Source organism: Corvus hawaiiensis, chromosome 4 (genome assembly GCF_020740725.1).
Source record: "Corvus hawaiiensis isolate bCorHaw1 chromosome 4, bCorHaw1.pri.cur, whole genome shotgun sequence".
NCBI lineage: Eukaryota > Metazoa > Chordata > Aves > Passeriformes > Corvidae > Corvus > Corvus hawaiiensis.
The window spans coordinates 17,752,304-17,896,482 of record NC_063216.1 but is presented as its reverse complement, the minus strand read 5'-3'; the positions used below and the strand labels follow the sequence as shown (position 1 = coordinate 17,896,482).

The 144,179-nt window shown below is 41.9% G+C and overlaps 3 protein-coding genes and 1 long non-coding RNA gene across 9 annotated transcripts in view; 2 read left to right on the top strand and 2 right to left on the bottom strand.

Annotated features, from left to right (window-relative positions):
• Nucleotides 1-29,488: 29,488 nt before the first annotated feature.
• On the bottom strand, nt 29,489-35,207 carry KCNJ8 (potassium inwardly rectifying channel subfamily J member 8). Its single transcript, XM_048302174.1, has 3 exons — nt 34,713-35,207; nt 34,031-34,475; nt 29,489-30,485 (listed from the first exon to the last, which is right to left on the bottom strand). Exons 2-3 carry the CDS (start codon nt 34,393-34,395, stop codon nt 29,585-29,587), a joined length of 1,266 nt encoding a protein of 421 aa, XP_048158131.1. The 5' UTR covers nt 34,396-34,475; nt 34,713-35,207; the 3' UTR covers nt 29,489-29,584.
• A 9,767-nt stretch (nt 35,208-44,974) lies between these two features.
• Nucleotides 44,975-116,405, bottom strand: ABCC9 (ATP binding cassette subfamily C member 9). Of its 4 annotated transcripts, none has more exons than XM_048301532.1 (43): nt 116,160-116,404; nt 113,666-113,892; nt 112,274-112,351; nt 107,012-107,119; nt 105,372-105,537; nt 102,442-102,583; nt 101,952-102,073; nt 100,892-101,058; nt 99,978-100,220; nt 95,751-95,945; nt 93,099-93,263; nt 91,411-91,566; nt 89,464-89,598; nt 87,983-88,145; nt 87,431-87,471; nt 86,464-86,606; nt 83,196-83,304; nt 81,979-82,089; nt 81,345-81,417; nt 79,349-79,454; nt 77,690-77,728; nt 74,248-74,286; nt 72,289-72,390; nt 70,818-70,902; nt 70,242-70,322; nt 69,162-69,299; nt 68,549-68,674; nt 67,827-67,923; nt 66,657-66,904; nt 65,623-65,771; nt 64,765-64,834; nt 63,783-63,940; nt 61,608-61,700; nt 58,859-58,961; nt 56,512-56,613; nt 53,642-53,762; nt 52,557-52,687; nt 51,903-51,981; nt 48,823-48,931; nt 48,488-48,591; nt 47,604-47,737; nt 47,273-47,335; nt 44,975-45,281 (listed from the first exon to the last, which is right to left on the bottom strand). In XM_048301532.1, the coding sequence occupies exons 5-43, from the start codon at nt 105,514-105,516 to the stop codon at nt 45,144-45,146; spliced, it is 4,725 nt and encodes a 1,574-aa protein (XP_048157489.1). In that variant the 5' UTR covers nt 105,517-105,537; nt 107,012-107,119; nt 112,274-112,351; nt 113,666-113,892; nt 116,160-116,404; the 3' UTR covers nt 44,975-45,143. The 4 variants fall into 4 exon arrangements, with proteins under 4 accessions (XP_048157489.1, XP_048157490.1, XP_048157491.1 ...); XM_048301534.1 differs by lacking the exon at nt 77,690-77,728 and adding an exon at nt 45,961-46,140 and having other exon boundaries at nt 45,194-45,281; nt 107,016-107,119; nt 116,160-116,405; XM_048301533.1 differs by lacking the exon at nt 77,690-77,728 and having other exon boundaries at nt 107,016-107,119.
• LOC125324968 lies at nt 115,664-118,893 on the top strand. The gene is made up of 2 exons (XR_007203159.1): nt 115,664-115,938; nt 116,361-118,893. It is a non-coding gene; the product is annotated as an uncharacterized LOC125324968 (long non-coding RNA).
• Nucleotides 118,894-132,608: 13,715 nt separating this feature from the next.
• CMAS (cytidine monophosphate N-acetylneuraminic acid synthetase) overlaps nt 132,609-144,179 on the top strand; it is a 12,596-nt gene continuing 1,025 nt past the window's right edge. Inside the window, exons 1-9 of one of the 3 annotated variants that reach the window (XM_048301960.1) lie at nt 132,609-132,840; nt 135,487-135,629; nt 135,856-136,011; nt 138,575-138,708; nt 139,563-139,657; nt 140,338-140,509; nt 142,008-142,158; nt 142,928-143,210; nt 143,317-144,179. The exon at nt 143,317-144,179 is cut by the window's right edge and continues 1,025 nt beyond it. In XM_048301960.1, coding sequence (XP_048157917.1) covers nt 132,680-132,840; nt 135,487-135,629; nt 135,856-136,011; nt 138,575-138,708; nt 139,563-139,657; nt 140,338-140,509; nt 142,008-142,158; nt 142,928-143,202 — 1,287 coding nt within the window. In that variant the 5' untranslated portion in view covers nt 132,609-132,679 and the 3' untranslated portion in view covers nt 143,203-143,210; nt 143,317-144,179. Of the gene's footprint in view, nt 132,841-135,486; nt 135,630-135,855; nt 136,012-138,574; nt 138,709-139,562; nt 139,658-140,337; nt 140,510-142,007; nt 142,159-142,927 lie in introns of all 3 variants that reach the window. The other 2 variants (XM_048301961.1, XM_048301959.1) reach the window with 2 other exon arrangements.

The following is a 144,179-nucleotide window of genomic DNA, read 5'->3' as shown; positions in this document are numbered from 1 at the left end:
ATTTTACCTGATGTCAAATACCTGCCAGAAAAAAAGCCCCAAACCCTTGCTCAGCTGCCAGCCTCCACCAAGCCTCTGGACTGTGCCTGGATGTGATGTTCTCGTAGCTCCATGTGGGTGCTAAGACATCTGTTACAATTTATTTTTGTGGCAACAAAGCTTGGGCAATTTTCAGCAAACAAGAAAAAAGAAAAAAAAACCAAACCAAACCATCTCTTTGTAAAGCTTTTAAGATGACTGTCAAAAGAGAGTAAGATGCATATAATTTACATTCTTTTACAGGATTTCTTTTTGTTAAGATTTCAGGTGACAGCAATAGATAAAGAAGGGCTCAGATGACAAAGGCTGAAAGCTTGTCTGGAAATTGGAATGGACAAAGAAGTGAGTGAACACAAGATTATTTCCAAAGTTACATGAAGAATTATAGGTAAACCAAAGCTGGACAGCCTTCCTCTCACAGGAGGATCTGATGTTTTCATCCACCTGGACTCCAGGAAGGTCATTTTACCTTGATGCCATTTCATGTCTGGGTTGGCATCTGGGAGTGCCTTGTTTAGAGCAGATTTTGTGGGCTGGAATGGAGCAGGACAACTTTCCCAGGGAAGGGAACCTCACCTGTGGCCGTGCCAGAGGCTCCTGTCCATACTCTGGTGGGACGCTGGAGTGTGGAGAGCTGTACTGGATTAGCACAATTCTGACTGTTGGCAGCACAATCTCCTTTGTAGGGAATGTGAGGAAAATCTTATCTAGAGCCAGCCAGCAGTGGAAACTGGCTGCTACTGACTCTGACTTCAGAGGAGGGAGTTTTGGAAGGTGGCATAAGGCTCTGCAAGACAATATTCAGATGAGAATCTGGCAAAGTGTCATTCTCCTCCCTTTCACAATCTATCCCCCAGATGGCAAGATAAACCTGCTATGGAAAGAGAACCTGCAGATTTTTTTTCTTGCTGCTTGTTCTTTTTTCCTTTTTCTTTTCTTTATTTTTGGTGGGAAAAACAAAAACAAAACAAAAACACCACAGAAGACAATATTTCTAAACTGCTTTGGATTGGCCTCTGCTCAGTTCATCAGTCCTTCACATAACCCAATACTGGTTCCTGTGAACACAGGGCCTGGCTCTGCTTGGTGGGAATGCCATAACCACAAGTGGAGTGGGGAATTCACAGAAAATTTAGCTGCTAAGGCCTGAGGAGTGTGCATGTTTTATAACAATTCAGTCTTCCACATGCAGAAAGAAAAAAATTTGTTATCCACATGACCAATGGCCCAGCATAAATAGAAAAGGGCAAATATTGTAAAAACATAAAAATTCTGAAATATATAGACCATTGGTATGGTAGTATCAGCATAGAAATGGTTACAAAGTTGGTTAGCTGACAGAGATAAAAGATTTCGATTAATTGCTCTCTAATTAGCTGCAGCAGGCAAATGCATCATTAATCATAAATGTAAAGCACTGCAGGAGTCAAATAATTTTGGGGAAAAATAAAAGCTGTACCTTTCAACTTGATGGATCTATTGTACTTAGCAGCAATGATCCTGATTCCATATGGATCTTCTGTTTAGCAGTCTACAATTGATTTGGAATATCTGCAAAAGATACTCAAGAGAGGTGGAAAATATATAGTAGTAGAATAAGCAGTACAATAACCTGTGAGGGCTAAGCAGGAATATACAACAGAATCACAGAATGTTTAGGTTGGAAAGGACCTTAAAAAGAATCTCATTCCAACCTCTGCCATGGGCAGGGACACCTTCCACTATCCCAGCTTGCTCAGAGCCCCATCCAGCCTGGCCTTGGACACTGCCAGGGATGGGGCAGCCACAGCTTCTCTGGGCAACCTGTGCCAGGGCCTCCCCACCCTCACAGTAAAAACCTGACATGAAAATCAGGTTACTCTCCTGCAGTTATAAAATGACAGAGAAGGAAGTGAAAACGGAGATCTGCTCTAGATGAAGCCATTCCCAATCCAAGTAAGGATTTTTATAGAACCCCGACCTTTTTTAAAAAATTATCTAACTACACAACACAGCCGCAGCTTTCATTTTGAAGAGGTAGTTTTGAGCCTTAGAGTCCCTCCCTCCCTCCCTCTGCAAGGGAAAGCAATCAAAACTGATAAATGCCCAGATAAATCTTATCAAGGGTCAAACTAAGGGAGACAACTGAAAACTGTGTTAAAAAAATTGCACTATTTCTAGACCTGTGGACTGCTTAATGACGTCAAACACCAGGAGCCGATCATACTAGTATTGAGAAGACTAAAATAAAAAGCCCTGCTGGGTTGTTTTACCCCAATTTACAGCACCTTCCATGCTCAGATACCACTCTGAAAACACTCCATATTTCTATTTTCCCCAAAACCACACCGTTCTTTTTATACTGTATTTGAGTGATTTGTGATGATAGTGTGATATACCAAGCCTGAGCATCCTCCAGTGTGACTTAGCTGGCTGCAGTTCTGCTGCTGTGAAAATGTGGGTGCTACGAGAAGAAATCCTGTTAAAAAGGAAAAATTCCTATAAAACAATTGGTTAGAGAAAAAGGCAAGGGTATAAAAGTCTGACTCATAAGTGCTTCACCTTATTGGTCTGTGCTATAGTTAGAAAGGAGGTTTTAGGGAGGCTAGTTTTAAAAATAGGTAGGAGAGTGGGCTGAACACTGACAGCACAGCTCTGCAGAGAGCCTGCAGCATGAGACTTCCAAATGCACTTCCTTATTCCCCATCCCTGCATATTCCTGTCTATTAAACATGTTTGCTTTCTCTCTCCTCAAGGAAGCATTTCCAAGGTGTTTCCAAATTAAGTGCACAAATGGAAAAGGAGACAAATGCAAACTCATAGCAAGATGTCCTGTTAGGCCTGTGCTCAGTCAGCCCATGGGGCGCTGCTTTTTGATACTGCAACAAAAACAAGGCCAGGCTGCAAGAGGAGGCTGAAAAAAAAAGAAAAAGACTTGGTATACCTGACTAATATCTACATTTACTCTGAGAGATAGAGGTATATGAGAAATATATATTCTAATTTGTAAGAATGAGTCATTTTGTAACTGACTCAGATTAGTAGGATTAGTAAGAAGCTTCCACGATGGATATGCGTCATCAAAGTCACCTTTTTTTTAATACTTCTGAAATGTTTGGCAACGACTGCCTTCAGAGAAAGCCTTCAGGAAAATCTGTTTTCAAACTGGGATCTCTGTCACTGCACCTGGATGTGCACATATGTATGTGGGTGTACCAAGAACTAAGAAAAGCAAGCACAGAGAGGTTGTTTTGTTGGCTAATTCATGGAAAATTCAATACTTTCACTGACTCTTTCGCATATTGAAAAGACTTGGAATTTGCAATGTCTCTAAACCAATCTGAGCTTCTGTTAGTGTTCCCAGGTGGGCCAGGATTTTAGAAAAAATAATTGGCAAGGCAGTTAATTTGTGGAATGGTCCCCTAGGGATAAAGCCAGGGCAGGAAGAGCTAATGGAGATGTGCACAGCTGCCAACAAAGTGGCTTCGGGTTTCTGCGTATCAGACGTTCAGTGCTGAGCTCCAGGGGTTTAAAGTACCTTTTGTTCCAAGCCAGGCATCCCAGGCCTGCACGGTGCCAAATCATAATCATGTTTTCCCTCTGATGCCAATTTCTCCTATGGTCCCAATCCATAAGCACACACGCTGCCTCTGAGGGTAACTCAGGCTGTTGAGGAATTTCAGGAAGAGAATGAAGCATGTGTGAAAGATGAAACACAGAACAAGTATGGCATTTACACAGCAAGTTTGCATCAACTTTTTGTTTTGAGTATTGAGAGCTTGGAAGTATTCAGTGCAAAGGAATCAATAGTGATCCCCTCCATATCGTGAAAAGCCTGGTGTATATTTTAATGCTGGTACCAGAAATACTCTGGGAAGCACCACTTTGCACACTAGGCCTGCAGGGAGTGCTACCCTCTTTTACTAAATTACTTGGGGGAAAAAAAATAGGAAAGTTTTCAGGCATCAGGGCTTCAATAACAGGTGCTGGGTTAAATGAATGTTAGGAACTCTGTCTTTGGGGTTTGTGTTCCTTATATAATTAAGAGACAGAGTTACCTGAAATACAGGCAGCCGAGGTAGTCATGTAGTAAAGATGTTAAACAATTCCTAAAAGCAAGTATCAATGTACAGTGGATCACAATAAAATACTCACTTCCAGCATTTGGTATTCACTGCAGATGAGGGGTAGCTCGTATTAGCAGGAGCTTTTTCCCTCTCCAGCTTGGTCTCTTTGCCCAAGGGGGCCAATGAGTAACAAAAGCAGGTGAGAAATAATAACTAAGCAATATTAAGTTCCCTTGCTTTTTTCAGTAATAGTCATGTGTAAATGCTGGTGTTTTTAGGAAAAAAAAAGTACTCATTTCCTAAATATTTGTGAAAGGGATGCAAACCTGGCCCAGGTCTGGATCATTTAGGACAGGTGTATGAAGCTTTGAAGTCAGGAGAGAATTAATGTGCCTGCAAATGTTTCAAGTGCCCTCATTTGAGGTGTTACAGGTGCTGTACTCAGGTGGCTGCATTCAGACAGGCCTGCTAAACCTGTATGGCCGCACCAGGGCATTCACAGGATCTAAACTGTTTTTAATTTGTGCCTCTGCTGTGAATATTGCATGAGGAAACTGTGGTTGGAGCTGTAGCATTCATGTACCCAGCTAAAATTGGGGTGGGACCTACAACTGAGTTTCAGGTCAAAAATAGTTTAAATAGTGATTATCTGACAAACTTCCTTTGCATTGACCAAATCAGAAAACCCTAACACCCTCTAATAATTCCCTCTTTGATCTACATGTATTAATCTTTTATTCCTAATACATGAGTTCCCTTTTATTGTCTTTATTGCTGGAAACCTTTGACCAGCCTTGAGCCTGGGTCTTTCCCAGGCATAAAGGGAATGAATGTCCAATGATTATCCCAAGACTTTCAGGGCTGGCCTACTGGTTTTTGGAAAGACTTGCAGCTCTTTGTAGCAATTCAGCAAGCTGTGAAGCTATGGAAGTTCTGGAGGCTTAAAAATCCATATTGAATTTATTCTTGAATGAGATGTTCAGTTCTGCCTGTCTGTATTTACTATGTTGCAAAATAAACCATACTGTTAATAAACTCTACTATAAACTGGGCTGAACCGTAATGAGTCAGTCCTTAATTCATGTTCAGTAGAGAAAGATTTAGGATTAGCCCATCAATTGAAACATTCTATACTTTTTTGTTGGGGAAGATGAAACAGGAAAGCCTTGGAAATATGATTGCCTGACAAAAGATTTTGGGAATATGAAAACTACAGGCAACATCGAAATGAAAGCCACTTTTGAAATACCAGGTCTTAGTTACTGAACAACTAGAAAACAATGGTATGGCCACTGAAGTAATCCCCTCTTGATGGAACAATACTCTCTGCTTGCAAACAGGTCCAAGGGTCAGAGCAGACCCTACTAGCTCAGCAGAAGGGGTCCAAAGAGTAGTTTTTAGAAGTTAAGATGTAACACTCTATGGTAATATAAGAACTCTTATAGGCTGTATGTAAATGCTATAGGATTTGTATCTTGTATTAGATTGGTTAGTGACAATTAGAATATTCAGTGCAGAAGATGATTTATTGTATTGTAACCAGGACTTCAGACATTCTCATTCTCACTTCTATTCATTCTCTCTCTTCTATTCATTCCTCTCTTCCACTTCTACTCTTGCTCCTACTCTCTCTCTCTCTCTCTCTCACCCGTTCACTCTCTTGCTCTCTTGGGCCTGCTCAGAGCTGAGTCTACCAGCTCTGAGCAGTGCCCCAATACCCACGCCCTTTACAATAAACCGGCTGTGTCCCAAGACCTGCCTATAGAGATCTCTCGTCTCCATTCGTCTACGTCCGGCCGTCCCGACTGGACCCCAAGAACCCCCTTAACCTACACTTTTTAACAGTGTAGCTGTGGAGGGGGCACACTAGTCTGGAAAGGGAAGGTGAGAATGCATGTTTTCCTCAAATGAAAGCTTTCCAAAATTCAGACTGAAATGATATATGTCAATCCTGAATCTGTCACTACCCAATCGTGCTGTTTCATCATATGTAGGACACAGGAATCTCCCGTGTTTCTCAGGAACATTTTCCCTCTGAAATACATTTGCTTCTCCTCTTTTCCACCAGCTGCACCTTGACACCAAGGAGAAAAAAAAAAAGTGTTGCCGTTTTTTCTGAAGCATCCTGGTTTCAGGGCTTGTCCATGTGTGGTTTTCCTTGTGTATCACTGACATCTACTGACCGAGACAAAAACCACAGCCTTAGCACGTGGAAACTGCTTCAGCTCTGCCTCTATTTTAATGGTTAACAGCAAAATTTGGAGTTTCCCCTCGTTCAGCGACCCTGAATCCAGACCCATACAGTGACATTAGGGCATTTTTCCCAAGAAAGCCAAACAGAAACTCCACTGGCCGCATCATCCAGGCATTAGTGCCCAGTTCACTGTGTTCATTCCTGTACATCTGGACTTTGTTTTCCAGACCTTTGGGATTGCAGATCACTTTAGATGAGCTGTGCTCACGGCAGGGGTGCAATTTCATGCCAGGGACAGCATGGAAATTCACGTTTTATGAAATTCTGTCCCAAGGTTGCACTGGAAAAACTGGCACAAGCAAAATTTACCTTGGCTGGTATCAGCAGGTTAAGGATCTGATCCAGTTTTAGCAAATATTTGTCTCATTCTCGTGTTTGAAAATAAATAGGTGGAAGGAAATAAGGACAGGAAGTGGGAAATGCAGATAGCAAAAGTCTCTGCCAGGTTCTCTGGTTAAAGATTCAGAAGAAGAGTTAAGAGAATACGTAGTAAATCAGAGAACCTGTAATGTGCTTGTCAGCTAATGAGTTTCCCCTGTTCCAAAGCACAGATGTGTAAGTTTTCACATTTAAAGCCCCTCTGGAAGGTGTGAATGTTCCAACAGGTGTCTCATATCTTGTTTAATTATCTACTGAGCCTATAATAATTAAACAAGATATGAAACACCTGTAGGCACATTATTTAAAAAATAATTTCAAGTGCCTTTTCACTTTATTGCTTTATAAGAAATAAGAAAAATGAGCATGCAACCCTTTGCTATATTCTATTATTTTATATAGCCTGAATCTATCTCGAAATGAACAAGCAAAGTACCAGTAACTCCCATGATACTTTGTCTTTGACTCCTTTTAATATTTAGAGAGAAGATCACCAGACCAAAAATATCTGGAAAGATGGGGAAAAGGTTTATGCCACTACAAGTGGTCATATTTTAAAACCATTTCTATCCTCGCTCAGTATATTTTAGTTTGCATTTTGCAGTTGTTATTGCCCAGTGCTTTGAGGTTGGGTTGGGATTTTCTCAGGAAAGAAAATGTTTGGACAATGCTCACATGGTGGGATTCGTGGGGTGTCCTGCTCAGAGCCAGGAGTTGGACTCCATGACTCCAACAGGTCCTGAAGTGCTCGCTGAAAGCCTACCCTGGCCACCAGTAGATGGTGGTAACAACGCAGTTTCTTGGTTGGTTGTTTTTTTTCTTTTTGCTGTTGTTTGAGGAAAGGATTGACAATTTTATGTGCTCCCCATCAGACTTCAGATGTGATAATGAACCACAGTTTCATCACCCAGCAGTGGGGAAGAACGTGGCTCCCCCTGAAACAGCCACAAAAGGCTGGCTTACAAACCATGTAGATGCAGTTCTGATTTCAGAGCAGCTGGCTGCAAAGGGAAGGGGTTGTTTTCCTTGCTTGCAACAGAGGGAAGAGGCTGTTTTCCTAGCTTGCGACAGATTTTCTTTGTTTTTCTTCTGTATTTAAAGGCTGGAGATTCATGGTTCAATTCCCTCTTTTGCAGTAGCACCCACGTATTGCAAGGGTGATGCTGCAGCAGCTTTGATTGGTGTAAGGTTTAAAAGCTGAAGGCCCAACCAAATTCCCTTTTTTCTTTTAAAAATGAAATTAAATAAAGAAAATAATATAGAGGATAAGGTAAAGGTCTTCCTTATTGTTGCTTGAGTATTTCTTTGTCTGCAGCATTGGTTTGGTTCCAGTGGAACAAAATTTAAGCTAATGAATGTTTAAATGTATTTTGACCAATCCCCTGTTCTTGCATTCCCCAAATAATCATTTCAAACAGAAAACTCACCAAATCAAATGACCAAATCTGTGTCCATTGGACCAATGTCCAAACATTGTTCTGCATATGTATTTTCTTCACCTTTGCAGCCAAGTCCTTGCACAGGCAGCACACTACCAGCCAAGGTTTACTCCGACAAAAATCATACTGGAATGTAAAATTTGAATTCCCTCTGTGTCTAAATTAGCACTTGTATTTGCTGATAAAAGCATTTCAGCTGGAATAACTACTTAATGTGTTCATTCCACTTAACAGTGAATTCGATGTTGTAGCTAAAAGTATAAGAATATGAAGGAAGTGACACTGATATACAATTAGTTGCAATCTGAGATGAAGACTTACTGGATTATTGCACTCACCTTGATTAAAGAACCATTTTCTACAATATTTAGTACTCCAGTTGGAAAATTTATGAAGCCTTCCGAGACTCAGTTGGTAAAGTGAGTGCATTTCTCCCACAACATAAAAGCTACTTTATATGAAATATAAAATTCTATTTTATGCTATCAAATAAAATATCTGAAAAAGAAATAACATTATATATCACATAGAGTTTTGAAAAGTAGAAGGCTTTTATTCCTAGTTTGAGGCAAATTCTTCTGTGCATCTAGTATTTTTGGAATTGCAGGATGTGTTACATTAGCATTCAGTTGTTTTATTATCATGAATCTTACACCACCGTGTGTGCAATGATTAGGCAATGTTGTGATTTATTGGAGCCAGGTGGCCTGCCACCACAACTAATCACCACCTACAGAGAAGTTATACACTAGGAAAACATCTCTCTTCTCAGGTGTTCCCTTCGTGCCCTTCTCCTCCCTTTTTTCACCAGACTGGTTCCAGAGCTTCCAAAAAATGAGCATAAATCAGGGCTGGGTTTGAGACCCAGAAAATCTGAGCTACTGGACAGAAACTGAGTTGAAAGAGCAATGAGTCAGGCCCTTTTGGTGTGCTTCACAGCAAAGCCTGAGCCGCCCCACTGCTCAGAGACATGACTGAGAGCGGCTGTGCACATCGGTCACTGCGCTGCGCTGGGGATCCAGGATATTCCCTTTAATCCTCCCCGTTAGTAAAAAAATCCAGCCAGAAGAGGTCAAGAAGCTGTAAAAGACGCAAAGCCTCTCGTCTCCAATGCATTCTTTGTGGTCTATTTTTACAGAAATCTTTCTTGGTTCAAGCTGTCCCAAGATTAATGGTTCAGGGAGGGTTAGTCAGCCTTCCCGGCCATGGAAAGGTAATCACGCCACTCAGGGAGTACAACAAATTGATAAGGTGCTGTGGGAAGTGCTCTTTCATATTCTGGCAGCCTGGGCCCCCAGCCTGTGTCAAGTGTGTTCAGAAGATGCCACAGCCACTCAGCCTAGTGTAAATATCTGCCACAAAACCTCTCCCAATAACGTCAAAGCAAACTCACTTGAGGGAAACGAGCCCTTCCTGTAAATACTGGTGAAAGAGCCGCTTTGTTGGCTGATGGGGGTATTAAGCATTGTTTTCCTGGAACATTTACACCACGGCTAATAACAAATAAGCCAGAGTACACTGAAGCTTTGTCATTTGTCATTGCATTTGGCAGGTAAATTAGGGTTTTGCTCAACAACAGCAGCTCTACAAGCTGAGAGAGACTGCAGGTTCAACAACCAGTGAGGACCATCCCCATGCTGCAAGTCCGTGGGAGATAAGAGGCTGTGGGGGCACAACCTCTCAGTATGACCCTTTAGCAGTGTCCCTGACCCTCTTTGGGGATGAAGTCAGGTGGCACAGCTGGGCTGGTGCCTGCTTACTTGTGCTGATCCTGCTCTGTTGTGCTCATCCCAGAGCTGCTCAGGGTGATAAACTGGGTGATAAATCTCTCTCCTGCTCTTTTAGAGAAAGTCGTCTTTCTCTTTTAGCTCACCAGGCTGTCAGATGAGCTAGTGCAGAAAACAATTTATTCAGCTCAAACCACTGTGTGGCACTTTGCCCTGACTCTAAGTAGGATGGGAAGTGGAAATTATGGGTTTAATTACCTTGTCTCCGTAGATTTTACTCAAAACCGTCAGATACAAGATTTAACACTTTGAGTACCTAATGATGCTGGTTGACAAGTAGTGATGATTTGAAAACCCCTAAATCTGTCTCACTGCTTTACAAGGGAACCTGAACCTGAACTCGTGTTTTCAAACTCTGTCAGGCCTGGTGCTGTGACCACTTCCCTTGGGAGCCGGTTCTGGTACCCAGCCACGCTCTGGGTGAAGAACCTTTTCCTGATATCCAAGGTAAACCTTCCGTGACACAGCTTCATACCATTCTCTCAGGTCCTGTCACTGATCATCAGGGAGAAGAATGGCACAGTTGAAATATACCACAAAAATTCTTTGTATCAGGTTGAGCGCTTGGTTTTTTGCATGAGTCTCTCTCCTACCCTGGACTGCTCCACTGCAGACTGCTCACCAATTTCTGCTCAGGAAGGTTTTGATCTGGTGGTTTACCCCCTCCAAACCCTGTTTTCCTGGTGTTACAGGACATACAAGAACTGGTCTCTCAGAGGTGGCCAGGACAGCTCCACAGAGCGTCTCCCTCATCCATCATACAGAGCTCATTTACAGAGGGAGTCCTCTGGCATGGTACATCCTTAGAAGAAAATATTTGTGTGTATATTATGAATTAGTTACAGTTGACAAAGAAATTGCTTTTGGAATATTAGCTGTGATTATCTTTGATTTTAAAATTTCCTTCCTTCCGTCCGTCCTTCCTTCCTTCCTTCCTTCCTTCCTTCCTTCCGAATTCCTTCCTTCCTTCCGAATTCCTTCCTTCCTTCCTTCCGAATTCCTTCCTTCCTTCTGAATTCCTTCCTTCCTTCCTTTCTTCCTTCCTTCCTTCCTTCCTTCCTTCCTTCCTTCCTTTCCACACTTAGCAAAGTTATCTCCTTGTTATTTGGAAATAAATTTCTCCATCCTGAAAGACATAAAGCTGTGTTTTCTTTTACGTTGTCCCTGTCTCCACTGCTCTTTGGACAATCTTTGGCCAAGTGCTTGTGCTACTGAAGTGTTTGACAACGAGGCAGAGCCTTTCTTTCCTTTGTCAAGCATTGGAAGGGGCTGCCCAGGGAGGTGCTGGAAATACTCAAGAAACAACTGGCCATGGCACTCAGTGCTCTGGTCTACTTGACAAGGTGGTCAAAGGTTGGACTCCATGATCTTGGGGGTCTTTTCCAGCCTAAATGATTCTGTGATTTTTTCACATGCTGTTGGCTATTTCTAGGGCAACACATGAGAAATCTGCTCCTTTTATTTCTGGTGGAACCAGATTGAGCCTCTATTACCAACTGACTTCACACCTCCAGTACCAGGGGTATGAGTAGCCATTAAAAATAACACATATTTGGGATGATCACTTTTAGGGCAGGTACTAGGAAACTGCTTAATTCTCAGCCAGATTTTTCCCTTTTCCACCTATTTTTAAAAGTTCACTGGTTTCCATCTAGGACAAATAACCATCAGATCTGGTTAGCAAGACAAGTCATCCAAACAACAGACCTTAGACATGATGCAATTAATCTGTCGCTATTAAGGCAAAGTTCTGCATTATTTCTATAAGGAGAATGAAAAGAAACAGAATGTTTATTTAATTGATGTTTTGATGACAGTGGCTTTGGAATCCAGACAATTTTTGTTCATAGATCAAAAAACCCTTGAAGCTTTAGTGGTGCAACAGAAAGGGAGATGTGGCAAGAAGCTGAGGTTATAGAGTTCAGCTCTAAATACTCTTAAATATAGGGAAGCTCTACTGTTGTGGAATTTGTGTACCTTGATTTAAAAGCCTCAGTCTGACCATGAGCTACCATGAGTATGAGCTTTGGGACTCAGACCCAACATTATAACTGGTTGTTTATGGTCAATGGCTCCAGCTTTAATTTGCTGAAACAAGGACTATTGGGCATTTACATCTTTGTTCATGCCCTTCCTCTTCCCCTTTTCCTTCTGCTTCCCCTTCCCATTTCCTTTTGCTTTTTAACTTTCCTTTCTCTTCTCCTTCTCATTCTCCTCCTCTATCTCCTTTTCTTTCTCCTTTTGTCTTTTTCTTCTAGAAGAAACAATTAAAAAAAAAAACAAAAAACAAAACAGATCAATGCTCCATAGAACTGTAGAATCACAGACTGATTTGGATTGGAAGGGATTTTACAAGTCATCTTATTCCAGCCCCCCTGCCATAGGCAGGGACATCTTCCACTAGACTAGGTTGGTTTGAGCTCCATCCAGCCTGGCCTTGAACACTCCCAGGGATGACCAATCCACAACTTTTCTGGGCAGACACACTTGGTGTTGTCATTGTGTGCTTTGTGAAATTTTTGCACGTGAATTCACCTCACCACACTACGAGAAAAACAAGGTTCAGCATCTGTCAGGTTATTATTTTTCTTTCTCCCAGTCCTATTTTCCTGCTAATGGGTTAGCCTACTGTTAGGTAAGTTTTAAAACTCTCAGGGATCCAGCTGCTGAAATGCATGTTAGCTTAATCAAAAAACAAATAAACAGCCAAGATGTGTGGGAAAGGAAGCAACCGTACTCACTGTGAACACAGCAGTGTGCAGGATGGACATCTTTTCCCTCTAGTTCCTCTTGTGATTCAAAGTTGGGTTTTTTTTACCCATGAACCAGAGAGTAACATTTGATCTCAGTTTGACTTCTGAAATAGGTCACTGTCTGGTTGGGGAGCAGAGATACGCAGAGATGATGCATCTGCTTGGAGATCAGTTTCTTGTGGCTAAGGGAGAGCACATAGGAAAGCATAAATCAAAATAAATATCTTTGTCCCTACTGTGGTTGAAATGGGCTCCTGTGGTATCCAGGGACAGCAGAGGATTTGGAAAGAAAGGTTGCATTGTGATAGTATTTTTCCCTTTGTGGGTTACTCAGGATCTTGCATGGGAAGATGGGGAATGGCTCTGAGCACAGATAATTGGGATGAATCAGTGTTTCTAATTCCACCCAGGATAGCCTTTGTGAGAACTGGAGAGATTAGCACCAAAACATAGCACTGGTTTGGAAACATTGCTGCTTGTTTCAAAGGAGCCAGAGTAAATAATGCACACAAACATGGCTCTGGGCTCTCATTATAGAGAACAACATTAAAATTATTTGATCTCCTCTTCTTTATGTTTTATAAACTAGATTACCTTGAGGGATGAAGCAGAGAGTGAACACTGCAGTGTGGGAGAAGTCTCTGACTTCTGGCTCTGTTAACAGGATGGTATGCGGACTTAAAAACTTGCAGACTGTGAGATGACAAGTTCAGCACCACTGTTTCTAGAGGTAGAGAAATGAGTCAAGAAAATGATTAAAACAAATGTCAAACCAAACAAACTGGACATACACAAGCCCATAGGTCCTGATGGGTTGCTCCCACAAGGGTTGACCAATGTCATTATGAGCCCATTTCCAATTATTTTTGAAAATTTGTGACAATCAGCAGATTTCTGAAGACTGGAAGACGCAAATGTCACCTTTGTCTTCAGGAAGGGCAAGAAGGACCTTCCGTGGAACTACAGGCCAGCCAGCCTCACCTTAATCCCTGAGAAGGTGATGGAGCAACTAATCCTGAAAATTATTTCCAAACATACAGAGGGCAAGAAGGTGACTAGGAATAGTCAGGCACAGATGTACAAATCGTACCTGACCAAGCTCATAACCTCACAGACAAACTGGCAAAGTGGAGTTTAGATAGGTGGGCAGCGAGGTGACTGGATGACCTCCAGGATCAAACACTTGTCATCTGTGACATGAAGTTCAGTCACCAGTGGTGTGCACCAGGAATTCATACCGGGGCCAACACTGTTTAAAATTTCTGTTGATGATCTATATAAGTGCTGATAGTTCAATTTCTTTCTCTTAGTTTTATTGCAAAGTAAAAATGATCATGGATCCTGTTTTACTTCCAATTGCACAAGTCCCCACAAAGTTTCACTGGATCAAAGACTGAACTGAACATATCTAACTAAATCCATACTGCAGTAGTAATTACACTCCAGATGAAAATTTTCACCTCAGCATTGAAAAGCAGTGGGAATTTCTTGCATTTTCATAAACCAGAGAGGGTTATATGTGCTTCAACTGTTTTGTTCCTTCTTACTACTCTAAAAAAAAAAAACCCTAGAAAAGTTGAAAGAAAACAAATGTAAGGAAAATTACTCTGTAAAACAACACCGTGAGCTTTTTTTTTCTCTTGGTGTAAACTATACCAAGCTCACAGGAAAAGAAAAAAATTCTTCGGTAATTGTAAACCTAGCCTGAACTGCAGTAATCAGACTGATATTTTATACCTATCCTACTATGGGAAAGAATAGTAGATAATGTTGAATTGTGATGTGTTTTCTTTGGGGATTTAGCAGTTATTTCAGATCTTTAGTAGGTGCTCCAGTTTTGGGGTACTCATAATCCCCTGCTCCTCCATGGCCTCACCAGCTGCAGCATGACTGCCCCTGGCTCAGGAATTCCACCCACCAGGGAGGTCCAAGTCAGTGTGTGCTGGGAGAATGGGAGTACGTCAGCCTGACCCCATATCTGGGATATCCAGAGGATATCCTGCCTTCACCAGGCCTGGGAGAAAGCTGGGTATCTCTGGAATGCATTGAACTGAAAGGTCATCTGTGAGATCAGGTGCTTAGGTAATAATAGAAAGTGAGGCAAACCAAGAGTGGAGGTGCACCCATATTTTTGTGCTTGTGTAAATGCCTGCCTGGCCTTCCGATGTCGGGGACAGCTGGAAACCTGCTGCAGCACCCTCAGGGTTTCGAAGAACTTGGACTTCAGCTGCCTGATGGTGGTCAGTCAGTCCCTCACGCGCCCATGGTGCTCTGAGAGCTGTAGTGTTTTCATTGGGAAACTGTGAAGGAAAGGTGTCTCATTCCCAGTGAGTGTTCTGTGGCCTCACTCCTCTTCCTGAGCATTAATGGGACTTCGTTCAGAAAGAAGAAGAATCAGGGATTTTTTCCTAGTTCCTGCTGTGTCAGTGAGTGTCCTGGCACGACTGAGCATGAGAAAGCCATTTGAATGGCTGGAAAAATCAGTACTCCCTGCTGGATGTCTCTCAGAAGGCTCTGAGGGCCGGCATCCCTCTGGCAGATAGGGGGACCCAAGGAGATGGTGTGTGACAGGAAAGCCCCTGGCCGTGCAGATGGGGGAGGAGATGCTGGTGTGAAGCTCCATCCGTGTCTGCTGGACAGAGCAGCAGCTGAGGGGCAGGCAGAGTCTGTGAGCCAGGCTGCAGGTGCTCAGCGAGCCCACAGCTGTGCAAACAACATCACCCATGCTCCCCAGCTCCCACAGACTGAGTAGGTACACAAACCCTGGGATTCAAGGCTTCAGGCCAGCCAGCACTGAGAACTGTTTGCATTTGGCTGGGAGCACATTCAGAACTGCTGAGAGCAGAGAGGATCCGTGGGCTTAGACAGCCCAGCTTGCATTAGGTCAGCTCAGCTGGTCAGAGCCTGGTGCTGATAACACCAAACTTGTGGGTTTGATCCCACATGTATGGGCCATGCACTGAAGAGTCAGACTCAATGATCCTTGTGGGTCCCTTCCAACTCAGAATATTCTCTGATTCTGTGATCTGAAGGCCCTGGTAAATAAAAACTGAATCCGGTCTTGTGATGCTTCTTTGTAGTTTTTCTGGCTTTCCATCTCAAAATAGGCTACCAATTCGGCGCTAAGAAGCTCCATGATTTAGGTTATGCAGCTGAAGCTGAGTCCTTACAAGTTTATCTGACAGAGACAGAGATTTTTTCATACGTGCATCAGAAAGTGGCACGTACTTCCGAAGTATGGTCCTTCCCTGAGCGTTTCCTAGCACTGATTCTGTGAATCCCATTGCCAAGGGGTTGTTTGCCTGTGTGGCAGACCAGCCATCTGCTCAGCTCTGGTGGTGCAAATCCAGAGTAATTCTGGTAACTTCAGCAGAGCTGCTCAGGAGAGACACATGCAGCTGAGGTCAGGATCTGTTCCGCTTAATTAAATAAATAAAGGTTAAGTATCCTGGAAGATCCATTTTCCAGTGTCCTTAACCTTGTCTTTGCTGGTGACCTCCTTATTTATTTATTTTTATTTAAATTTATTTTCCAACTGAGCTTTTCATGGCCATTGACATAAATTTTCCAGCTTTTTTAATACAGAACATCTGTGGTCCCTATGCAGTGTCCTCTATAGGTCGTGGGAAAGCTTTATCTTACTAATAAGCTCCATTCCTCTATATATTCAAGCCCAGTTGATGGGGCCAAGTGTGTTTATAAATAAATATTGTCTTGTAATGACCATTTCCATATGTCCCAGAGGAACAGAGATTTTGTCCTTTTGAGCTGGCCAGCTGCCTCCTTTGTAACAGTGAGAACAGTTTCCCCTGTCTGGTTAACGTTTGATTTATGTGGAAATGAACTCCCCAAGGTGACACACCAGTGATACTGAAGAATGCAATGCTCCCAACTACCCTTTAATAGTCAGGGAACTCTGTTCATCCACCCACCCGTCATTTTTCTCTTCATCAAACAAAACTATGGTTGTATTTATTGAACTCTCTATTTGTCTCTGACCAACTCTGTGTACCTCAGCCAAAACAGGGACAAAAGCATGAGGAAGGCAAGCAAATTTCATTGGAGTTCTGTCACATATCTGTCACTGAGAGAAATGACCACTGATGTAGGACATGGCTAAATTATGGAAAAATATGTTTGCTGGGAAATGCAGAGCGTGGATTGCCAAAATATGTGGTGAATGATTGGCCTTTCTTTACTGATGAGTGCACCAAGAAATATGCTGCCATATGGCTTCTCCTCTGCACGAAGTGTGATCCAATAGCTCCTTATTACTGAAGGATGATACTGCACCCATGGCTTATTTCTTAACACTGTTCACCAGAGAAAATACGTATTTCTTATACAAGCCTTGATCTGCTCTGCATCCTCTTCCAACCAGGCAGCAGTGCAGAAGAGGTCAGGATCCATCTTTTAAAGGCTTTCAGAAGAAATCCGTTGGAGATTTCAGAAGATCAACACACAAGACTAATGTAGGATATCTGTTAATGTTTGCTTCTGAAGTTGTTCCTTGAGCTATGTATACACGTGCTTATGTGGAGATATACACACAGAGTAAAGAATGTTTATTCTGATTTTCCACTCTCCCAAAACGTTGTACTGTGTGGAAGGGAATGAATGCCTGGGGATTTCTAGGCTTTGGTTTCTGGTGAAGCCAGTCTGATAAACAGCCTCCAGGCTTGATCAATAATGAGAATACATTCCTATGGCTGTAATTTCATCCTACCCTGTAGTCTATCAGAAAGGTAATGAGAAAAGAAAGGTAATTTTCCAGAACTTCATTTTATTATGCAGAAAAATAATCAAAGTATTATCCTTCTCCTAGCATGCTGGGGTTTAGCACTTAGTAAAGAAAGGTTATATCATAATAGGACATGTATTTTGGGGATTTAGGTGTTTCTCCAATTTTGGGAGAAATCCAGTTTTGACTGATGCATGAGGGACTAGACAGAGCCTCCCTTTCCTGTACTCTGGAACATGTTCCATGGGAGAATTCAGCAGTAAACCAATTCCTGTAAATTAAGTTATGACATCCTTATCATGCTTTCCAACTCCTCTCATATAGCACAGCAATATATGTCAGAAGGGGATGTGTGCACTGTGGTCTGGTTTTGATACCAGTGAGATTTTGTAGTGCAGTCCTGGCTCTTCTGTTTCAAATGGCAAAGGGAAAGCCGTACCACGAGGAAAATGATATAAAATACTGTTTGTGGATGTTTAATTTCAGGTTTATGAACTAGGAAAAAACCCAAAGCAAAACAATCACATGCCAAACCAGCACAATTGATCTGTTCCTGCTGGGATCTGTTCTTTTTTTGTTGTTGCTATGTAAACTGCGTGACGGCCTGGGGAAAGTCGACGGTGGGAAAATCTCCTGAGAAGAAACGTGTCCTTCACTTCCTCTGGGAATGCTCAGTACCCTGGAGATTCTTCTTGCTTGACATTTTGTTTCTCAAGTGACTACTGGACCTTTGCTCAGATGAGATAAGTCATTTTTCTTTCCCTGACTACAAGTAGTACATGTAATTATGTAATTGTAAGACTTAAGGCTAAACTGATTTATGATAGTGGACATGCAGGGGTTTGTCCTCCCAGGGCTTTTCTGAGCCAGACTGAGCTGGGCTGGATTACTTCGGCCATGTTTTGGTGGCAGGTAGCACAGCAAGCTCAGGAAATCCCTGTTCAGTGATGGGCCATTGCCCATCCCTGCTCTCAGATATTCTCCCACAGCAAATCTGGGAGCCAACACACTTGAAAGCAAACTAGGGTGTACTTCTTATGTTCCTGAACAAGAAAAAAACCTTGTTTATAAAATTAAAACATATATTTGTTCTATCTTCTGGAAATACAGCAGAGTTAGTGGGAATAAAGGTTGTGAAACATGATGAGGTTGCATCTGGAAAACTTGAAGTCTTCCACAGAACACCAGATTCAGATTATGCTCAGATTGTGACAGATTGTGTCAGAACAAATCACAAATTTTAGCAAATCTGAACCTCTTCTTTGCACCTGGTAGTATATTCAGATAGGAGCTGCTCACATTCACGGCATGTGGAAGGCACTTTGCAGGCTCACAGGCTCACTTTGCAGGCTCTAATAAATGCACACAAGTGATCCAAACAGTCTACTTCAATTTATTTTCATTGTACAGTGTTCACATCTGGTGTTTCAAACAGCAGCAGTCTACCCTGCAGTATCTGGAGGTCTGTCTCTATCCAAAAGGAGACAATGCTTTCAAAATCGGTACTGAACCATGAGATACATTAGGGAACACCAAATCTTGTTCTCTTACTAGATTACTGATGTATCTTTTTTCATTATTAATTGAGGTTCTGTTACTACATAATCTTCCTCTCCTTTTTTTTACCAGAAAACCTATGGAACAAAAGAAGCCTGCTGCCATATGGAAAGGGCAGCTAGAACCTTCTTGCTGTTTCCTTTTGCATGAAAGGTTGCACTGAAATGTCTAAACAAAGATCTTTGTAGTTGTGTGTAAGTTTAGGGTTAAAGAGCTCCCTGGGGCTGGAAGGCACACACCCACGCTGCCTGGGAAGGGCTGCTTCAGGATTAGGAAAACTCCCCTGCTAGACAGATTTATGCTGTGGGGTTCCTGCCACTTTTCCCTTTGAATGCTCTTCCTGCCTGAGCTCTTTAAGTAGATATTTAACTGTAGAATCCTTAAGAATTCTCCTAATTTGGAGGGGACTTCACGCAAGTGTACCAGGATTGCTGAACTGTTTAGGATTTCAGAGGTGTTGAGGTGTTTTAATGAATCACACAATCGCTTGGGTTAGAAAGGGCCTCAGAGCTCATCCAGTTCCATCCCCCTGCCATGGGAAGGAACACCTTCCACTAGACCAGGTTGCTGAGATTCCCATCCAGCCTGGCCTTGAACACTTTTATCTCAGTGGGTAACGCATCCCCAGTGTTTTAATTTCATTATATTTATTCATATTAGCAGACACTACTCTACAGTTCACACTTTATTAGGTACCTATGTCTTAGCAAGAGATTCCCAGCACAACAACTGGAATCTAGCACTTACAGATCTCCCCTTCAGAATCCTTTGATCCTAAAAAAACCAAAATCACGTTTACTTCACCAAAAAGAATAGTACATCTAGTAAGAAATGTTCTTAAAACTGTGACCAGCTGACATTGACTGCTGCTTTCCTTAAAAGCCGTCCATCTCTTGACTTCTTCAGAGCATTCCCACATTAGCCTGGTTCCCTAGAGGAGCTGTCTTCTCCTTCTCTGGATGATGTGTTCCTTCAAGTCTGCTGTCTCTGATATCCCTCTTTTCCATCTTGCCTGGTCACATTACAATACTCTGTATGTGCCAAAGATGGCTTGTCCTGCCATTCCTGGGTTTTATCCTTTCTTTTGCCCAGCAGCCCTTTGTTGAGCTGGTTCACTGGAGTGGCCCAGCCAAATTGTTTCAGCATTCACTCTCCTCTATTTATCACAGAGAATCCACATTGTCAATGCTCAGAGTGTGTGCAAGACCCACACATGCCATAATCAGTTGTTTCGCAGGAGGAAAAGCAAAAGCCAAGGAAGGGAAGCAGGAATCTGGTTTGCCTCTGACAGCCCTTTGAACTGTGCTCTGGCAGCTCCGAGTCCCCAGGGGCACATCAGGCACATGTGCTTTGGAGAGCAAGAGGATCCAGGGCTGATCCTCACTGCTGCTGCTGGGAGTTTGCATGGCCACGGCATGTGACCCAGCTGGGAGAGAGTCCCTGCCTGGCTGAAGGGGCTGCACGTAGCTCTGTGCTCACTGCTGATTTCCGTGACCAAATTCCATGTCCTGCACGGCGTGTGCAGCTCCCATGTGATGGCATCCATGGCTGGGGAGCTCCCCAGGGATACAAATGGGCACTGAGAGTTAAGTGCTGGCCTTTCAAAGCTCACATCTCTGAGTGAAACCATTTGGCAAGCTCTCTGTGTCTTTGCTAATGATTTCACCCCTAGGAAGGTATTTTTACCCTCTTCTGTGTGCATGGTGCTGATGGGTCCGTATTGATGGGAGGTCTGGAATCTGTTTCTACTAAGAAAACCCGTCCCCTTTTCCCAACAGGAACTAAACAGCAACAATCTTCAGATGTGTATTTGCACACACACATTTGTACATGCACACACTTTTCCTCTGCATTTTATTTCCCCAGTGTTATATCCCAAATGACATTCCCAAAATACTCATATGAAATGCCTGGAAATCCTAATGGGGGTAAGAGTTCCCAGCCTTTCTCCACCAGTGTGTTCAAATGTAACTCAAGCTGAAAATTTCCAAGGGGAAAGTGATCATGAGGAGCTCACTGAGACACTTGACAGAAATCTAAACCAACCCATTGCAAAGAGTTACAAACAAAAACTGGTCTCAAAACCAGTGCTCCTCCTGTGACATCATGTCACATTAATCACTGCTAAGTTGACCTAATAAGGATGAAAATTCCCATTTTGCGGCCTGCTCTCCCAAACAAAAAAAATGCATCTTCTGCTGTGTCGGACCTTCCATAATGTCTGCCAGAAGAGATGGGGTTGGGAGCTTTGCTCAGATGTCAGTGTAGTTAGCTGAGGCCCGAGGTGAGGGAGAAGTCCATCTTACTGAGGGTCTTTTCTCTCTAAAGCACATGGTGGAGTCTCTGAGAATGAGGACTCATGAGATATAGATATAGATATATATGTAATGTGTGTGTGTGTGTGTATGCGGCCAAAGACTAAGCTTAAAGTGGAATCTTTTGGCTGGAAAACCAAAGTAAAAATAACTTGGAGAATCCCTACTGTCAAATCTGGCAGTTCAAACACTTGCTTCTTTATACATATAAATGTGCATGTACATATATATATATAGATATCAAGTTAAACAAACTTTTCTCCTTTGATTTGAAAATGTGCACAAGGAAAACTTAAGCTGAAGGATTTTACTGATGAATTAATAGTTCTGTGCTTGAAGTGTAATAGGAAAGAATGTGTTGATGTACACAGATGTACAGTTTCGGAAAGACATAAGGAGTCTGAGTGATCTGCAGTGGATTGCAAACACTGTGCAAGGTGTGGCTACCTACTTAAAATTATATTTCTTTTTTGTGGACACCACTAGCAGCCTCTTAGTGAGTGAGTGCTCAGATGTTGACATCTGAAATGAGAAAGGGATGATTACGTTTCCATGCTAAATCATTGTGCTTGTATGTGTCTTGTGCATGGTTTCAATTTAAACATCTCCACCTGTAAAGTCTCTGGCACCTCTGCTTTGAAGACTGTTCCACCTACCATTCCGTACACGGTCAAGAAGACTTTGTTTTAGTCTTCTGAACTTCTTATTTCTCTGATTTTGTGCCCTTTCTCTAGTAACTGATTTGAATGAATTAGGACTCATTGCCTGTTGCTTTTTATATTTAACCAGAGGATCTGAATTGATATTTGAACAGATTATAGTCCCTTAAGGAAAACACCCATGACCAGTAACACCATACTTACTACTAATATAAACTGAAGGATATTCATGTCTTTAAAATTAGGTTAAATTTAATATTTCATGGAGCACATTGAGTCTTGTATTCCATTTTTCATGTGGATGTTGACAGTATAAAGCAGCTGACTATAAGGAGAGCTTCAGTCCAGAAATGTCATTACTCTCTTAATTTAACAAAAAATATGTAAAGAATGATGTGAGATTTTGTATATGGAAAAAATAGCACATCCCAAACAATTTAATCTGATCAGCCAAGAATAGTATCTGTTTATAATATGATTTAAAACACCAGCTAAGGCTGGGCAGACAACATTTATTAGTACTTGATATATTTTTGAAATATATTTATTAGTACTTGATATATTTTTGAGATGAAAAGATGACCACCCAAAGGGCAAACAATTGTCACTTGCTCTGACTCAAACTCAGCAGAGTTTCTTTCAGTGTCACAACCCTTCAGTTTTGCTTCATGTCCTGCCCCGACTGAATTTGAAAACCATGACAGTCAGCAAAAACAGCCCCTCTCTGACAGACCAACCCAGATCACCCAGAATCAAAGACCTAACATCAAAAAATACACCCTGAAGGATAATGAGGCTGGGCCATGAGAGGATGCAATCAATTTACATGGCTATTGTGGTTACAAAAGAAAAAAAAGCACTTGAGGAAAGCAGTGATGTTCCCTGGATGAGGAAGATGCTGAGTCCAAACCACAACAGCCCTTCGCAGTCACTCCAGTGCCATTCCTCAGTTTTATGGTCTTTGTAGTAGACCTCAGACCATAAAACCAAGAAGTATCATTTCACTTTGGCCCACACAGAAGCTGGCTTTCTCATCCTTGCTACTGAGCCAAAATTTAACAACAGCAGGAATCCAAGTAAACTCCTGTAACAATGAGATACCCTAATTTTTACAAATTATCCCCAGGGACACTTGTCAATGCTGTTTGAAGAATCCATAATTAGCACTGAAATGCATTTGTCAACATAAATCAGCCATCTGGGGATGCCTAACTCTGCTGGGGTTTTTTTCCCCCATGTTTGTTTGTTTCCTCAGTGGGAGATTAATTTAAGACTCAGAGGAAAGCTTTCTCTTGACCAAAACTCATTGAACTCTCCCTAGCCATAAATTTGGAATGCAGCAGGGACCATTAGATCACCCCATGTGACATATTGAGCAGCACAGGCCATGACATCATGCACAGCTACTCCTGCACTGGGCCCAGAAAACTGTGTAGAGATTAACACTTATCCTCGAGAAAATTACAGCATGTTTGTGGTGGGAGTGATGTCTTCAGACAGATCAACTCTTCCTTAGAGTACAAAAAAAGGTGTTAAAACTTTGTTACAGGTGAAGAGAGAATCCATTCCATTTCTGTTTGCCTCTTTGAATTTTTAATAACCTAAATGTTAAAATAATTGGTAGCAATAACTAAAGTATGGACAATATTTTCCTTGAATGCATGTTTCTTGTAGTGTGTCTTGATGATCCTAGAATATTCCCATCAATGCTAGCCAATAACTCGTCAGTGTTCTGAGAGTCCTCAACCAGAAACCCCCTGTATACTCATATTTTAAAATATTTCTTTTAATCCAAGCCCCTTGGTGATGTGTCCTGACCGTGAGTGCCTCAATCCCAGTGGCTGTTTCTCTTGGACAGCACTGATCTTGCCTCTGCAGGCTAAATCTCTCTTCAGCATCCAATAAGGGAATGTGGGAATGTATTTTATCTTTACTATCCAGTTATCACATGAGAAATCTTTTTTTTTTTAAAGTTCAAAGAATTCTTAAGGGAAAATAGAAAACATAATTCAGGGAGATAGGGCTGAGAAGCATTATTAATGCGCTAAGGGTGTTAGAAATTGATGCCTATCGGCTTAGATTAGTCTGGATGTCATGTAAATATACACAAATATAGGGAAAAATATTTTAATATAAGATTTGGGGTTAAGTCTCACCTGGCTTTTCAAGCAACCCCCACCAGTGTTTTGAAAGTACCAGGCCCCACAGAGAATATGTTTTGTCAAAATAATGAAAGCTTTGTTCCTTTCATCATGTAATATCTAATGTTTTTTTCTCCTGTCAAAGCTCCTTTCTGGTCTTGGACTAACTACTTTTGCAGCTTGCAGCAAAAAACATTTGCTAATAATAACCACTAGAGTGCTTGGAAACTGGTTTCACAAAATGTCCTCAGTCTCTAGTTTGTGAGGGAATAAAACATGTGGAGAATTAACCATCTTTTTTATTTTCAATCAGAAAAAATAGTGTGTCCATGCTGCTTTCCAGATGGCAAAGCAAAAGCATGATTCCTGGGCTGCACTTTATAAAGTGTAGATAAAGGCTCAGGCTTTTATGAAATTCATTCACTATGGCTGTGAGGCAAGGCCTCTGAAACGACCCTTTGGCCTAGAGTGACACATGGCCTTAGGGTAAAGACCCACGGCACACAGGAGGTGTTCAGTAAATCTGAATATTCCTCTGGCTCTCACTTGACAATGTCTTGAGTATCCCAGAAAGCCCAGAAAGAAGGGTAACCCTTGTGTGGAAGGAGCCAGGCAGTTGTATAGGCCAGGGCAGATCGCTGTAGGCCAACGTGCTCATGAAGAAATGCTCAAGGGGCAGAACTGTTTTACAAGGCCAGAATTGTTTTACAAAGCCAGAGTGATGCCAGGGGTAGCAGAGAGGTTCAAAGTGAGGCTTGCAGCAGGCCTTTCAAGTGTCGAGCTCCTGCTTCTGTCCCTGGCTTGCAACAGATGTTGCAAAAGAGAGCGCAAGAAATCCTGAAGCTGACAGCCACAGAATCAGCTGCCAACAGGGGAAGTTTGTTCCAAATCCTGTTACTCAGAGGTTGGCTTCGACCCTGGAGCATTAATCTTTATATCCCCTGTAAGCACTGCCTGTGTTTGTTTGCTCTGTGTCCCCACCACGGTAACTCTGAATCTTCTGGGTGTCCCAAACATGGACAAACACTCTCACTGCCATTTTTCTGTTTAAAACAGAGAGGTTCCTTAGGTGAAAGGTAGAAAGAAAAAATAAAGTGCAACCCCAGACATTATGCCTGTCCTGGAAGGACTCTATAATTACTTTTCTGAGTTTAGAAAATAGTTTTGCTCTTCTGGTAGGCTGCACAAAGAGCCAAAGCATATTAAATACACAGAATAAGTGATGTCAAGTAATGCAGTTCCAGTTACACCGTGTGCAGAGGGATGGGAATGGCAGGGACACGAGTAAATGTGAAGGGATGATGTTGATACCTGGCTGCTTCTGTCCCTGACCTCTTGCAGAACTGCAAAACTTGCTCAAGAAAGGGGCTTTGCACTGAAGGATTTTCTGCACAGAACAGGAGCACAGCACGTATGAACATTGTGATAGACAAATGTTATAATATTGGCTTTCTGCAAATGTTAAAATGAATGACGTTCAAGTAGCTTTGTAATTGTAATAGATACATATTATAATAATGGCTTTCTACAAATAGATGTTATATATATAATGTAGCTTTGTTATATAGTTTTGTAACAATAACTAATGCCTTTATTTCTGTCATTAACTAAAAACTTAGACATAATAGTGAAATAACTAATATAGTTATGCTTGTGAACTGTCTGCTTGGTTGGATAAACATTGTGTTGAAGACCCCTGCTACTGACTTGCCAACTATCAGCAACTGCCGTCTGCAGAAACCATCGACCAAAGCCCACTCTGGAGGTGATGATAAAAACTGACTAAAACCACAGCCAAGAAATGTGCGTGCTCTGAAAAGGCAGATCCAAGGAGGAGCCCTGCTAAACAGCACCTGGAACATGTAAACTAGTTTAAGGAAACGTTTGAATATGCATCATTGATTATGAAGATGCACTAGGCTGATGCAATAGGACAGGTATGTAAAGGTGTCTACGAAGTAACAGGTGTGCTCTTGGCTAAGTGCCAAAGCACCCAGCACTGTGAATTTTATTATCTTTGTCCCTTATTGTCCTTTATTAAACTTTTAAATCCTAACAGGAGAGTGAACCTCATTTTTCACAAACATGACATTCACGGCACGAAGTTCTGCCTTGTTTATCTGTTCAGCATCCTGGCATATGACTGAGGTGTATTAGTGTTACCTCAAAATACCAATATCGTAGTGTTCCAAGAAACAGAGTGCATTAAAAGTGTGAAGCAGAGAGAGCCATGAAGATGAAATAAAAGTTGGAAGTAGAAAATGGTTCTGGGCAAAAAAAAAAAGCTCATTTGAAATACTGAGAGAATAATGAGGTAACATAAAATTATTATTCAAAAGGACCATGGAAAAGGCTGGGATACAGGAAGGTCCAAGAGTATAGAAGAATGAATGAAGAATGCAAAGAGAAAAAAAGGAAAGGAACAGGGAAAAATCAGAGACAGAAGAAATCGTTGGAGGTTAGGATTTTTCATTTTGTTTCTTTCTCTCATGGAATTTTGTCACATCTGTTGCTAAAAGACAATAACGACCTGTACTTATGAGAGGCAAAAGAAATGGCCAAGGTAGGTGAAGGGTGCAGCTGGCTACTCTCTTACCTGGGAGGTTTTCTCTTTGGAAGGGCAAAGATACTGTGAGATTTTGGCCAGGTGGTGAGGGCCTGGGCTCGGCTCCTCTCGCTCTCTCTCTTTCGGCATCAGAGGAGGCACAGCCGGTCTGCGGTCGCTGCCCAGAGGATTCACTGCAACTACGGAGCTTTTGTCCTCCCATTGCTTCTCCTACTGTGGGTGAGCCTTTGCTCATTAGAGCAGCTGTTGGACTGGGACCTTATCAACACCCTATCCCTCACCATCTATTCGGGTGCCTCAGGGGAAAAACCCAGGACCCCTACCGCCTCCCCCTTCCCGGGGGGTGCATCTCCCCGGCTGCGTGCAGCAGCTGCTATGAAGAAGCCCGGCCACCACTGTCCAGCTCCGCTGCTTTCTGCCACTGCCTCAGGCTGTTTTCGCTACACTCTAACCCACACCCCCTGCCTGCCGGGACCCAACAGCTCCTCCTACAGCTGCGGAGCTTCTGATACATTTCCTTTACTACTCTGGGGTCTTCCTGCCATCCCAGCCACTGCTCCGAGGTTCCTGCTGCACCCCTTTCGCCATCCAGCCCGCCCGCCATTACCGCATGAGGGAGACGCGGCTGAGCTGGCGCCACAGCGCCCCCTGCAGGCGCGGGGGAACCATCGCAGCTGCCCTGCCCGGCCGGGAGCCAGCAGCGCCCCTGCCGGCTGCGAGCGGAACTGCACCCGAGGGGAAAGGGCCCGACAGCCGAGAAGGGATGGACTGGGTTCTGGTTCTGTTTGCTGCTGCTGCCAGTGGTGCTGTTTGTTTGCCTTGTTATACATACTAGTAAAGAACTGTTATTCCTTTTCCCATATCTTTGCCTGAAAGCCCCTTAATTTCAAAGTTATAATAATTCAGAGGGAAGGGGGGTCATATTTTTTCCATTCCAAGAGAAATTCCCGCCTTCCTTGGCAGATACCTGTCTTTCAAACCAAGACATTATTGTAACTTTTTTATTATTATTATTATTTTGTATAAAACCTGCTTTTGCACAGCATCTGACTTAACCATGTATCCAACAGCCAGTCTCAGAGAAATTCACAGCCCTGGAAATGGAGGACAGAGACAAATTGTATGTGCTTCCCTCTGACTCTTCTTGGAAGCTGCAGCTGATCATTGTTTGGACACACAACAGACAGATTAATTCCTCCAGATGTTCACCATCCACCCTTCCAGAACATTAATGGGCAGGCCAGGGAATGAATGCTTTTAGCAGAAACTTCAGTTTCCTCTGCTGCTTCAGATGAAGTATTTTGTCAGAGTTTTTGTTCTGGAGAACACCTGTTCCGAATGCAGGGAGTCCACACCTCAGAGCAATGCCCCTCCCTGCCACCACCCAACACCTCATGAAGCCTGAAACCATCCATCCAACAACTGCTGATGTGCTATTTCCAAAGAGAATTAGAATCCAGCATTGCTTTTGACTATTTCACCTTACAGGAAAAAGGAAACATTTAAAATTCCGAAAGTATTTAAATGGTTGAGTGGCTTGCAAGGTCAGAAAAAAGATAGTACTTCTCTCGAGCCACAGACGTAAGACAATTTCAGCAAGAGATTTGAACAGGAACTTGTCCATAGTTATGCTTATTCAGGAAACAAACATGTATTAATATAGGTTACCAAATGTGACAGAATTAGTTGCCTTATTTTTATGTATTCTTGTAGAAAAACTTGGGATGACATTTTTGGGAAGACTCCAGGTAACAAATGCCCATCTTAATTTGAAGAGAAAAGCTGCTTCCCACCAATTCTCAATGCCAGATTATATAAAAACACAGGTGAGGCACTGCTAAAAAACAGGAATTCAGCAGCAGCACCCAAGTGCCCCTGAAAACCATTCAGATAGTTTTGAAAATGCTATCTCTAGTATTATTGGCAGGCTTCCCTCTCATTCCCATTCATGAGTTCCCACTGGGAAAAAATAACCTTCTGCTGGAGCAAGCAGACTTAATCTTATGAAAAGTAAGTGAAGCAAGTACACGTGTTTCCTTCCATGTAGGAATCTATCAGAGAAAGCGAAACAGGATTTGGTCTTCCAACGTGACGAGAATGTTAAAGAGGCATCTGCTTTTTCCAGCTTGAATAATTTCAGCGAAACACATGCCCAGGTGGCAGCCAGGAGGACTGGAATTTCTCAGTTTGGGCTACAGCTACTCTAAGATGTGTGTTGTCCTGCAGCCAAGTATCTCACTCTGAGAAGAAGAGCAGCACTTAGCTGTTTCGCTGGTTTTCCTGCCTGGAGTGACACCAGTTTTCCTGTGGGGTGGACAGGTCACTCCACCTGACCTGAATTTGCTCTCATAATGCCTTTGCCACAAACCAACAGAAAAGAAAAAGCCTGGAAAACCAAAGGTAAAATGGTGGCTCTTCTCCAGTGAAATCCTTGATGAATTTAGCTATTCCTTTTAAGAGAACAAGGAATTCACACAAACAGGTCAACATCCAAATGTCATGCACAAAATCCATGGGAGCTGTTGAATGCAGAAGTTTCGTGAAAGCACTCACTTACATAGGAAAGCCCCACATTTTGTGACAGCCAGCAGAAGAAAGAGACTCTTGATAGGAAAAATATGATTAAAAAAATCAGCATGCCATTAAAACAAGTATAAATACACATTATATTACATGAGTGAAGTGTGTTTTCTTTAGTGTACGTGCCATTTTTTATTAATTCATACACTAAGTGCTAAGGTGTTTTCTAATGCCATTAGGGGGTGCTTTCAGTAAGTAATGGAATAAATAGTTCTTGCATGGTTCTCTTCTGCATCGTGTTCTTGATTTCTTAAGTAAAAGGAAATTGAAGCAAAATACCTCAGATGCCTCCTCCTTCCAAAGCCAGTGCCATGGCACGAAGCTGTGCATCACGTTTCTGAGGCACTCTGGCTCCCCTCGGGCGTGATAAACTGCACTTTGGGCACGATGAGCGAGGAGTTGGTTCTCCGCATGGAGTTGCTCCTCCGAATGGAGTTGTTTCTCCTCATGGAGTTGCGCTTTCTCAGCGAGTTTTGGTGGGACAGCTCGCTCTTCTGCAGGGTCTGGATGAGGATGGAGGGCTTCTCATCGAGCTCCCGGGCACTGCAGCGCGGCGCAGCCACTTTGACGGTGTTGCCGAACTTGGAGTAGTCAACGGCATACACGCCTTCCTCCTCGGTGACGATGGGCACAAAGCGGTGACCCCACAGGATCTCCTCTGCCACGTAGGAGGTTCTCGCCTGTGTTGTGATGCCGGTGGTTTCTACAACCCCTTCCAGTATCACGATGAGCTCCAGGTCCTGGAGCGCCAGGTCGGAAGCGGATATGTCATAAAGAGGACTCCGCTTGTCTATGACGTGACAAATGATCAAGGGAGCCACCAGGAAAATGTTGTTGCTTTCAATGGGGTTATCCACGGGGATATCCACTTGGTGAATGGGTATGACTTCTCCTTCAGGGGTCGTGGTCTTCCTCACGACCTGGATTCTCACCGAGGCGCTGATGATCATGCTCTTCCTCAGGTCCCCCACCCGGAACATGAAGCAGAGCTTGCCATTGCGGACGGCAATGACCGCCTGCCGGCTGAAGATCAGCGTCTCGGCCCGCCGGTGAGCCTGTGCCGTCTTCATGAATATGCAGCCCAGCATGACAGCGTTGATGATCAGCCCCACAATGTTCTGCAGGATCAAGACCGTGATGGCCAGGGGACACTCCTCAGTCATCATCCTGCCCCCAAAGCCAATGGTCACCTGAACTTCGATGGAGAAGAGGAAAGCAGAAGTGAAGGACCTGTAGGGGAAGATTGCACCCAGTTAACTCTCAGGACATGTAGCACAGACTAAGAAGCTGTTAACACGTACTTCCAGAAACAAACTTAAGGACCTATTTGTATGGTTCTAGTACACATAAGCCTTCTGTTAACACCAGCCAAAGCACTGCATGCTAGGTGGCTTAGATTTGTGTGGCTGGTGTGGTGTCTGATGGTGGCAGGGGAGACCTCAGAGCCTGAGCCCCTCAAAGACCATCTGGGTGACCCTGAGCTGCTCAGGGAATCTCTGTCCAGGAGCACAGGCTGCCCACTGGCTTAGTGAACAGCTCTGGAACAGCTGGGCTTTCCACCTTCTCCATCCCATGAAGCTCTTGGTGGAGAGAGGTGGTTTTGGCAAGAGTGGGCAGTCAGCTGGCACACTGAGATCCTTCCACCAGCCTATGCAGGGAAAGGTAACAGGGAAAACTGCAGCATTTCACTCATGCTACCTGAATTGTGACCCAAAATTTCCTGCGGAGGGAGGGGAATGGGGCTTTCCCAGATTTGTGACGCTTCCCAAACCCTTGCTCATCTTGTGACTGAACAGGATGAGGCTGCAGAGAGAGGCCAGTGGCCTCCAGGGTACCCCCTGCACACCCTGGCAGCAGCACAGCCCTGTGACCCAGGGCTTGGGTTTAGCTCACTGCCAGGGAAAGACCAGCTGGAAAATGTCAACACAGAAGTGGGATGTAGAAGTGTGGGTTAAGTTAAATACCCTAAAATGCTATGGTGCTGGATGTCAGAAAATGCTGTCCACAAACTTCCCAAAATACTTTATAGTAGCCACAAAGTCATATCCCCTGTATATATCAGGGTCCTTAACTTCCTTTTACATTTATTTATTCCTTTATTCCTTCTAGATACATCCTTCAAGCACAATCCAATAAATCTGAAGCATCCCAATGTTTAACAGGGATATACCTGGAAATTATATCCTGCCCATGAAGATAGGTCTTAATCATTCATTTGGTTTGCTCTGCTTTTCAATTAATCTGCTTTTAATTTTTTTTTATTTACTAGCCATATTTTCACTGGTATATCAAGGACACATTCAAGTAGCATAGGCAATACTAGGGATAATTTTCTGTGCAATGAGAAAGTCTATCTTTCAGAAAACCAGCCAGTCTCTGCACAGATATCTTTGAAATAACTCTTTTCTTTTGCCTTTGCTATTTTTCTTAATCATTAATAAGTTCCTTTGTATTAAGGGGGGTTATTTTTGTATTTCACTCTGAAGAAATCAGAGATGAAGGAGTTAATTAATAGAATCCATGGAATGATTTCTTGTGTTCATGAATATTCATTTACATGCAGAATGAAGCTTCTGGATTAAACTTCATTCAGCTTAATTCAGCTTAAAAATCCATCCAGTAAATAACCTGACTTCCCTTAGCAATATTATTTCTTTCAAAAAAAAAAAAAAAAGAAAAAAAGAAAGAAATCCACGTTTTTAACAGTGGAAGTAAGTGAAAGAGCAAGTTTGTAAAGCATTTTGACCATGTGAAATGGGAGAGAGTAAGTGCAAATCACACTGTTCCCAGGTCCTTCCCCCCAGAGCTGTGTAACAGCTTTCCTTTTTGGATAATGTTTGCTTTCTGTGGCAAAGAGCTGTGAGGCTTAGAAATTTCTGCAGCACTTTGTAAAATGAAAGTGCTGTGCAAGCTCTAGGCACTGGTTAAAATTTCCAAAGCCAGGTTTTCCCATAAATATGTAATAGCATCTACCCAAGAAAGCTCTCCTGAAATATCTGTGGGCCTAAATCTCAGGGGAGTAGCTTAAAAACAATTTGCCATGATTCTGGCATTGCAATACTAAAGATATTTTACACCCAAAACCTTGCCATTCTTAAAGATGTCAGCAATCACATCATTACTTCATGACTTTGGCCAAAGTGGTAGCCAGACTTCCCTAGGAAAGGAAAAGATTTCCCATGGCTTGGACATTGGACTGGAGCAGCTGCTGCCTGAACACCCCATGAGGGAGGGGTGTGTGTTCTTTGGCATGGGCTAAACCAGAATTTCTATTGACTCATTCACTGTGCTTCCCAGCAGACATCCTGGAAGAGCCACAGGTAGCTACGGGGAGGGAATAGGGGCAGAGTCCTGGCTGTGGATGTGCCTGGCCCCAGTGGCATGAAGCCCCTGGCCCCCAGCTCAGGACTTGTGGGGTGACCCAGCAGCCACACCAAGGGAGCCACCAGCCACGTGCAGGGATGTCCCCTCAGCTGACCCTGACGAGCTGCAGGGTTGTAGCTGTTTGCTAGTTCTGGTTGGACAGATCCCACAAATCCCAGAAATGCCAGGGGTAACGCTCCTGCGGGCGCAAGCTGGGTCATGACATCTCATTTCAGAGGAAACTGCTTGTGGCCAGGCATTGGAGAAGAAATAAAACAGCAACCCCTGCTCCAATTCCCCCCAACCTAGTGAAGGTTAGCTTGGAAAAATCTCCTCTTATTTTACCTCGGAAAATCTCCATTTAGCAAAAGAAGTGTCAAAACAAAGGGAGAATTAAATGCCTGCTACCTCATGGGCCAGATACAATGTCCCTTCAGACTTGATGAGTTGCCTCAAAACTTTGTGTGGGAAAGAAGAGAAGAGAAGTGGATTCTCTGACGTCTCAGAGCACTCTGCAGCCCCCAGACCCTCACAGCACTGCAATGTGTAAAGGCAGATGATCTGGGGCAGTCTGGTGGTAGAGAACCAGGACTTTTCTACCTAAAAACCTAGTGCTACAAAGGCAGATTTAATTGATGAGATCCTGAAGTGATCTTATGGCTTACCCCACCTGCAATTCACAGTCTTCTCTTCCATGTATGTTTGTGTCAGCTTATCAGAGCCTTGACAACTGTTGTGGCTTTGGGGACGGAGAGTAAAATACTTCAACAGGTGACATTTAATCCAGTCATCCCTTAAGCTTTCACTGTCTGACACATCATGCACAGTGTGGAAAGTGCTCCTCTGTCAATCTGCTGGCCTGTGGCTTCACCAAGGTATTTTGAAGCTTCGCATATTTAAGAGTCTCATGGGATTCATCTTGAAACGCACCTAGTTTTGCCCTAAGTGACACATTTCCTGGCACCTGTGGCTGGTGCCCTGCGTGACACCCAGGGCTGGTTCCCTGCCTCGCGGGAACTGCTCTGGAGGGAGCACCTCTCGCTGGTGTGGCGCTGGGGATGCTCCCGCTGCCGTAGACAACGTTACAATACATATAACACATACCCACTCTTGCAGCAGGCTCTTATCTCGACAGGCAATCGAGTTACCCACAGAGTGTGGAGACACATGAAAAGCAGCAGGTCTCCCTCTCTTTCAGATCCTGTAAGGAATCAAAGACATCTACAGTACAGTATTTTCCAAGCCCGGGAGGCTTGCTGAGTTTACGCAATCTAGAGGAAAACACTGCACTTTTCAACTGTCTCAACCAAACATAACGGTTCATGTAAACCAAAAGCTGCACTTCAGACAACGCCAGGACAGCAGGCAGCTCTGTCCCTCCCCGTCCTTCATCCCACCAAACTCTACTTTACCTGACACACGTCACGCACGGTGTCCACTTCGTGCTGTTCAAAGTGTTTTCTGTGCTCGGGTCCATGTCGCCGTGGGCAAAAGCCACCAGCCACCACATCATGGCAAAGAGCAGCCAGCTGCACAGGAAGGACATGGTAAAGATGACCAGCGTGTGACGCCACTTCAGGTCCACCAGGGTGGTGAAGATGTCCTGCAGGAATCGCCCCTGCTCACGGATGTTCTTGTGGGCCAAGTTGCATGCGCCATTCTTGGCGATGAAGCGGGCTTTGCGTGGCCGGTCGCGGATGCGCGGCTTGCGCAGGTTCTCGGCAGCGATCCGTGCCAGCACATACTCTTCAGGGATGATACTCTTGCGAGCCAACATCTTCCTGCCACCATAGTCCACTCAGCAATGCGAAATGGAGGACGGTCCCTCTAGCAAGTCGCCGCAGGGCTCGCTTTACCCTGCAAAATAGAGAGAGCCTGGTCAGAGTTGTCACCTGTGCAAGAAGTCCCGATTAGGTACCCCCTGCCAAACCCCCCTACATTAAATGCTGGTTCTACAGTGCCCTCCCTCTCTCAGACCATCGTTTTTATTTGAGCAGTCAGTATCAGCTCGTAGCAGAAATGAAAGATGCTATTAGGAGACTCCTTGCAGGAAGGGAGGCTGCAAAGCAGTCTCACAAAGTCGGTGTAAAGTACCGTGACAGACACCAGGTCGGTTCCTCAGGCTGTTTCTCCGGGAGACAGCAATGCTCAGATGGGTACCGGAACACGAAGCACTAAGTTATTCGCATCCTTCAGGACCTGAAGAATCAGATGTCTGTGGTTTGAGCCGAAGTTAGTCTGCGGAGAGAGTGTGGAGACTCCTTCCTTACGGCTGCAGCCCCGCAGCGCATCCAGCAGCCCGCCGGGAGCCCCTGCCCCGTCCCCTGACAGCATCACAAGAAGGGGCTGAGCTGGAGGTGCGGCAGGCAGGGAACGGGACTCCACAGAGCAAGCGGTCGCATTTTCCCTCGCAGCTCTCCTTCCCTTCCGGGATCAGGCGGGGAAACCCTCCCTTTATTTCCAAACTTTGTCCCCAAACGGGTGACAGAACAAACCCACGGAAAGCCCGGCTCCCCGGCGGCTGGCCCGTCCCACCGGGGGAGGGCAGGGCTGCCTGACCCCCGGCGCCTCGCAGGGACCCCCCCGGCCCCCGGCCCCGCCGCCACTCACCGCAGAACGGGGCGGGACGCGGCCGGCCCGGGCGGAGCGGGCCGGGCGGAGCGGGGGGGTCCGGGCGGAGCGGGGCGGGGCTCGGGGGGGATGCGCGGAGGGGCCGGGCGGGAGTCGGACTGGGGATGCGGGGCTCGCTCGGGGTGCGGGGCTCGCTCGGGATGCGGAGCCGGGGCGGGGAACCGCGGTCGGGATGCGGAGCACGGGCTCACAGCTCCCTTCGCTGCGCGGTGCCTGTGGCCGATGGGTTCGGCGCTTTTAGGCAGGTTCCGGCCCATTTAGCAGCGGGGCAAGGTGCTAACACTGGTGGTCTGTGCCATTTCGCTGGGTATACAAAGCTGCGCGCCTGCCTGCTTCCCTTGGCAAGCCAGGAGTTGCGCTGGCTTTATCTTCCCTCTAATCTGGCTGAGACAGAGAAAACGAGGCTTGTGCGTAAGTGTTTGGGGGACCAAAGCCAGAATCTCATGGCCTTTGCAGCTTTGGACAAACTTAATTACCTGTCTCTGCAAGAAAAGGAGGAAAGACATTTCTTTTCACGGGTCGCATCAGGCCCATTGTAATGTTCAGCTGGGGAATGGGCACCGGCAGATGGAGGCTTGTATTTGGGATGGGTATAGGAGGAATTATGCACAATGACAACCTCTCCCCCACCTCCCCAGTGAAATCACTGAAGTTCTTTCTCTTTCCCACTGGTTGAGGTTTACAGTTTTGGCCCTTGTGTTTAATGGAAACTTGCATTCTTGGAAATTGCAGGTTTTTTGTTGGGTTTTTTTTGGTTTTTTTTTTTTTTTTTTTTGTCCTGAGGTCTTAGGGTTTGTAATAGGAAGAATAAACAGTACATCAACTTTATGAAAATATCTAAATTTAGATTTTAATGAAGCCAAGTGCAGAGATTGTGTCAGATTAACCGCAAATCCAAGGAGTGTGAGTGTGTGTGTGTATGGTAGGGAGGTTCCAAACTTTTCTGTGTACCACTCAAGTGAATCACCTGTAGGTTATAAAATTTATACAGAACAAAATACCTCACTCCTCTCTGTAAACTAGGGAACTGCTTGACAGGCCTGTTGCAATCAGGAAGGTTTTAAGCATGTTCAGGCTTGGAAAAACTGAGAAGGCACCTTTGACAGGCAGTGTAATCCTCAGCTTGAAGATATCCACCCTGCTGAACACATGCACGTGCTCAACTTTAAATAGATGAGTGGTTCCTGGAAACTTCTCCAGCACTGGCCTTTGCTAATACCACATACCCGGTAGCCAGAGGAGAGACAGATGCAAAGCTCCAGTCATATTAGGCAATTAGCTAAGTATTTGTGTGTGAAATTAACTTTAGGCAGATGGGAAGCTGAAAAATCAGGGTCTAAGCCAAATATGTTTAGATTCTAACCAGACTCTGAGTACAAACACATAAAGTCACTTGGGTGGGTATCTGCAGGGTTAGCATTGTTGGTGTGTGGCACTTTGTGGGCCGGGCTTGGAGAACTTGGGTAACGATCCTGCTACAAATGGGGTGGCAGAGACAGCTCTAGAGGGGCTGACTCATTTGTTTCATGCAGTCTCCAAAAGTGCATCTCACTTGGATGTAACTATTGGAAATAACTGGTTTAATACACATGAAAAAAAAGTTCCGTTTTCCTTTTTCCCTTTTCCTTATTCTTTTCCTCTGCCCTTCTCCCTTTTAGCTCCTGTGAAGTATTTGTTCTGTTCTAGGGATAGAAACAAGATTGTTGTTCCCCAGTACGGCTGCTAGATGCAACTCAAAATAACTGTCTGGGAACTGCATGGAGCACTCCCCACCCCTCACTTCTCCATGAGATCCTTGAATTGTATGACTTTGCTTCTGACACAGATTGGCTCATGCCACTTGCCCGGTCACACAGTTTCCTCTGAAGCTCTTGAAAGCCACAGCTTTATAAGCAGGAGCACAGAAATAAATGTTGCTTTATTTACTTGCCACCTCAGAGCATAACCCATGTGTGGCTGGTTTTGACCCCATCCCCTTCTCGCTCAGCCCCTCAGCTGCTGCTGTGCTCCCCACCCCATCTCTGCTGGTAGTGAGTGCAACTGTGTGACACTAAGTTAGAGTGTGGATTAGCAGGTAGTTTGAAAAAATGGGTTAAACCCATCTTTGAGGGCAGGTGGGAGCAAGGAGTAACATTCCTCAATCTACTGAAGTGGAACAGAAACTGCTGCCAGCACTGGCACTGTCAGGAGTCCCCTGTGAGCTCTCAGCCCCACATGTTCCCCACTAACCTGCTGGAGGTTTCCTCCCCCTTCACTGGGCACCCTGCAGAGGCTGGAATTTTTGTAGCTGAGATAGGAAGAGATCCATCAAACACACACAAATAGTCCTGGCACAGCCCCAGTGTGACTGAACAGAAGTTACTGATCCTTTCACCCACCATCATACAGTGCAGGAAAAGTGTTCATAAAATCCCATCTTTTCCTCTCTGCCTGTTCTATACTGGAAGAGATGCCTTCCTCCTCACTTTTACTGGAGATTATAGTTTTGAAGAAGCCTGCTGGGCCATGACCACAGGGATGTGAGGATCAAGAGCTCCAGACATGATTCTGAGCACAGCATCCATTTCCCTAAGTTCCAGTGTATGAATATGCTCTGGGGAGTGACAGCTACTAAAACCCGTCCCCTCTGACCTTTTAAATACTTGTTTGGTTGCCACATGCACACTTGAGTCTGAGATTCAAGTAATAGCTGGGAAAATCTCCTAAAACGTCTCCTAACCCGTTTGGTAAGGAACATGGTGTCTGAGTGTTGTGAACACAGCCTTTTCAGGAAAAAAATGCTCAGAATTGATGACAGTTTTAGGTCCAGTTTTCTTAAGGCCCTTCATGTGTCTCCTTCTTGCTGTTTCATTCCCCTACACCCACAAGCATTAGTGATATTATGGTAAATATCACTTTACAACTATGCCTATCTAAAAAACAGGATTAAATAATGCGCTTAGACATGAATCTGAAATTTCCCCATTATAGCCATGTCCAGCCCTTTCAGAAAATCCTGCTTCGTAATAAGTTTTGTTTGAAATTCTAATCTTAGCTTAGAGATAGGATGACTTTGCAGGCGTCCAGAGATGTCATGCACTTAGAGGCTTCCACAGAGACACAAAGCTGATAAGCCATATTCGGATAGCGTGGGTGAACTCTTCCCTACATGAGCTGGCAGGACATCCATCAAACATGAAAGAGCAGAAACTGCAAACTAAGGGCATCTGTTACCCTGAACCAGCTCTTTTTTTCTCCTCCTGTTTCATGCAAGAGCAGCAGGACAAAAATAGTTTTTATCATCAGAATACATGTGACTAGTGCCCCTGGTCCAATGTAAGTTGCATAGTGAAGTTTGTTCATTACATACCTTTTCCTGGAGTTTATCCTAAGGCTCTGGGAAGAGCAACCCCAGTTTGGGGTTGTTTCCTTGCCTCTCCATGCCATAAGTTACAGGATGGTTGTAAATCAGTTTCTAGGTGGGCTGAACATGGCTACAGTGAGTCTCTAGCTGTGTTCCTAGAGTGTGGTGTCCGTTATGTTCTTCTCCTCTCTGGCTCACTGGCTTTTCCAGGGTTAAATTAAGATTGTGCCAGTGACAGAAGGGAGATGCCATTCTCAAATTCAGACCTTATCACGGAATATCTGGCAACTCCAAGCCCTCAAATCTCAGATGCTGTGCTGGGACCTGAAGAAGCAGATGGCCCCAAACCTGAATAATTCAGCCACAGTACTCAGAGATTCTTAGACTCCAACCTTCCTGACTCTGACAAAGAAGTCTAATGGTCATATTGCTGAAGGAGTAAGGGCCTAATGTGGCTGGTAGAATAAAAACACATATAACCATTAAATAAGCAAGAATATGCTGCCTTGGGGCATCTGTGGCTGTGATCCTGAAGGGTGGTAGATCTGGACCATGTCATTTACACGAAGCTGCATTAGTTCCTTAGTTACATGGTTAAATATTTTACTGCACGTTGGAAGTGATATTTATGGATATAGCCCTAAAATCCTGAAGTAAATTAAAGGGAGAGTTAAGAAATGTCATGAGAATAGCTATGTGGAACTCTTTTGGGCAGTCCTAGCTGGGACTGTTCATTACTTACTTATACCTTTAATCCAAAGGTTGTATAACCATGTAATGTATTTATGTATAAAGCAGACTAATATACATACATGGGAATGAATGCAGTGGCCACTGAAATGTGCAGTGTGGTGTCGTGAGCTGAATGCTGCATTATTATACAGCAGTTCTTGGGATGAAAATCCCCGTGTTCTATGACAAGCACGTGATGAATGACAATTACACCTAACAGAAACCAATTGAAAATATTTTTTAAATGACTGCTTGTTTATAGTGTTCAGAATGTGGTTTATTATATTAAAGAAATGAGCAGCCCCTGCCAGGAATGTCTGTTCTGTTTGCATGGGTAGTACCTAGCAGCAGACGAATGCTGTCAATAGTGAATAATTATTAGTAACTGTAGTAAATAGATTTTCTAAAAATCTCTCTTCTCTTGACAGAGTACACTTGGAAGCTTCTTAGCTTCATTCAAGCCAATGCTTTAAGCTGTCCTGCCAAGACAGCATCAGCAAGTTGCTAATTTGTACGAGTCAGAGAACTTCTGCTTCAGGACAGTTTTTTTGATAATTTGAATACCTGATAGTCTTTCCCCACAGTTCTGCACAGAGGTCAATTCTAGTGGAGAAAAAACAGAGCAGTAAAAAACCAATGTGGAAATGATTGGGATGTTTGCATGGCAATGAATAATTTGATTTACAGTTTTGTTTTCAGACTTTTCTTAGTAGTCTCTTAGTTTTTCCTCTGAAAGGATTTATTTCCAAAGAAACTAAGGAGTTCTTCACATGCCACCATGGAATTCATATCAGAGAATTTACATAACATATTTCGATTTTAAATAAGGCTTTCAAAAGATGCTACTTGAGGATACAAATATACTGAGTTAATTTTTGCTTTTAATCACAACTCATGGGAGAATCATTGCTCCAGAGAGGTTTTTACAAGTGGCGCTGTGGTTTCAGTGGATACTTTAGAGCTGATTTCGACTGGCAGTATCACACTGGGGACACGGGGTTATAGTGCTTCCAAGGGGAACATACTCCAGCTTCTGACACTGGGTAATGGAAATATGGTAATGAAAAGATGGCCCCTGCCCACAGCTTTTTTTATAAAGCTAGCTGTTGGCTCAAGTGCATTATATGTCTACTTATTTATTTGATAAAATACCTACAAATCTTGTGTAAAATGCTCACGTGAGGTTTCCTTCAGCTTATCATGATGCATTAGCAGAACTGTCTGTGAATGAATCAACATCTTTATACAATAAAACACAACAGTCCATTGCTTTGGGAAGCAAAAAGAGCACAATCAATTAAATAAAGCAATTCATTGTACAAGGAGTTTTTACTACTTGACCACATTCAAAATTGTATTTATATTTTAAGAAAACACAATTCAATATGATTGCTTTTTGCAGAGGTTTTACATATAATGAGATGCAAACTTCTTTGGGCCGTATTCCTGTTGGTACTAACTGAGTTGCATGGAGGTGTACAAATTTATAGCAGAGGTGTTCTGCTAGTTTACACAAACCTAAAAGGGGCTTGACCAAGTGCTTGGGAAGCTTTGGAGAATATATTCTTTCAGTTGAATGATACAGTTGGGAAAAGCAGGCACACTCTTGCAAATAAAGAGCTTTTTCAGGTCTGCAGTGAGACTGGAACTTACAAACACTTGAGATACTTCTTGTGTGGATCACTTGGCCTAACAAAGCAGAGATCTCTCCCTGCAGACTTTGCCTTGCTTATGCCCCTGGCTTAACAGAGCTATCCCAAACTGCTCAGGGGAAGTGCCAGTGTTTCCCAGCATGATTAAGTTTGGGCTCAGTAAAGGTTGTATGGGATATTTCTAGTTTAGAAGAAGCAGGGATGAGCTGTTACGCGCTGTGATGAGTGTGATGAACAGCGACAGAACAGGAAGGTAGACTTTGATCTGTGCCAGCCGTTAGACCCGGCTCAAGGAGTAGGAAAGTTACCCACGGGTTGTAAGCTAAAGGTTAAGAAACACTGCTGTGGCTCCACAAGCAGTTGCACAGCCAGTTTCTGTACTTTAAGGGGACCTGCAGGAAAGATGGGAAGGGACTCTGTGAGGGAGTGCAGTGCTAGGAGGAGGGGCAATGGCTTCACACTGACAGAGGGCAGGTTTAGATTGCATATGAGGAAGAAATTGTTCCCCATGAGGGTGGGGAGGCCCTGGCACAGGTTGCCCAGAGAAGCTGTGGATGCCCCATCCCTGGCAGTGTCCAAGGCCAGGCTGGATGGGGCTCTGAGCAAGCTGGGATAGTGGAAGGTGTCCCTGCCCAAGGCAGGGAGTGGAACAAGAGGAGCTTTAAGGTCCCTCCAAACCCAAACCATTCTGTGATTCTATGATTGGCAACAAGGGATCTACTCCTTCTACTTTGCTGTTTCTCTTCCAGAAACAGTTACCAGAAAAATGAATGCAGATGGGATGAGAAATTGTACATACAAAAATGCTGCTAGCAAGGATTTTCTTGCTATTTTCTAAGTCCGTGAGAGACTTTTCTCTCTCACAGAAGAGGTAGCAGAGTTATGTAAACAACCAAGCTACCTGCAACCTTGAAAAGTCTTGTTTATGGTATAGTAGAAAAATATTTTGACAAAGGATGTTTTAGGATTTTAGCCAATCACCCCAAGGGGTGGCTGATCCTTTGTCCAATTAAACTATGAAGAAAAAAGTCTATAAAAGAGTTTGTAAAATAATTAAATAAATCAATCTTGCTGCACAATTCCTGCCTGTTCGATCTTCTCCTCCTCCTCCTCCTCCCTATGGCTGTGGGACACGGTGATATACCATAGGAACCAAGCCTGCGGTAATAAGAAATATTATTTAGGATCTACCAAAGAGATGACTTTCCTCTGTCCATAGTTAATTTTACACATAGCCAGTGTTCACATTCAAAGCTCCTTTGCAAAAGGAAGAACTTCATAGTTCTGAAGCATAATATCACAATAATGAAAGCTTGCTTAGTTTAATGCTTAGAAAAACAAACCAACCCCAAACCATGATGCCACTAGAGTAAGTGTCCCCCTGAAGAGCAGGGGTGTTATGACAGAAAGACAGGAAAGGGGAAAGGAGAGTGAGTGCAGAGCTGTGTGAGAGAAGAAATGGGGCAGGGGGCATGGAGCTCAACTGGGAAGGAGTGGGAGGGAACAGGCAGAATGAGGAGCATCCTGAGATAAAGCAGGAGCCTCAGAGGGCTATGATGTGAGAAGATGGTGAAGAAAAAGAGCAAGGAGTCTGTGGAAGAGAAGAAGGGCCTACCAGCAGAAGAGGCAGTGTGAAAAGAGTCAAAGATGCAAAATCTCCAGGCTAATGTTTCCCTTACTGTGCACATGCCACAGCCTTAGGAAACTGCTCCCAAGTGGGACACATTTTAGACCTTTACATGAAACCAAAACAAATTTGTTTCAAAGATTTCATCCCTTCTGCACCCTTTTCAGTAACAAAACAGCTGTGCAGCTATTGGAAACACCCTCCTCCTTTAGTGGGAAACACAAAAACTGTTCAGCCTAAGCCCTTGGTGAGTCTGTACCATCATATGGACAGCAGCTATAGCAGGAGGAGATCTCCTGTGTCTGCAGCAGGTGGTTTATGTTCTCTTGTAAGATTTGTCTGTGTTGAATAGGATTAATTGCTTTAGAAATGAGATTGTGCTTTTAAACCTGCTGGGCAGCAGTGGGACACGCTGCAGTAGTCACCCAACACTTCATTCGTGGTGAATGTAACACTGGGGCCAATATTCCTGCACTCCTCCCTCCAAACAACTGGAGCATGATGAGGTTCTCCTCACCACATCAGAGATTTTCTGTTCCATGTGTTCAAACAGCAGAGTTCACTTCTACAGGCGTGGGTGAGCAAAGATGCTTCTCACACCTGTAATGGCTCTGGGAAAAACCTAAGAGAAAAGAGGTGCTAATTATTGGCCCTCTTAAGTACTACAAGACACAATCCCAGGCCCGTGGCAACCCTTTAATGTGGTGGGAACAGGGATCTCACTGAAGTGGTTGGCACCACTTAAAATAAATCAGGATTGCATCGCCACCAGAGACACACAGCTCAACAAAGCTTTTTGTACTTCATCTTTGTACCAAGTTTGACAGCAGGGAATCCAATTAGCTTTTCCCTGAAGACAATTAAATTAAATCAAGAATAATTTTGGCCTTTTGGCCGTGAAATTTGGATAACAATATGTGCTTCTGCTGCAGGCGTCTGCTTTTTAAGAATGTATTTTATTTGTATGACAAAGGTCAGCATAGGGAATTGATCCAGAAAAGAGCAACAATTTTTTCACAGCAGTAGACAGGGAAATCACAGAAGTACTTCCCCTCATAAAATGTTCAAGACTGAGCTCTTTTGTTTAGTTGTGTCACACAGCTTTTATTTCCAATAATTCAGAGAAAATAAAAACCTCCAAAAACCAATTTAAAAAGATAAACCACTGTATCATTTTTACACTGCCAGACTAAATGTAATCCCAATTTCAAGCCCTACAACTTCTCCAAAATTAATTGCATTTTTGGGCATGAGGGGAGGGGGCAAATACTGTGCATTATGTTATTTTAATGACACTAAAAATACGCTTAAGTGTGCTTAAGTCTTCCTAAATTTTTTAGCAGTAGGTGAGTAAGAATGACCTTGAGTATTACCAGCGAAGCTGATCTCTCAAGATGTACCTTTGAAAATATGCCTGTGAAACTCCATTTGGCTGTTTACTGCCCATGGGTCAGGATCTAACCACATGTGAAAGTCAGGTGCAGGCAGCCTTTGCAAAGCTGCCTGATATAAATATGTGTCCAACTTCACCTGCATTCTTGAGGATCTAGCAATAATTTGAAAATCACACCTCCTTGCACTAGATCTGATTTTGAGGTAGGCCACAAATGTGTAAAGGAAAATAAAGATTGTCCCCAAATAGAACTTGAAGGACTAAAGACATATAAAAAAATTAGTGGTTGGCTAATCACATGCCATTTTAAGCAGAATATTTTAGTGGACATGATTAAAGGATTGGCTAATATCAAGTTTATAAATTCAGATCAACTTCAATACAAAGTCTGGAGGTACTGTACAAAATTCCTCTATAAGCCTATCAAAGCATGCATAATCATAGTATGATTTGAATCTTTGATGAAAATTGGAAGAATGAATATGGATTTAGGAACTGACTATAGGAATAAACCATTGTTGTGCTGAAAATAGTTTTGTCACAACTGAAGTGTGCTTACGAAAGTGAAGGACAGGAAGAATGTCCTTATTCCTGATGAAATTCCTTTCCCTCATTCACTGTCCCTCCACTACAACTTGGAGAGCAAAGTTTATGCCTTTGGAATGCAGCAGATTGCCCCAAGCATTATGGGCTTGGATGTTTTTCCTAATTTTTCCCTCTGGGGACAGAATGCATCTGGGGAACCTCTTGCTTCCTTGACAAACTGCACGATTTTATTGCTGGATCCAGCATTAACATATGCAGTTTATAAGATCAGTGCATTCTTTTGCTCTCTTTAAAGGAAAATGAAGTCAATAAAAAGTCTAAGGAAAATGCCAAATTCCCAAGAAGTAAAAACTTCTCCCTCTGTGTGGGCATGTGTGTGTGTGTGAAGTTTAGTAGCTTTGAATAAAGTGACATTTTTATTGCTTCAAGGCATACGTGTATAGCAATAGGCTTTATTCTTTTGGAAGATAGAAGTGTGAAGAGAAAAGCTCTAAAAAAGCAAAACAAACAAAAAAAAGGTAAAAGTGATGTTACACTGAGTAGAAAATATTTGCATTTCATCTGTTTAAAAATAAGCTGTTAAAATGCTTCGTGTGGCTCTTCACATGTCAGCCCGGACAAAGGAAGCGAAGATGCCATCTTCCTGGGAAAGCAGGTTCTCAGGAGTATCGTATTCTAGGATGTTCCCTCGCTTCATGACAATGACCAGGTCTGCAGTGAGGATGGTGTGAACCCGGTGCTGGCATGAAGGAAAGCAAACAGAGGTTTTCATTTGGATAATTCTCACTAATGGGCTTCATGCAAGGCAAACCCCGTCAGGGAAAGGCTGTCTCTGTTTACAGCAATATTTGGAATAGATTCCTGTACTTTAACCTGAAGAGATCTGCAATTACTTTACAGGCTCTGCCACCAAGCCTAAAAATACTAAAAATAAATGCACTGTCAGGTGTTATAGAATCTTGCTCTGCTCCTTGTTCTCTGCACCCCAGCAGTCTGCTCTCCATCTATCTCAGGGCACTCCTGGGCTGTTCCTTCTGTAAATCCCTCTGAGATTTAATTTGAGCATGCTCCAGGCAACAGCTTAATCCCATAGGCTACAGGTTTGAAACCAGTTTGAGTTTAATTTCAAGGCCATATGAATACAGCCGGTCAGGTATAGATGGGATGAACTCTTAAAAGTGTGATATTTCACTACACAGGCTGAAAGTCAGAGATCACTTCATGGGCTGGATTTCCTTGACATGGTAGTTTCAATGTCAGCTGCATGTCTAAGATTTAGGTATGGTCAGCATAAATAATCATGAAATTAAACAAACCCAGGAACCACACAAGAAACACCTTCTTGCACTGTCCTCTCAGAAGCTGTGCAGTAGAAAGGAAGCAGAGTGAAATGAAACTGAAGAGGTAAAAATAACTACCAAAGAGCCAGAAGTCCTGTGAACAGGGTGGACTGAGAGAGTCTACTTGTGAGTCTTCACCAAAGTGGTGAACAGGCCGTTCTCTTTGAGGAGCAAGTTTGAGGCAGTGTCACATTCAACTAGAAAGCCCTCAGAAAGGACTAGGACAAGATTGGCATCCAAAATGTGAGATACGCGATGCTGGAAAAAAGAACAGAAAAACAGGTGGGTGAAGGAAGGATCAGCTGTGAATGAGGAGAAGGAATGAAGCCAGCTCCGTGAGGAAAGCTACATATTAATGTGTGCTATTTCACTTGGGACACTGACTTTGGAAAGGCAAAGCCAAAGAAAAGTGAGATTCCAGCCAGAAGGACAATACAGCATGCAACTGAACGACAACAACCTCACCACCAGTATCTTCATCATTTACACAGCCAAGAACCTTGGAGCACATTGTAAATGAGCTGGGTTAAGTGGCTTGCCTGACACAAACTACTCACTGACAGGCTTGAAACCAGAGTCCAGGAAGCCTGACTGTAATCTCTAACCACAGGACTGGATTCCAGACAAGGCAAATGAAACAGCTGTTGAAACACGTATTTATCTCGTGGAGAAAACCTCTGTTTGTTGAGTAATGCCACTGTCAGAAGGTGGAAATATTCCTAATGGTATCCAGCACATGTCTGTGCATGTGTATGTATAGACATGCATGGATATATGGAACTTTTGGGCACTAGAAGTGGCAGGAAAATAGGAAAGAACATCATAAACCCCTAGCTGAAAAGGTATTATTTTGGGAGGTAATTCCCATTGTTACAGTTTTTAAAACCTTTATTGTCAACCCAGCTTTTTATTCCAAAAGACAGAAAAGATAGCCCAACTTGAGAAACCACACCAAGAATATTTTGAAATCTCAACTCATAAATTTGTGCCGTGATTGTAGGCACTATACATACATAGGCTTCAGAGGTAAAATTCAAACCTAGATTTTGATCCAACTTTCAGTAATGGTTCAAGCCATGCATTTGGTTTCAATTTTTTAGTGAGAATGACTTCAAATTTTGTTGGAGACAATGCAGATATTGAAGTTCCCTGTAAAGTCTTTGTTCAGATCCAAGTGTTTTAGTTTAATAGCAAGACAGCATTTACTGCAAAATTTCAGGTTGATAGTAGGTGTCTGACTTGTTCTGCTTTCATGGGAATATTCTGGACTCATGGTTTAGTTCTGTTCTGTGATTTTTTTAGTTTTATACAGTGGTGTTTAACTGGTGGAGGGCAAGATTAACTGCCTGAGGAATGAGGGAAAAAGAGCTTTTTCTGGCTTAATACTTACTGCTATTGTTACAACAGTGCGGTCAGCGAAGGCAGTCATCACAACCTTCTGCAAGATGTTTTCCTGTAGGAGGAAAAGGCTCACTTCAGTTACTTCATCTTGTTACTTCTAATTCACTTGTTTTCAAGCATATTCCACACTATCTCTTTCCCAGCAGTGAAACATCACACCTGTGAAAACAGGGGTTCTCGAAAGCATTTCATTTTATCCTGAGAGAAACAAAACCACGGCCAGCTTTTTCTGCTACAGAGATCTCATGGCTTCATGGCTGACACTTAGGGAAGATGGCTTTCTCCTGGTAGGTCCATAATTAGCTAATTGCTGTACTCACTGTGGCCATGTCAATAGATGCTGTGGCTTCATCCATGATGAGGATGCTGCTCTTGCGGACAAAGGCTCGGGCCAGACAGAAGAGCTGCCTTTGCCCCACACTGAAGTTCTCCCCTCCTTCTGTGACCATGGCATCTGTAACAAAACAAGTTCCTGTGAATCTTGCACCCCTGAAATGCTGCCCCTGAGGAGTTCTGCCTGTGCACTATTCCAGGGCCAAGCAAAATTCCCATAAAAGACAATAACCATAATCTTGACTGACCAGTGGGATGGAGGGATACCAAGAAAAATGAGCACAGCCTCTTGGGAAAGGAGAAATATATCACTAAACAAACAGTTGGCACAAATTGTTAGGAAATCTGGTAGGCTGCAGGTAGGTAATATCTTAGTAATATGAAATATGCTTGATATGGAAATAAATGTATGAGTTTTCTTCATGAAACGGATCTGCAATGGTAAGAAAAATGCTCTGTCAATGTTTACAGCTCTGCTGGCAGAGCCAGGTTCTGCTAAAGGAGGTAAAATTGGGTTTTTTTTTCTCCTTACTAATTATCCCACTATGAACATAGAATCACAGAATATTCTGAGTTGGAAGGACCCCACAAGGATCATCAAAATCCAACTCCTGGCCATGCACAGGATAGCCCCAAGAATCACACCATGATGCTGAGGTGTTGCAGGATTTTTCCACAGTGCATGGGAAAGCAGACTATTCTTCAGCTTTTCAATAAGAATATTCCCTCTAGCATGAAGAGAGAATCTTCACTATTTGCCTGTCAGCTCCTACATGATGATCCAGAGTGTCAGATGGGATGGATCTGTTTATTTGTGTGCCTGCATGATCCCATTATTGGCCCATGGTGCCAGAGATTGGTTCAGACATACCAAGGCCTCCTGGCAATGACTTGACCATGTTCTTCAACTGAGCAATCTCTAGAGCTTCCCAGAGTCTATCATCGGTGCACTTGCATTCAGGATCCAAATTAAAGCTGCAAAGAAAACAGTAATAGGAATCTTGCTACTGCAATTACCTTCAGGCCTTCTGCAAATGAACACTTTGGCATTGTGTGTGTCACTGGATGTCCCTTGGGCAGGCTGTGCAGATGGATTGGACTGAGCTAGGAAGGTTCCTTGCCTTTTCCATCCTCTCCTGTCGCACAGCTCCCATGGCAGGCAGGCTGTGCAATGCTGCCTGCCACCCCCTGATGGCATACACCTACCGGATGGAGCCACTGAACAGGATCGGGTCCTGGAGAATGATGGAGAGCCGGGAGCGGAGCGTGTGCAAAGGCAGTTTGCTGATGTCTATCCCGTCAATCACTATCCTCCCTGTGTCAAACAACACGCAGAACATGTGAGGGAATTGCACAAAGCACATGATCCACAGATAGCTGGCAGAAAGGTGGGACAGCCCCTCTAGGCTGGTGTCCAGATGATGGGACACTGTTTCTGTGAGCTCTCAGCACTGTCAGACACAGGGGGAAGGTGAATGTATCTAATAACACAAGCCAAGGATGTCCCAGCTTAGCAGTGACACTGCCACCTTCCTCTTCTCCTTTTTCTTCCCCCCACCCTCCCTTAAGGGAAATACATGGGTTCCTTGCTATGTGATTAATGATTGAAGGATAATTTATTGTGGGTCAACTTGAGTTTTACAGCCAAACAGAGAAAGAACAAGAGCAACTTACGTTGCTGTGCCCTTCTTTGTTCCCCTTGAATTCAACAGTTGCAGAAGATATTTTGAGATGTGCACAATTTCTTTTGCATAACATATATATGTATATGCAACCCATTCACCAGGAGCCAAAACTATCCTTCTGACTCCAGGAGGAGCCAGGTAGCATTAACTTTGTAATGAGGGGCAGATCAGGAGAACAGAAAGGATGTTCTGTTCCAGGGAATTTTAATTCCATTCACCTACAGCTCAATTTCATTTGAGTGTGTGGTGTGAATTAACCACTTACTGTGCTGCTATTGTGAGATTACTGGGAGCAGTCACATTAATCTTCACCAACAAGAAGTTGCTGCAGCAGCTGGGATAATTGGTAAAAAAGAGGATTTTTTTCCATTTCTAGTCACTACTTCAGGTCAATGAACACATGGATATCCTCTGAAAATCTGATTTATGATGTGCTGGGTGTGGCAACTGCTGATATCCAGGCAAGGGAGATGGGAAAAATGTACAAGAGAAACTGGTTGGCTGTTCTGTAAGTAGAAGATGGTGAGAAGGGCAGAAGGAATTTTTTTCATTTAATTCTCAAGTAAAATCCAGGAGTGACTGACCCCACTGACTTCCTCTGAACATAGAAACATCTTTCAGTTTATGGGGAAGGGGTGGGCTAGGACAAACTGAATGAGGATATGGTAAAGGGTATTTCCATCAGGCACTTCTGCAGTTTTCATGTGGATTGCTTCACCAGGCAGCTGCACTCCTCCCTGGGATGTACCTAACCCTAATTTCATCAGCTGTCTCTCCCAACAGTAAGAACTTAACCATGAACTGGCAGGCATGTGGATATTCAGAGCTGTGTATGTGTGTTCCTTCTGTCATTCCCAATTCTCATGATTCTGCATTTTGTAGGTTGTTCTCTGACCCTGTTCCAGTGGAAGATTTCATCCCCCCCTAGCTGGACTACTTCTATTATTTTAGTTTTATGCTTTTATTATATGGTCAGAAGAATCAAGATTTTATCTGTAAGGTGCAAAGTCCAATTATTTTCAGACTTCAAGAAAGTCCAAATCAGGTTATAGGACTCCTGCTTGAGGCATTGGTGGTTGCATAAACTTAAGTAATTACTTTTCTTCATAAACAAGGACATTAGAGTGGGTTAGCAGAACATGAGGCGGAATAAGGAGGGAAAAATTAGTATGGCATGCCTGGGGAATAGGGAAATGCATATTTGATATGGAGCTAGGAAAAGAAAAGAGGAGATGAGAGGAATAAGGAGGGAAAAATTAGTATGGCATGCCTGGGGAATAGGGAAATGCATATTTGATATGGAGCTAGGAAAAGAAAAGAGGAGATGAGAGGACTAAGGGGAAAAGTAAATTTGAGAGGAGTTGGGAAACTGGGAAAGGAGTGAGAGATGGTCAAGCAAGACACAAGAGAAATGAGAGGTTGTTTGAACAGAGGGCAAGAGAAGGGAAACACTAAACAACAGAGAAGCAAAAATAGGAAAATAAAATGGGACAGATACAAATTTAAGGAGATAATGAAGACCTAAGGAACAACATGAATGAAATCCTGGCTCTAGTAAAGTTACTCGAAATCTTGTTATATAACTTTTATTAGAGTCAAGATCCCACCCAGAAATGGACCAGCACAGAGGCCAAATATGGGTCCATCTGGGAGAGGGGTGTGCACAAAGGATAAACAGAGCTTAGTTAGAAAAGGCTTAGACATTCCCATTGGGAAAAATCAGGGATACAGAAGAAGGAGACAAAGAAAATATACAGAAAGAAGACTTAAGTAGAAAGAAACTTCAAGCTGGCCATAAGCATAGTTATTATTTCTTCGCAGTATTTATATATCCAGGAATCCTGGTCATGAATGAGAAGCCTGTGACCATAGACGCATACAGGCACAGAACCACAACAAAAGCAAGTATTAGCTGCATCAGATTCACTTATCCTCCCACATCCTACTGGGCTTTCCCACGCAAACACTCCATGCACAAGGGCTAAATTAGAAATGTGGAAATCTTTGGAAAAAAAGATGACTTACTAGTGGTTTTCTATAGTCCTGCAACAGCACACATGTATCTGTATTATAAATCCTGAAAAGCAGTTCCTGCCAATTAGCTGGAACAGTGAAATGCTGCAGGAGTGAAAACACAGCAACATTTTCTCAACCCTTTAGTCAGAATCTGCTGCAGTTGTGGGAAAGCACAATAAAATAAAAAAAGAATCAAGGGAATGGACTTGTTGAGTTCTAGTTTCTATTCTGCTAATATTTTGACAGCTATAATAAGTTTATGCTATCATTCTTTAGGGAGAAATTTAGACTCCAGAGAGTTACATATTTTTTGTCCTATCTCAAAAATTGCATTTTGTTTTGTCAGACCATACGCAAAAATTTTTTTTAAAAAATTAGAAATATAATCTGTGCACAACATTTCCTGGAAGAACCAAGTGCTACTCACAATAGGACACTTTGTACTTTGAAGGCATGACACTTCCAATCAAATATCTTCTGAGCCAGAGAACCAGTTTATAAACTATCAAAAAGGCTCCTCACTTCTCTGAGGAAATAAGGGGGGAGCAGGTTGAGGAGTGACAACATATTCTGGGGAAAACTGACCATCAAAAATGTCCACCATTCTGAAGAACGCCAAGGACAGGGAGGACTTGCCACTGCCGGTGCGACCACAGATCCCAACCTGCAACAAAAGGAGGTCACTTACTCACAGAGTACTCACTTACCACTTACGCCTTACTCCTTGCTTACACCTGCAGTTCTTTTGGGAAAGCTGCACAGATGAGTAGAAAGGTCCTTCCCAAGGGCAGGTGGCACACTAGGGAAAACACAAAACAGCACAGCGAGCGCACTCCCCTTTTCTGCCCCTCATCACAAGGACTTGTCCCGGGAGCATTTCAGCATTTTAACCAGGATGCCAATGACACTGCATGCTGAAATGTGAGATACACTTGTGTTTTTACACAGTACACTTTGATGTTCCTCTAATTTATCTGCCATCTAGGCTCACTTTTATGCAAGGAAAATGGACTTGGAAAGACATGGGACGCTCAGAAGAAAAACTGATCCCAGCCAAGAGTAAGCTTTTGTCAGTGTAAGTTCTTGATCTGTGCCCAGGGACCTCTGAGAGGACTGTAAATGTATATATCTGCCGCTGCAAGTTGTTAATCTTGTTCTTCTGGCACTTTAGAAAGGAAAACACAGTAACAAAGGATCTGCACCAGAATGAGGATGATGGGCACTTGCTTGATATGATACCTTTTGCCCTGGTTTGATATAGGCCTTCACATGCTTCAGAACAGGCTTCAGGTTGTTTTCATAGCGAACACACAAATTTTCAATCTTGATTTCCCCCTCCTGGGGCCAGTCTTTGGGGACCTGAGAGGGATCTGAAATAGTTACAGAAAAACAAACTGAAATGAGTGCTGCCAGAGGGTCACCCTTTATGACAGTCCCCTTTCCCTCTCTCTTCTGCCTGGGCATCTTCCTTTAAGCCACTGGAGAAATGGAGCCCCATTTCCCTGTCAAGGGGAGGCTGGGCTGGGAACTGCCTGGCAGGCACTTGGCTTCCAGATCTCCACACATGGGGAGAGAGGACAGATACTAAAGCATCTCTTGGCACTGCAACAGGGAGAAGCCAAACGAGCAGAGAACGTGGTGTCAGGGCAGTGTTAACGTGGCCTTGGATCAGTGACCAGCACAGGAAGGGCAGCTTGAGGAAGGAAGTTGTTACTGCCACGCAATGTGAGCTGTTGACATTATCACAGCTCGTGTTTCATCCTGATTTGCAAATACACATCAGCTTTTGTCTCTGGACTAAGGAGCTTGGCTTTGCAGGGAAGCTTCTTGACCTACAAGCCTTTGCTTGCACTTCAACCACTTCTAAAATAGCAATCAAAGCCAATTTGAAGTGTGTGGAGCACGAATTCCAATGTGAAGCTCAGAGAAGAGTAGCTGAGATCTGCTTGCCAACCCTGTAGTCCCCACCTGCTACAAAGATCAGAGATTTTGAAGCATGTGACATTTCTAATTTTTATCCCTATTTTTGTTTTCTGAGTAACTTACATGGATGTTTTGTTCATCTCATCTATAACTGCAGCATTTTCTGATTGTCCTACAGGATCCTGCTCTGTCTCCTTTGATAGGATTTTTTTTCATGTTGACTAACATGAGCAACATATTTCATAGCTCCTTTTAGCTATCCTTGTCACTCACACCAGTGGCTGTTACTACACCTCAATGAGAACAGATTTTGGCCAGAGAGGTGTGTACATTTTGCATGACCAAGTCTACCATTCTTTAACATGACCATGTAAAGCCCCAAAAGGATTAGAGAGCAATACCCAGGTAGCCTTCGTAGTTCTCAGACTCCATGTTCAGGAAGCTGTGTACTTTTTTCACTGCACCCATCTGCACCTCCAGATCAGCCAGATTCCTCACTACCCAGTTCAGGTAGTTGGTTATCTGCATCATAAAATGAAGACAAGGACAGGGTTCAGCCTTTTTTCTGTTCATCTACCCATTTGGAAATAAAGGTTGGATACACTTATGAAAATCCTTGGCCTGACCCAGCACAGTGGGACTCTTTTTAACATTACAACAGTTCAAGACCCAGTGCAACAGCATCAAATCTGTAAGAAGACAGTCATACTCCAACACTATTAGCCCTAAGACAGTAATTTAGTGCTTGGTATTCTCATCCTTGTTTTTTGAAGGAGAAGTATGGAAAAGTTGTACCTAAACTCTGACTGATTGAGGGAATCTCTTGTTTTCAGCATCTAATAATCAGCACTAAAATGTGTCTTCTTTAAGCACACAAACACAGAAAAGAATCAAAATTGAAAGTGCGCTTGGAAATATTTTCTATTATATATATTCTAATCTTTTGAAGACTGCAACTAAAGATTAAGGAAGTTCGCTGTTTGCAAATATATTGAAAAGATTTTATGATAATTTCATTTCTGTTTCTGCCTGTGCATATTTAGATAATCCATTTATCTCTGTGGAAAATATGAGAAGTTTCTAGCATAGAAATATATGAGGGAAAAAATGTGTTATCAGTTCAGCAATATTTCCTTCCTGGTTTTTATTCTCATTTGTGATGAAAAAGATTTGATCAATAATAAAATCAATAGTAAAGGTAATACTTTTAGTAGATAATAGTTGATGATTAGTTCTCTAACAATACTCAGTAGCTCAGACAAACTCTTTTCTAGGACTTACTATTTAAGGCTGAAGATTGGAAATCTGTTTCCTAAGTCGGTATTCAGGTGCTTCTATAAAAAAATCTTCTTATTAGGAAGATTGCCAAGAACCGTTAAAAATCGAGATATTTTATGTACCTGAATGAAGGTTTAGAAACTTAAAAATAAAAACACCTTATGCAGAAACCTATTCAGAGAAAGGCTTTGCCATTTTTTTTTTGGTGGGTGCCAAATAAGGACTTTATTAAGAATAAATCACCTAGTCTCACTTCTTTACCACTAACCTAATACTGATGCAATATGCAAACGGTAAATAATTTTAACTGAGATTCAGAAAAAATTGTTGTTAATTTAGAGGACTTGGTTGCTTGCTTTATCCTTGAGATAGAGTTCTTGATGGGGTATTCTCTCCTTCACGTTCAGAAACCTGCTCATTTGGTGTCCAGCTTTTGAGTTAGGAAGTTACAGAAATGGGAAAGTTTGCAGATGAGCAAAACATTGTGGAACTGCTGCTTGCAGTGGCAGGCTGCTATCCTAGATCTGGCTGATTTGATAACACAACCTGGCAGCCAAAAAGCTCTTCCCACTATCTCAGGCTTCCTCACAGTTGTGCAAGGGAGTTGGCAGTGTTTATAAAAGAGGAGAGAATAAACTCAGGATGTAAACACAACCTTGGTACAAACAGTTTTCTCTCATCCAGGTCCAAATATCAGCCCTCTCTGAGCTTCAAAGAGAAATTATAATAAAAATTATGTCAGGGGCACAGGTAATGATCCAGCTGCCTTCAAAAGTTCATCAGGGTTATTGTGGGGCAGGAGAGAGAGACAGGTGATCACTTGTTGGCTACAGCTCTTCTTCACCTTCTGTGCCAGACTTCAGCACATGCCTATTTCATGCTAATGAACTGTTTGCAAATACAGGCTAAAACAAAGAAGCCAATGATGATACAGACATCCTGGTGCTTCCAGATCCCTGCTAATGAAGCAGCATTACCAGGAATGTTTTCAGAGTGAAGCTGGAGCCCTGGGACTGATTCTCTGTTGTTGACAGATTCTCACACTGTTGCAACAGCAGCACAGAGGGGATCTAAGGCCACCCTAAGGCAGCTGCTGAGGACTTTCTTTTGTAGCCACGGGCTCACCAGCATTTATGTGCAAAGCCAGATCTCAGTGTTAGACCCAAACCTTTATCCCTCCCTCACAGCAGTGCTTCAAAGCAGCCAGATTTTTGCCATGCCAGCCATGGTTTCAAAAGTTTTTCCTGCCACTGTCATCATCCTGCCTTTGTCCCCACACTTGTGGTTCATTCAGTAATATTTCTACTTTCTGTGGTGATTGTCATTCATTCTGTGCTCATGATAAACACTCAGCCTCTCTTGCAGCCAGGTATACTAGAATACTGTTCCTTCTTCTCACTGCTAATGACAGTGGCAAAAGTAACCAGCTACTGGACCACCACAACCTTGTCATCTCTGACTCCATCACCTCTGAATTCCTAGTGCTACCTGGCATGATGAACCATGCCCACAAAGGTCCCAATCCCCAAATCCATTCACAATTGCATGGACAATCTTGGGCATCTCAGTAGTTTTCCTCCAAAGGCAAAACCATTAATTCTGTTTCTTTGGCAATTATTTTATTTGATCTTTGGTTAAAAATTACCCAGATGATGACAATCTGTATTTCCTGGCAGCTTTTGCCATGTAGAGGTGGAACCAGCAGTGTGTTGTACAAAACAGAGTGCACAGCAGGTCCTCTTACGCATTTTTAATTTTCCTGCTCCGCTTGGGAGCACGCAGGGCCTGGGAATGGTTGTGTTTTTTTAATTGGCTCATAAACCTGAAGCAAGTCCAAGTTGCCCTGAACTCCCTCAGCTCTGGCTCGAGTCCATTATTTTCAGGATTCTTTTTTTCAAGATGAAGAAAGCTGGGAGATGACCGTGTACACATAAAAATATTATAAAAATAATGTGTTGGTCTGCAAGTTCTTACACTTGGCCTTGGCACGTACCGTCAGAGCGTACAGGAGACCCAGCCCCACAAAGCCTGAGTGTGGCCCTTCAGTGATGGAAGTGACAGCAGCAGTCAGGACAATACAAGCACCCAGGTAATCCTGGAATGAGAGACAGGGGGACAAAAAAGGGAAAAAATGCAGCAACCAGAACATTTCTTTACCTGCGGAGCAGTTTTGCTTTACCAAGAATTATTTATATAATGACACCTAGTCCTTAATTTTGGTATGGTTTTTTCCCTGGAAAAGGTCATCATTGTGATGCCCAACCTGAAATACTCAAAGCAACTTGCTGCACACAACTGAAACAGGCCAGTAATTGCTGCAAATCCATTTGGGCTAGGGCATCCCATGGTGGCCACCCCAAAAAGAGCAGGGATCAAAAAATCTAATAAACATATTTTAAAAAAAATCATGAGAAGGATATAACAGTGACACCCCTAATTCCCAGCACTAAAACAAATCAACTCCAGTCTCTTCACTCTCCTTCAGGTCTTCTGAAATATGGGTTTGCCTCCTCAAAAAAAGGAAGTATCATTGACTTCACAAAGTCCATGAAGGCTTTTGCTAGAATTTATACAGGTCATGCACATGTTTTATTGGCAGAAGCTTTGCAGGAGCTGGAACCCATTTTCTTGATGCCTATCTCAGGTTTGAAGTTATGCAACATGTCATCTCATGGAGTCAAGGTGCTCATTAATGGAATATAGTTGGTATCTGCTGTCTACATTACATTTACTTTGGATCAAATTTTCCATTCATTTTTCTCCTCCTGTTTGATGATGCCCTGTCAGGAATCTTTCCTTCTGAGATTTGAAATGAGGGCTGCCTAGTTCATCTGTCTATAAAATGTGTTGATGAGCAGAATACAGACTCAAATTTTAGGGGAGAATGGATTCAAACTGACAGAGGGAGGAGTTAGATTGGATACAAGGAAGGAATTGTTCCCTCTGAGGATGGTGAGGCCCTGGCACAGATTTCCCAGAAATGCTGTGGCTGCCCCATCCCTGGCAGTGTCCAAGGCCAGGCTGGATGGGGCTCTGAGTAACCTGGGAGAGTGGAAGGTGTCCCTGCCCCTGGCAGGGGTTGGAACTGGATGGGCTTCAAGGTCCCTCCCAACTCAAACCACTCTGTGATTCTGGGATTCTGTGACTCACACCTATGGAGAATTACAAGCACAATGGTCTTGAACCTCCATCAGCAGCTTGGACAGGACTTAACAGCTGCTATTAAATCCCACAAACTTTTTGGTGCTCTTAGTACCACTGTGCCATTAGGCAGAGCTAACTGAACTATTCCTTGGCAAGACCACATTATTTCTAATGCTCTGATGAGGTGAGGCATATTCTTGGACCAAATTCATTCTGCATGGAAGCAAGTCTAAGACTGTGAGACATTAGCAGGCGTGTTCCAGGATTGGCTGTTGCTCTGTTATTTATCTGTCTTAGATTTGGAAGCAATTTCAGCTGATCTTGGATGCTGTAAGAAGCTGAAAGCTTTGAGCTGAAGGGAAAGCCTTGCCATCATGAGAAATGGAGAGTAACTTTGTTGCTCCAACAGGAAAAGAAGGTGAATATATAGTCTTTGATGTGAGGATTAATCATGCCTGTTGCTATTTATGTCTAGCAGAATCAGGCCACTGCTCTGTTTATTCACTGCTCTTTCTGTTTCAGATAAATAAGGGAATCACAGTTACTTTGCTTGCCTCTTCTTGCCTCACAGATCAGGAAAGTCCCTCATAGAGAGCTCCCCCAAAAACCAGGAGCCTGTGTCACTGTCAGTGGCTGCATTGTGCCCTGCTGTCACTTTCTTTCTGGAATCTAGTTCTGCTATCTTCTGTGGTATCAAACGATAAAACCACAAACAACATGGCCTTGCAAGGGTTTAGCTTACAGCCGTGGGATGAAACCTGCTGCTGGAGAGATAGTTCAAACCTGGGAGATCAGCGTGCCTAAAACAGCACTGGCAGAAGGATGGCACAGTTCACAAAACCACTGAAAAGCCACATTCTGCCTTGAAAGCAGTTCCTGCTGTGGCAGGTCTGTGGATGCTGCACAGTAGTAGAGAAAGCCTTGTTTGAAGTTATGTAAATGTTTGTTCTTGCACTCTCTTCAGACGCTAGACAGCACAGCAGCAGCAGATGAGGCAGACTTGTATTTTCTTACTCCTGGCCAAGAAAGCTGAAAAAACCCTCTGGGTTTAACATAACAATCCTGATCTATTTTAAGGAACTGTGTGTATAATCTCCTCGCGAGATTAATACTCGTTATTATCTTCTCTGCATCAGGCAAAGTCTCTGTTTGCTTCCAAGGTTTCAAAACCATGGCTGGGACAAAACTGAACGTACCGTCCTGACCTCCAGCCATCTGTTGGCAGCTGACAGAAATAAGTAGGCAATGTTGTTCGTGTCCGTCAGCTCCAGCATACGTTGTTTAAATCTGGCTTCGTGCCTGCCGAGACCAAAGTTGTTACATTACAACACATTACACACTCATACACAAAAGGGTGAAGCATTAACTCTGCTCTGCCTCCCCTCCCCCCAGCCCCAAACCTTTTGCCCTTCTGTTTTTGCCGAAGTTTGGGTTAAAAGCTCTTCCCTGAGGATGCGTATCTGCTGCCACAGCTCCCCATAGCCAGAGCAACATATGGAGTAGGGAGGAATTTGTTTGACAAGCAATTCTGTTGGACAAGGGTTTGGACCAGAGGCTGTCCCCTCAAAGAGATTGCAATGCCAGGGTGCTGGGAAATGTTTTGTTTCCCAGAGCTGATCCACTTTTTATAGGGTTACATTGCAGTCCACTCCTCCCTCCCACAGGTGAGTGCTGCTGTGGCCCCTCAGCTCCTCCTCATAAGCTGCTAGCAAAGGTACAGGGCTCCCCTGTCAGCTTAAACCTGATTTCAGAAGTTACCTGGCCAGCCTTAGGGCTCTTCAACAGGGTTGAAGGTTTCAACATCCCTAAAGTTTCAGGTAATGTGGATGTAGTGATCTGTAAATCAAACCTTTCAGCTACTCAGCTCAGCTGTTTTCTCAGCCAGTCACACTTTGCAACTCAGAAACTACATTCAGGGAGAGCTATGGATCACCTCTAAATTACAAAAATGAGTGGTTTTACCTCCACTGTCACTTGTTCCTCTCTCCTCCACACAATGCCATCAGATTTAAAAACCAGTGCAAGGATGCCAGAGCACTGAAGAGCCAAAGTACACACTGGGAGGGGAAGGGAAATCTCTATTGGTACCAGTGTATAAATTCATGGAGCCTTGTACAGTCAGATGGAAACCATGTTGTTGTTCCATATTCTATTGTCTGCTGAATACCCTCACTTGAATAAACCAGCTGAACTTCAGTCAGCCGCTCAGTGTCTGTTTTATCTTCCATTTCAAAGTCTCAGGGCCCTGCTGTGAAGCACCTGTAACACATGTTCTTCCAGAAACTTCCTTTGTATTCCCTGCTATTTCCCACTGACATTCTATTTCCCTCTGCACAGCTTGTAAACATGACAAACAACCTCCCCAGAACAACTGGTAACGGTAATGATGTGGGGAGGAGCAAGGATACACTGACTACTCTGCTCATCTGCCTTCCTGGCAACAAAACCACTGCTCTCTTAATGGAAAATCTGACATGCTCAGTCTGTGTTTTCATCCACGTTCAGCTCATCTTCTGGGCACTTTCAGACTTTTATCCTGTCAGATGACGAACAGCAAAGGTCACTGAGATTGCTCTCTGATCCAACTGTACTGCTTTGTGGTAAGTTATGTGAGGAGCTGCTCAGTTTTATCCTGGAACATACTGAACCCAAACTGCAGAGAATGACTAACAGGACTATCAGTAAATATGAGTTTGCAGACAAAAAATGCAGGAGTCTTCATGTTTGGTGGGCAGTGGAGCACAGGCAGGAAAATGAAATAGCTTTGATTAGCACCAGAGATCCTGAAAAACTCAACTGTTGGGGTGCCCTCAGGCTGCCTTTTGCTCTCTACCATCCAAGCCCACGTTGCCTTTTTGTGAGGCAAAAAAGAGTTTTTTTGTGAGGCAAAAAAGCACTGAGAAAGTGCTAAGTTCCTTTGTCTTCCTCAGGAGACAAGGTGAGAAAGGCCACTCTGAACCTCTCAGGAGGTACTCTGCGTACATCAGCATCAGGCCCTAATGATGACTTCCTGTTTCATTCAACATCATTCTGTTGATAAAGCTTGTTAAAGCATTTCCTGTTGACCACTGGCTCACATCTCTTCAACACAACAATGTTTTTGCTTGTCGTTCCACAGGCTTTACTGGTTGAGGTCCTAAAGTGTAGCCTGACTTGAGGAAACAGCCTTAAGCTGATCAAACAGGTGTGGAAATGGCATTGCAGTGGGATCTGCTCTGGTTTGGAATTCTGCATAGTGCAGAATGGGTGCAAGGTGCAGTCACTGGGGGAAAAACTCAAGCTGGCACTTTGACAGAGTCATGATAACCATAATGGAGTGAACACAGGAGGACAGTTTGGCCAATATTTCATGTAGTAGAGAGAAAATATATGCATGGAAAGCTGGCAAAACTCTCTGGATCTTAGGGGATGTATTTTTCAGTTTTGATTAACAAAGGGAGGTTTTACAATATTAAGATCAAGTTCTGTTCTGCTGCAATTTTCTTGGAAAGTGCCTCACGTTGCACACTGCCTTTCAGCTGGAGAGTGCCATAATGATGTCTCCCTGCTTGGGAAGTGGGTTAAACACAGAGCTGATTCAGGGGCACTTGGACATAGCAGCAGGTTTGAAGGGGCAGTGTCTCTGCCTGCTTGGAAAACAGAGCTCCCTGCTGTCCAGGTTAATGGCATGGTTAAAATAGACTCATTAAAAGTTTAAATATCATATCTTAAAAACATAATCATCTTTAATTCAGTGGAACACCAATATGTGTGTGTTACTGAAAATATGCAAAATGTTTAGGAGGCATGGCAAAGCAACAGGAAAAAAATCTATTCTCTTTTTTTGAGATAGCTTAATGAAGTTCATCAAATTCAACAGTTTGCCGTCAGACATGCTCCAAGGAAGCTGCACAGGCCAGCCTGACCCCCAAGCCTCCCTCTAATAATTTGTTTTACAAATTTTACCCGAATGCTCTGATGGTGGTAAGGCCTTCAGCTGTCTCAGAGAAGTGACAGAGCAAAGGGAGCTGGGTGCTGTCATCAAGTTCCTGGAGGTCCCTGGGAGCATAAAAAACAGCAGACAACCATTACAATGTAAACATTGTCTGTAGAAATTTTGCTGCACAGCAGACAACAATAGACATTCTGTGTATTGCACATACTCTTTTCAGGATCACACAAAATAGTATTTCTATAGTACAGAAAGACACTGGCAGGAGAATATCACATTCCTTTTTCACCACAGGAGCCTTTGAATCATCTCTCAGCTGCCCTCTCCATCTACTTTTGGTCACTTTAAGCTTCTATTGTCTCCCCAGGGTTAATGACATTATCATGTGTCTCCTGGATAAAAACCTGCTGTCCATTTAAGACAGATCCTAATTACCTTTTATTCTCACAGATTCTGATATATTAATAAAATTAACTTAAATTCAGAACCATTGATTTTAAACTTTACAGAGTGCTATTTGTGGCTCTTAGGTCAGGTATATAATAGCTAGGGTCTGTGTATCAGGAAGTTTATATATTTTATGATAACATCTGGCCTAAAAAAGGAGCTGTATTTCCAGATAAACCTGGCCTCATTCTCCATATCTGGAAGTACCACAACTGAAAATAAAATAAAACAGACAATAGCAGATCTTCTCTTTGTGCTGTTAACATTGGTTGTAGCAGAGACAGCACTGACAGAGAAATAATATGAATGATAAATTTCCCTAATTACTCAGCAATGGCACTTCCAAGACCTGCATGGAGCAACAATATTTAAGTCCAAAAAGTTCCAGTCTTTTGAAGCAGGAACGTTTTCCAAGCCACAGAAGAAAAATACATCTTTCTGTAACACTCTGCCATTGGCATAGCAGCCAGTTGTACAAACAGAAGAGAGTCCAGATCATGAGAGATTAAAACTTATTATCAAAATCCTACTAATTTTGCACACTGTATTAAATAGGCCAGGGGAAATAACTGCTCAATGATGCTGGATGTTGCAGCACACAGAACTGAATTTGCTGCTGATGTTTTGATGATAAATATCTCTCAAATGTATGATGGAAAATACACAGAAGTTTTCGAAAGATGTAATGGAAAATACAACAAAGAGTCAAAGTGCTGCAAGAAATACTGTAAATATTTGCATTTCTAAAAATTAGTGAGGCTTATATGCCTGCAGAGGACTGCATGCAAGTGAGTTACAAATACTTGCTGAAGCTATTCCTTCATCCTACATTCCCCAAGACTAATTTTTATAGAAATAAATTGGATGTTTTAATTTCTATTGTGCATCAAAAGAACACAAGTCAAGTCTGAATGCCTCTCAAGTGATTTAAAAGAGTTTAATTTAACAGATTAATTTGAGAGTGAAAACCATGTCTACTGATTCATCAGCCACCTTGAGATCTGGTGTGCTGCCATGTACAGCTTCAGTTTGGAGGCTTGGTGGGGCAAGAACAAGGTTTCTGAAAAATCTCAGTGAAGTTAAGCAAATTATTTCACAATTAAACATTTCTGGTTTATGAATTGTGATTACAGAGTTTTCTTATAAATAAATCTTCTTGGAAGATTCTGGCTGATAACAAAAGATTAATGGATTGAATGTAAGAAAAAACTTTAAATGGCTTGCTGAAGATGTTTTATGAAATTATAGAATGAATTTAGCACTAGAAGCATGACTTGCTTTTTGCTGAAAAACTGTACTCTTTACACCCAGCCAAACCACCCTGAATATGAAACACTGTACAGTGGAAATGACTTTCTGTGGAGCTTTTTTCCCCAATATGAAGGAAAAGCTATTGTTGATGTTAATCCAGGGAGTTATTTTCCATTCTCTACTAACCCTCAAATGTCAAAGAGGAGTTTGGACCAGATGCAAGCTCAGTTGATTAATAAACTTCATGCTCATCTGACTCTAGAGACAAAAAAATTGATTCAATTGGTGTTACTTCCTCAAATACCCCATTTATAGCCAGGTCTGTTGAAAATATTCTCCAGTGCATGTCTCAAACTCGTGCCTCAGCATCAAAAGCAGGATGCCATGGACATTTCCCCCTTTTTTGGCTCCTACAACCTCACTGTCCCGCCACAGTTCATATGTACAATATCTCATGGAGGAAACATTCAGGAAGGTTCTTTAATACGTACTTGGAAGCAACCCTGAAGTATTTCTGGATAAAATAAAATGCTATGCCCAGGGGCACGAGGGCCACAAGGAACCATGGAGTGGCATAGGAGATCATCCCAATGGCTGACAGGCAGAGCAAGGTGGATCTGGTCAGAGACTCCAGCGTGGGAGGGATGTGCTAGTGGGAAATGAAAAACATCCATGATGCAAAAATCCCTGTAAGTACCACTAAAAGCCTTTTCCTATAGGAAAAGTGGAATAATACCACTATGCACTCAATGTTATTCTCCTAATATCAGGAGTCTTTCTGTTTCTGTGGGTCTCATAGGCAAAGGTACAGAGGTTAAAAAATTAGTCAGTAGGTTTTTGCTTTCTAAAGGTCAGAGTTTCAAAGATCATGGGGAAATAGGAGCCATTTCCACCTCATTTATATATCAGGCAAGGAAGAGAGAATTGTTCTTGATATCCCAGACATTTAGAGAAATAGAATGCTCTGACTCAGAGTCTCATAATTTTTATTCCATGTTCCCACCAACCTTACATTCAGGATTATTGTTCATCCAAAAATTTTAACGCACAGCCATAGTGAAAGCAGCCCTTCCTCTCCCTGAATGCTCTAAATCCACATGTGCTGCAGCCAGGGTGGAACATTTATTTATCACATCCACTCCCACATATTCAAAGTTGTTATATTCTACTTTGTTTCCTGTTTTGAGCCCAAAATCTGATGTTTTCTTAATCCAGATCTTCCACCAGAAGCAACCAGTCTGCATATGAAGAAATTAAGAGCCACCACCTCCCATTATGTTTATTTTAATGGTTACCAGTCCTCATTACTACAAGTGTATGTACTTTTTACTTTGAGTGTCCCTCTTATCATTCCCAGAGCGTGGTTTTGCTATACCTTTCCCTACTGAATATTTTAGTACATCATCTTATTCAGTATCTACATGAAAATTTGCAAAGCCAGGATGATAAAACAGAATCTATTGATACATCTACCTGATCAATGATATTTGTATCAGCAGAGAAGCGATTTAGAATCAGCCCCAGCGGAGTCATATCAAAGAACCTGTTGGACAAATTAAAACCAAAAAGTTACCTGTAAAGGAATTCTAGTTTTGGATTAAAAGTCCAGTCAGACAGACCACAGAGCTATGTACAGCCATTGTCCTAAACTAAGCAGTAAATATGAGTAACATACCAGATCACCTTATCTGCATCCTGACCGTCTAAATGCTTCTTTTGGCATTTTCCCCTGAAAAAAACTTTTGTCTCCTCTTCCAAAAACCTTCTGTCTTGTGTCCTGATCTTTCTTTCCTGCTCCATCAGGATTTAAGATCCCTTCCAAAGATCACAGCCTGTTCCTGGCTGCTGCTCAGCCTCCTTCTAAGGGGCACCAACCCCAAATGTTTCACTGTAATAACTTTATTTGTTATCCAGGCACCCTTTTGGCCATCCTGCTGCCTTTGAGACCCTGGCTATTGTTCATAGAAGAAGCCTTGGTGTCCACATGATTTGACACCATGGCCATGGCTCAGAGATGGAGCTGGGTGCCCTGGAGCCTGAACTGCCCTCAGAGCTACCCTTGATGCCCCAGCCCTGAAGGGGTGCCAGCTTTCTGACACTTTTCAGCCAGATAATAAACAGGGGCAAAATTTCACATGTTTTCTCATGGAATGTTCCCCCCGACCCCCCCCCCCACCCCCCACCCCCCAGTTACCTCACTAACTATTTTCACTTTTTGAGACCTTGAAGAAAACAGGTCAAATACAAGATCTTTTCATAGGAGTACCCTTGCAGTTACAAGAGGACAGGTTTTGACCATGTAGCTTTGCAGGGGCATCATTTTTGCTGCACCTGATTGGCCCGAGGATGATCTTGTTGAGGAGATTGTGGTGCAGGTTCTTGGCTGCTGTGAGGCCCATCCACTCCACAGTCAGGGATGTGATAAGGCAAAGGACAATCCCGGCTCCAGAGAGGATGCTGAAGACAGCTACATGGTAAGTCTAATAGAATGACAAATACATCAATCCTAGAAATAAATACCCATTTCTCTTTCCTGCTAGGAAGTTCCCAGGGTACCTGATACTAATCTCTTATATTACATAATTATAGATCATCTTTGGGATATAAAAGAACTATGATGGAACTGCAATTCATCAAGTTCACGTAATTAGAAGTTCTGGCAGTTCTAAGATCCCTCACTCTATTCTACCCCTCAAGACCTTGAAATGGTAGTTCTTAGAACTGTGAAGACTGACTATGTGGACAAATACAAAGGATTGTTAGCCAAGAAACTTAGGGGACCCAAGTAGAACCTCTCAAGAATTAAGGCATCTGAGAGATGTTGGGAAGTTCCACTTTATTAAGTTCAAGCATCATAAAATTCCCAGTGCAAATCCTAAACTGATCTGCCAGGGTTATAACACATTTCAAGCCTTCTGAAAGTTTAGTAAGTGGATTCCAGAGAGATACTGTACATGAGTCAAATTTACAACTATAAGCAGATTGTACTTAAACAGTACAATTGAAGACTTCCATTATTTTTTTTCTGGCAGGACACTACTCAACAGCCAGTACTTAGGAAAGTGGGGTCGTTGACTTAGAAGACCAGTTATAAAATCCAGATGGAAAAGTTTAGTGTAAGGTTCCTTCCTTTGAAAGGCCAATTATTTTTCTACCCTCAAACATGCTTCTGTTTCAGTTTTGCATGTTCAAAAAAGACTGATAAAATTTGAATTGCCTTCTTTTAACATTAAGAATTTGTCCATCCTGTATAATAATCTACCTGTCATTTCAATCCAGCTGACTTCTAGATGAACAGCAAATAATTACTTCAGAACATGTTTTCTCTCACTTTTTTCCCTGTCAGGCTCCAAGATCTGGCTCACCTTCTCTGCAAGCTTATCCTCATCAGCATTCCTGGCTTCATTTGCATTGTCCATGGATGTCCACGTAGCAAGCCAGTAATCTATGGCCACGATAACTGAATGTTTCAACAGCTTGGAGAAAATCATCAGAAAGAGCAAGAAAAATCCTCCAGAGGTTAGATATCTCCAACAGGTTTTCCATGGCATCTTTGTCCTGAGCCTCAAGACAGTTGACATGTTATCATCTTCATCATCTTCCTCTTCCTCCTCTGTGACTCAGACATTTGATCAAGTAAGCTTGGATTCAATACTAAGAATTATACCTTGTTTTACCAGATTTGGTTGATTTTTTTTTTCCTTTTGAATTTAAATTTTAAAGTCATAATTCAGTTTGTCATTTAATAGCAGCAAACACTTCAGACAATTTTCATAAGAGTTCCCCTGTGCTCTTTAAGCAATTCTGTAGTTTGCCAATCTTTGACTTGTCACAGTTTCATTAATAAATTTTTTATAAACTAAGTCTTCACTACTCATTATTTATAGCAGAGGCCAGGCCAACCTGTTCAGCAGCTTTTATTACACAGTCAGCAGAGTAATTTGGAAGATTTTAGAAAACCCTCCAAACCTTTCCATCCAGACTCTTCATCATCTGTTTGCATGAAAAAGTTAAACTTACTCTTCAATCAAGAGTACTAAAATGATAATTGATCACATTCTACTGAAAGACAAATGGTGGAAGACTTCTGCTATGGAAAATACGTATTTCAGAGGTGTATAAACATGAAGTTTATTTTTTTTCCCCAGATAATAAGAATATATATCTCACAGGCCTGCAGGCCTCACTTGAGGAAGGGAAACGTTGCCCTCCTCTTGACAGCTACCTCAATTTGTTTTCTTTACAATCCTTTCTGTTGTTGTACTTCTATCTAACCCATCAGTAACTCCAGGCATTGTGAGTTAGCAAAGAAGCTAACTTGTTTTGGTACACCCTTATCCCTGCACAATGTTCAGGGAAATATGTGGAGAACCCCTTAAACAAGTCCTGTTGTAAACAGATCAAAATGTTGGACTTTCCACTCTTATTACCAAGTGTTATCAATAGATTTTCACTTTGCTGCTAAGAACTGTCAGCTATAAAAGTGGAAAGACAATGAAATATGGGGTTCATTAAAGTGAAATTGTAAAACAAACCTTCATCTTCATCTTCCAGCTGTGACTTGGATTCTCTGGGGTACATGGCCCTTCTAAGGGTTTTTCTCTCAAGAGTGGTCTGGTCAGCTTCCATATCCTGAAATAGTTAGGTTATCATTAATATTAATTAGTTAATAATAGGTTTTACTGATTTGCGAGATCATTTATTAATTTGAGAGCTTAGCTGTTCACCAATTGTAGTAGTACCTGCAGTAACCTCAAAGAGACTTTATGTGGATCATATAACTCACAGAATGGAAAAATACAGTATTTTTCAATTTAAATGTCAGAAAATTCAGATTTGTCCACATCTTTCCGTCTCTCTTTCTGCCATTTTTTCATTCACTGTCTTCTGGAATAATAAAAACTTCCAAAATAGTCTTTAGAGAATCCTAAATGTTCATGGCAATAACAGAATAAAAGGGTAAGAGATACCACAGGAAGTTTCTGGGTCCAACCCCTGCCCCACCAAAGGATCAATTGTGCACCACATTTCCAAGGGTTATTTGCCTAAGACATCCTTACAAACCATCCATGATGGATATACCACACACTTCCTAGAAAATCTATTCCAGCCCCTAAAACTTCTTACAGGTCATGTGGTTTTGCCCTAAAGTTTAAAACTTCCTTCAGACACAGTTTTGTTTTGTTTTTTTTTTTTTAATTAAACAACAAATATTTCTTTGCAGAAAACTCATGCTTGCCTAAATGCTCCCATTTACCTTTTCCAACTCTTGATCTTGGCGATTCATCAGAGTTTTCCAGTGTTCATATAGCTCAACATCCTTGTTTTGGATGTCCTTTAGTGTCCCTTCTCTAAGCACCATTCCATCCTTCATTGCTATGATCTAGGGGAGAAAGCACCCAGCACTCAGCAACACAGATACCATAATCACTGACCTGGATCCTATGAGACATGTCTCATCATTAATGACAATACCATTATGCAAATTTCTGTCCTCATTTTATTCAATATTTTATTAATAACTTCTTAAGTTTGCTGGCACAGCTCATGAACTGAAACTCCTATAAGTCATGCTTTCCTGCACATGTAAAAAAGCATTGAAAAGAAGGGATAGACATATTTGCAATTTGATCAAAATTCTCCAGGCCTTTCAATTAACAAAAACAAAATCTACTTAAATAATGTAAAAATAAAATAGTTCTTCCACTATAAAATCTGTGTTAGTTAAAGTGGCAGTTAGCCACATGGCATATGGAATAAAGGAAGGACTCTGTTGCAGGGAAAAGTAATAATCCCATTAAATGTTATGGTGTTAACTTCAAGTGTACATTCATCCTTAGCAATTTTTCCCCTGGTACCTCTTCTCTTACCCAATCAGCATGTGGCAGATATTGTAATTTATGTGTGACCAGAACAAGAGTCCTCTTGTCTTCTTGCAGGAACTTCAAAATCCCTTCCTGCATTAAGTGATCACTCAAGTGAATGTCCAGTGCAGAGAATGGGTCATCCTGCAATCACATCAAATTGAAAAATACTAGAACAGGATTCAACAGCGAGGATTATTCCTAAAATAGTATTTATTTTAAAAAAGCATCTGTCTTTACTGATGTTTCATCTCTCTCTAGTGACTAGGACCCAGTCAGAGGGCTGCACTCCAGTGAGCTGGAATCCACTGCTCTTCAGTTCACAACAATGGACTCAGTTTCATTTTTTGTGTCTGGCTGTGTGCAGTGCTGGTCCCTCACTGACAGAGTGCAGGATCACCAGAACTGAAATTTCCCATCCAAATTTGAAAATGCCAGGATCCAAATACAAGCTTGGGCCCAATTTTGATGTGAAACTGGCACAGGAAAATTACATTAGAGTTAGCAACTCTTCTCATTTCCTCCAAACTAAACTACAGACATGCTTGGCCTTCACTTTGAGTGAGTGTGGCTGGAAATAAGGCAACATTCAGATAAGGATATCAGTATGCAAACACTTTTTCTTCAAGAAGTCTCTACTTAATTTTGAAGAGGTTCAAACAGCCCCTTCATGAACCTCCCAAAATTCCTGATATGCCTTGAAATTAATAATAGATAAGGGACAGTCTGTCCAACTCCACAGCACTCTGCAGGAGAGTGCTGAGCCCTCATACTGTTCATTATGGTTCCTTATCAGAAATCCTGCTGATTTCTGTAGGACTCTGCTGATTGTAGGTCACCACTGAGAGCAAGGAGAAGACAATCTGTTCTACTCTTCCAGTGTTAATCTGTGCAGCAATTCCCACCTTCACCAGTCTCCCAGGATGTTTTGATGCTGCCTCTGATGGACGCTTATTTCCTATCTCTATAATTGGGTTTTGGAGTTGAATACAAGTCCCCAGAGGTCTTCTAAACATAAACTAAAGATATGGAATTACAGTTTTATTACTAACTTCCCACACTCCATGTGAAAAAGAAAAATCTTACCAAGAAGACAATGTTGGTGTTCTGGTAGAGTGCTCGAGCTACACAGATTCTCTGTCGTTGGCCTCCACTTAAATTAATCCCCTAATGAGTAAAATGGATCAGAAATAGGCATCTTTGAATAAACATTATGACAGGCCTTTGGAAATGTGTTTTTTAACAATTATAGAGTTCCAATAAAAATAAAAAAAACTTCATTAAAATGCTAGTTCTATTGATAAACAAGCATAATCCTCATATAATATCAGAATAAAAGTTATTGTTCATGGGTGAGTGTAAATTATGAAGAGCTGCTCTGAGCACAGTAGGCTTTTTAGATTGAAAAAATGTAACCAATACCAGCATCAAATTCTGCAAGCAAAATATGGGAGACTCAGGCCAAGAAATCCCATTTGAGAAATAGCTGAAGAAGCAGAAGAGATTTCAACTTCTTTTGTGGCAACCCTTGGTCAATTACAATTATTTACCAGTTTGGCAGCCCAATACAGACTAGAAGTGATGTCACTAGTCTGAGTGACATCAGGGAGTGTCTTCTTAATACAAAGGTCAAGCAGAGATTAAAGCATTCACATTATTTACCCTTTCTCCAATTTCTGTCTGGTCACCAAATGGCAGTAAATCAATATCAGGCTGCAGAGAACAGGCATCTGTAACAGCCTTGTACCTGGAAAAACAACATGGTCATTGCAATTATTTATGCAGCCATTGACTTTACCAACACAAAAACCTCCAGCTAGAGGTCACCACGAAGTGTTTATGGCTCTGGGATGGCTGGATAATTGCAAAAATAAGTAGGGAAAAATGATTATTCAGAACTAATTGTAAATTGTAGGAGCATTGTAAACAAAAAAATGACATATTTATTAGAGATCTTTATTGGCAAGACTGCTTTTTAAAGGTTTAATTATGTAAATTATTGAGTGCATTCTTCCCTGTCATGGAGTTGTTTTGTTGGACTGGAGTATTTGAAGCTCTTTTCCATTGAGTTTTTATTCTTCCCCCTTTAAGTGCCTCTTCATTTTCTTTGGAGTGATATTACAGGACAAAGGATTCTTAAGTTCTTCTGATCTTACCAGAAACAGCAAACCACTTGCAAAAATTTGAAATTTTTTGGGTGAGATTTCTGGGTCTGTGGCAGGTGATCTGCTGATGAGCAGCTGGGATCAGACTATTTGCATGATGAAATTTAGCTTTTCCCCATTGAAGCTAGTGAAACAGGCTGATGGATGCAGTGGCTGAAGAATTTGGTCCCTGAAATTTTGGTGCTTTTCTGGATTTTGAGGCATTTGGTCATGATTAGGTTTTTATCAAGTCAGAATGGAATCATACATCTTAGCACAGACTGAGAGGAACAGGGTGTATTTTTAATAACTGAAAACAGATAGAGTGTTGCCTTTGAAAACATCAGCAATTTGTTTTCTTTAGGTCCAGTCACTTTTTCCACATTTGTTAATTGACCTTTTAGAAGGATGCAAGAAGCAGGTGCTGGATAGGCCCAATACCAGCTGTGCACCTCAGCTTTCACACTCCCTTCTCCTGTATTTCTAAAGGAAGAATTAAGGCCATTCTCTCGAGGCACCCCATCTTCATAAATACTGTTTTTGGGAAGTGGCTGCTTCAGTAACTTGATCACAGCAGGATTAGCACATAAACTCAGTGGAAACATGCCTAGAATCCCTATTTCCAGAGACCTCTGGCAGCCTCAGGCTCCATTAAACAAAAGAAAAACATGTCAGTAGTCTCCAAAGATGAGATACATCTCACCTTGGCAATGACACATATGGATTCAGCTGTGTTCCACAGAGAGCCATGGCCACTGTGGGATTTCTCACAAACATCTTGGACACATGCTCTGGTTAGAGGAGCAGCCTTGAAAGACTAACCAGAAACCTTCCTCTGAGGTGAACAAAGTCAGGTCGGCTAAATCCACCCCAGTTTTAGCATGCACTGACTGATATTTACCAGAATCTACAAAGTTCCTCCAGAAGATGCTAAAAACCCTCTTTAAAAGGAGCTGCCAGGTGTTTTTTGCAAGAAGGTGGATATTTACCTCTGCTTATTAAAGGGGCTGCCAAAGATGATGTTCTCCTCCACAGTGGCATTGAGCAGCCACGGCTTCTGAGCTGCATAAGCCACGGAGTACCTGTTCCTACTGCAGACAGACACAGAGCTTTAGTAAGAATCAAAGCCCTCACACTATGAAATGTCTGATAATCAGATTTTTTAAAGTTAATTTCATGAATGTGGATTTAGAAAAATACAGGGAAACACATAAGCAAAACAAAGTGAAGGGAAGAGTTTTAAATTTGATGTTTTTGTTAGAACAGCACCCGATCTCTCCCCTGATGGCAAATTCTACACTCTAGGTTGTATTCTATTCTACTATAAATGCCTGGTACATACCTCAATCTAGTAACTGCGGTTTAAATCCAAAGGCAAATTATAAATAACAGTAAGAAATATCAAATTCTCACAGGAAAAGTTATTTGGCATTATTTTCTCTAACATCAGAACAGGGAGTGAAAAAGCACTGTTCAAATGGCTTCAGCACACTTGAATTGCTGCTTTCTGAAGTTTTAGATTATTTTATGTGGCCACACATATAAAATACTTTTTTCTCAGTGAATACTTTTTTTCCATTCAGGCTGTTAGATCCTCAATGATACTGGAATAGAGAGCAGTTTAGTACAGATTGGGAAGGAAGCACTGCAGTCTCCCAAGGATTTATTAGACATACTTTAGATGTGTCTAAATGCCTGGTGACATGTGTCAATAGAGGCATGAATGCTCTTTACTTCTGGCTGTTTTGCCAAGGTACAGCAGCAAAAAAGGTCATGCAATTTCAGACATTTTTCTGAGATGCCCAAGGTGAGGTGAGGAAGGAGGTGTGAACTGGTACTGGCTCATGGATCCGAACACTTATCATAGAATCATGGAATGGTTTGGGTTGGAAGGGACTTTAAAGATCATCTCATTCCATCCCCCTGCCATGGGCAGGGACACCTTCCACTATCCCAGGTTGCTCAGAGCCCCATCTGGCCTGGCCTTGGACACTGCCAGGGATGGGGCAGCCACAGCTTCTCTGGGCAACTTGTGCCAGGGCCTCACCACACTTACAATAAAGAATTTTTTTCTAATATCCAATGTAAACCTGCTCTCTGTCAGTGTGAAGCCATTCCTCCTTGTCCTGTCACTCCAGGCCCTTGTAAATGGTCTCTCTCCATCTTTCTTGTTGGCTCCCTACAGGTTCTGGAAGGCCACAATTAGGTTCCTTCTCAGTGTCTTTGATGGTATTGCTTCCAGCAAAGCATTTGCTTAGCTTCATTTGTAAGCGTGTAGGATTTACTACTGAGAGAGGGGATGCCAGGGCAGGAGAAACAGCTGGTTAGAAGCTGTCAGCAACATCCCAAAACTTCCAGGAGTTTTAGCTGTTCATATGCACTCATATGAAATATGTCCTCGAGATTATGGGGCAGCAAATCATTGTGTGGCTCCCAGCCACACCTCTGTGTGCCACTACCTCTCTGTCATTTGTGACATGCTTTTAGTGGAGCTTGTCCTTCTTTTAAACCTGGAGCCAGGGGTGGAGTCCGTGCTTGGCTTCAGCTGGAGCTGAGCTGGCTCCCTCTGTGCCCTGCTCCATCCCATCCCAGGTTAGGCACCATGGGGAACCCAGTACTGGGCAGAAAACTCAAAAACACACTGAAAGAGACAACTAATGATGCCTCATACCTAGAGATCCTGTCTTGCATGACAAGGAGCACACTAAACTCCCACTGAGATTGGCTGGGAGCTCAGCATCTTTCAGAAAAGACAGAGGTAGTGGTTCACTGGCTGGAGAAGTGGGGGATCCACTGGATTTGCACAATCTATCAATTAATCCCACAGCAAACAATTATCAACATGTTAAGGAAACACAGAGATGGCTTAAGAGCACAGAGATGAGGATTTAGGGAGATTCTGAAGAAATTAATGAGTGTTTTATGATACACTAGAAAAGAAGTAATACCTTCTGGATGCTTCAAAAGAAGGTTCAGTTTCATTTACACTGTAAGTTATGGTAAATGACATTTAGTAAGCAGGAAATATAAAGAATAACATTTTGTGCTAGTTTTACATACAGTGAACCTGGAGTTAATGACATACTTTAAAAACTTAACATAAGTTTGGGGTTTTTTTGTTCTTGAAGGGAAAACAAACAAGGTCTAAGCAAAAGCATAACACTTTTCTAAATTTGACAGTTTCATATCTACAAAGCATAGAGGCTAAACAGGCAAATTACATTGTTAGAAAATGTATTAAAAATGAAAATTGTCTCATAAAACCTTTTAGAAATTAAAATATTAATATTGCCTGGCAAGCAGTAAGTTAGCTTCTCCAGACAGTTCTGCCAATGGCCTGCAGAAGTTGGTGACTAATGACAAATTTCCCCTGGAGTAAAGAAAAACTTTGCAGCTACACTGTAGGATCAGAACAGATTTTTAATCTCTTTGTAGCACTAAGGTTGCATAAAGCTGTGCACAGCACTACAACATGTAGATTTTCCTTGTCATCCTCCACTTCTTAAGGATCATATCCCTAAGAAATGCATTCTGAAGAGCATTCAAATGGCAGCAATGACATAAATGATTTTGCAGCTCCCTCTATTTGTTAATTGATTTATTAGCAGTGCCAAGGGCCTGGAATGGCAGGGAAAGCAGTTTTGGACCAGCAGTGATGCTCATTCCAGGCATGGTGATGCATGTTTTGCAAAGTGCAAAACTTAAAAGAGATCATACCAGGTAAATAGAAACAGGCATTGGAAGAGGGTGGAAAACTCATGCTATGACATGATTTTCCTGACTTTAAATAAACGGCCATGAACAAACAAATCCTCTTCTCTCAGGCCTATGAATACTCCAGATGAAACTCTCTAATACTGAGACAGAAATGACTGCTTGACTGCTGGGATACCAGTAAATGCAGCAGCACTCAGTAGCAGGATATCCAAGTCTAGAAAGGGCATAAAAATTCTAATAGCAAGCAGAGTCCTTGTAATGCCAGACTCATGTATTAAGCATCTTCCCAAAATGCCAGAACTGAGACATGTTGTTTTCTGTGCTGCACATCACCTCTCTGAGGACTTGGATAATTCAGGCCTCCTAAAATGCACACTCTGTGTTTTCTTCGTGCACCAATTGTGAGAGGAGGTGCTGCATCAGAGGGGAATAAGTCTCAGAAGTGTCAGAGAGCCACACATTGAGGCTCAAAACAGAGAGCCCCTCACTTGAGTGATCTCTCATTCAGCAGAAGCTTCCGGTCTTCTCTACCATGGAAAAAAGTTACAAGAAATCAAAAGATGGAGTCTAAGGAGAGATTGAAAAGGAGCTTGGATTGAAGGCAAACAAGAAGAAGAAACCCTAAATTTGCTCCATTCAAGACCCCCAAACTTTTATCAGGAGAGCACTGCAGTGGTAGAGAAGGAGAAAATGCTTTCAGGTATAAGTTTGGGAGCACCTTCTGAACTACAAGTTAACAAAAACCGGGCACAAGCCTTGCAAGACTCTTTGCAATTCCATACCAGATTTAGCATGCTTGCCATTATAACCAAACAGAGTTTCTCAATGGGCAAGGACTAATTTTAGGATCTTGGTTTCTTAAACCCTTTTTCCTTGGTTAGAAATTTCATTCCCGGTTTAGCTTGACAAACAGACTTTGATTCTCCCAAATTATGAATGAGATTTCTGTGAGAACCCACATTCACCAATAATCCCATGAATAAACACAGAGAAGACCTTTCGTGAGCTGGGGCCTTCCCAAACAAGGGGATTAAGTATTTGGTTTTATACTTTATTACCCTGCTGAATCTGAGAGAGTGATGTGATTGCAGGGCATGGGAGTGGGCTGAAATTGAAGCTCCTGAGATTTCTAAAAATGGTATTTTATTTGCCTGAGGGGATTAGCATTTATTTCCTCTACTTCATTTATTTATTGAAATGTGGCTATTTATACTGATTTTTAGCTGTACTATAAAGTATACATATTGCCCAAAATGGGGTGTGGTAAGTTCGAGTCTGAAATGGTAGGAAGGGCCAAACTAATTAGTCATTTTTATAGGATTTTGAATACATAAGATGGAAAAAAACAAACAAAAAATCAATTTAAATCAAGGGTTTAAGGAAAAGTAAAAAAGACACCCTGTTGAGGTTTAGACACTTTTATGGTAACTCATAATGTTTTAAAATAGACTAAAGGATCTCTAATCAGGCCCTGATTCACTCACCCTACAAAGTAAAAAGGAAGGAGAATAAAGGTGTACGAAATCTCTGAGATAATCTTGTAACCACAGAATGAGCCATTTCCTCTGCTAATATAGGCTGGAAATTGAGGCAAGATGAGGACCAAGCATTTACACATATTCCATCTAGGAGTTGAGAGAGATTTAGGCCTGTCCCTGCAACCAGAACTGGTAGTTCTGCTGATTTTGGCAACTGAGATTTATGTGGATGATCATTTATCCCTCCAGTGCCCATTATGTCCTTCAGTGCCTTCTGTGAGCTCCTGTGGTTGTAATCTTTGGGTGAGCACTGCACTTGGCAGTCCTTCTGAGGGGAGCACTGGCCTTTCCTAATTTTTGTCACATCCTTCTGGATACTTGAGGACAGAATAGGTGATTTGTGAGGATCTATTTAATAGTTCTTGTGTTTTCTGAGCTTTTCACTTAGTATACAACAAGCTGTTTGCACAGAAACCATTAAAATGTACAAAAACCGTGTAGCAAGTGAAGGGTTTCCACTTAGCCCCTCTTGGCTTGTCAGTCTGAGAAGATGGTTCTGACTGTTTGGCTTGATGTGCCTGAGGGGAACACCTCTCTGCATAATTCCAAAAAATTAATAAGAAATAATAATAAATAACTCAGATCTGAAACAGGCTTGGCTGAATGACTGCACCCCAACAGCCCCATGCATCAGTGTCCAACAAGCCTCTCAAGCTGATTGCTCACTAGGAAAACAAAAACCCAGTTCCATGTCTAAGGATGTCACATTTCTGGGGCATGTCTCATATAAGTGGGAAAAACTGAGACCCAGCCCACAAGATTTGCCCCAGCCAAGATCTTTTACAGAAAGATACGCTGCCATGCTTTATTTCCCTGAGATGCCAAAGCAGTGACAACCCTGGCAGCAGGACACACGGCTCTCACTGCAGTCAGCCTCCACAGCAACAGGGTATTTGAATCCCAATGATGCCTTGCAGGATTGTCCCAGTATAACTGGGGCTGCAGTCTTATCCATGCTTACAGTTACTGTGCTGTTACAGCTGAATTTGTAAAGGAATTCACTTAGCCTGCATTTCATCCCTGGATCAGTAGCTGCGTTAGTCATGCATGGAGAATCACAGGGAAAGGGACTTAAAAGAGTAAATAGGACCTTTATTATGGTTTTGCAAAACACAGGATCCACTTAGTTAAATACCTGAAGTATCCTTCTGTATTCATCTGTCTGCCAGGTAGTCTGAAATTACCAGCAAAACATAACCATGTTTGCATCAGCTATATCACAATTATAGTGTGCAATGAAAAAAATGTCTGAGGTGTTTGCTAAACCTTGTGTTGTGGTTTAGCAAACAAAACCACTACACCCTGAGTTGCCTGGTGATCTGGTGGTGTACAGACTGCTAATCAACTGACAGCATGGTCCTATCTCTTGAACAATACTAAACTTCAACTTTTATTTTTTCACAATTCGTAATTGTGAAACATTTCATAAGCTGTACCTATTATGTTTCTAAGACTTCTCATTTTTCTAATCTCTCCAAGGTTCCATATCTTTATCTAGGAAATATCTGAGTCTTTCTCAAATACATCTTTCAAAACAATTATGAGAATCATTTCAAGGTACATTCTGCTTACTCCTGTTATTTTTTTTAAACTACTCAGAAAAACAATGCCTGATTGTGGTATGAAAACCTCCATTACATGTCTCAAAGAAATTAACTGTGGTAGGTCACATATTCTTCTTCCTTCAGAGCTTAAATTCATATATAATTAAACTAAATTTAGTCTAGCCTTGGCTTCAACTGTACCTGCTACTCCAGTGAGATCATATGTTTAGAATAGCAGAAAATGAAATAAAGCTAGACAGCAAAAATGCCATGGATACTATCACAGGAAAAGCAAAAAAAAAATACAGTTTACAACATTGCTGTAAGAAAAATATGACAAAGGAGGTTACTAGTCAAGGGACAGGGCAACAAAATATTGGTCTCTGTGACAAAATTCCCTCTTTTCTCAGCAAAAAAGCTGATTGAGAGGATTTTGGCTTGGTAGTTTTAAGGAAAGAGAACTGATCTTTAAAACCAAAGAACAAGTCTTGGGGTTACAGCACATCACTTCCACTGTCTCTGTCCTGCCTAGGCTTGAAGAGTGCTTGCTGCCCCACTCTAGTTTCTGTAGGAAGTTCTCATTCACTGGTTCCTGAATCCAAGGCCTGACCTCATGGGCAGTTCTCCTTTTAGAAACAGCTTTTTACCAGCCTTTACTCTTAAGGTGTTTGGTGTTCTCAGGCTTTTTGAGTGTATTACTGTGAAGAGTGACACTGTTCCGTAGGTGGGGATTGTGCAGATACCAGGGAAGGAGAAAAGCATTGCTCACATGTAATTACATTTTTTTTTTTCTGCCAGCAGCAGCATTTCTGAGTGGGAAATACATCCCTTCCTTTAGGCTGGCACCCTACACATCCCACTAGGCTGGAGAAGCTCCAGCCTGTCACACTTTCACTGCTGGGTACAGGAACAACATGACAATGCTGACTTCAATTATAGTGAGTACTGAAGCCTATTTGATAAAAGGAATAGCCCATGCTTTCTATCCAGGCCATTTGCAGGCCAGTATATTAGATATTAATCACCAGACTGGTCTCCTTCCCTTCCTGGGGCACCCTGCTCTGCCTGCTCTGAACATGACAAAACAGTGAAAAATCTTTCCTGAGTTTGCAGGTGATGCATTCCAGAGAGGATCTGGATGGTGGTAATCACTCAACATGCAGTTCTGAGGGATGAAGTTTACATTTCTCACAGCAAATCTCAGCCTCCTCCTTAAATGAATACAGCAATTAATAGCTATATAAACATACTTGCTCCAGTGAACTTTTCCCTCCAGGGTCTGCATCTCTCCCAATATAGCAAGGAGAAGTGAAGACTTGCCACAGCCAACTTGGCCCACAATCATTGTCATCTGACCTATGATAATAGTAAAAACAACAGAACACAGTTTAAAAAGAGAAAAAAACCCAGTTATACTCCAGTTCACAAGGCCCAGCTAGATTCAGCTCTAGAGCACTTGAACTGATTCATTACTTTTTTTTAGCATCCACTACATAAATGGGCAATATTGCCTATATTCATCTGTGGAAACATTAATGGATTGCAATAACACACTAATCTCCAAAAGAATGAGACTTTTGCTCTTACCTATATTAAAATTTGTTTTATGGGACTGTGTTACTCTGTGAAAGTTATTTAGGGTCAAATGATATATGCTGAGGAGTGATTATTCAGTCTGAAGTTTCATGAAAATTTGGACCAATCTAACAAATGAACTGAAATGAATTTGGGCCAATCTAATAAATGAGCTGAAAGAAGACCCATAACTCTTCTCTGCTTTGCTGTACTTCTCCTTCCCCCCACAGAGACACTTTCCTACCTCCAGTCCTACTCTGCAGTGACAACGGTGCTTCTCAGATCTTCCCATAAACTGATTGAATTCACTAACTGAGCTGGCCAGTGCATTTCATAGACTCACAGAACGTGTTGGAAGGGACCTCATGGATCACCTCATTCCATTCCCCTGCCACGGGCAGGGACACCTTCCACTATCCCAGCTTGCTCAGAGCCCCATCCAAACTGGCCTTGGACACTGCCAGGGATCCAGGGGCAGTCACAGCTTTTTTGGGCAACCTGTGCCAGGGCCTCCCCACCCTCACAGCGAAGATTTCTTTCCTCATATCCAATCTAAACCTGCTCTCTGTCAGTGCGAAGCCATTCCCCCTTGCCCTGTCACTCCAGGCCCTTGTAAAGAGTCTCTCTCCATCTTTCTTGTAGCCCCTGTTTAGGTACTGGAAAATTTCCAGTTAAGCTTCTCTCCAGCTGGGAAGCCAAAGATCTTATTCCTTCCATAGGAGGCAAACTCTGGCTCACCCAGCCTCTGAACCCATGGCCTCAGACTGTAAACTCCTTGGAGCAAAGATATTTTCCTGGTGACATTCAATGCTACATGGAAACAAATCACACAGGCTTGGAGATTACTAAATTACCATGTGACAGCAACCTAAAGTAATACTCTATTTTAAAACAAAGCCCTTGATAGGAGATCAAAATAAAGCATAAGGATATTCAATGATATGAAATGCCAACAGATGGTGTTATGAATTCTACAGCATTAACAACAAAAATGATAAATAAAATTATTTTTGTTATTAATAATAATAGAAAAAGTTAGTTGCTACTTTTCACATTTTTATGCAAGTCTTCCAAAACAAACGAGCATTTTGTAAACCTGTGGATTTCCTAGCCAAAGACATTGAGGATGCAAGGAATTACAGAAACTCAGCTTGACAAAGAGAAATTCATTGAGAGACAAAATAATTGAGGACTTATTGACAGAAAAACTGCATTTTCTGAATGAAAATGATTGTGAACTGGGAGACTATAATGTTGATAAATGGCAGGAAAATTATAATACATGAGTGTTGCTGAAAAATAATATTCTGAGTTAGATGGACCCTTGGTTTGAATGAGTCTGGAGTCCTCCCTCTTTCTTTTTTTTTCAATTTTCTAGTAAAAATAATAACTAATTTTTGGCAGCCATTTTTTCATGTTTATTCTTACTCTTGACTCAGTTTGGGCTATTATAGAACTATATAAATTACATAGATATGTTAAAGCCATATAATTTATCTAATTATATTGCTATATGTACAATACAGGGCATGACCTTGCATGCACTTTTACCATCAATTTTTTTCTTATAAAATTCTCAGTGTGTAGCTTTGTGCATTTCAGACTGAATAAATGGAATTAATAACAATCTGACATTATATATTTCATGTTGAAGGTGTGCTTTCATCCTACCTGTTGGGATTCTAATGTTTATGTTGGACAGTGTAGCTAAACCACTTCCCCATGAAAAGTATCCATTGGTCACCTGCAAAACAATTACCACGAAACAGATATTCAAACACTGGAGGGGAAAAAAATAGAATGATTAGTTTAGATTTAAAATGCATTTATAAATACCTGTGATTAATAGACACGGTGTGGTATGGTTGTACATACACAGAAGAAAACCAAGCCAAGTTTGTAAGGATTGCCAAACCCACAAAAATTGTCAACAAGAAAAGATAAATACACAAATACATAATGTATGTAATGCAAGAAAGGGATGATCTTGAGCTGAGTTCTGTTTAACAAACACTTTCATTCTGTCAAATATGAGACTAAAGACTTAGACTTTAGACTCATGATGCCTCTTTGTTTCCTGAGAAGACACAAAATAACTACAAAAACTGGTCTGAAGCTCACTCTTCTCAATGTAAATTTGGCTAAAGTGCTAACTTATTTAAGGGCTTGCTCTTGCCATGGAAAATTTGAAACAACAGCAGCAATTGGGCACCATCAGGTGCTGTTGCAGGAGGACCTGCTCCCTGTTTTCATGAGGGAAAACATTTTCATCTCATTTCTCAATGAGATGAAATTTTCAAACCACCTTAATTGCCACATCATCGATCTCCACGGGCCGTGTCTGCTTCCTTGCTGGCTGCTCGTAGTTTTCAAGCTGATACCTCAGAGGCTGCCTCCTGTTGATGGCCTTGGTGTGCTACACAGAGAGAAGTGAAGGAAGGAGAAAAGTTGGACTCCTCCAGAGAAGACAGCATTTGGTGCCCTGTAAAGCAAACAATCCATTCCCTTTCCTGCCGTCATTCCAGCTCAGGAGAAGCAGCCACTGCTTTTCAGTATGTGATAATATAGACATACCAATGTCTTGCACACTTTTTAAATGTTTGAACACCCTTAACTGAAGCACAGAAAATATTGGGATTTTTTGCTTCCTGTGCATAACCATCTCAAATTTCAGCTCTGCCATCCTCCTCAAACACTCTCCCCATCATCTGGACTTGGCTGTCTCTGTTGGACTAAGCAAAAGGTGGACAGGACAAACAAAATATAGGCTAAAACAATCTCATTTTTGTTTCTTTTGTTATCAAAAAAACCAAAAAATGTGTTGTTTCAGGTTGGAAAGCTAAAATAAAATTTATTTTGTGCTAATCCTTTCTTTTTGTCGCCATTTCAAGTTTCAGTCACATTTCAAATTGTACAGTCAGATTGAAACTGCTGAAATATATAGCTTTAGAAAAATGTCAAAATGAAAAAAACACCTTTTCCCAATTCATCTTTGTTGTGGGTTTTTTTGTCCTCGAATTTTACTCAAATTTACTCTATGTTTAGTACTCCAGAAACAGCATTTTGGAATTAATTCCTATTTCACAAAGTTTGGTGTTGTTTTCTTCCACCTTTAATTCTGAATTTCCCAGAGCAGGAATTGTTCCTCCCTAAGGATGACCAACATAAAATGGATTGTACAGGCAATATACAGTACAAACCCCATAACCACAGGAAATCTACCTGGGCCTTTTATTAAAAATTAATAATGTTGAATTTTAGTAATATTTAAATCTGTTGGTGTGTTACAGTTGGTTTAGGTTGGTTTTTTTTTACTATTGGCACTTCAGCAATGCTTAAGTGCATATGGGGACCCTTCATGTCCTAAAAACACAGAGAGTAAGACAAAAGAGGAAAAACTGGTCAATATTAGAGCCAGGCTAGAAGCTACAGCTCCTGGGCTTTGTCAGCTTGGCCACTGGCCCTGTATGGGGTTATGTGGCCTCTCTGCTTTGAAATTCAGTGTCATGAAGCAGAACTTACAAGTCCTGTGTGCTTCTTGCAGGATTCATAAGGTACAGAGCTGTCCCCCCCCCTCCAGCTGTCATCTCCAATCTCATCACTCAGGAGAAACTCATTCAGCTTCTGTACACTTGAAAGAAAACAGGACAGTGAGTTTCATAAACCCAGGTTTCCACGAATACATTTCCTTTTTTGTGCAGTCACGCCAGCAGGATTTATCAGAAATGTTCCAAAAGGAGTTCATGGGATCTTTTCATCTGCCACCCTGATGGCAAATGAAGATTTATGTGTGTGGAAGAAGGACAGATGAAAATAATTAAGCATTGTACTGGTAGCTGGGAATGAAGAGCAGAGCAAGTCATGAGGGTGCCAAGGGAGCTCCGTGGGAATGGTTTCCATCTTGGCAGGCTTATCTCTTCCATGCCTTTCTCATGCCTGTGCAGTCAGGGTGCAGAAATGAGTCATTCACCCACCTCCATCCTCTGGAAATGCCAGGACAGTGGGTGCATCCTGACACAGCTTTTGCTTCATATAAAAAAAGACATTAAAGCTATTAGAGACTGTCCAAAGGAGGTCATGAGGATGGGGAAGGGTCTGAAGGGGAAACCATATGAGGAACAGCTGAGGTCACCTGGCTTGTTCAGCCTGGAGAAGAGGAGACTGAGGGCACACCTCACAACAGTTCTGCAGCTTCCTCACGAGGGGAAGTGAAGGGGCGAGTACTGATCTCTGCTCCCTGTGACCAGTGACAGAACTCAAGGAAACAGCATGAAGCTGTGTCAGGGGAGGTTTAGGTTGGATATCAGGAAGAAGTTCTTTACCCAGAGGGTGGTCAGGCACTGGAATAGACTCCCCAGGGAATGGTCACAGCCCCAAGGCTGACAGAGTACAAGGAGAATTTGAACAATGCTCTGATGCACAGGGTGGGATTCCTGGGGCTTTCTGCGCAGGGCCAGGAGCTGGACTCAATGATCCTGATGTGTCTCTTCCAACTCAGCATATTCTGGGATTCCATGGTTCTATGCACTGCATGCACACAGGGGTTGGGTACTGCACACCTCAGCACAGCTGTGGCCTGGAGACACACAGCAACTCTTTGTCTAGCTCTTAAAATTGTCCACTGGGAAATGTAGTGCACAGGTTCAATTCATTCTTCATCACAGGAGGATTTGATCCTCTTTCTGTCCCACTTCCTTTCAGAGTGCTGTAAGCACCTGGGTCTTTATCATTCTGGGGAAGGGATGAACAAAATCACACACCAGTCATGGTGAAGCTGTTACTTTGCAAAAACTAAAATCAAGGTGCATTGGGCGAGAGACTGAGAAAGCAGAAGGACATATGCCTCCAGATGAGTTATTTGAACATCAATCTGCAAATGGGAAAGTAGTGCATCTCAAAGCCTGTCTGTGTATTTTATATTAAATTATCAATACACCTTCAAGCCATGGAGATACAGGTTAGCAAGAAAGCACTGCTGTTGTCATTATTTCCTCCTGCCAGCATGCCTATTCCCATCTCCTCTCTTGAACAGAAAATTTATGTGAAACATAAATTCTGATATGTTTCCATATCAGAATTTCAGTCTTACTTAGGTGGCTAAGCAAGAATTCATTTTTTTGTAGAAGATACAAGACCTTGTTTTGGTCATGCACCTAAGATGACATCAACCCTTACTTTGTGTTTGAATGAGGTTCCCTCAGAAGTTTTATTGGCACTAGAACTACTCTTGAACAGAAAATTAAGATTCTGACCAAAGTATAAGCTCTTAATCACAGAAATAATAAGCACATACTCATGTATGTATTTGATTGAGGATAGAGCCATGGAGTGGCCAAACATACAATCTTTATCCTTCACTCGGGGGACATGATGTTCTTGGGAGAAGGATGTTAGGAAATGAGTTTGAAAAAAGGATGCAGTTTGTTTTGGCAAATCTTTAAATATTGCCCTGAGGGGTGGCCAGCAGTGTTAAGGAAAATGTACACACCATTTTGATATTAGGGCTATGCTAAACATTGTACAGAGATGTAGAGGCTTGGATGATTTATAGAGGAGCCTGGAGATTTTCCACTACTCAGAAATCATTTTCAACCTAGGGAAAATGTCTCGTGTGGCCTTGCTCCTGCTGCTGCTTTGATAAAAATAAACTCTGTTTAATTATTTTTCTTTTTTGAAGTCAGAGTGTCCATGACTGTGTCCATACAGGCCACTGACACAACACCCAAAAGCCGGAAATTTGATTTATACCAACCAGCTCCTTTGAGAGTAAGTACTCTATAGCTCAGCATGAAGGAAGCTGCTCTGTTGGGCTGTTTTACAGAAATAAATACCTGGAACTGGATGCAGGACATCACTAAATTCTCACTTATAGCCCAATGCACCTTTTGTGGAGGTAGGGTTAAGCCAGTTACTCTTCCTTGCTTCAGAAAGGCTGGTCTTGCTAGAAAGCTTCACACCAGCCTCTCTCACCGCCTCAGTGCTGACAAGAGCCCAGAGAGTGCTAGGGAAGAGTGATGGCGGGTGGCCACACTGGGAGAACAGGAGCATCTCTCAAGGAAGAACAGTGCAGCTCTGAATGTGAACTGCCAAAGTTAGCGAAATTGTAAAAAGAATGGAACATTAAGAATCACAGAATCACAGAATGGCCTGGGTTGGAAGGAATCTTAAAAAGCACCTGGTTCTGACTCCCCTGCCATGGGCAGGGACACCTTCCACCAGACCAGCTTCCTCAGAGCCCCATCCAGCCTGGCCCTGAACACTGCCAGGGATGAGGCAGTCACAGCTTCTCTGGGCAGCCTCTGCCAGGGCCTCCCCACCCTCACAGGGAACAATTTCTTCCTCATATCCAATCTAAACCTGCTCTCTGTCAGTGTGAAGCCATTCCCCCTTGTCCTGTCACTCCAGGCCCTTGTCAAGAGTCTCTCTCCATCTTTCCTGTGGGCTCCCTTCAGGCACTGCAAGGCCACAGTGAGGTCACCCCAAAGCCTTCTCTTCTCCAGGCTGAACAATCCCAGTTCCCTCAGCCTTTCCTCCCAGCAGAGCTGCTCCATCCCTCTGCTTCCCTTGGTGTCCCTGCTCTGGACTGGCTCCAGCAGCTCCCTGTCCTTCCTGTGCTGTGTTTCTTTGTCTCTGTGTCCTGCAGTGAAAAGGAAAGGTCACTGATTTCCCTCACATCTTTAGCATCAGAGTCCCACCTCATAACACTGTTCCACTTGAGCAGGTAGAAACAACCATTTCTGTTACTGAACGTGGGTGTTCAGGAGTTGGAGGAAGGAGAGGGGCCACTTACCTCACGATGGCCTTGACTGCAAAACGAACCACGGTGGAGAGCAGGAACAGAGGTGTGACCAAGATGTGGAACAGTGACAGGGATGCAAAGGCCTGGGCGGGCTGTAGTGGCCTGTCATTGGTGTATGCATAAGTCACAAAGGTCTGTCACATCAGGGAAAGAGCACGTCAGGACAAGGACTCTTGAACAAGATGGACAAGGACAGCAAGAAAGATATTTTGCTCAGCTAAGGCTAATAACTACCACAGTTCACTGGGAATCAAGATGAACTGAAGAGAAAGGTGTGTTGTGTTAAAGCAAACTAGATTTTAAAATCTTGCCAGTGTTTTCAAGAGGTTTAAACATTGAAGAGTGAAAAAGTTTTCATTGTAAAATCTAGCATTTGATTACAGCTTCGTAATTGACTTTAGGGTTTACAGGAAACACACAGCCCAGAAAAAAACCCAGTAAGAATCTAACAAATCTTAGGGTTTTTTTCACAGATAAGACTTAAACCTGGCTAGAGGATAAGCAAAATTTATTCCTCTTTAAACTGCAGAGTACCCTTTCTCAAAATGCCTCATAATGCATTTTGAAACAGGAATGAGTTTTGTTGCTAAAGAGACAAGAAAAGACACTCAAAACCCCTTTCAAAAAGAGCTTTTCAAAATGGGTCTTCTTTCAAGTGGTAATGAATTTTTTTTTCTTTCTTTCTTTCTTTCTTTCTAAAATTCAAGTTGTAATGTTTTTTCTTTCTTACAGTAAAGAACTATTTTTCTCTTTGGTTTTACCAATCCACCTTCTGGGAATGACAACTTCCAGTGTCATGCTGTCCTACAGTTAGCAGGGTCCCCTTAACTCATCTGCTGGTTTAGTGAAGAGTAGGTCCTACAATAACAATGGTGTCCTGTTCTTCCTTTTTACACCCCCTCCCCTCACTTTTCTCTCCCATTCTTATAAGGAAAACTGAAAAAACCCCATATCTTACTGCAAGAACAGCTGCTATTGGTATGGCTGCATTCATAAAAACTGGGAAAGAGAAACAAAATAAGCATCAGATTATAGGAAATAAGAAAAAACAATTTTACAGTAAGCGTATGACACTAAAAGGATCCAGTTATTTCCAATTCAAGTAATTAAAAAGCCCAAAGGAAAATTACTCTGCAGGAAGAAAGACAACTGAAACATTACTCAACCCTTCTACATTGCAAAAAACACAATTTATATGCAGAAAACATTATTTATCTTTGCTGCAATCAGAGCTGCCAATATTATCTGGAGCCTCCTTACTATAAAGCAAGTCCTAACTGTAATGTCACAATGAAGGTAACAGAAAAATTACTGCAAAAAAATCAGCAATATACATTTTATCCCTTTGAATGTCTGTGTTATGTATTTACCATGCCTTTTTATTTTAATGCCATTACACACAGACAGAAGTGTCACAGGCACAGCTGTATCTCTCTTTAGTTGAAGTTGGGAAGAATGTTCACATGAAAAACAGGATACTCTTCCGAGCACTAAAAACACAGTTACTTACTGGAAAGAGACGTATGGAGTGCAAAGGTTTTGAGGCTGGTGAGCTCTTTCATTCTTGTTTCTTCCACACTTGTACAAAATATGTGCTCCCAGGCATATAGCTTTAATAGCTTAATGCCTTTGAGTATCTCATTGGTTTTCTTTAATCTCTCAGTAGAATAGTCCTTCATTTCAAAAGAAAATCAGAAGAAAAATTGATGACTGTTTGTAGTCTTAATGAGAACCCTCTTTTCTCCTCACTTCTGTTGCAAAATTCATTTTAAAAAAATTATTGTTTGTTTGTGATTGTGTACAGGCACCGTACTGAGAAAAAGAATATAAAATTTCATTTTCTTTGCAGATATTAAAATATTTACAGCCATGAGGGGAAATTAAGTGACCCTTTTCTGCAAAGAAAAATAACTCAAAACATCCCAACCCTTCAAAGAGAGGATGAAACTCAGGGAGGTGGGTTAGTAGGTCAATGGTGTCCATAACAACAGACAGAAACCTAAATGTGTGTATTTGCTGATACAAGAAACATTCTGGGATCCAGTTGTGCAAATAATTGAGATATTTATCAATGTATTTAGCTAATTTCCCCTCATTAAAAAACAGTAATCATAAGTTTTGGTAAAATCATGGATTTTGGTAAAATCACAGTCCGAAAGATGTTATGAGTCAGAGGAATATGAGTCAGAATAGAGCAGCAGGAAAGACTGAGATTATTTCTGAAATTATGCAAAGATAAACCCTCTGTAAAATTTTTACAGGTTATAAAAATTGGCACAACTCAACAGGATTGAAGTGTGTTGCAATTAGATCCATGCATGTCTGATTTGCTTATTGAATATTAAGATACAAAGGATCTCTAAATATTTGGCAACTTAAACATCAAAGGCTTATTTAAAAAGTTCAAGGGTCACAGCAATAAAGTTAAAAATTAGACAAAGGAGCAGAAAACATTTCTAACTGGTGAACTAAATTAGGCAGCAAAACAAACTTACAGCACTGAAGAATTTAGATATTAATAGATAATAATCCATCAGTACCAACTGATTTTTAGAGAATACCAAAGCTTGGGCTGAGATTAAAAAGTCTCTAGACTTTACAGAGGGAGGTTGTGCACATTCTTTAATACTTTCCTGCTATAATTTATCAGTCATTTGCACTGTTTGCTAACATCCCATGAAATACAACATCTGCGTGTGGGAATAACACCCTTCCATGGAGTGGAATTCAGACAAAATTGTGCTAGTTGGATTAAAAATACTCTTTGTTGAGAAGGCACGTCAAGGCCCACATACTTTTTTGAGATTCTCTTCTGACAAATGTGAGGAAGGAAGAGACACTGAGCCACAGAGAAACAGACAGGGAGGGACGGTGGAATTGAAGGATGGCCTGCCCAAACACACACAATGGTTTTCACTAACTGCAAGAACAGAACCCAGAAACCCTGTTCTCATTTCTGGATCACAAATATCACTGAAATAATTCACTTACAAGAGTGCTCTTCTGAGCCTCAGCCAGCTTGGTGGCTATGAAGTACTGGATGGGAGCTAAGAGCACGATGACAGCGGCCCCGACCAAGGCGCTCACTCCCAGTAGGTTGTAGAGGAGGATCACGCCCATTATTATCTGTGAAGAGAAGAGCAACACAGGGGGAAAAAATGTAGATTTCAATAAGCCAGAACCATACCAAGAGAAAAATGTTTGTTCTTCTAATAAACACTTAAATGGTTCATAGGAATCAGCTGAGCCCGTACTTCAGGAGATCACATTTGGAAAGTGTGGGAAATAAACCCAGAAGCCTTTCTTTCTGACATTAACTAAATAGTTTGTGTTAGTGCCTGGTAGTTCTAAATCCAGACTGGGTTTCCACAAAACTAAAGGAGCACTAAAATGATGGTGCTTGCCCCGAGGCATTTTACAGAGTTCCTGGCCTCAAGTCCTGTTTACACTAGAGCTCCTTACCTCACTCTGGAAGCATTCAGAGGTCTTAGGGCTGTCTTGGATCACATTTGCATTCTGTTGTAGTGTCCCTGTGCAACTGCAGGCAGAGGGACATCTCAGATAGGCACTGAAGCACAAAGCAGATGTGCTGGGACTGACACAAACTGAGGTTGGGCATCAATACCACGCAGCTCTGGAGGAAAATGCTGCCTTAGTCCTACAAAGGGTTTGGGAACACTTCCCACAGAAGTTTACCTGGGAATGGCTGTGATGCAACTGCTGTGATTCTGGTTCCTGAGTTAATTCAAGCTCTGCTATATAAATATTTCTATTAAAAGCTCCACTTTGTGGTGTAGAGATGTCCTCAGTGATAAGAGGGTATCCAGAATTAGTTGCATATCTCATATTTTTATCTCTTAAACAAGTCTGTCTTTAAATCTCCTTTCTTATTATACAACATCAGAAGTAAGAATCAATGGAGTTTAACATTTTTAAAGCAATATTTAGCTTTTCAGGCCCCTGTACTGCAAATGGCCATACCTAGCCACAGCAGTTAGATCACCTGTTCATTTAATAATTTTCAAAGTACTGACAGCAACACTTCCACCCACTTCACTGGATGTGAAACAGTGAAATGAAACACTCTATATTATTTTTAATTTCTGTTGCCATGTAACCTTTTTTGCCTTTTATCCATAAACTATTTCATGACACTCTAAACCCTATCCAACCCATTAGTAGTAATAATATTGCTGACTAATGAAATAGATTACACTCTTAGGAAATTCAGCAGATCTACTGTAAGAATTGGTTCTATCCCCTTTAAAAATTCTTTAATGTCACTGAGATCACCGAAATGTAAGGATCATGCCAAACACAACCTGAGCTAAAATTCTGAAGATGCTACAGGAATTCAAGCTTCACAGAAAAATCAGGATGGCTTAGGTCCTTAAGTAGGCCCTGGCACTTTTGAAGATTTCTTTCAAGCTAATTATCCCAGCCTTTCCTTCCTACAGATCTGCCTCCAGTTCTTTCCCAGCCCTGTTAAGAACCAGATGTGTCCAGTGACTAAGTTTGTTTGGAAGAGAGCTCCTCTGAGCATTGTCAGTGCTCATGTCAGTCATGGAGCAGGATTCAATTGCTGTTGGTCCTGCCACAAAACCCGGTTACAAGTGGACACTGCAGAATCAATGCTTAGTTCTGATGCCAGGTGGCAAAATAAAAGCAATGGATTTGTGTCAGCAGTGGAAGAAATATGAGCAGGAAAAGGATTGCAGGTCCTACAAGCCACAGACATGGAAATCCTACTAAAAATCCCCTCTCTCTTCACTGGCCCTTAGAGAGACACCTTTCCAGCCCTTGGGCCACCTTTTTGCTCGTCAATCTTAGTGGGAAGTGCAGGTTCCTCTCTGGATTTTGTAGTAGTGTCCCAGACATGCATTCTCCTCACCCAGGCTGGAGGATCTCTGAAATCAGGCCCTTACTTTGATGCTCTACCTGAACAGGCATTGCCCACAGATTGGGGCACAGGAACAAGAACCACATTAATTGGTTGGTTTCTATGGCAACCAAGTTATTGATTTGTCCCAGTGTCATCTCTCCCATGGACAAGTTGGATGTAGAAAGCCTCAGGATCTTGTTATATATCATTGCCTGTAAGAAAGGGGGGAAAAAAGGAAGTTATTAAAATAATGTAATTATAAAAGAACAGTAGCAGTGGGATGTTTCAAACTGCATCATCAGCCTTTACCTAGGACAGCCCTTCTCCCAGTCTCTCACCTGAGACAGCGAGAGATGGAGACAGAGTGAGAGAAAGCACAAGAGAGAACACTGACTTTAAAAAACTCCAATTCCTCTTAAAAGATTTGTTGCTTAACGCAGACCTAAAACAGAACAAAAATGACAACAAAACATCAAAATTTAGGAAATTGGCCAAAGAAACTTTTTTAACAAGCATTTGGTGAGCCTGCTTTTCTGTGACACTGTCTGTCAAAGAGATCCTTGTTTCTGATAAGACAGTTAAATTCATGCTGTGAAGTTTGATCAGAGTGGGTATGTATTCCTTTGGGTTTCTCTCCCTTACCTGGCCATTCCTTTCCATAAAATTTGTAGGAGCTTAACAGGGTTTAAAATGAATCAGGGCTAACATCTACTGGATTTTAAAGACAAATATTGTGAGCCCAGTTTGCAGTTATGACCAAACATGAAACACTGCAGCTCCAATGAAGTTTTAAAAATAATTTGTCCTTTTGGACCCATTTTCTCCATGAATAAAGTATGTCCTGCAGAATTAATCAGAAATGCCTGGTGAATTAAATCAGCTGCATATGGCCCTAAGAGTCCCAATTTTGCTTAGTGGGTGTCACAAAAAGGAGTCACGAAAGGAAACGACCAGGTGCTCTTTCATCCCCAAATCTGTACCATCTACCCTGGGAGAAGGCAGAAAATGTTTGAAGCAGCTCCATCAATCAGGGTGAGCACACAAAAAAAAAAGAAGCTTCCATGCTGAGATGATATTCCCATGGTTAGTTACATCTGGCAAAACATCAGTTCCAGCTTCTGGAGTGCTACTGCTGCCTGTGGAGTTTGGTCTGTGCAGAGCCCTGCTACACCCCCACCACGTGCTGGGCCGGAGCTGCTGGCTCCACTTCATAAACAAGGCTCTCACAGAGGGTTAAGGGATGCTGGGGTTACAGACACAGTCCTGCAGATGAATCACTCCCGTCCCATCCCACAGGGCTCTGTGCTAAAGGGCATAAATATCCAGAGTCACCACCCCCGATGCATGCACAGAGTTCCCATAAAACAAGGACGCTCTGCAGATGACTCCATCCACAGTCAGCAGAAGCGAACTCATAAGCAAACGAACAAAGCAGATGCAGAGTCAAAATGACACTGCTGATCCTCATCTATCTCTCATTGTCTGCAAAGATGTATTTTTATATGCATGGGTTTTTCTGGGTGTTAAACTTCCGCAGGTTAAAATGATGGGATAAGTTTTTAGCAAAAGGAATTGCTGCCAGCAGTTTGCCAGCACTATTTTGTCCAGTTTTCTGTATAAAAATACAGCACATATCTTCTCTGAAACCATGACTTCAAGCTTGGTCTTCAGATAAAGAATGAGACAAATGAAAGCACAAAGATGGAGCTATTATTAGTGAATCTCCTGGCAGATCTTTGCTCACCAGTAAAGCACCCCGGAGGTTGATGCCAGTCTCTGTAGTCACATAGTAGGAGGCCTGCAGGAATGTCCTTTGCAGGATAAGGGCCAGGAAGAGAAGGACTGCCAAGACATAAACATTCCTGAGGAAATCCTCCAAGGCAAGGTACGAGTTTGATGGATCCTTCACCTGAAAAGAAAGGAAAAAATGATGCAAGTGCCATAGGAGGGACTGTATATTCCTGAGAAGCTGGAAACAAGCAAATTCAATCATTGCATTAGAAAGAAACATACTGATGGTACTATGGGAAAGTTATCGAAATCAGATTTCTCATTGACCTCTATATCAAAATTATTTGGATACAAATTAAAAACTCCGCTCCTGTTCCAAAGACTAAGGATTGAGATCTTTTAGCAGTTCTAAAATGATTTAGTTTTAGCAGGAAAGGAACAATAAGATTGCCATGTCTGCCTTGTCTTTAGTTTCCTCATCAAATTCTGGTGATTTGTAGGATAGAAATGCTACTCAGTAGAAAATAAAGCTCATTCCACCTGCATCACAGAGAAGCTGCAAGAAAATATTTTTTATTGTATGGGATTAGTTATTTATGTTGCATTTGCATATTATGGAAACAATTCCTTCCAGGAATATAGTCTATGATACCCATAAAATCTGAATAACATAAGACTATACATGCCAGTATTCCCCACAAAATGAGATTTAAATGCCTCAACATGGAAGAGAAAAAAAATCTTGTTTAAAGCCCTTTGTTTTCATTTTCTAGTTTTTGTGTTCACTGTTCTGCTCTGTTTCAGGCAGAAAAGGAAACAAATGTACCAAAATACTCCAAGGAAGACTGTTCCTTTGGTATTTCCGATCCAGCTGGAAGCAGGATGTACTGGAATTCTTACAGGGGAAAAAAAAGGAAAAAAAAAGAAGGAAAAAGCCTGTTCTACTGAAATATCCAGCCTGATTCTGAGAATAAAGGTTTGGGCAATATAGGAAAGAAAGCCATCTGCCCAAGATTCATTGAAAAAAGGGTTGCTTAAGTGCATGGTTGGTCAGACAAATATATTGAAAACTTTTCTCTTAATGTTCTGCTGCATCTAACTTCCCCTTGTTTTCATAGTGGGGATATAAATAAGAAAATCACATTTGTAGATACCTTTTTTCAATGTATATAGAGTTCTCAGGAATTAAGGCAGAAGAAGCATAAAATTAAATATATTCACATTAATTGGAACTAGAGAGAATTTAAAGGAGAAATGTTTAATAGCAAGAACAGCCAAGAGAAAGTTTATCAAAATCCATAAATTAAAGGCAAATGTATTCTGAAATGTATCCAAGAGAAATAGTGACTGTCACCAAGCCAACTGGTTTCAAGATCTCCAATGATTCCAACCTTCCCTTTAGCCAATGCTGATTAAAACTTTTTAAAAAGCCATAACTGAAACCCCTCCACTGAAGAGTACAAAAAGATAAAGGAAGCAAAGGATTCCTAAATCTGAGATCCAGAAATCATTTTCAAGCTTAAATACCTTGTTTGTTCACCATGCAAAAGACCCCAACATTTTTGAAGGCAAAACATGCACTTTGCCCTGTAACTCTGTGGCTCAAATCCAGCTTGTGCAGGTTCAAGGATGATAAAAAGCTTTGTTTGATAAGCTGTACAATTAAACTCTCCTTCAGTGCAGTGAAAGCCTCAAGCCAAATTGAGACCATCAGTCAAGAAAATTAATGTCAGGAGTGAACAGCCAAGAAAAAGATACTTGGGTAGTGATGATAGTCAAATACTTTATCTGGAGAGGAAAATGCTATTCCATTACATACCTATCTGCTCATTCAGAGACAAAACACTCCAGAAACTGTATGGAGATGTTTCTCTATCAGAAAACAAATGCAGGAAAATGTCTTTGTCATTTCTTCTCTGCTGTCAGTAAAATAATTTTACCTGTATCTTTTCATTAGTTACTAATAAATTCTTTTTCTTGTAATAGAAAATGTTCTGTATCAGAGGCTTGCTCAGTGTTTAGAGGTGATCTCAGAAAGTTCAGTCTCAGTGAAACGTGAAATGAGCAGTGATCTGGCATCTCTTGTGCATCTTTATTATCAAAAAATGCCATTGAGTAAAGTGGATACTTTTCAATTTCTCACATGTGCCAACACATTTCCTCACAGCAGCAATCAACACAATCAGCCACAAACAGGGACTGGCTACTCTCAGCTTCCCAGTAAAAAAACAGATTTCAGAGAGCTCAAAACTGTTAGTGAAGTATAAACTGACAAATGGATAGGAATTAAGCAAAATTCCCAGGCTGAATGCACCACTGAGGCACCACCAGTGCGTGTCCTGCCTGAAACAAACAGGCACAGTTGAAGAGGAGCAGAAAAGTCGTTCCTTCTTCCCAGAACTGCTGGGGTCACTCCATCAAGACAGGCAGCTGGGGAGCTGAGGGGAGCCTCCACAATCTGTGTTCCCTTCCTACCCAAGGCTCCCACTGCTCAGGTTTATAACTTGACTGTCTCTCACAACAGAAATATTCAATTTGCTTGAGAGAAACCGTAATAATACAGTGTAGACCACAGACCTATCAAAGCATGCAGCCAGCTGTCTTAAATACCTGCTATGACTCTAAAACTACTACCAGAGCCATTCAATCCACGTTGTCAGGTTACCTTTTCTGTGGTATTTGTATTATTAGTTGTATTCTGGAAGCCCTGGACAATGCCAGAAATGCACAGTGGCCCAGCAAAGCCCAGCAGGTCGGCCAGGTAGCGGAAGGTGCTGCTGAGCAGGATTGGCCGTCCAAAAGCGCTGTACATGGCCAACCAAATGGAGGGGCTCCGGTTGGGATGGTCCTCCACCTTTTTCTGGAAAACAGAAACAGGTACCCAGGCATTAAGAGAAGCCTCCCAGGCTCTATATGGCAACATTCCTGTCTGGATGCCTAAATGGTTCCAGAAAGGTGTTTTGGACCAGGTGAGGCAGCAAACACATCATAATTATCAACAGATTTCAGACATTCTTCACAGCAAGTTCAAATTCTGCCTCCCCTTGCTAACTGTGGTTTCTCACCTCTATATCCTACCACTTTCCTGAACCTGTGAACACAGGAATGCAAGCACAGATTATCATCCTGGCAGGCAGCCATTGTCCCTTGTACATGTGTGCTCAGGGAGAGCTCTGACCTTTCAGCCCTTTGCTCACGTGGGTAATCCTGGTTTCACAGTAGCTGTGAAACCACTTGATCCAGTAAAGGCTTCTGATTGCAGGAAAAATACATGACAATTACAAGAACATAGTTTAATTTAATTTACCTGGAATTTTTTCCATCTCTTGGATGCCTTCCAAGATGACACACTTCAACCAATCAATGATAACTCTGCTCAAAAAATTAAAGCAGCAGACCAGGATGGGAGGTAAGATTAATTCAATCAAGGGTCCTTTCTAGCCTTCAGATCTGTGAATTTACACAGTATCACAGCTCTTGGCTAAAACACCAACCAGCAGATATGTCTTAGTGTAATCAGAAGAGTTCTGATATCTCTGAGGTCCTTTCAATTTAACGAAGAAAGAGTTTTACTGACCAGAGCTGTGCTCTGCAGAGTGCTTCCTTGCAGTTCAGGCGGCAGCTTTTGACACTTTAAACAAGCATCTGTCATTTCTCAAGCAGCACAGATGCCTGCAAGCTGCAAGCCAAGCCAAGCCCTCTTGAGCCTTCACAGAAACATTTTAAGCACAGCCAAGCAACAACCACCCCCTGCCCCAGCAAATTCACCGAAGAAAAGCAAGTGTTTCGGTAACCTCCCTGGCTGCCTCGTCTTTTTTTCCTTTTTTCTCAGTTTTTCCTTTTTATGCTGTTTCCACAGTGAGATGGATCATGTGTGTGGTGCCAAAATGTGCAGGTGGACCAGGTGGCTGCCAGAGACTGGGCCAGGCCAATGCCAAGGAGCTTAGGAAGGAGAAATAAGCACCATGAGGTCAAATCAGAGCTACCATTCCAGAAAGGGGTGAGAATGAAATTGCTTCCTCTGAGGAGGTAAAGAGCACTGGGGCCTTGTGTGAGTTGCCCAGAAAAAAGGCTCTGAATTTGTGGCCTAATGGGTTTTGAGCTTGAGTGCCCTAAAAGGATTAATAATTTAATAACTTGAACAGCTTGAGAGGAGCTAAGCTAATTTATTGGGTAAACAGCTGCCATCTTTTGGAAAAAAATTGTTATATTATTCTGGGCAGAATTATTCAATTAATGGTAAATTTGGTAAACACCAAAGGTAAACTCTTATTCCTCTAACAATAGCCATTTTCATTATTACTACAATTCACACCTTGGTCATCACTACGTGAAATCTGTTCCCTTTTCGTTGGAAAAAATACTAATTAATTTATCTAATTTATTGCTAAACACTGTTTTTTCTTCTTTTTTAAATCAGGATTTCATATTAGCTGAAGCATGTAATGGGAAGAGGGGAGAAAGATTTTTTTCTAATCATAATTTATTTTCCAGAATGGTCCTTGATTGTTATGGGCTTGCATAGAATGTTGCTGTGTTGATTAACCAGTCTGGGCTACTGTTCTCAGCTGTGGCACTTGATTAGGTCTTCCTTGTCTTTGTCAACTTCCTTTCAAATTCCTGTAATTTTCTCTACCTTGGCCAATCCACAGTTGGAATAAAGGGCTGTGAGACACTGCTTGCTGATAAATCAAGTCACCTGTAAGGTTTGCCTCAGTAAATGTGGAAATCTGACTCTTCTCATAGTTCTGGAGCTGGCAGCATGAGCCTGGTGATGAAGAGCAATGCCCTGTTCCTGTGATTTATAATTAACACAATTTCCTGGGTTTTTGCCCTAGCAGGTAAGATCCATAATGGCACATGAATTGCAGGCATAGGAAACTGATGGCCCTTGACTTTAAAAATTGATTTTTCTATTACATGCCCAAAAGAAAAGCTTTCTATTGACCATTGGCACAAACTATACAGGATTTAGGTTGGTGGCCTAAGCCAAATGTAATATCGATGTGCTAAATCTATTTTTGGATATGTGATATATGATGCACTGGTATGTGGTGTGAAACATCTAGGCTGCTTCTACAGAAACTGAAACAAAAGCCAAGAAACAGCAGACACAGGATCTCAGGTTTTTTTGGGCAGGGGGGCAGTAAATGGAATTATGTGAGAATTGATACAATTATTTCCATTTTCATAGCATGCAGAAGAAATAGCAAGACAATGTGAGCTGTCTCAAAAGCATTTTACACTATAGAGTATTCATGGTCATGTTCAGCACCTTTCATCAAGGTGTGATAGGAAGGGTTTGGGAAGGAACAGGAGTTTTCTCTCTGCAGGGCCACGGAGCACAGCTGAGATCAGCTACTTCCAGGCACAGGCAGGGATAACCCGACTTAATCCAGAGGAGGCTGTGGGGCTCCCCTCCCCAGTTACAGGAGATTAGCGTAAAATACACACTTGGCAGCAGAGACAGTGGCATATCACCTCCTCCAGACTGCAGACCACACTCCAATCTGAAGAATTTTCCTAATTATGTGGCTGTTTTCTGGCCCAACCAGGCACAAGCCAACGCATTTCTGGACAGGAATGAACTGCAGTGAGTTCCACTGCCTGGCTCCTTGGATCTGCTTTAGCCATTTGGTTTACTTTAATGTTATCTACAAATACCAGTTTACTTCAGGGTTACAGCCTGATTTTGAAGAGTAGCACAAATGTGTGGTAATCTCAAGACTTTGGACAACAACAGAACACAAAATATCTGATGTAAGGCAGCATCAGAAATGTAGGTGAGTGTAACTGCATAAATAACATTTATGCAAGTGTTTATATGTGCATGACACACACTGAGGGAAGCTACACACTGAAAGTTTGTGCTCATGCACACTAGCAATAGCACGTTTAACTTGCCTTTTGGCAACTGAACTGCATTTTTGGGCAGGCACAGACAGCACCTGCAGATGTGAATGAGCTACAGACAAATGCTGGCACCCAGCTGTTGTGCCTGTCATCAAGAATGGCACAGACTCGGGTCCTTGGGTCATGTAGGTGCATATCCCTCTTTAAGTAGGGCTTAGGCACCTTAAGGAGATGGCCTAAGGGATGCATCTCTCCCAAGCTGCTGTGAAAAGCTCAGTTCCAAAGACTCAGTAGCTTTCTGCCTAAAGCAGAAGGATCCTGATCTCTGGTCTCTGTAATCCTCGACTGCAGAAGGAAAGAGAAGCAACCTATATCTGTTAAAATATAACCAATTGTACTGATTATTCTTTCATCTCAGAAGGCACAGAAAGGAGCCTGCAGCTCCATTAGGTGGTAGGAGCAGAGAGCTGCCTAAATGCATCCAGAAGTTTCCCTGGAAAATCCTGCCCTACCCAGTGAGTTTTCCCAGCCATGCTTTCTGTACTGGGTCTGGCCGGGATGGAGTTAATTTTCTTCATAGCAACCTGTAGGGTGCTGTGTTTGAGTTTGGTGACTAAGTCACTGCTAAGACACCAGTCTTTTGGCTATTCTTGATGTGTGGTTTTGGCTATTTCTCTGTCTGGAGCAAAAAAAAAGGTGAAGATGAGTGTTTCCAGCTGAAATTATGGACAGAATGTCTTCCAATTTCATAAGTAGCTAAGATTTAAACAAATCTTTCAGTATTAAATCTAGCAAGTGATCAGTCTGTTGTGGTTTTAGTTTCCAGTTGCACTCAGTTTGGCAACTCTCTCCTGCTATAAATTTACTTAAAACCAAACAGTAACTATTGGATTGGAACTTCCTAGGCCAATGTTTCACCTTGGAACAAACAGTCCTAAGTTAAAAGTTCCTAAAATGAGGATTTCATGAAAGCTGAAGAAATTCAAAGTGACGCTTTGGCTTTCTAAGGCCGAACAGTGACATGGACATCTGTGGTTACCTTTTGCTCCTCATAGGCTTCTTTGAGACAGACATAATTTGTCAGTGCTCTCATTGCAATTGGGAGCTTCCCAATGGCCTTCAGGTCCACAGGTTTCTTGTGAGCAGATATAATGAGAGTGTTCATCCACCAGTAAGTTGCCTTTGAGAGCAAATTGACAAAGGGCTGCAGGAACCTCACCCCGAGATCCTGCAGATCCTCTGGAGGCTTTACTTTCTGAGGGTTCATGAAGAACACATACCTCTGGAGAGGAGAAAATAGACAACATGGGCTCAGGAATTATCTTATTCATAGTAATTTTTTAGTAAAAACTATGTGCAAGACAACCACAAATTTGCATTTAAAGGTAATTATAAGTTGAATTTAAATATAAATTTGCATGTAAATGGGAGCATTTCCATTTTGACAGATAACTGGCAAACAATTGACCAACATGGCATGTGGATACAGCTCTGTACCGTATCAGTACCACTTATCTTGAGCTGAACAACAGCAAAAATGAATTCTTGGAAAACAATTATATTTTAAATTATCATGGGTAAGAACATATGCTGACACATTCACTACATAAATAGTTCATCAGCACTAACATGCCACATATTTTAAAGATTGCATCCACACACCTATACCATCCTCATGTGCACAAATACACATCTATCTATACAAATATGTGTGCACTTTGTGTGGGTAGATACACACAGGCACACACACCAAGCCCAGGGGATACATCAAGAACATACATTTTAAAGAGACCTAAATCACCACTGATTTCCACAGAATTAACCAAACATTTATGGCCAAGCTAAACTCGGGCCTAAACTTGACACAAACCAGAGTTCCTGGGACTAAGGACCCATCTTCATCCCCATGATACCACTGATATTTTTCCAGATCCTGAGGAAGAAGCCACGTACCCTGACTCGGATGACATTGATCTCCACTGCCATCAGCAGCCCATAGAGGATGACCATTATTCCAGTGATGCAGAAACGCAGCTGAGAAAAAGGCACCCCATCCTGGCAGTATCTGACAAGCTTGATGGTTTTGGTGACAAAGGCCATTATCCAGTAAAGGAAAAGAGCTGTAAAACAGGTGCAAGTGCATAATTTAAAAATAAATAATAAATAAGTGTAACTACACCATTTTAGCTTCCATGGCTTGGTACAATGCAGGCCCAGTGATCCTCTATGTCACCAGCCACTGTTTTCTTTCCTGGGCCACAACCCTTCAAAAAGATCCACAATGGCAGATCTTCACACGGGTAAGAAAGTCCATTGAATGGGACTTCCTCTGAAGAGGAACTTTGCTCTTAAAGTGAAGGAAAAGGCACATAGCTTAACAAATGTCATATTGCCTCTTTGAAAAAGCGAGGTGCATCCCAAGTGAGAATATGGAAATGTGCTCATTTTGAAAACGAGTTTGTGGAATGTAGTGTTATCCTGCATCCTGGCTGGTATCTGTCAGGGGCTTGTTCAGGTGGTTGAGTTATAGGCAATTTGGACAATATACCTGTATGGAACATTATTCTGCAATGTCTAGTCAGACCATCTCCTGACTGAAAGAGCAGATGGGATAATCTCAGAATCAGCTGCAAAATATGTTGAAAAAGAGCAGCATCTGCACAGGATGGTTTGTGGTCAGATCACTTTTCAAAGTGGCCTTTTGAAACAGACCTTTTGAATGCAGACAAGGTTTTCCTCAAAATAATGAGCAGTGTCAAAAAACACCTAAAAGCTCATGATAGAAATGCGACAGGCATGCAAGGCTTTCTCTTTTGTGATAAATTTAAAAGCAGTTTTCAATGTGTACCTTGTGAAAGGTGCAGTAACTCCTATGATACTACAGCTGGAAGAGCAGAGAATTATTCCTCTCTCTTTTAATATTCTCTTCAGCATCCTCTTCAACCTACACAAGCTGACTTTGACTAATATACTGGGATTTTTAAGAGTAAATAAATATCAGACATAGACTTACCCAGCAGTAACTTTGGAAAGTTGGATGTTTCAATATTATGGTAATAGACTATGGATACTGTGGCAGCCACAAATCCCATTATAGCTGGTAGAAAGAGATGCAGGTGGCGAGATTTCATTTGTCTGAAAATAAGTAAGGTATAAATTAGTGAATCTGGTGCCTTTTTTTCAGCATTGTGTGAAACCATAGGTGTTCTGATCATCTATTTAAGAGGACAAACACGACTTTCCTAGAGACAAAAAGATTTTTGTCCTCATGAGTGCTTTAACTTTGGTCAATATTTGCTTGCCATTATAGCTCGAAAGAAGAATTAATGCTAAGAACAACAGCTTCACCTTCATCCCATTAAAACCTGGACAGTTCATGAAAGGATTCTATGAAGTCTTTGGGGGAAAACCTCCTCATGGCTTACTAGCCAGCCCGGCAGGCATTAACACTGTTCATTAACAAATGCAATTAGCGTGGTTAGCCACCACACTCTGCCACTTACGTGTCAGAAACAATCCCCTCTGCTATTTCACACACGTGCACGAACAGCAGGGTGAACGTCAGGATCCACCGCAGGTTGTGCCCGGGGAAGTGCAGCCAGGTATTGTGGTGAATCTGCACTTTGGAGCTCTGGCTTCCCCAGCCTGGGAAACGATAAGATGGGAAGAGGAAGGTTGTCTCACAGCCAGTCAGTGACTGATCTGGTTATCAACTTTCTGGGCACACTTACATGCAATCAACACAAGACTACAAGGGTTGTTACTAAAAAGATGACCCAGGGGTATCTCAGTTGCCCCATAATTTAAATCAAACCCTGGACAAGGAGACAATACTTTTCCCAAATTACAGTCAAAGAGAAATCATCCCTGGCTGAGAAAAAGGATAAGAAAACAAAAAAACCCCAAACATCCCAAGTGTCACGCTCAGACAACAGGGACTGACAGATTTGAAATGGTGGCGTCCTCACGTCTTTCATAGTCACAGACAGGAGCAGGAAAAATTCCCAACTGATATAAAAGCTGCATCCTCAAAGGAGGCCTCCAAGATACATTTACTTGAAACAAGTAACATTTATGATCTGTTTCAGGCCTGTTTGGGAGCACAGTCTGAAGGAATGCTGAACAGTGATTTCACAGCTTCTGTCCCTCAGGCACAGCCCAGCCTCCTAGGCCTCCGCATTCCTGGCCCTTTAAAGCTCCCAACACAACGCCAGGACTCAAATTAATCAACAAATTAAACCTGAAGCCTATTTCCATGTCATCACCTCAGATGTCACTTGTCCTTTCCAGGCAAGATCCTCTCTGAGGCCAGCAACCCAGCAAGAAGCGGGACACAGAGGATCTGAGGGAGATGACCGGGCAGGGGGAAGCTGAGGCCTGACCACAGGCTGACTCCTCATGGTGGCGAGCCTGGGCCTCTGTCCCTTCCCACACGGACACAGGGTTGTCCTGAGTCAGGAAGCCCAAAAGTCCCTCTTACTGTAAGGCAGCTCCTGGAATTCCCTGACAGGCTTCCCAAAGCCCGTAGAGAATCCCAACAACAGCACATTTTGGGGAAGTAAAGAAACCAAACAAAAAGAAACAATTTTGATTTTGATTTTGTGCTTTTGATACACAAGGATGCAGCATCTCATCGTGCTTAGAGGCTCCTCAGGTGACAGGAACACACAAACCAGAACCTAAGTTAATTCATTCTTGGAAACTGTCAGGATTTCACCATTTCATCCTTGTTTAATAAGCAAAATACTGCAGGAACCAATTATTCTCTCTTCTCCTTTGAGAGAAGCATATCTCAAGCATTTTCCATCATTTTCTGAAACTTTTCTAATCTAATGTGGTTTTCTTTGACCTTGCTCCTATCTTTGTCTCTCCCAAGCTGCTTTTCATTTTTTCTCTGCCCATACATCTGCACAAACACAGCTCATCACCAAATTTCTGGTTTGGAGTCGGACTGTACCAGGGGCTCCAGTTGGCTTTTAATGCTCTGTTCAACATCTATTTGTCCTGATAATTAGCATACAAAATAGAAACCAAATAATTACATACTTACATAAATAACATACAATTTAAACTAATTTTTTTGTCCTAACTTTATTATGAAATACAAGGAATTTTCAGTGGCTGCAGTACTATTTCAAAATTTATTGGCTAATACCTCTAAAAACAATCGAAGCAGCACTTGATGTTAGAATGTTCTAAAATATTATCTCTGCCCTCAGACCTTGCACTGTACTTCCATCAAACACTTCTGCACAAAGCCCTGTCCTTCAAGGATGACTTGCATCTCACCTCAAAGGAAGAGCCAGCACTGAGGTAAAAATCCAGCACTGTTGGAGAGAGTTTCCATAACCCTGGGGTTTCTTTCTAGTCTTTGGTTATTAATTTGTTAGAATTTGTTTCTTATTCTCTTGCTTAATTATTTAATTAGATTTTAGTCACTGGATCATGTCACAATTAGATAGAGAGTGTCTTAACCCACAGGTTCCTGTAGCCTTTTATTAAAGCACTTTGAAGTCTTTTACATAATGAAAGTCCCTAAATCTCAAATTTAAATTCAAATCTTCCTTGTGGAAGAAATTAATACAACGTACATATGCAACACCAGGAAGGTAACAGGGAAGAACTGACATGGCCATTTCTCATGCAGTTGTCAGGAGAATATTAATTTTCACTAATACTTTTGATGGTTATTCAAGTCTCTTAATCTCCTATGATCAGTTAGCCACTGTTTGACATCTCTGGAGAAGTATTAAATTGCGTTTATTTCACCACTGCAAATTAACTGGGATAAAAAGACCACTATAGAAGAAAAGTATCATTAGAGTACTAGCTTAGATGGGTTTTTTTACAAGACTGTGTGAGTTGGAGCCCCTCCACTGTCCTAAATTCCTCAGGAGGGATTTATCATTTCTTATTATTCATTCCTGTGGGGGAAAAAATTATCTCTATTGCTCTACTTTCATTTACAAATGCTGGCAAAAGAAGGAATTATTCTATTTTAAATATTTCCTACACTTCTCCTAGCCTTGGATCCAAGGTGAACATTTTGGATATTCTCTATAATTCATGTAACTTCAAGGAAATTCAGACCCACTGCCCTAAGTCTTCTAATATCTAATAATAGCAAAGGTTGCAAGTTGCCAGTTTCAAATCTGAAGAAAACTTCTACAGAGAGAAGTTTCACAGCATTTGGATCTGATCTCTCTGGTTCTCATCCATCTCTTCATGCTGATTAGTTCAGATTTGTATCTAAAATTCCCACATTTCAGTGGGTTGGCCTCACGTCCTCTGGGTGAAGCCATTCTGCCTCCTCTTTTTCAGAATTCATAAATACAAAGCATCCAATGGTTTCACCAAGCCCATACAAACATGATTGAGTATAAATACATGCTCTAGTGTTTTTGGGATGGCAGAACTCCATGGAATAACTCACCAATGAACAAAATTGGGAAGGTGATAAAGAGCAGGAAGACATGAGGGACCAAGTTGAGGGCATCCACAAAGCAGACGTTCCTGAGGACGCCAGCACTGATGTTGTAGGCTGAGGTATTGTCATTACCACAAAATGCGAGTCCCATCTCTTCCAGAGGGTCTGGCTACTACAGAAAAGAGAGAATTGTTGACTACCAAGAGTGCTGGCATTCCCCTTGGCTAAAGACAAAATAAATATAATAAAGAAACGGGGAAGGAACAACCCATAGAGAATAACACAGTTGTATTTTGAAAATTATTTCAGGCTATGTCAAATACAAGCACATTAGAAGGCTATGTTTATACGACATTAGTATTATTTATATTTTGATAATATTCTTTATATTTAGCTGCATTCATTATTTAAGTGCTATTTTTAAATACATTATGCTATAACTTCTAGTGCTCATTATAGGCACAAACACTATGCTGCAAAAGCTCTGTAAGAATATAAAGAAAGAAAGTAGAAGATTTGAATAATAAGTATTTCCATTTCTCATCACAAAACCCAAATGGACAGAAGCTGATTTCTGTGTGTTGCTGTTTCTTTGGTGAGCCAACACTGTCTGTGCAGTATCTCCAACAATTTGTTGCACTGCATTCCCAGTGCAAGCTCTGAACCTTTGGTATTTGTGATCTGGCAGCCTTGCACTCACTGATATTTTGTATTTCTTCATTGTCACGTAGAACAATGGACACATACATGAGACATTACAGATAAATGACGAACTCTTAACCAAAGTAGATTGCCTAGGCAGTAAATCAGCACTTATGCTGGATCCTGAACGCCCTTATGCTTAGACTCATCCCAGCAGTCTCTGACTTCCATGATTTCTTGTGAGATTATCTTTGTACACCAAGATAAGCTCCTGTGTTTGTGCTTGCAGAGCGTGGGCCATAGAGTGACCCAGAATTATGGCCAGGTTCTGGCTCATGGCAACCTGTGCATCATTTATTTTCATTCTTCTTTATAAGATCAAACAGGATTGCAAAGTCTTAGCTTGCTCATTTCTTTGCCTGAGACTTACACAGCAACAGAGTGCTGTAGAATAAGTTATGCAAACTCATTCACTCACACCTTTTTCCTTTCTCGAATTTTACATGCTAAAATAGAAGGAATATATTTAATTCAGCAGAGCATCTGTCTGCAACAACGTTGGCATTAATGAGTTTTGCAGAGTCAGAACAGGATAGAGATGCAAAAAATGCATGAATGCTGTTTAAAAACAAAAAAAAATCAGCTGAATGGGGAGAAAAAGGTTTCCTTCTTTCCTCAAATAGCTCAATTAGTTCTGTAAGTTTAAACAAGGTAATCATAACAAGGTAAGCATAAACTACACAAGTAGTCCCTTAGAGACAGAATAAACATGCAGACTTTCCCAACAATACAGAATTCAAAGAGGCACTTTGAACCTCTGCTAAACCCCCTTTTTGCTTTTAACCAAGTTCTTTTTGGATCTGAAAGCATAACCCATATCAAAACACATCAGTGAAGAGGAGTTTCTTTGAAAGGAGTGTGATAAATGCATTCCCTTTCCCAAATATAACAGCAGTTTATAGCTGAGATTTGCCAGAAGTTAAACATAACTCGCATTCACGTACTCACTGTGAGGCAAAAGCTGAGGGTCAACCGACTCAAACTTCAGGAACCACCACCTGCTAACAGTCCATGTGCTGTAACACAATTTGATGGAGAGTTTGGCCCATTCTCTATAATGAATAGAGTGATATGACCACTATCATTCTATCAGTTTGTTTCTCTATCAAAATACATTCATAAATGCATAAGGCTAATAACAAAAAAAAGAAACACTCTGTTAATGCGGGCTCTGTCTGAATATATCGAGGAGTTATTAGCAAAAAAAGATGGAACTTTACAAACAAACACACAGGGGTTGTTTGGGTTTAATTTGTAAAAGCTTGACATGTCTTTTTTAAGGGAAAGATAATGATAATGGTAATCTCTTGAAAATCAGAAGTGCTGTTTCCTCATTTTTGTCGAAGGTCAGAAGTCCAAGGGAGTTCTGCTGGGAATTTTCCTCCCTTTCCCACAAGGATGACTCTTTTCTGAGGCAGCATAAGATGCTGTTGTGGTCTAGTGGTTGGAGTGGTACCGAAAGGCAGGAGAATCCTGGGTTCAGATGAGCACTGAATCATTGACTCCCAGTGTAGCTTTTGGCTTCTAGCCAAATATCAATCTGGGAGAAAGGATGAAAACCACATCCAAGGGAAGCTAAGGGAACTGGTGTTTTTTTTCCAATTTTTCTGGAAGGGAAATGGAATAGAGGCAGCAAATGTTCAAGTGAAGGACTATTAACTGCAGGGAGGGTGTTTTCTGCTAACTAGAACCCACCATCAGTTTGCAGATATTTCCTATCCCACCTCAAACAATAGTCCCTAAAAACTCTTGGGAAAGATGCATCTTTGAAGAATCACATCTGAATCTTCACAAGAATCTGTGCTGTGCCTGGTTTTGTGATGGAGTATGTCCAGTAACACTCTTAAAACCAATTGTCCTTCACACATTGCCAGGGCTGAGAAAAGAACCTGGTCCTATTAGTTCATATTGATGTCTAGAGACAGTGCCTATCATACTGGTGATATTTTTCAAGAAAAGGTATGGGCAGTCTTTCACCATACTTTTGTTACACGTTCATTTCAAAAAGAGAGAAGTAGAATTTAATCATCTTCTCTTAAAATGAGAGAGAAAATCAAGCCTAGGTTGGATAGTTTGAAAAAATCCTCAGAAAATAAAAAAGATTACATTGCAAATGAAATGAGACAGGGTAATTGACACTAAATTCCTAAGATTTTTAATAGAAAACTTCATCATGAATCAATTTACCTAGTTACCATGTTCATTAAACTTCCACAGGCTTAATGTCTATCAAAATATTCTGATCAGTGACGTGATGCTGTGCTGACCCAATGCAGCTCACAAAATGCCAAATCAGAAAATGTACAACTTCCCTGCTTAGCAGCACCCAGCTCAGGACACACATCCAGTACAGTTTGGCACTGACAGGGAAGCATTAATAGTCCAGTGATCCCTCCTCCCTCCATTCCTTCCTTTCTTCCACCCACTTGTCCATCTCCCCTGTGCTGGGAACAAGCTGTGGCTGGAAGTGGAGGACTCATGTTCTGCATCTGTTGGCACATCTCAAATTTCATAACACATTCTACTGCTGGCAGTTCTCTGGGTATTCAAGAATGGTGTATGAAAACACTCTGCTACCTTAGAGGTAAAACTACCTTAGAGCTCTGAGAAATAATGTCATCTCCAGTGTGCCTTGTGGGGAGACAGGAACCTCTCCATCATTCCTTTTCCACCCATTTCTGGTACAGAAAGCAGATCCAACACACCCTCCACAGTTTTGTGACACAAACCACTGGATCTTGCTGTGTTTTTTGGAAAACTTAGATACAGAGGAAACTCTGCAGGTGGAGAGATGCACAGACCCATCACCCCCTGGAATAAAGCATGTAATGTAGTTCCTACCTCTTGGCTCAAGTTTCCTAGATAAGGGGAATATACTGGATGAAGTTTTGCTGATATCAAAGGGAGGATGCTTTGCATTTACAGTCAATGCCCTTTGGTTCGAAGCTGAAATTAGCCATTACTTTCTGCTGCATCAGGGCATGCCCCTAGAAGCTCATTTTCATTAGCCTCAAAGTTTAACAAGCTGTGTTCATCTCCAAAGAAGGACAGAAAGAAAAGCCCCTAAGGCAGAAGAACAAATCCTTGATTTCTCTAGACAGTACAGGGCATTTTTCAACATTGTTTTTGCAGCTCTGCTAAAAATAACAGGAGTTGGACCATGACAAGTTTTCAGATGCAATAGCTCATCCAAGAAAACAGTGCAGCCTTCAATCTTTTTCAAATAAAAATTTGATAATACAATGGCCAAATTCCTTGTGTGCATACTCAGATCCTATGCTTGGAAAGTTCAGTGTACCTACAGAAAGACACATTCTTAGGGCTGCAAACAGTGTAATGGCATGTTCAAAAGCTTCAGACTAATTAAGAGTGTCTAAGTTGCATTTTCAAACAGTATTTCAGTAGTGGGAGTTAATGCTAAAGAGATCTTTAATAATTCTAAGAATTTTAAAGAGTTTTAAAAGGCCTCAGCTACACTGACTTTTAATGAGTCCTAGTGAAAGCTTTCACTCAAAAAACTGAGCCTGGAAACTAAGAGAGATTGAAGATCTTGACTTCAGTGACTCAGTGAAAGGGTGAAAAGGCACCATTCCCTTCTTTCTGTACAACCAAAAGATTCCATGAAATGAAATGAAATGAAATGAAATGAAATGAAAATGTGAAGAGGAAGAACAACAAATTAAAAAACCAAAAGAAGATGAGCATGAAGAACGAAGAATTGCAGTTGTGCTTACTGTTGTAACTCATCAAAAACTGCAGCAGGAAGGGAAGATGGAACACTTCTATGACTGACCACTGAACAAATTTGGTTCTCTTAATAAAAATAAAATTATTCTTCCCTTGGCTTTAACTCTTCTAGTAAGCAAATGCTGGGCTTCAGTCAGAACTAGATCTGTAGAGAGGGAAATAGAGGTATCTTGCCCATGTGAGGAAGTGCTGTTGGTTTCTCTCCACATAACTAAATACATGGAATATTTTTCTGTTTTTCCCACAAAAAAAGACAGAATGCTGATCACACAGAACAGCAAAACCTGTAATGCTGAAGGTCTTTGAATTAGACCTAAGCAAATCAGAATATAGAGCTGACTCAAGTTTTCCCACCCTGTGGCCAAAGGTGATTTTCTCGTTCCCAAAGATGAGGAGACAGACTTTTTAGGTGGCAGTAAGTATGCAGGGAGAGATCAAAGGGGTAAAACTGGGCTGCAGAGCCACATTAAGAGAAATTTGAAGAGATTTCTGTTGTAACAGGGATGGAAGAGATTAAAGCCTTTAATCCTCCAACTCAGAGGTTATCACATTCCATAGCAGCAGCTGCCCTCCTACACCTGCCAGGACCCTTCCTTGGGAGCACTGGCAGCAGCATAGAGCCAGCCTGGCTGGAAGGGTACACAGGTGAATTAAGCAGCAAAGCCAGGTGGGTTTATCACCCTCAGCAGTCTGCCTGCCTTGCTGTGGACTCACAGTCCAGCAGAGAGCCACACAAACATTAGTTCAGTCTCCCAATTAACACTCTTAATCTCCGTGGTGCTGTTCACAAGATAAGAAGCCCTGCTCACATCAAGCTTGACATCAGAGCTGAACTGCTGCAGTTACCCTACTTCAATTCCCAAGTTGGCTCATGCAGGACTTCTCAAGGACATATGAGTGGAGAAATGTCCACCAGCCTCTTAGCAAAACTTTATCTGTGGGTCCCAAAGGAAGGGAGAGGCACTGGAAAGCAAAGACCTCTTCTCATATGGATTGACCTTTTCTCTAAGCTCATGTTTAGGCTGGAATCTTTGGAGCTAAAAGTTTCTCTACAGGAAGATGGCTTTGACTGGCAAACAGCAATGTCTGAACAAAATGGGAGCAGTCTAACTGCCACACTGAGAAAAGAAATTGTGTAACCTAAACATGAATATTCTGGAGAAAACAGATGAAGGGGTAGCAAGTTAGTTGGAAATTTGTTGGTCCTCTGCAGTTACGAACCACTACTTCTCATCAGGTAGTAGCAACTTTTCAAAATAACTGTTGAGGTGCTCATAAACTCATTTAAAAAGAAAATGTTATTCATAGTCATTACAAAAAATGGCTTTCCCAGAGAAAATTTCACTTGCTGTTGAATACAGTAGGCCAACAAGTTATGCTGGGGTGACTGCACCAAGGTGGGTACACCACAATGTATTTGCTTCACTGCTAATTATTGCAGGAATGTTATACTTTATAATAATGTTGCCAAGCATGCTAGGTTTAATCTATCATTTCAGACATGGAAATGTAGTAATGGGACAGAGATCATCTGATAACAAGCATGTGCCATCTGAGGACACCAGCTGCATTCAGCAAACCCAGCAGGAGTGCCGAGTACCAGGTAATTTTTTGCTTTAACACTTCTAGGCTGGAAGGCCTTCGTCCTTCAAAGTTACTGTCAAATTGCTCACTTTAACTTCTGTCTTTATGAACTCTACAACTCATCAGAGATTCTCAGAGGTGGTTTTTCCTTCTCCCTTTGAGAATGGCCTGTGCTGAATAGTCAGTATGAGCTAAAGCTACCAGCCAAACTTCACAGAGGAGGGGAATGGGAAGAACAATCTGGAGGATGGGCCCATGTTGGTACCAGTGGAATGCAAGTTTCATCTCTCCTTTACATCATTTGGGAATCTGATTCCCTGTTGGTTTACTTTAATGAGATGTGAACTATCTGAACAGCAGTTCACCATTCAATGAAATAGCTAAAAAACCCTTCATGTTCTTTAACCATTTAAATTTATATGCTAAGGTCCCCATTACTGGCAAGTCGAGACTTCCTGGTTTTAGGCTAAGGTGGACAGACACAGTTGAAAGAGAATAAACAGAAAGCACCACAAAAGGGATTCATGAATAAATATTCACTGGGAAGAGGAGAGAGTTTTGGGAAGAAAGAAAATAGGTCAAAGTCGTAAACATGGAAATGACAAAACATTGAACCTAAACACTCACAAATCTCATTTTAACAAGCATAAATGGGGATTCTCAGGGCACTAAGCCAGTTCATGAGATATATTTTCCATAAGCAATTCTGAAGAAGACAATGGAAAAATGGTAGATAATCTAAATTTCCATTAAAATTATGAGAACATCCTCACCAAGTACAAAACTATAAGAATTCTAATTAAAGACATTTTAACTACCTTAAGGGTCTTTTAAAGTGGACTTAAAAATCTTCATATTCAAGAGTTTCATCTTACCTGGATTATCACTCTGATCGTCATGCTCTGCAAGGTACTTATGACTATAAAGAGTATAAGTACACTCCTCAGGTGGAGCTTGTTTGGGGGAATAAGAATATTTTGAAAAACATTTATTGCAGTAGTTCTGTTGTCCATATTAAAAAAAAAAGATATAAATTGACAGTTGCACTTCCTAATTAAAATATATCCATTTACAGAGCATACTTGTGTCTCAGTTCAGATCAAATTTAATTTTGGTCTTACATATAATGTGCATTATATGCCCATATATACATATAAACATGTATGTATATACATATGTGTATGCATATAGGTGCAGGGTGGAGAAAGTAGTTTTACAAAAGTACTTAGTTCTTATCTTCCGAAGAAATCACAAAAGCAAGAATTTGTCTTTCCTTCTGGAATTTCCCATAGTAAATTTTAACTAAGGACAAATGATTAATTTAGAGCTTTGAATGCACACAATGGAAGGCCTAACTCTGAGGTTTTCCACAGATTTTAGGTTAGTGCTCTGAATCTCTTTCCTTTCTAGGTTTAACCCTTCTAGTTTGCTCTTCTTACCTTCCTAAAAGCACTCTAACCCAACCTATGTGATCTACAGTCTTGCAAAGAGTTCTACTGAGGTAACGGCTTAAAGCACTGCCCCTTTAAAATCTATTTTATCAAAAATGACCCAATACAAAATACAATTTTCTTTTTATTCCTTATTTAAGCTGTGACCACCTATACTCCACAGACCCCTCTTCCTTGCTAAGCACTGTCCCAGCTCCCCTGGGCCTCAGGATGATGAATTACCTCTGGTGCTTGTCAGCATTCGCAGCGCTAACTGCCGTGTGCCACAGCCTGATCCAAACGGTGCTGAAGTCAATGCAAAGAATCTCATTGACTTCGGGAGCCTTCTGGATCAGGCTCCAAACACAGGGAAAATCACAACGGCAGTGGTGCTAAACAGGCTATTGGCACTGCAAAGCATTTCACACAAACATCTGCAGTGGTCTCACACATCTAAATACATCGCTTTTTTTTTTCTTTCTTTTTTGGAAAGCTTCTCCACACAATGCGATCCCCAACACCAGCGTGCTACGCTGCCTGCTGTAAAACCTTCGACTTCACATTGCCAAGACAGGACAGTTTAAAAAAAGAAACAGAGCCCTGTGAACAGCAGCAAAGAAAACATCAGCAGGAGGGGACGGTAAAGGCTGAGAATGCCTGCGGATGGAAAAGGAAAAAGAGATTGGAGTTGTAATCCCAGGAAAGAACGAGGAGCAGCCCTGTCCCACAGATATAAAGGGAAGGAGGAGGAGGAGGTGGTTAGTGGGAGATAATGGGGGGAGGGTCATCGCATGCCCCGTTTGGTTGCTGAATGTTAGATCAAACTCTGCAGCTTACCTTTGTAAACACAACCCCAAAATACCAACCCAACGTGTCACTCGGTTGTGCTATGTGATCAATATCATCCCGATGGCAGGATTTTCCTCCACTTAGTGAAGCCGCTCCAAGCCCTGGAGTGGATTATTTTTAGGCTGGTGATGGGAAGATCAGCTGCTGCCTCCTATCGAGTTTCCAAAGTGCACAAACTCTTCTTGCCTTTCTCATACGCTGAAGGGGGCAGGAAACTGGGAAGAGACAGGCAAACAAAAAGCACCAATTTTTCGCCTCCTGAAGCTACAGTCCCCTGGGATTTCTTCTGCTTGCTTTTATTTTCGTTTTTCCTTGTCTGGAGCAGTAAGATTCCAAGAGGCTGCAATGCAGCACAGGGACTATTAGCAGATGGCTAATCTGAAGGAATTGATTTAGACAGGTAGCCTAACTTTTGGCAGGATTGCAGAGATTCAGCTTTTTGATTTCTTTGGAATTAATCTTGGATAATTTGAATTTGGCAACATAATTTTGCATCTCTTCTACCATCTTAAGCAGAAGAGTCTACTCAGATATTTTACTTTGCTTACTTAGCTAAATCCCTCCAGCTTTTTTGCTTAAAATACAGACCAAATCTCGCTTTTGATCATAGAGGTCTGTTTCCTTTGACACAGCTTTTTTAAAACTTGAAATAAAATTCCAAACTAATTTGATGCTCATACCAGGAATATAGTTTTGAATACAATAGCCCTTATTTACGTGGGATAATATTTTTTAGTTGCAAAATCCATTGTATATGTTTACTTAGAGGTAAGAAAGTCCCAAGAGAGCCTACATGTGGTCGGTTGGTTTGTTTGCTCATTTTCTTGCAGCACCATCAAACAAAGATAAACCAAAATTCAGATTTTTCCATCGTGACAGTTTCACTTGAGCCCTACAACGTGAGGCCATAAATTGCAAAGATCTGGGACTTGTGGTGCAGCACAGGACATGTGGCAATGCAGGGTGGTTTTGAGTACAACTGTTGGAATCACAGAATACCCTGAGCTGGAAGGGACACACAAGGATCATCCAGACCTATTCCTGTTCAGTCATTAGGTCCTAGAGCTGGAGGCCCCTGGGACAGAATTTTGCTTAGACCTTGCAGAATCCAGGAATTGTGTCTAGATGATTAGAGAGCAAATGGTTTCCAAGGGATTGAGGTCAAAGGTGTTACCACGTTTCCATGAATGGGGTTAAAGTGAACTGTGAGCTGAGGATGGAGTTGGATGGCTGAGGCCAAACACTGCCAGATTTATCAGAACCTTGGCAAACCCGGACTGCTCCTTTTTCTCTGATGTTTCAAACCTGACTGTTGTAGGGATAAGAAATCAGAAACCTCGGAGCTAGAGATAACTAGTACCTTTTGTTAGCTCCCATTGATTTGAAACACCAACACAGCTTTATGCTGAGCAACTGAGACAGACCTCAGCAGTCCTCCAAGGCACGTGAAATCTTTGACTTGCGTTTACTTTTTTTTTCTTTTATTTCTTCCCTTTTCATGTATCAAATGCTTTAGAAAAAAGATTGTGGATTGGAAGTCTCTGAGCTCTGCTATATATCTATGTTTGTTAAAGAAGATTAAAAAAACCAGTATTTAACCTATCTAATCATCATCTGAAATAGCATTGTCATGTGATGTTTTTGAAAATACATACAATTTCTGACAGAAGTGTGTGACATTTATGGTCACGATTTTCTTTACCAAAACATGAATGTTTAGTTCATTGTTATTCAGCTCTGTTTTTTCTACAAAATTGTTTAAACAGGAAGGAAAAAATAACACAAAATGAACATGGAATCAACCAGCATGTTTCATTTTGCTGTTTCTAAATGGGGCGCTTTCATTCCTCTACATGACAAGCTAAAATGCACTGAAATGCATTTTAAAAGGATTAAGAAAAATGAATGGCTCTGAAATGTCAGAACACTCAGCCCGGATCTGGCATTTTCTATCAGGGCTTTTCGATTTGCCAGGCGGAGGGAGGGGGGAAGGAGGGGAAAAAAAGGTAATTACAGGAATTCAAAATATTTCAGGGAATGTTTGGACCTTTAAATGACTGGAAACAACCACAGGCCGATCCTCAGGTACCCCCACGTCCAGCACGTCACCAGAAGACGAGCTCTGGTACCAGTATCTCCCCACGCCGGAGCTTCTTCGGCTGCAGAGCTGCCAGTGGTGCGGGACCCAACCGGGCACCGGAACCGCGGGACCGAACCGGGAACTGGCGCCGCCAGCACCGGGACTGCCGCCCAGGCAGCGGGTGCGGGGGGGGGGGAATACGGAGAGGGATGCGGGGAGGGATGCGGGGAAGGATGTAGGATGGGTGCAGGGAGGGATATGGGGAAGGATGCGGGGAGGGATGCAACGACGGATGTGGGTAGGGATGCGGAAAGGGGTACGGGGAAGGATGCAGGGAGGAATGCGAGGAAGGATGCGCCACCCTCTCGGGCGCCCGCCCCCGCCGCTCCCCGGGGCACTCACCGGCGGCGGGGGTCCCTCCGCGGGCTGGTGGCCCCGCGGCCCCGGAGCGAGAGGAGTGCCTGACCATGGCGGATGGGCAGCTTAAAGGCAGAAGCTGCTTCCCCTGATGGCTTTGGGAGGGAGAGGCAGAATGCAAAACATTCTAAGCGGATCTTAACAGAACCTCTGAGTTTTGGTTCCTTCGTTCTGTAAAATCCACAGCCCGGCTGGCACTGATTTCCACACCCTGGTGGGCTTCCATCAGCTCGACCAGCTGAACTCAAAGAAACCAAAATGGTGGAGGAACAGCGTGTATGGGAAAAGATTTTCACAAATTAGGACTCACCGATGTGAGGAAAATGACCTGGCAAGTGCTGCAGCATGGATTAATTGATGAAGTATAACAGAAGTACCTTAGATATACCCTATCGCAGGTCCTGGCTGAGCACTCTCCACCTGAATTGTCTTGGTTTATTGAACTCACTAGCCAGGAAAGGAAAGGCAGCTACACTCTGGACAGCATTCACACCACAAGCTGTTCTGGATTCAGCTGCCAGCAGCTCTCTCTGCCATTTTCCATATTGTGGACCAATCCATGGGTCTCCCTCTACGTGTACTTTATGGCACTCCAACACTTGCAATCCAGGCACGGGGCCCTAACGAGTTCCCATTTATTAGCCAAACTCAGGGAGCTGCCTGCAGGCTCCTTGTCTTTTCCATTTCTTAGGTGAAGAGCTGAAATCACCATCATTTCATCCACTTGTGCAGGTTGACACTAAAGTGGCTGTTTTGGAGAAAACCTCTCATTGTGCCGAGCCGGATAAATCCCTTGACTGATTTTAAATCAACTTACATAATTCATACCAGGGTTTTATTCTAACAGAAATACAAAAAGATATTCAGAGTAGATTATATAAGTTATGGACAATCAAGTCTTTATTTTGCTTCTAAATTTGTCACAGTGACAGAATCCCCACAGTGCTGTGTCAGAACTCGTGCCACCATATAAAAAGATCAGACTGACACAGCTTTCAAGATTAATTTTACTTACACTTGCAACCCTACTTAAAAAAAAAAAAAAAGTTCTGTATTTGTTTTAATTATACATTGCTCATTTTATCGAAGAAAAATTAATGGATCTACCAAGAAAATTGTAATGCAGTAGCAAAGACTTAATTTTTAATTTTAATTTTTTTTAATGTAGTAGAAAATGCAGCCGGGTCTTTGGATAACTTCTCTGTCTGTTTAAAATACTTATTGTTATTAAGCTTGGAGTGGGGAAGCAGCAGAAGCTTAGAATTATTTGAAATATTTTCCACAGCTTTTTTTAAAAGTTATCATGCCTGGTTTCTATGGGGAAAATTGTTGTGGAAAATATATACAGCAAGATTTCAACAGAGCAATCTAAGCAGCAAAGAACTCTATATGGAGAAGGACGACAAAATCCCAGACCTCAGAGCTCATCTCTATAAAAGGTGTAGAAAGCCACAGGCCTTGAACAGGGATTTACAAACCTTCTGATCTTTGAGGGACAACGGCGCCATGGTGGAGTCAGAGGCACCAAATGCAATGCTACCATTTGCCTTGGTACCTCTTGATCTTTGAAAAAGTTAGATCCTGCACACAATACAAATTTTCAGATCTCCAGGTTTATTTGTTCTGTTTGAGAAAGGTTGTTTTATTAAAAAAACCAAACCAAACAAACCGACCTGGGCAACCGAACATGTGTGGTTTGCATTACACTCTTTTGTTTCCTTCCACAAAATCTGAGAGCTATTCCTTTAATATTAGAGGGCTTTTCAAGGCTGTCAAGAATAATGCAAGATTTCCACATCCTCTGAGTGTAGAGGAGTTGCATCATAAATATCACAAAGTAAACCTTTTGTACTATAATTTAAATTCTACCAAACCCATAGACCCACTTGTATTATCCTTAACAATGATACTGTGGATTTTGCATGTGTGTCTGTGTGTGAGGAACTGGGAAAAGGGGGATTCTTTTTGTTTTTAAAGAATCACAGAATCATTAAGGCTGGAAAAGACCTTCGAGGTCATGAAGTCCATCCTGTGACCAGTCCCCCACCTTGTCACCCAGCCCAGAGCACTGAGTGCCACATCCAGTTGTTCCGTGGACACCTGCAGGGGTGGGGACTCCCTCCTCTGTGCTATATTGAATTTGAGTGCTCTAGGCTGACACTGGACAGTTCAAGCCATTCTTTTGCGTTGCACAGAAAATCTTCATTATTTCTAACCCAGCAAACCCACCAGTCAGATTTTAAACCCTCTGCAACCAAAACAGAACTAATGTAGGATCAGGTTCATTTTCTCCCATTAAACTCAACAAGGCACCTACATTGTTTAGTCCCATTTACAAATGTTGGCTTTTAGAGATGTAATAGTCAGAAATAAAAATTTTAGGTGTTTAATTTCAGACTGAATGCCTGAAAGGGGCACTAGATACTAAACACAGAACTCACCTCACCCAGGATTAAATGGCAGATACTTGATTGCTTGTGTCTCTGCCTGTTACTAGGCTCCCTATAGAGCATTTGGAGAGAAAAATACATTTTCAGATGATTATTCTTCTCATCCTAAACCCGGTATAGAAGATAGTGGGAACTACTTCCCCACTGGATATGACAATGTCACCCCGTAGAGAATGACAGTGTCTACATGGTTAAAGTTTTGAAAACTTTACTTGTATCTTTTTCTTTTCTTCTTCTTTGATGTATGGAAATAAATTTTCAGCCTGATATATTTTTTGCGTGTATCTGCCTTACTTTGTACAGCAAGAGAATATTTTAAAAGGGTAATAACCATGACAAGTGTCTTGTAGAACTCATCCCCACCATTTTTACTAGACCTGGTAGAGCCCACACAAAATGTCTCTCACATCCCTTTCCGTCTCTGTAATTCCAGAAGTTTTCCTACTTGAGCCCTGCCACATTCTATGTTGGGAAAAATGCATAGCGTAAGGGAAAACAAACCATCAAAACTATAAGAAATTTCTTCTATAGGAAAAGATGAAATTCATTTGCCCATAGTAACCCTGAAATCTGACATCTGTTGCTTAAAAAATACGGTGTGGGGATTTTTTCTGTTATTTGTTCCATACAGAATACATTCTTTAAAAATCCACTACCATAAGAGGATGTATTTAATCCTTAAGAAGATCCATATCTTTTTTTGCAGGCAAGATATGTAGCGCAGTGCCTTGCTTTCAGAGAAACATTCAACTATAAAGGGTCCCACATCTGCCTTTTATCTAAATCCTCATCCTCCAGTCTCTGGAGCTGCATATCTGTAAGCTGGAAGCTTCTTAACAAATCTCTGTTCAGACTTCTGGGAACAGAAAAGAACTTCTGTTCAAATCCATTTCCATAAAAAGGACAAACCCCAAATACATTTAAAATTATTGTGATCACATTTTATGTTGTATTTCAGTTAATAATATGTCATCCAGGTAATTCAACTGCTGCAGATTAAGTGCAGTAGTTCAGGATTTAATACACACTGCCCTGTTCTTTGTGTTATTTGATACCCCTGTATTTAGCACAAAATACTAATGTCCTGGATCTGGGATCTTTTCTTGTTCTCTTCTTCATGATGTCATCTGCTACACTTGCTGAAATAAGGAAATGGTAATGTAAATCTAAAGTCCATTTTATAGCACACAGAACTTTATTAAATCTCACTTTACATGGATTAAAATTGGGAATAAAAAATTAATCAAAAGATCGAGATTAATTTAAAATAACTCTACCCCATTACAGTGGGAGGTGTTAATGGCCCAGCAGTGGAAGGCAGTGTCTTAGCAGAAAACAAATTTGAAAACAAATTAAAACTTCATAAATTATCCAGTAACCAGCATACTGCAGAAACTTTATGTCTCAAGGAATGCTGCACCCACAGACTCTCCCAAAACACTTTCTGAAGCTCCTGGGTAGGGTATATCTAAGGTACTTCTCTTATACTTCATAACAAGCCTGTGACACCAGTCTGACAGTGTGGTTAAAGGGTTAAAGGGTTCATATAAGTAAAGAAAAAGTGGGAGAAATTGTTACAACACAATTGGTCCAGGTCCAAGACAGCAGCAATACCATATGGTACAGAAATTATACAAAATTAAACAGCCTTTGTGGTGAAAACAGCAGTTCCCGTAGAACAGCAGTAGCAAAACACCTCCCTGAAGTGCACAATGCTTCCAGGCAGACTCTTGGCAGACAGCATAAGATTTATCAGTGTGACTTCAGGGACATTTACATCAGATTTGCTGTAATAAAGCAAAGGGTCTGAGAAATGTCAAAGGGAATTAAACAGACTTTCATCATTGTTCACTCTCTATTTTACATCTTGTCCCTGTAGCAGCCAAGAGCAGCACCATCTCATTTCAAGTGGCCCAATGGGTTATTTTGCAGTTTTGCATATGAAATACTGGCACACTGAGGCAATCTGGACACCACCAAAATAATATGACCAGAACCACCCTAGCCAAATCTTCACTTTGTGAACTGGTATGTAAATGGGCTGCACTCAGCTATTCTGATGAAGTAATTCATCCCTCCTCCCAATTATCTCAGGAAGACCCCGCTGGTCTATGCGCATTGCTGTGTGTAACGTGTTAAGCATTGTCACTCTAGCTGCAATTAAAAATGAACCTCATCTGTACAACCCAGATCCAAATCTGGTCTGTACATGTACAGACATGTACATCATCATCCAGCAGTTGTTTAAAATTATGGGGTTTTATTTACAATGAGACAGATTCTGTGTGCCAACTTGCAGCAACTAACTGCGAGATGGGACTGAGGGATTTCTGAGAGCAGTCAAACGTAACTGGGTTTAAATTTGAACCATAAGGCAACAGCCACTAGTGGTAAGAATCACACACATATGACATGTTGTGCCTGAAAAGATTAAATGATACCTTCAGAAGGTCAAACCCCCTTTTCCCTCTTCAGAAAATCCTAGATGGAAGTACAAGTTCGTATGTCCAATACTCATTTCATACACTGTAGGGTGCCCTGAGCAGCTGATGTGAGTGTGCACTCTTTTATTTAGACTAAAAAAAAACCCACAACACTTTATCTGTTGCTATGACAATACTACGTTGGAAAGAAGTAGCTAATGATATTTTGATTCACGTTGTTCCACAGAACTGAGAAAAAAACTGTGAGAAAAAGGAGAGATGCTTTAGAGGATGTCTCTGGGAATATTTTTGTCTTTCAGAGAAAACACAGCTGCACATCTTTCTTACCTTAATTGATCAGACAGACCCCTTGTGGCTTCATCTGAACTGGATATTTGGTTAAATCGCCACTCAGCCCAGGTAGTTGGTGTTTAATTAAACTGGTTCAATGCTAGTTGATAGGAAAACCACAACTAGCAGAATTGGTTGGAATTTTATTTTGAAAAGCTTTTGCCGTTCTGCCTTTCTCATTTAAAAACAAACAAAAAAGCAAAGTATTTCTGTAATGTATTTACTTTTTGCTTACAAAAATACAGTATTTTTTCTCATTTCTACCTATTTCTCCCTCTTGTATTTCCTCCCTCCATTTAGAAGCAAAACACAGAGCAAGAAATTGGAAAATCTTATTTTTAAATCTTATTATGGACACTTTTAAGGTCCATAGTACCTCGTATTTGTTGAGATAAAAATTATGATAACACTGTGAAAAGTCTTACACATGAAAAATTTATCTTTCTCTTTCCTATGACATTTGTTTCAGCATTTTCAAAATGCAATATCCTAGGCCCCATATTTTGAAAATTTTAACTTGTCTTCTTAAGAGGCAGTGCTAACAGTGCTCCTACTGAAGCTGGGAGGAGATGCAGATTCCTGAACCCTTGAGGAATCTTCCAGACCTAAAAAGAGAGATATTAATTGAAGTAATAGAAGATGGGGAATATATGGAGGGATGCAGTTACTCAATGTATTAAAACATTTTATGATGTCTGGGGGACCCAATAAAATGAGATCCTGATAAATAAAACAAGATGAAATGCTTATTCACCACAATTTCTGGACCCACTTTGATCAGCAGAAAACAAGACTCTTGTTTAGAAAGCTTTCTCTCCTGCAAATAAGCATTTCAGCTTTCACCAAGAAAATTTACTAGGGTGGAACAGTTATCAAAATATTCTGTGCTTTGGTATCAGATATCACCAGTAAAAGTGACACCACAATTTTGAAACAACCTCCTTTTCACCCTCAGTTGGAAGCATTCAACACTGGTACCTGAACAAGGTGTACCAATACCCAGGCATCTTCCATCTACGTAAGGAGCTGTGGGAAGAGTGATACAGGGGCAAGTTCCTCCTCCCTACTAAAAACTCTTGTTTTCAGACCAATGGCTGTCATTCCTCCTGAGCCTTAAGAAACACATCAATTAAGACAGAAAGTTATTGGTTTGAGCTCACAGAGTACTTGATTAGGGAACATGGGAACACAGACAGGAGGAAAATCAGCCTGCAATTTAACCTGGAGACAAAAATGGTTGATGGAATAGTTGTGTGTTTGTGGTCAGTGTGGCCATGGTCAGTGTCAGGAGGAGCTCTGGCTCCAGAACAGCATCCCCTTGAAGCTACCTACACTTTCTGCCTCAGTACATCTAAGCCAGCCTAAGAAAAATACGTATTTCCATGTCAAAGACATATATTTTAGGTAGTTTTCACAGGTGGTGAGGGCTAAAGGAGATGTAATGCATTTCAAACACTCTAACAGGTAAGAGATCTGATTGGCACCATTCACAGTACAGGTCTTTGCAAGTGCTGTACTGTCAATAGTTACTAATATTTTCCAGGAGTCCCTTCCTTAGAGACAAAGCAGAGGTGTGATGTCTGATTGTGGTTTAGAGTATGATTTGAGGTTACATAGTAGGATAGGTTAAAGTTTGAGTCCCCCATTACCAAAACCTCCTGGACTGGTCTCATTTTGAAAAACGACAAAAACTTGCAAAGGCAAGGGTAAGAGTATCATAATATGGAAGATGATAAAACAACTAGATAATGTCTGTCTCTAAAAAGTAGAGCTTTCTGTGTCCCACTATTTTCCAAGACTTAGCAAGGAAAAAGTCCAGGGTACGAGTCACCCAATGTCCTTTTAGTCACCTCTTGGCCCAAATGGTCACCCCAGCTTCCTGTTTCCCCTCAGGAGGTACTTCAATCAAAATTGGACGATTGAAGCTCATCACCACAAATCAGAGTTAAGTCAATCAAAATTGCGTGACTGAAACTACTTAAAACTAAAACCAACTATAAAATCATTTTATAGTACAGATATTTTGAATGTTCTGTGTCTTCATTAAAATATTAAACCAATTACTTACTCCACAATCAGCACAGTACTACTTTTTGGTAGGGTTAATTTAATGAAAAATCAAAATTTATCACAGATGTCCTATGACTGCGTGCCTCTAGAAATACAGATTCAATTACTCGCTTTCCCAGCAGCAATTACAAGTGAAATGTGGCGTGTGGGCACGTCTGGGTAGTCCAAAATGAGCCTTTGCTCACTGGTGAGTTGGACTGTGAGAACCATCTTCTGTAACTTTCCATGGTAGTGACACGGGAAGGCAGTACATGCAGAGCTGAGCTCTGCAACGCTCTCAGCAGCAGCGTTGAGGCAAGTGACCCCGAGGCAATGTGACACAAAATATCTGAGAAGACAGCCAGGCCCACGGGGGCACGAGAGCTCTGGGAACTCTCTGGCTCTAGCAGCCATTGTGCAAGCCATGGGGAATGGGAAGTGGATTTCCCAACAGCCTGAATTACAAAGGTGGGATCAGAAGCCCCTGATTGCTGCCTGATCTTTTGTACAGCCTTCTGTAATTCACATGCTCATAGAGAAATTATGAAGAGGATTATTTATCCGACCCTGCAAATTTATGCTCGGCCTGCGCACATGATTCCATCCCGGGCCTGCTCCGTGGGTCACCAGCCAGCCATGAGACTGCAAACAGGAACAGGGCCAAACAACAACTCTTCCCTTATTTGTTTCCCATTCAGCTTGGGGCCTAGACACAGGGAGGGAAGACACACTTTGAAAGGAAGAGGAGTAACATGCATGCACAAGGGATTCATTTCACTTAAAGGGAAACGACCACTGCTCTAGACCTGTAAGAACGGGAATTCCAACTCAGCTTAGCCATTAAAGAAACAAAAAATATAGTGTAGGAACCCAGAGTGCCGAGAACATTTCTCTGCCTGTTTTTAAGGGTTCTTACCCCCCTGAACAACACTGTTTTAACTTCAAACCTTGGGAAAAATTACCAACAGTCAGACAAGAACTAGAAAATACAGTGGTGTGAATTAGGTGATAGACTACTATGTACGATTGTCACAGGGTGAAAAATTTAGAGGTTTTGGGCTTCTCTTTGTGGTGAATAGGTAAGAGTAAAAAGTATCAAAATGCAGGATTGTTGTTGTTCTCTAAACCTTCTTCTTCTTCTACTACTCCATGTTCTGCAGTAAAAGTAGTTTGGAATGATTGGATAGAAAATTCCGCAGTTCCTAGTCGTGTTACTGAATAATTGGTAGGAAAGTGAAAATAATGTACGTTTTTAGTAACTATTGGTTAAAATATCTTTAAAAGCTGTGTAAATCTTGATAACTAGAGCTCACTCCTGCTTTTCTGTGCTCTATGCTGTACCTGGGTCACGCTAGTGGCTCTGTTCCTCTGATAAGACTTAATAAACAACTATCTGGAAGCATTGAAACTCAAGGAAAAGTCTCAGTTTATCTTTGAAACTCCTTGCAAGGACTTTCAGCAAATTCTCTCCCATCAGGAGGGACTTGATTTACGGCACGGTTCAGTGTCAATACAGTAATTAGAAATTGCAAGCAGTAATAGCATAATGGCATCTGCAGAAGCTATTCCTTGTGCAACAATATTAGATAACTGTCTGGAAATCTGTCTGCAGTAAAAACAGTGATTTTGCTGAGTTCTCTGTGGACACATTCTGACATCACTGTTAAAGTAAGAAGGGTAATTCATTGCACTTCTGATGATGATTCTCTCAGTTGATTATTACTTGCTGCTGTGCCACATGGTGTTAATGCTGCTATAATAATGGCACTAGATGGTACTGGTCCCAGCAGCTGCCAAAATGACATGTGAACACTGCTTTGGGTTGCTAATTCTGAGTTACTCAGGGCTATACCAGGCTGTGATACAGCAGCAGTTTCAGAAGGCATAGCAGACTAAGAGCTGTGTGAATCTATAATTAAACCTACTGCTTTAGACAGACAGAGGTATAAATGGCTGTAGACTAGGCACAAATAAAGCTCTGTTCTGATTAGGCCACAATTTCAAATTGTGGATCTCTCTCCTACTCAGAAGCAACACACAAAGCCTTGCACTTGGCAGACCAAAACCATTAGCAGCAGCCAGGGATGTCTGGTGTCAGGCAAAAAGGAGGCACTATATACACGTTCCTGTGCTTCAAGTGAAAGAATTTGTTAATGTGTAAAATAAACATGCATTTCATAAATAGTTTTGACATATATTGTGGGCAAACTGCAGCAGCAGATTGAGGATGTTTATGCAGTCAGCCAGTTTAATGACCCAGTGCACAGATAAAATGAGTGAGCTGGCTGCTAAAGTGGCAGAGATTTATAACAAACATATTGAGAGTGTTATGAACACAGGATGAATGGAAAAGCACGTACGTGAAAGCAGCAGATGAGAAAGCAGAGCAAGGGGTAAAAGAATAGCCTGTACTGGTAATGAAGAACACCACTTCCTTGACATTGTTCCCAGAACATTGTTCTCAGCAGTAAAATTGAGTCATGTCATGTTTAGGGCAAGCCCAAAAGGCCTGCACTGAAGCCCACAGGACAAGATGACTTCACAGTAGAAGATGCTCCAGCATCCTCACAACAGGATGGCAATAAGGCTGCAGCATTTTGTTCCCCATTGGCCTGTTGGAAAAACAGATATAAATTTCAAACAAACAAGCAAAAATGGGCAAAATCAGTAACTTTTCCAAAGGTTTATGGAGGCTGAAGTAAGCAGGAACCCGAAACAACAGACTGCCCTATAACAAACTCTGACTCCTAAAGGTTAGCAAAGATCCATCAAAACCCCAATCATTGTCAATCAAGAAAAGTGCCAGAGAACACATGACAGACAGTGTCCTTTGCTATCTGTGCTGCACACAAGTGATCCTTGCTGGGGAGACACATGTTGATGCTTGCAACTGTGACATGGGACTGTGAGTGAGTGAAATGTTTGAGGGAATGTTAGTGCAAACATCAACTTATACAGAGATTTAATAAACAGGTAAAAAGTTCTCTTTCTCTAAGATTTTATTTTGTTGAATTTTCCTTTTTTTAAAATATTTTCATGTCCCTTGATGTTTTCACCCCTAGCATTTCTAACAGCTGGCCTGAATATGCCATAATATAAGTCATGCTTGCAACTTGTCCTAAACAAGCCATTGACATGACAAAGATTATTTTCTTGCAGAAATCTTCTACTTGTGTGACAATAAATATCAGTTCTTCTCTCAGTTTCTACTTAAGGAGCTCTATTTCCCTCAACAGTTCTTCACAGTTTCATTATAAGAAAGAAGACCAGGCAGGATTTTTTGCTTTACCAGCTGTTAACAACTTTTTTTTTTTTTTTTTTTTTTTTTTTTTTTGGGGGGGGGGGGGGGGCATTTAGAATCCTTAAGGCTGGTTGATGGAGAAAAGCTATAAGAACAATAGGCTAGGAAAAAAAATAATTTGTTCATGCATGTGATAGAGATTTATCTAAAAAAAAAAAAGAGAGAGAGAAAAAAGAAAAAACACCCAGAAAATGCTGAACCATGAAATTCCCTGACTCTGTAAGAAGATAAACACAAGCTGGAATAAAAAGAGTGAAAAGCCATGAGCTACGGAAAGAAAACATCATTCCTGTACTAAGTCCCTTAAGTAGGAGGGAATTTTTGAAGGTTTTAGGGATGATCAAGATTAAATCACACTGCTAAAGAAAATTTAAAAAAACAAAACCAATCAAGGTAACAAAGACATTTGCAAGTCTGAACTCAGGGGAAAAACTTTCTGCTTGCAGATCTGGCTAAAAGCTTAACCATGTCCATGTAAGCAGGACAAACTAACCCGGCATCTGAAAAAGCTGAGTATTTTGGGATACCTAGCCCTGTTAAAACTAATTTTCCAGCTGGGGACAGCTGTTGATGTCCCCTCTCTGAGGGCAATCCAAAGTTAAAGTTGCTTTCAAATGTTCTCTACAGGTACTTCCTGAAGGATATTTGAACTATAAAGTTTAGCTGTACAAAGAACCTAAGGTATTCAGGCTTCCAGCTCATTGCCTCATTTGGATACCTGGATTTAGACAGGACAAATCTAAGTAATGGTATCAAAAAAGATGCGTAAGTGTAAATGTCTGCAATATTGACTTGATTTACCAAGGTGTTTGGACTCTTTTATAGTAAAAATAAATCAGTGTTGTTACTGCAAAAATTAATAATTATTTTATATCCAGGCAAGTAATGTCTGCACTATTTGTCAAATAGTGCAATAGTCTTGGTGGTAATAATAGTAATAATAATTATAAAAATAATAATAATAATAATAATAGTAATAACAACAACTTCAGCAGTTTGAAATTACTCTTAAATATTCATATTTCAATTCTGATTTCTTCTGTGTCTATGAGATTGCCAAAAGGATCACAGTCCATCCAGTAGGCACTGAATTAAACACAGTGCATTTCAATCTGCTGCAGTAAAGTAGTTTGCACCAATTCATTTCTGCAGAAAGTCCAAGAAATACACTAGGTCAAGTGTAAACTCTGAGCAATCATACTCCTTCCTGCCTGTTTTTAAGAAATTTCAGACCCTTGAACACTTCCTTGGCCTTTTTTATAAACATGGTAACATTTATTCACCTAACTCTCATGTATGGACAAACTATATTAACCCAAGACTTGCACAAAGCTTCCAGTAACAGGAATGGGTAATTTGATAGATTTTATCAGGCCCATTCCCTGTTTCCTTTACACTGGTGTGACTCCAGCCAGCTCCACGGATTTCACTGGAGCTCTCCATGGTTTAGGACAGGAGATTTGGAATTTTGAACTTCCTGTTGCTGCAGAGAGGCCTAGAAACAGCATATCCCAGTTCACCCAGAAAGCATATCCCAGAACTTCCCACCACATGCTTCTATTGAGCCTTTCTTACCTGTTTCCATAGTATTCATTAAATTAGGTATGTCCTAGGAAAAAATAGGACCCTGCAGTTGGGGCCACCTGCACTTATGGAGCATAAATTAGACTCCATGCACACATGACCAGATCCAGCTGGGCCAACAGCAGTTTGGCCATTGGTTTTTAAAGCATTTGGCTTTGACCCACACTCCACAAGGCTCGTTGGGTGAGCTTCAGAGAACCTCTGTGACATGCTTCTCCTGTCTTTTCACAATACAAAGTGTGGATGTCAGAAAGGGCAGCGCAGATCTCGAGACTGGCAATTTGGAAGGGCAGGGCTGATCTCATGCCAGGCAGTTCAGAGGGTGTTGGTGTGAAAGCAGACCCCAGCCACCATTACTGAGAGGTTTCTTGTCCAGCCATGCCTGATGCATGTTAATAACAGCTACACACTGCAGAAAATTTCCCTGATTAATCAGCTAAGTTCCATGATGTGCTCCCAGGTAGTAGGTTACAACTTCTGAGTATTAACACCTCAGCACACACCTACTGAACACCTCTGGATTTGTCCATTTTTTCTTACACAAGGACAGGAATGAATGGACTTCCTTCTTCAGAGAAACAGTAATCTGATAGTTTATAGCAACTGAGTGGTGGCCAGAAAGGAAACTCACAGATTTTACTATTCCCAATGGAGTCATATGGCATGGAACATATTTTTTAAATAGAATTTATTCCCATTAATTTTACTTCTATACCAGCATTTCCTTGAAATGATCCAGTTTGGCTCTTCTTGTTCAGGGACAGTTGGGAATGACAAGATGGGGATATTAGTGAGGGGAAGGGAACCCGTGCAGTTCCAAGACCTTGTCCACACCATGGGATGTGGGAATAAGTGCTGCACTGCTGGTGCTGATGGGGCAGCTGCAACCCCTCCCTCCACACTGGGAAACCATTTCATGATTCCCTAAAGCAGGGTACATGTTCCAAAGATGTGGAAAACATTATATTCTTTGTTCTGTTCTCCACTTTTCTATTATTAGAATAGCAAATGTTCTTATCTCCCTGAGTGCTGTGACCCGCACAGTCCCACCAGGAGCAAGCTGTCAGTGCAAACACAGAGGAAGGAGTTAGAATGTGTTTAGGTGAGTAATGTGTGCTCAGAGCTGAGTTTCATCCTTGGATACTGGAGCAGGCGGCTGATGAACCCTTTGAACCAGGCAGAGCTACTGAGACCAGAAAGCACAAAATGCTCCCTGTGTTAAAAACAGGGAGAAAGGAAGAGCCTGGGGACCATCCCCTCTGTCTGCTCTGGCAAGTAGTGTCACACAGCAACAGCTTAGGTAGCTGGAGAGTCAGTAGAAATGCACTGTTGAGCTGAACTAAAATATTGATACAGATGCATTTGAACCATTAGTCGAACACTTGATCCTGGAAAAAAAAAGCTGGAATAAATAATCAAAAGGTTTTGATGAGCACATAAAATAAATCAAAGCATTAATAGCAGGCAATAAAATTTTACAGAGAATGAGTCAAGCCAGTATAATTTCAATCTACAAACCCCGGCCTGTGGCTAGGAAGAGATTGAGTAGATGTCCTATATCATAAGCTCAGTGAAACTATCAATAGATTTCACATAAATAAACTACAGGAATGGGGTTTTCATGAAATTATTTTAATGTGGGGACAGGTCTGGTTGCTGTAGGAATGACTGCAGGAAACTGCCTTGGGGCACACACAGAGCCAGAGGCAAAGGCAGAGGTTTGGAAGCATCTGGCTATACTCCAGCTCTTGCAGAAACAAACCTTAGGTCAAAGCAAGCCACTGGCTGAATTATGTCAATATTGCACAAGAAAAGGTAAATTATAGAGTTGTATAAATGAGGTATGTGAAGCAGTAATCCTTCTGCTTCACTCCCTTGCAATATCCTGTTTAATTCTGAGCACTACATTATAAGCAGCCCAGAGGAGAATAATGGTGATGATGGGAAGTCTGGAAGATCTGAACCAGGAGAAAGACTGAACTCACGGGTCTGATCCTGAAAAGGAAAAGTCTGAGCTGAGATGGGGCCTGTTTTCAAATAGGCACATGCCTGCTGAAGAAATAATCTAATCTCCAGATCTGTTTCAGATAAGACAGGAATGAATGGACTCATATTACAGAAAAGAAGATTTAGTAAAGATTAGGAAAATCTTTGCTATCATACAAATCTCTACATTGCCTGGACAGGTTATCCAGTTAACATTACTGATAGTCTTTAGGACTGGGTTACATACAAGTCTGTGAAAAAGAACAGAAGTATTTAAGATGCTTGTGCGAGGACCGTTTCAGCCCTGTGAGTGAAAGATTTGCTTTTGATATGAAGAGAAAAAAAAAAATTAAATCAGTTTTAATTATTCACAGACCTGTAAAAAAATTCTTATTAGCTGAACCCCATCTAGCATGGCATCTATGATGTGTGCCAGATGTCCTAATGTCATTTCTTTTCTCTGTAACTGAAAGTTGAACCCAGACTCAGCTCTCTGCTTGGGATACTGCTAGACTGTGAGAAGGGTACTGAACCGTATTACCTAGCTGAAGTATTATTACTGATAAATCATAAAATTTTCACCATGTGGTGAACCAAATTACAGGCGGTTTTAATTTCCTCACTGTGGTCAAGCATTGGAATGGGCTGTCCAGGGAGGTGGTAGAGTCAAGAAACCACTAGATGTGGCACTTAGTGCCATGGTCTCATTGATGTGGTGGTGTTCAGTCAAAGTTTGGACTCGATCTTGGAGGTTTTTTCCAACCTTAATGAACTTGGTCTGTTGTGGGCACAGCAAACTCTGACAGAAGTACAGTGCTAAACATGTGGGAGCTTGGCTCTGGCAAAGGCTTAAAATCCTAGAGTTAAAAAAAAAAAAATTAAAATAAACACATGGAAAGTAACCTGCAGGAATCACACTCCTCAGAACCTTATGGCTACTAATTTCATCTTATTAAAAAATAAAGCCCTGAAAGGAGCTGCCTTGATCTGCAGAATAGAAGAGCAAGCTCTCTATCTCTGCTGGGTCTCTTGGAATACCTCAGAAAGTAAAACAAAGCCCCAATATGATTATTTTTCTTAAATGTCTGTCCACAGATGAATGTAAGTGGGAATGTTCCACTTAGCAGTGATAGATAAGGTCCTTCTGTTCCACAACACATCTTGAATAACCAGAGCACATCGGTGACCCACATGTGGTCCGTTTTCACTACAGACTGACACAGGACTGAGACCCTCCAGGAGTAACTCCGTGATTTCTTCAACAGCCTCTACTTTCCATTTTCTAAACCATATTAAACCCCAAATTCCCGTGCAGACTTATGTCAGCAGTGGATTACTTGATTTTTCCCATTAGATTTCTGCAAGACAGTTGGAATGGCAACATCTTATGTTCTTATGCTTTAGTACATTTTTAGGAAGGGGAAAGGAGAAGCGAGGAGTGCTTTCCAGCTCCCCTTCTCACCACGAGACTCCGTGTGGCTGCTCTGCCCTCTGCCGGGGCTGCTCAGGAGGGAGACGCTCAGGAGAATGACGCTGGAGAAACCTCTGGAATCTGGGGACGACAGAAACCTCCGGAATTGTCAGTCGCGGTGCTTGGGCAGCGCGCTCGGCTGCCGGGGCTCCGCGGGATGAGCCCACCGCCCTTAGAGCCACGTCCTGGGCGCCCACAGGGATGGCAGCCACGTCCTGCTAACGTCCACAAAGAACTGCAGAACCACAGAACCGTCAGGGTGACCTCTGGAGATCAGCCTGTCCAACCCTCTGCCCAGGCAGGGTCACCTGGAGCAGGTGACACAGGAGCATGTCCAGGTGGGGTTGGAATGTGGAGAGGGATACTCCACAACTTCCCTGGGCAGCTGCTCCACGGCTCTGCCACCCTCCGTGTACAGAAGTTCTTCCTCATGCAGTGCTCCTTGTGTTTAGTTTATGGCCATTGCTCCTCGTCCTGTCACTGGAAAGAGCCTGGCACCATCCTCTTGGCACCCTTTGAGATATTTACACGCATTAATGAGATTCCCTCTCAGTCTTCTCTAGACTAAAGAGATACACACCGCTGAGGTCCGGCCATCCGGCCAGCCGTGAAAGCAGGCAGACAGGGCTTTGCGGGGCACCTTGTGCCCAAGGAGCACCCTCTCCTCAACAAAGGGCAGACGATGCCCCGAAACCCCCCTCAAGCCCCCCAAACCGCGGGTCCCTCGGTGTCCCCCGGTGTCTCTCCGACGCCCTCCCAACACGCATGCGCGGCAGCGCAGGACTACATTTCCCGGCATGCCCCCGCGGGGCGGTCCGTGCGCGTGGCAGGGCGCGGCGAGAGGGGAGCAGGACAGGAACAGGGACACGGACACGGACACGGACACGGCCATGGATGCGGGCGAGGGGCGGCCGCAGCCCCACCTGGCCGCTCTGGTGCTGGCGCGGGGCGGCAGCAAGGGGATCCCGCTGAAGAACATCAAGCTGCTGGCGGGGGTGCCGCTTATCGGCTGGGTGCTGCGCGCCGCCATCGACGCCGGCGTTTTCCACAGGTGCGCACGCGCTGTATCCCCCTCCGCCTCCCCTTCCTCTGGAGGGTCCTGGTTGGGGATGGGGGTGCCGGGGGGTTCTGGTTCGGGACGGAGGTGCCGAGGGACCCCGGCGTAGGGAGGGGCTGGGGGAAGCCGCCGCTTCGTCAAGAGGGTTTTAGAGGTGTCTGTCAGCGTCTGCAGGGAGGGCTCAGAGCAGGGACCAGGCTCTGCTCCGGGGAGCCCAGCAGTGGGACAGGGGAAACGTCAGGAACGGGGCACGAACTGATGCCCGGGAAGTTCCACCTGGACATGAGGAAGAACTTCTTTACTGGAATAGGCTGCCCTGAGAGGGTGTGGAGTCTCCCTCGGTGGAGATACTCAAAAGCTGCCTGGATGGAATCCTGTGCAACCTGCTCCAGGTGACCCTGCTGGAGCAGGGAGGTGGGACCAGATGACCCGCTGTGGTCCCTTCCAGCCTGACCCATGCTGTGACTCTGCCAGTGAGTGTTGGAGGAGATCCTCACTTAAGACAAAGGGGTGCAGTTACTGTGGCACCAGGTTAAGGGTCAGGCAAGGCAAGCACCCTGTCAAGAGCTCAGCTGTCCCTTCCTGCTGAGGGTGAGCAGCAGAGGAATGAAGGAATCAAAGTCTTTTAACACAGTAGTTTGACATTAAAGTTGTTCTGATGCGTGGTTGGGTGGCCACTAGCTGGTAATGTTTACCAGCAAACATTGATGGTTTTACTTTATTAAGACATCTGCATTAAATGGAACTGCCAGGCTGGCGATGATCTGCTGAAGCACAGGATGACTTTGGTTCGTGGCCATCTTGCTGCTCAGGACTGTGTGCACTGAGTTTGGGATCTCTGAGGATGGAGACCCCACAGCCTTTCTGTTGCTTTTACTGCATTCACCCAGAAAAAGCTTCCTTGTTTTCTCTCTACCTGCCCAGCACAGAAGACAGCAGTGAAGTCGCCTCCTTGCTGAGATGTCTCTTTCAGCATCTCCTGGCATATGTCTGCTCCCAGGCCCAGTCATCGTGCTGGCTCCTGCTGGGCTTGCTGCCATTTTCCTATCTGGTATCAGGGAGCCCACAGCTGGACACAGCACATCAGAAGCATTCTCACTCAAATGTCAAGTGGAAGGAAATAATCTTGTGTGCTCATGTGACTCAGAAGAGAAGCTCAGTTTGTGGGCAAGTGCCTGAAACTTCTGTAGCAATAATTAGAGCTAGATAGAAACAAGGGTGTTGTTGGTGTTGAGAATATGGGCATTACAGATTTTTCTGCAGGAGCAAGACTGAGGATTTTCTACACATTTGCTGATAGTTAAAACCATGGTTAGGATGTGCTTAGTGTGTAGCACACTTAGGGGCAGGTTCCCAGTGCAAACCTGCTGCATAATGCTCAGAGCAAGTCAAGTGGAAATGCAGCCCAGCTAGATGCAGAGCAGTCTGTATCTCATAGCTGCTGTATCGTTATCTAGCCTGGAAAACCTTTCTTGCTGTATCTGAAAAGTAGAGGATGCAGCATTCTGTTTTATTTTTAATAAAGTAGCAGACAAGAACACTTCTGACTGAGGTCACTGATAATTTCTTAATGATGGTGAATCTGTATTGCTTAATGGCCTTCTGTGGCTTCTGTTTGGCATCTGAATTTTCGCAACAGGAAGCCAGTCAGGGTTGTACAAGCTGACTTTGAGGCATGGCAGGTGCCTGGTCACCTTTGGAAAGGTGTGCAGGGTACCCGTTACACAACAAAACTCTGTTAGCTGAATGGGGAGTGTGTATTTAAGTTCACCATCCCAAAGCAGTTTATAGAAAACACCTCTTGTGTGTTTGTTTTCGTGGGTGTGACTTGACATTGCTGTCGCTGTCACACATATTTTACTTCTGATGATCCCACGGTGTCTTTGGGGGAAGAAATGTAACTGCAGCACCATTTGCTGTGGACAGTGCATTGCTGAGAGAGGAAGGGTGACTTTTCATAGCTTTTGTTTTTACACCTCACATGCTTTTTTGTCACAACGATGCCAGCAGTGGCTTCACAGTTGCTCAGTGTTTGTCATCACATGATGCTCAGAATTAGCCCTTCCTTTTGTAAATGTTTGTTTTCCCTGAACGATCACAATCTTGCTTTACCAGTACAGGAATTTTTCTGTGCTAAACATAAGGAACTTGAACAGCTCCTTCTCTGGGATTGTATGGAGCCCAATTAACACATTTTAACACACTTGCAGCATAAGCTAATCTTTAAACTTCGTGGCAGTTTTACTTGTTGTAAACTAAGCTCTTACATGATTCTGAATGCCACATCCAACCCATTCACTGTTCATTGACCTGTTAACGTGCCTGACAAATTCTGTGTGCTGACACTGGCTTTTTCTGAGAACACTTTCAAATTTTATGTTGCTTAAGCTTCCAGTATGGAATGCAATTTAAGATTCAGATTTTAGTGAATGTCCATGTTTTATCTCCATTGTTCCAAGCTGATTGTTGGACTGACTGGGGTAGTTTTATTAACACAAATACAAGAACTAGTTCCTTTCATTGCAAGGTGTAATACATACATAAATAAGCTGGGGTTTTATTCAGGTTAAATTACAACAGGCAAGTCAACAATGATGGGATTTATTCTTTATATTAATTTCTGTCACTGTTTGCCAACAGCATATGGGTTTCCACAGACCATGATGAGATCGAGAAGGTTGCAAAGCAGTTTGGGGCTCAGGTCCATCGCAGGAGCCCTGAAGTCTCTCAAGACTCCTCAACTTCTCTAGAAGCCATCACAGAGTTTCTCAATCATCATCATGGTAAATCAGGGGTGAAGTATGCTGAGCTTTTATATTGTAGCCCCAGAGGGGTGATGCTCTTAGTATTTAGAAAAATAAGTAAAGCATTGAGTAAATAAAAGCTAGAAAGATTCTCCTTTTTTGGGTTTTTTATTTTTTGGTGTGTGGTACCTACTCATACCACACTTTGCTGTTGTGTTACTGAAAATATGAATTGTTTCATAAATGTCTCTTGGTTTTTCTTTAGAGGTTGATATTGTAGGAAATATTCAAGCAACATCTCCCTGTTTACATCCCAGTGACCTTATAAAAGTGGCAGATCTGATCCAGAAGGAGGGGTTTGATTCTGTCTTCTCTGTTGTGAGGCGGCATCAATTCAGATGGAGTGAGGTAAAGAAAGGAGGTAATATTTAGGTGTTTCTGGTTACAGTTGTACTTAACTTTTTATTTTTTTCAAATGCTTGCTTTTCCTACCCTTGGTATTTGAGGAAGTGATGTCTGAGGCATGGACTGAGTTCTCTGAGAGGTGTGAGATGGCTTAGAAATTCCTGCCAAGCACAGCTGTCTTGATAATACCAAGCATTGCTCAGCCCTTCTGTAACTGTTTTGTAGAAATTAAAATATTTTAACTTGTCTAGGCTGAAAATACAGCTCCAAAAAACCTGACATTTTAACTTCTTTCTAATGGGTATTCATGCATATTCAGTCATGACACTGAGGTCCTAACTAGAAAATTGTTTGTTCTTGCTATGCAGTAGCTAACAAATGACCAACAATGTGAGGTGAAATCTTGGTGAGGATGGGATGACAACCTCTTGGCCTGGGGACTTAGGCTTTGTTTCGTCCTGATAATTTGGCTGCTGACTTATGTCACACTGCGGACTGCCTGTGAGTCATGAGGGCTGAACTCATCTTGGTTAGCTCATCCAGAAGAATATGACTGGTTTTTCCCAGAGAAAATACGCCTCTCAGCTACAGTGGCCAAGATGACCAGAGACTGTAATTTTACAAATAAAGATTCTACCTTGGTTTAGCTATAAAGCACCTTTTGTCCTTGTACAAAGAACTATTCCACACATTATGTATATTGGTTTTGTTTCTGTGGTTAAAGCAAAAATGTTTTCTTCTTTTTTTAAAAATTATTATTTCAGGTACTGTCACAGTGGGGTTTTGTTGGGGTTTTTTTTTCAATGAAAGTTACTCAGACATTGCAGTAACTGCTTCAGATGAATTTTAGGTGAGTTTAGAAAGCATCATGCTGTAAAAGAGCACATGTAATAAATGAGGCTTGATCCGAGAGATAAGTTGGAATAAAAGTTAAGCCTTTGTTTGGAATAAACACTTGAACATTGTCGTTGTTCCTCATAAGAGGAGAAATAAATGACACTGTTTGTGCAGTATAAGAGGGATATCAAAAGCATGGGTGGCAATTTCAGGATTCTGTGGATTGCAGTTTAGGAAGCCACATGCACATCTTGAGATGCTGGAAGGGACAAACGTGAAAGAAAAAGTCTCACGTGGATGTGTCATGTGGCTTCCTGAAGTTATTGGTGCCATAGGCAGATTGTTAAATAAGAAAGCCTTGAGGCCTACCTAAACGAGCAAGTAATTCTCCAGCATAAAACGACATCCAAAAGTTTTTAATGTGGTGAGAGATAAGGAATCATTCAGCTGCAAGGACTGAGGAGAGCATTGTGCCAACATGAGCAGCTTAAGGATAAATGCAAATGGCCTTTCAGGAGTGTGGTGTTTCAGGGGAAATTCACAGCAGCATTGTACAATGGTTTTTCTTCTTTTTATTTTTCCATACAGCTTCAGAAAACTGATTAAATTAAAAGAATTTCATGGGGTTTTTTTTACTGTGTAGATCTGGTGCTCCTTCTGCATTAAGGTTTAATACTGATAGATCCTGAAAGAGAAAGGTCTCTCTCTGACTGGAAATGTTCAATTCAGTGAGCACAAAGCTTTAGTTGGTTATGAAACACAAGGTGTGTTTATATCTACCAAAGCCTCAGGACGTTTTGGGTATTTGAGAATGCCCTCTAACTTTCTTGTGGTTACTGGGTCATGAGACCTGGTGAATTTTGGCTGCTTTGTGCATCTGGATTGAAGGGGCTTAAGGACAAAAGCCTCTGGTCCCTGGTTTGGTTTCTGCTGCATGTACAACTGTCATTGGTAGTAATATGGGATCTTTTGGGATGGTATTTGTGCAGACAGCTCTTTGTTTATTTGTGGACACTGATTAAACCATATATGAAGAGTTAACATAATATCCTTAAATAGGATGTATTTTGGGGAAGTGCCAAGATGTTTTCACAGGCAAAAATTATTCACATATGCTCTTTTTTCACCTTGCAGATTTCAGGCCGGTCCTTTCAGGTATCAGAGTGCATTCAGGCATTCCTGTGTGCACTAGGAGATGGAGTACAGGAATAGTATTTCTTTCACATTGGCAAGGACAGTCTGCAAGAATGTCCCTCCTATTCCTTGTAGTAACCAGTTTTAGAGCCAATAACCTCTTGGATTTTTGTTGCTGATTTTTTTGGGGGTTTTTTTTCCAAAGTTGCAATGAAAAATTCCCTTTTCCTCTGCTATACAGAGTAGTCCTGCAGTTTATCCACAGTTCCAAGAGAGAGAAGCAATTCAGTGATTCCCCAGAGAAGCTGTGGATTCTGCATCCCTGGAAGTGTTCCAGGCCAGATTGGATGGAGCTCTGACCAGCCTGGGATAGTGGAAGGTGTCCCTGCCTGTGGCAAGAGGTTGGAACTGGATCATCTTTAAGGTCCCTTCCAACCCAAACCAGTCTGGGGTTTTTTATAAAGTTGAGCAACAAGAGGCAATAATGAGAGAAGTTGGTGACTGAATTACGCCCTTAATTTTTGAACAGAAATTATTTAGGAAGTTGAGTGACTCTGAGCAGGAATTCTGTAAAGCTTATTTTATCTTTTTTTTCCCTCTGTTAACAGAAAACAAGATGACAGAACCCCAAAACCTGAATCCAGCAAAGCGGTACCGGAGGCAAGACTGGCCTGGGGAGCTCTATGAAAATGGCTCATTTTATTTTGCCAAGAGACATCTGATTGAGAAAGGCTACTTGCAGGTTAGTACTTCTGGTTTTTCGTGCTCTTCAGAATAATACATCTTCTACTCTTGCTGTAGAAGGTTCTGAATTCAATATTCTATTTTGATTTCTACTACAGTCAGTGTGAAATAACAGCACTTTGACCTCAGAACAGTTTGCTAATTATTTGTAATTTAGCAGGGCTAGTTATAGCTAGAGCAGTTCCAGTAACATCATCCTCCATAGCAAATAAATTTATGCAAATAAATGTATTATATAGCTATAACCCTAAGCCAATACAATACTGAGTTGAGTTTTGCATTTCACTGGTGTATCTTAGAATTCACATTAATGCCACTAAGGGTGTGAAACTGAGCTTCATGCAGTGTCAGAGCCTTGTCATAATCTGTAAATTTGTATTTTCAGCCAGTTTAATCTTATGCCAATTTTGTACGGTAACTTTAAAAGTCTTTTTCCATTTCCTGATGTTTACATCCCAGTGTAGTGATGCAGAACAACACTGAGGTGTGGTGGATATTTTTCCATTGGTGATTAAGTAACAGTAAGCAAATAATAATCATAGCCTTCCTTAGCAAATGCTGAACGTATTACTATTTTGCTGATTAGAAGATTTAGTGAAATTAGTGTGATGTAATTGCTATAACATCTTGCACACTTTCTCTAGTTGTAAAGTGGAAATAGTTATTAACCTGAAGGTTCCTTCAAATGGTTCTGTGTCACCGGCAAAAACATAATTGATGGTTCACTTTTATATAAGCCATGGTGGCCACTGTGTAACCAGACACCTGGCTTTCATTGCATGGTGCTAAATTGTAGAGTTTTGTGTTTGGGTTGACCCAAGCAGAAAATTTCAATGGTTTGTTTTCCTTCAGGGTGGTAAAATGGCCTACTATGAAATGCGTGCAGAGCACAGTGTGGATATTGATATAGACATTGATTGGCCTATTGCAGAGCAGAGAGTGTTGAGGTAAAAGTACTTTTTATTCCCTTATTTCTTTGATGTTGCTTGTTTCAAAGTGTGGTCATGTGAATTCATAATGTATGGAATGGAAGCAATGGAGATCAAAGATAATTGGGCAGCTTTATTTCTGCCTGTCATTTTTTCCTATCTCTGTTGAAATCACCTGAATTACCTTTGTTATATGGCAGGGTTTTGGTAGTTTGGTGTTTTCTTTAAAGTTCAGCTTGGTGAAAAGTGTGAGCCCCACTATACCAGAGTAATGTGTTAGCATCATCTCTGGCTTTCCCAGCTGAGGTGCCCCAGATCACCGTGCTCCACACCACAGTAACTGATCCACAGGAATGGGAGTGTTTGTGTAGAGGCCCTGAGCTGATTCCATCTCAGCAGCTGCCTTTTCTTTGCAGCTACTCTAAGGAAATAATGGGTGGGAATGGAGTATAATTTCTGTGCCTTTGTCATCCTAGTTGTTAAATGGATAACATAACTGAGCTGTCCTTTGGATCGTTCTGTTTGTTTCTTTGAAGAGGGAAAATACAGTTGGAGAGTGATGGTGATGAGAAAAAACATTAGAAAAGAAGAATTTCAAAGCTGTTTCTTCTGTCTGAAGATTACAGCTGTATGGGAAATATTTGGGGTTTTGAAGTGTGCAAAAACTTGCATCCTAAAAAGATAATCTCTTTGTCTAGCTTTGGCTATTTTGGCAAAGAGCCACTAAAAGAGGTGAAGCTCTTGGTTTGCAGTATTGATGGATGCCTGACCAATGGTCGCATTTATGTGACAGAAGATCACAAGGAAATGGTCTCCTATGATTACAGAGATATTGTTGGCATTGATCTGCTGAAGAAAAGAGGAATCCAGGTAAGTGCTGTTCTGAAGTGTGAGCCTTCATGTCTCATGTAACCTGCACATTAAAAGATTCTAAAAAATTGTATTCTGGCAGCATAGAAGTTGAAGTTTCTTCGCAGTACTTGTGATCAAGCAGCATAATATATTGGTGGGGACAAATGTTATCCTCAGAACTCTTAGAGGAAGTTAAGAGTTTTGAGAAAGTTCTCAATCACAGTAGTTACAGCATCTTTCTCCATTTCACAGAACCATAGAATGGCCTGGGTTGGACCTTAAAAATCATCTTGTTCCAACCCCCTGCCAGAGCAGGGACACCTTCCACTATCCCAGCTTGCTCAGAGCCCCATCCAAACTGGCCTGGAATACTTCCAGGGATCCAGGGGCAGGCACAGCTTCTCTGGGCAACCTGTGCCAGGGCCCCACCACCCTCACAGGGAACAATTTCTTCCTGATATCCCGTCTAAACCTGCTCTCTGTCAGTGTGAAGCCATTCCCCCTTGTCCTGTCACTCCAGGCCCTTGTCTCTGTCTTTGCTGTGGGCTCCCTTCAGGCACTGAAAGGCTGCACTTGGGTCACCCCAGAGCCTACTCCTGTGAAATGGAGTAGATGGTTTTTCAGCAGTCCCTCAGCTTCATTTTCTGTGAAGCCCAAGGGGTGGGAAGCTTGTAGTCATTGTTTTGTTGCCTGTGGGAGCTCATTTCCATACCTTCTTTGACTTGGAATGTTTCATTAAAAACCCCTAGGTCTTTGTGCTGCACTTCATTCATTTCTAGTGTATGTTGCTGATACAGTCCTACCTTGTGCTCCACTTCTCTTCATTCTGTACTTAAAATCAGTGCCGAGCATTTGGTAGCATTTAAAAGCAATTAGGGAAGATAAGCTTGTCTACATCTTGGACAGAAAACCTGAAGAAGTTGCATCTGAGATTTCTAAAAACCTTGCTGCAATTATCTTCTGGTTTTAGCCTACCTTGTACATCATTCCTGAAACTTCAAATTTGGAATGAACTTCCAGAGATAAATGTGCTGTGCTGCTTCAGTCTGTTTAGTGTTGGTTTGATGCTATGAAATGCTGCTGTAAATAAAATTATGTTATTAAGTAGAGGGGCCAAGTTAAAAACTTCATGTTCTACAAATACTACGGAAATCTTTCTTGGGAATTCTCTCATTCCATACCATGACTTAATTAGATGATACTGCACTAGATAGTCACCACACCACCATACTGTGATATTTAGTATTTTATTTGTATATGTTGTATTTAAAAAGACAAATGTTAATTTTGTTTTGAGCGTCAGGGGGCGCTGCAGAAAGGTATTTCACTTTCCTAAAGGAACCTCAAGACTGTCTGTGGTTTTGGATGCTAATCGCTTCTGCTCTGAGTTGTGAAAACCAATTATTCAATGCTTTTCTGATGCCTGGGAGAGCTTCTATTAGCAAAACTACTTTTTTTGCAATAGTAATGTTGTATTTCTTGGGATGTAGAACTTACTCTAATTTTATTTCAATAGGTTCGACTCATCTCTGACAGAGATTGTTCAAAAACACTGTCAGCTATGCAACTGGGATGTGTAGCAAAAGTTAATGCAACAAATAAACTACAGGTTCTGAAGGACTGGCAGGAAGACATGGGTTTGAGCTGGAAAGAGGTGGCTTACTTAGGTCAGTTCCTTTTCTTTTGGTATATTTTATATTGGTCTATCTTTTATTTTGGTAGATTTAAATAGTGTAGACAAAGAGAAATTTCATAGTGCTGCTGAGCTTCAAACCGCTTTTCTCTTTGTAAATACACTGAATTTAATGGGATTGCTGTGCAAATTGCAGCACACAATCACCAAAAGCAGGTACTTTAAGGTTTGATAGGGTACAATCCAAATGATGAATCAGTGTTTCATTTGGTAAAGGGAAGTCTTCACTGTTTTTCCAGTGGGATATAGGAAAACTTTTGCTTTTAGGAAACATTTTGATAACAAAATGTTGATAAGCATACACTTAGAGCTGACAATTTTGAACTGATTCTAGTTTGTTTCAGAGGGATATTGTATAGATTATGTTCTGAAATGGTAATCACAAATGGACAGAATCAGAACTGAAAGCCATGTGGTTCTGTGCTGAGCTGTATTTCAGTGTCAGGTTAAGTGTGGGGTCCTGCCAATGCTTATTCAGCTGCTCACATCATTTTACTGCTCTTAAAAGTACTCTTCTCTTGCCTGAAGATTGTGAAGTGTGATCACCATTTACATGGATCACCACGATTTTCCAACAACTGACTTGAATGTGCAAAGGGCTTTTGAGCTGCTGAGATGAAGATTGTGATAAAAACCCCCAAATTTCAAAAATCAGATTGATGCATACATAGAAAAACACTGAGAAAAGTACTGATTCTTTCCCCTCTGTGATCTTTTGCCTTGTCTGTCATCTTCCTCCCTAGGAAATGAGGAGTCTGACGTGGAGTGCCTGAAGCAGGCAGGCATGAGTGGTGTGCCTGCTGATGGCTGTGCAGCTGCTCAGAAGGCTGCTGGGTATATCTGTAAGAGCAGAGGTGGCTGTGGAGCTGTGCGGGAGTTTGCGGAACACATATTCCTGCTCTTAGAGAAAGTGAACTCTGCAAGGAAGCAACTGGAAGAAATCAGTTCAGCAGGGAAGGAAAGAGGCAGGAATGAGAACAGCAGGAAAGGAAATAAGGAGCTGATGGAAAAAGAGTAACGCCGTTGGTCAGTCCTGCTTTTCTTCCGCAGTAAATCCCTATCCCAAAGGAATGCTTACCTTTCAAATTTTACAGCGCAGTGGAGTTTAAAAGGTGTCTCCCTCTAATTCCAGGTCCCACATTCATGATTATATGCTGAAAATAGGAACATATCCACGATGATTTTAAAAGCCATTTAAGTTCAATGGGAGGAATGCTACAAAAGAGCATGCCCTGTAAATCTACTCTTAATCATCACACCTGTCCTACAGGAATGGTGCATCTTTATTTCATAATCTGACTGTTTTCAGGGATCAATGATTTTGCATGACTTGAAGATTTGTAATTCAGGCTTAAAAAAACCAAACAAAACTTCTGTCAGTTTTGCTCATGTGGTTTGCATTTCTGTTACCAAATGCATGGTGTTGTGGTTGTGTGATTGCATTTTACAGGCTTTGTCCTTAGCAAGGAAGTGTTTTAACATATGCTGGGGAGGTCAGGTGTAAAATCCTATTAATAAAACTTCTTCCTCTGTTTTTAAACTACAACATCATTACTGTAAAACAAGTTAATATTAGTTAAAGAAAGCACTTTAGCATGTGTTCAGTTTTAAGCTCATAAGTAATTAAATCGCATTTGGAGTTGTGCCTCTTGGAATCTGTTTATTTTGGGTTTTATTGAAGTGCTTAAATTAATATTTTGCCAATTTTGGAGTTAAATTTCCCATTGGCTTTGAGATCTCTGCAGAAACTCAGTTTCTTTGTATGAAGACTCTATTGCAACCACAAATGAGTTAAAGCCAAATAAAAGTCCTAAGTTTATTGTATAGAAAAGTAGCTGCTGTTTAAAAAAAAACCAACAAAATCCAAACCATAGTTAATGTGGGTTTATATAAAATATATATACAGACCACTTTAACATGTTAAAGCTGGTTTACATGCTTTATTTATGGAAAATAGGATTTGTATTGTACATTACAACTACCATAGTATTTATC

Coding starts and splice junctions, on each gene's coding strand:
- KCNJ8 (XM_048302174.1), bottom strand. CDS start 34,395: ATGTTGGCTCGCAAGAGTATCATCCCTGAAGAGTATGTGCTGGCACGG. Junction 30,486..34,030: donor CCGTGCGTGACGTGTGTCAG/GTAAAGTAGAGT, acceptor CTTCCCCTACAG/GTCCTTCACTTCTGCTTTCC.
- ABCC9 (XM_048301532.1), bottom strand. CDS start 105,516: ATGGGACTCGCATTTTGTGGTAATGACAATACCTCAGCCTACAACATC. Junction 48,932..51,902: donor AATGGTGGACATTTTTGATG/GTCAGTTTTCCC, acceptor TGTTTGACACAG/GGAGGATAGTGATTGACGGG. Junction 48,592..48,822: donor CTGTTCAGTGGCTCCATCCG/GTAGGTGTATGC, acceptor TTTTCTTTGCAG/CTTTAATTTGGATCCTGAAT.